This window comes from Scylla paramamosain, unplaced genomic scaffold, assembly GCF_035594125.1.
Source record: "Scylla paramamosain isolate STU-SP2022 unplaced genomic scaffold, ASM3559412v1 Contig2, whole genome shotgun sequence".
Taxonomy (NCBI): Eukaryota; Metazoa; Arthropoda; class Malacostraca; order Decapoda; family Portunidae; genus Scylla; species Scylla paramamosain.
Window position 1 is genome coordinate 4,391,784 of NW_026973667.1, and position 101,564 is coordinate 4,493,347.

A 101,564-nucleotide genomic window follows, 5' to 3' on the forward strand; every position below is an offset into this window, starting at 1 on the left:
CACATCTTCACTTGTACCATAGTGGCTAGAAATTCCAAATACATTCTTTTTAATCCCCCTTCTTGCTCGCAGATACCTATAAAAGTTTCCCACATTATCTCTAGTGCTGCTAATTGTATCTTGTTGCAGTGGAAGGGTGTTGAAAGTTGCCATGTTTTCCTATGTCAAAATTCAGACTATTACTACTGTTCTTGGTTCTGTAGCTATATGTAAGGCAGTTTAGTAGTAATAGTAGTAGAAGTAGTATTTTTTCCTCTGTGTGTGTGTGTGTGTGTGTGTGTGTGTGTGTGTGTGTATATATAAGTGTGTGTGGTATATAAGTAGGGAAGCTGTGCTGGTGCTGCCCCATTTACTATCGTCCAGCTTGTCCTTGAAACCCTGAGTGTATCTTGCGTGAACAACATCTTCTTCCAAAGTATTCCATGTCTCTACAATACTTTGAGGAAAGGTGCTCTTTTTAACATCCCTTGTCGGGTGGCCTTTTTCAATATCCCTTGTACAGGTGGCCTTTTTCAATTTCTATCCATGTCCTCTTGAATCTCTTACGTCTCATGTTATCAAATCCTGCTGGTCCACTTTTTCTAATCCATTCGTCAGTGTACACACCGCAGTCAGGTCTCTTCTCTCCCTCTGTTGTCCCAGCGGCTGTACATTCAACCTTCTCAATCTCTCCATGTGACAAGTCTTCGAGACTCACACTTGGAAGGCGGTGGCATTTTTTAACATTTTCATTTCATGGACGTCGGTCTTGAATTGACAAAAATTTTTACCCTATGTTAGGTAGCATATTTCGTTTTTGACAAAAGAGAGAGAGAGAGAGAGAGAGAGAGAGAGAGAGAGAGAGAGAGAGAGAGAGAGAAAGAGAGAGAAAGAGTTAGGAACATTGTTATTGTTTTTTTTTCAATTCCACAGTTTTTGGTGGAATCTTTATAGGCGACAAAGTTAGCAGCTGTAAAAATGTTAATTCTTTTTCTCTTATTCCCACTTTATTCTCTCTCTCTCTCTCTCTCTCTCTGTTTAGCCTTCCCTATTTTTGTTTATTTTCTTTTGTTTTATTCACTTCTTTCTCTCACTGTCTCTCCTTCTCCCCTCTCATTCTTCTTTTCTTTCTTTCTCCTTTCCTATCCTTTATTCTTATGTTTATTCTTCTCTATTTTTGTTTATTTTCTTTTCTGCTCAGTTCTCTCCCACTCTCTCCTCCTCCTCCTCCTCCCCTCTCTTTATTCTTTCTCCTTTCCTCTCCTGTTTATTAGTCTTTTTTATCTTTTTTCTTCTCCCCCTGTCTTTGCTCCTCTCTCTTTCTCCTTTCCTTACCTTTCCTCTCTGTTATTCTGTTTACTTTTTTTCTTCTTTAATTCCTTCTCTCCCTGTTATTCTATTTACTTTTTTCTTCTTTAATTCCTTCTCTCTTTTTCTCTGTAATTTGATACTTCAGTGATTTGGTTTAGTTAGTATTGGTGTCATCATTCTTGAACTTCCACTCAGTTTTATAATACAACATCTCTACATATATGAAGTTTTGTAGATGTGTGTGTGTGTGTGTGTGTGTGTGTGTGTGTGTGGAAGAGAAGCAGAATAAGGAGGCAAGGTGAGGCAGAGTTAGTATTAGTATTGTTGGTTTTGTCATTTCATGGTCTCTCTCTCTCTCTCTCTCTCTCTCTCTCTCTCTCTCTCTCTCTCTCTCTCTGTTTTCATAAGGCCCTTCCATAAAGCACTAATTCAGTAGCTGTGGATGTTATATTGTGGTTACAGTAAAATTGAGAAAGACAAGTACATTTAGTCATAAAAGTGTGTGTGTGTGTGTGTGTGTGTGTGTGTGTGTGTGTGTGTGTGTGTGTGTGTGTGTGTATTTACCTTGTATTTACCTAGTTATGTTTTACAGGAAAAGAGGCATGCTGGTGCTGTCCTGTCTCCACATCTATAAGTGCACAGTTTGGCTTTAAATTCGTGAATGTTCTTTGCTTGAATCACTGTTTCATTTAAATTATTACATATTTCTGTGCTTCTGTTCAGTAACTGTATTTCTTGATGTCTCTTCTCCACGATGTCATCTCTAATTTCATACCATGTCCTTTTGTGTGTCTTGAGTCCCATACAAACAGGTCTTCTTTTTTATCATGAGGTGACCAAACAGCTGCAGAATATTCCGGTCTGGGTTGAATCATAGATTTTATCAGCTTTTTCATCATCTTTTCATCCATGTCAGTAAATGTCCTTTTCATCTTTCTCTCTTTCTCAGTCACTCACAGGTTCCCCTGACAATATTGTTTATATATTTTCTGGTTATAAATTATCACTTATTGCAATTCCCAAATCTTCTTCTTTTTTGGTTTTCTTAATTTCTACATCTCCCATGGTGTAGAATCTTGTCTGTCTTCTTTTGCTCTTCCCGTGCTCCCTCACTGCATTTCTTTGCATTAAGTTCCATTTCCAGTCTCCTACTCCACTCATGTATTTTATTCAGATCCTTCTGTAACATTTCACAATCCATGTTATTTTCCACTCTTTTTCAACAGCTTTGTGTCATCTGCAAATAAACTTGTATGGCTGACAACTTCATCCACCATGTCATTAATATATACTACAAACATTACAGGAGCCAGAAGTGTTCCCTGTGGAACTCTGCTCATAACTTTGCACCATTCTGATTTTTCACCCTCAATTACTGTTCTCATTTTTCTGCCCCTTAAGAAGTCTGTTATCCAGTCCAGTGTTTTGCCCGACAAACACACAACATTTTGAATTTTCTGTAATCATGGTGTGGTACTTTATCAAATGCCTTTTTATAGATCCAAGTAAACACAGTCTGACCAGCCGTCCCTCTCTTGGATTATATCAATTGCTTTATGGTAAGAACTCAATAAATTTGTGACACAATCTTCCTCTTCTGAACCAGTCAGTGTGTATGATTCTTCTAGATATTTCATCCATCTGTCTTTAACAATCCTTTCACATATTTTTGCAATAACACCTGTTAGGGACACCGGTCTGTAAATCAGTGGTTCTTCTTTATTACCTCCTTTGAAAATTGGTATTCTATTGGCTCTTTTCCAGTCTAGAGGGACTTCCCCCTCTTTAAATGAAAACACTATTATATTATGTGTCACCTCTGCCAGCTGATTGCTACATTCCTTCATTATCCAGTTTGACACATCCAGCCCTTGAATCTCACTTACATCCTAATCCTTCATTATTTTCTAAACTTCTTGAATGTCCACTTGATGTTCTCTCAACACTTTGTCCGTGTGTGGTGCTCTTTCTCATACAAAGTTTTCTCAGGTTAATACTGGCTGGAAGCGTGTGTTCATTAATTCAGCCTGTGACAGAGCATCTTCATAAACAAAGTCATCTACCTTTAATCTATACTTTGTTTCTTTTTCATTTTTCAGTTTACACATCTGTAAAAGAGTTTGGGTCATTCTTGCACTTGTCTACTACATCTTTCTTTTAATTCCTTCCCTCTTCTCTCAAGATTTGGACATAATCATTTCTTGCTATTTTAAATTCTTCCCATTTCTTTTGTCCTCCTTTTTCTCTATCTATTCCAAGCTGCTACTTTTTCTCCACTTGCTAGTCTGCATCTTTTCTTTCTTTTCCATCTCATTAATTGTGATCTTTGGTGTTTATCTATTGACCCCTTCATTATAGATTTTCATAAATGTACCTCACTTGTCCTGCTTTTCCTGCTTAATTCTCACCATGAACAGTTGTTTCCACTCTGTGTCCACAAAGAATTTCCTCAGCTCAATGACATCTGCCTTCCTGTTGTAATATCTTCCACTCTTGTAAGTTCCCCTCCTGGTTTCTATTAAAGTCTTGCCTAATTTAAATTCAATTAACAGATGATCACTTTTGCCCAAAGAGCAATGAAAATTTATCCGCTCAATGATGTCAAGTTCATTGGTAAACAGTAGATCGCACCTTGGTGCCTCCTCATCCCCATTAAATCTGGTGTTTTCCCCAATCCACTGGGTCATAGTGTTAGACATTACTAAGTTTAGCTGTGCATTTCCCCATCATTCTTCTTCCTCTTCTGCAGTCCATTCTTTCCAGCACACTTCTTTGCAGTTAAAGTCTCCCATAAGTGTTATATTATTACTCTCAATATTTTCTTTAGACAGTTACTAGGATCTCTTAACATTATTTTGTAGTCCTCCTGATTCCATGCATTGGTTTTTGGTGGTACATGTGCTGCTGCAAAATCTCTTTCCTTCTTTCTTCATTTTCATGCTAACTGCTCTTCTGATCTTGCTAACTGCATGCCTCCCCTCCTTCCACGGCCTCGCCCCACAAGACTTTCTTCTTTCTCTCACCCCTATTCTGTCCACCTCTCTAATGCAAGAGCAGAAAATACCCCAGAAAACACACTGGAAAATACTCTAGGCTTCTCAAATGCCCCAGAACACACCCCAGGCTTAGCAAACCTCCCAGAACCCACCCCAACTAACACCCCAGCCAGTCAGCCGAGCCCCAGCACCCGCCAGTCACCCCCCCTAGCCGTCCTCCTCACCCGGCGCACGACGCGAAAAATACTGAACGAAAAACAACTGGCGGAGACGATCCAACGCGAACTGAACAAGACCTATGGGGAAGGAGTCGTCAGAATCATGTTTTCCAGTGATCCTGAAAGCCACGCTTTCAGGATCACCTTGACCCCTTGGCATTGAGTGATAATGAGCTCTTTTGGGATTGCCTTGACCCCTTGGCATTGAGTGATAATGAGCTCATGCTCAAATATCACTTCCCTCGGCAGACCTAATCCTCTTGTGATTTGGTAATTACCAATTTACACCCAGGTTTTGCTGTCCCTGAGATTGTTTGCCAGTGGGTCCTTCCAAAATGTCATTGGAGACACTGCAGGTAAGATATGCTGGTGTTGCATGCTTCAGCACAGGGGCTGGCTGTTTTGGTAATTGTCAGGGAGCCTTTTTCCTGACCTTATTACTGGTCTGTTCTCTTACATTCTTCGCATATACCTTTAGATACACATAAAACAACTTTAAGATGAGGAAGAAGTGCCCCTGCCCTTCAGGAGTCCAGGGGATGGGCTAAGGCCCCCCAGAGGCTGCCAGAGGTTAGGTTAGTCACCGCACACTTATATTTGAAACATTACCTAATCTAATGTAACCACAGGGGCTAGACCCACCTTTACAGACACTAATATCAGTTAGCATAACCTCTGGAACACCCCTGAAGGACGGGGACACTTCTCCCCCATCTAATACTATGTGTTTCAGGTTTATCAAGAGGTTTGTGAAAGAATGGAAGAGGATAGATGTGTAACAAGGACAAGAGAGGACTCTAAACAATTACTACTAATTTTTTTTTTGACAAACTGCACAATATTCCATAAATAACTTTAGTAGGTGAATAAACTGATGTTCATTGGGGTGCATAATATTCAAGTGTGGCTGACTTTCAAGGATAAAAGGCATTAAAGTCAACTTCCTGCATGCCACTGTTTATAACGCTGTAATCCAGTGTTAGGAACTTGTCAAGCTTAGTTCCTGGTGTCAAAATATGTGAGTGCATAATTAATAAGGAGGGATGAGGGATGATGCTAACCTTACAAAACCAAACCTTACCAAACCTGCCATCAAGCACCCCTGGGGCTGCCCCTTCCTCACCCACCCCATTATTATTCATGTGTACAAATATTTCTAGACTTGTTAGGTTTATTTCTGACATGTTTCTAACACTGTCCTAAGGATAACTTAATTTACTATACTGCTGGCAAAAAAAAATTGACAGCAGAAGTAATATGTGTATGGATATGATGGCAGTGATTGAAGTAATATGTGTATGGATATGATGGCAGTGATTGAAGTAATATGTGTATGGATATGATGGCAGTGATTGAAGTAATATGTGTATGGATATGATGGCAGTGATTGAAAGAACACTGCATTACATGCAGAAGGATCATTAAATTTGTGACTGATTTTTTATTTATTTATTTTTTTTATTTTTTTTTTTTTTTTTTTTGGCCTGCAACAAAGATGTATCTTATTTAAAATAAATAAATAAAATGAAAACTAATGGCTTATAATCTGCCTTCAGACCTACGCAAGCGTCAGCAGAGTCTTTGAGTGTGTGTGCACCGAGTTGAGTGATAAGTCAGTGCAGGAAATCAAGATGCCTCCAACACACCTTGATCAAAGGAGAACTGCACAACAGTTCTTCAGGATCAAAAATTTCCCAAGGGTTACTGGGGCCATTGATGGTAAGATTAACAATAACGTATTTTTGTTTTAAATTTAGTGTTACTGTTATAATCTATCACTTCATCAGTGTTTCCTTTGAGTGAAAGGTATCTCACAGCCTCAAGGTCCTGTTAGGCATTAATAAAGTTTTCAATAATTTATGTATACTGTGTGCATATCCAGTGCAGGGGTGGTGTATGTATATATATATATATATATATATATATATATATATATATATATATATATATATATATATATATATATATATATATATATATATATATATATATATATGATGGATATATGTAGCTACTGTGTAACATGATCATGTAATACTTTCTTTTGTGTGCACAGGCACCCACATTGCCATCAAGGCCCCAGGTGTGGACGAGGCCCTTTACTTTAACCAGAAAAGGTATCACTCCCTCTCAACATCCAACTTGTTTGTGATGCGAATGGAGTGATCCTCAGCTACTGCTCCAGACTCCCAGGTATACAGTATCATTGCATTACATGTTTACCCAACCATGTATTTTATTGATTTTCATGTGACTGCACATGGTTACTGGTATTGCATAAGAAAACAGTGTGATAAGCCTTGACATTAGTTATAAATGGACATTTGACATACTCCTTGACAAGTAATGAATCCTCTTGTAGTATGAAATCTCACTTTTCACAGGTGCCTGCACTCTTACGGAGGTAGCTTGCAGTACAGACCCATCAAGTGTGTGAAAATAATTAATGCTTGCCTGCTCCTACACAACCGCTGCATGAAGTTCCTGATGACGTATGTACTTGTCGCTATTTTTCTGGTAGTTGACGGGATATATCAATATCATGGACATTAGATTTGATTTAACCGAGTACAGTCATGAGTGTTCTTACACTTGTTGTTAGGGTAATGAAATTTGTCAGAAGTGTACCGTCATTTAACGAAAATAACATTTGTTTTTTTCCTACAAAGGTGTCTTGAAAGTCATTATGGTTTGGGCCAGTTTTGGATCACGAAAATGCTAAATGTCAAACTACACGTCTGTTCCTCTCGTACAACATAAACTTTAAACAAATGGAAGGGTTAGGTTCCAACCCCTAGACCTCTCAAACCCTCACAAAAGTCTGCTTACAGCTACCACCTCTTGAGGATGAAGCAGTGCCCCATGCTGGTGCCGACCCTGCTGTGCTGCAGAGGGGTCTACGTGCTCCAGGCAGAATTGTGCAGCAAGAAATCATACAAAACTTCTTCCAGCAATGAAGTAAGGAAGTCAGGTATCATTTACCTATGTCAGTAATCATGTAATGAGTGAAGTAATGGTTTCCCATGTATCACTGCATACTACATGAAAGAGATGAGTGCAGCATTTTATTTCATTAAATACTTAAGTGGCTTGCTAGTATTAGGTATGAATAACACAAATTAACACAAAATGAATTAACACAAATAATACAAAAAATGCTGTAGATTTATTTAAAAAAAATTAAATGATTGGTAATGGCAAAGTTTTTGCAAAAGAAAAAAAAAATAACATATGAGCATAGTTCAGTTCCTGTAAAAAGTAAAAAAAAAAATAAATAAATAAACATATTTATAGAAATGCCCACCAGCAGGTCACCACAAAGCACTCTAATGTAATTTTTGTACTTTAAGTAACACAAAGGCATTGTAGGTATCACAGTGAAGAAATGCTTTGGTATTATATTGCACTAATATTAACATGCTACTCTAGGTAAATGATAGAATTAATTAATGAAGTGCTCAGCAAGTGTTACCAGCTGCTGCAAACAAAAAAAAAAAAAAAAAAAAGGTAGAGAATAAGCTGGTATTCTTTGAGTGATGTTTTTTGTTGACTAATTTTTCTTTTAATTATCAGTCAACCTAGTCATGTCTATGTCTATCACATGGTTTTGTTGAGTTGGCGTGCAAGTGTGCAGATCTCTACGTTCAGGAGGATGAGTATTGGACATGATGCAGCTAGCCCCATGGAAGATGATGCTGTGACATAATCATTGTTACATTACAGTACTGCACTTAGTTAAAAATGGCAGTAATTTACAAAATGTAATTTGACCTTTGGTAGTTTACTTACGCAGTGTGGTGCCATCACTTTCAGGGTATGGCAGTCCTGTAAATGCTGTGTGAGACCACATCCACAGCACGACCACCTCCACAGCAGTGTATGTTGTCTCATCTGGAGGTCACCCACCTGCATGGATATGAATGTTGCAATTATCAGCCACTTTGAAGTTCACATGTAAAGCCAAATGAAATTGGTGTAAATCATGAATGTATTAGAGCATATTGATGTTATTTAGCACTGCAGTGGTCACTGTCTCAGACCTGACTGCCAGAGGTACTGTACATACTCCTATTTATAATCCATTGCTTAGTTGGTTCTTGTATGTTTATTGACTATATGGGTAAATTGTGTAACAGCACCAACAATGAAATACAACAAGTACACGAGCAAACTTTTTAAATAATTGCCAGGGTTTTAAGCACTGCTAACAGTCATCTAACCTAACTAACCTAACCATAACCTAACCTCAACAAAGTAAAACCAATATTCAAGAAATGAAATTCATTACAGCAGTTTGGGTCCCAAAGGTTGTGCAGAAAAACTTTTTTTTTTGTCCCAATATGCAACAAAGTCATACAGAGGAAGTTGTTCACATTACTCAAAACAGTGTCCAGCAATGCCCAAAACATTAGTCAATTAAATTCCATAAGCAATTAGGTCAAGACAAAATATTAAGCAAATATGGTAGTGTGGGTAAATTTTTACTCTATGTTCATCTTTTCCACATGAAACTATTTGCTTTTTGTCATTTTTGGCATACACTGAATTAGTATGTTAATCAAATCTGATGTAACATAACCAAAGTAATCTAACAAAACCAAAGACAAACCTGAAATAGCTAAAATAACCTTGCTTCTCTAAAAATATGTACATGTAGCCGTTTAACAATTGCTGTCATCATTACAATTAATTTGCAGTTGGTATATGTGGGGTTCAAATTATTCTGGAATGACAAACTGTATCTGATGAGAAGGGTAGGAAAGGCCATGTTGAGACTGGTGAAGGAGTAAAAGAATACCCTACTGTGTGTGTGTGCTGGAACCATAAGCCATGATTTCACTTACTTGTAGCAGGACATCACTCCATTTTTGGTAATATCACCCATCCATATAGCCCTCTATCCCTCTTCTGTCTCAACTGCACCATGCTAGGTCTGCAACTATGCCAATGAAGATGTGATAAGAATAACCAATTAACTCACCAGTGCCTGCAGTGTGACACTGTTCTGCAGCAGCCTTGCTCTTGACCTGGGTCGGAGGTCCTTAAATTTCCTCTGGACCTCAGGATAGGCAATTGCCGTGAAGGGAAGACAGCTGAGTCTGGGCAGGTTGAGAGATGTGATGCTCAGCAGGGCAGAGAGTGGGTAGCGAAGTGCAGTGCAGTGGGAGTAGAAATGGCATTTCTACTCCATACCCTGAAAGTGATGGTGCCACACTGCTTAAGGTCAAATTACACTTTGTAAATTACTGCCATTTTTAACTAAGTGCAGTACTGTAATGTAACAATGATTATGTCACAGCATCATCTTCCATGGGGCTAGCTGCATCATGTCCAATACTCATCCTCCTGAACGTAGAGATCTGCACACTTGCACGCCAACTCAACAAAACCATGTGATAGACATAGACATGACTAGGTTGACTGATAATTAAAAGAAAAATTAGTCAACAAAAAACATCACTCAAAGAATACCAGCTTATTCTCTACCTTTTTTTTTTTTTTTTTTTTGTTTGCAGCAGCTGGTAACACTTGCTGAGCACTTCATTAATTAATTCTATCATTTACCTAGAGTAGCATGTTAATATTAGTGCAATATAATACCAAAGCATTTCTTCACTGTGATACCTACAATGCCTTTGTGTTACTTAAAGTACAAAAATTACATTAGAGTGCTTTGTGGTGACCTGCTGGTGGGCATTTCTATAAATATGTTTATTTATTTATTTATTTTTTTACTTTTTACAGGAACTGAACTATGCTCATATGTTATTTTTTTTTTTTTTGCAAAAACTTTGCCATTACCAATCATTTAATTTTTTTTAAATAAATCTACAGCATTTTTTGTATTATTTGTGTTAATTCATTTTGTGTTAATTTGTGTTATTCATACCTAATACTAGCAAGCCACTTAAGTATTTGATGAAATAAAATGCTGCACTCATCTCTTTCATGTAGTATGCAGTGATACATGGAAAACCATTACTTCACTCATTACATGATTACTGACATAGGTAAATGATACCTGACTTCCTTACTTCATTGCTGGAAGAAGTTTTGTATGATTTCTTGCTGCACAATTCTGCCTGGAGCACGTAGACCCCTCTGCAGCACAGCAGGGTCGGCACCAGCATGGGGCACTGCTTCATCCTCAAGAGGTGGTAGCTGTAAGCAGACTTTTGTGAGGGTTTGAGAGGTCTAGGGGTTGGAACCTAACCCTTCCATTTGTTTAAAGTTTATGTTGTACGAGAGGAACAGACGTGTAGTTTGACATTTAGCATTTTCGTGATCCAAAACTGGCCCAAACCATAATGACTTTCAAGACACCTTTGTAGGAAAAAAACAAATGTTATTTTCGTTAAATGACGGTACACTTCTGACAAATTTCATTACCCTAACAACAAGTGTAAGAACACTCATGACTGTACTCGGTTAAATCAAATCTAATGTCCATGATATTGATATATCCCGTCAACTACCAGAAAAATAGCGACAAGTACATACGTCATCAGGAACTTCATGCAGCGGTTGTGTAGGAGCAGGCAAGCATTAATTATTTTCACACACTTGATGGGTCTGTACTGCAAGCTACCTCCGTAAGAGTGCAGGCACCTGTGAAAAGTGAGATTTCATACTACAAGAGGATTCATTACTTGTCAAGGAGTATGTCAAATGTCCATTTATAACTAATGTCAAGGCTTATCACACTGTTTTCTTATGCAATACCAGTAACCATGTGCAGTCACATGAAAATCAATAAAATACATGGTTGGGTAAACATGTAATGCAATGATACTGTATACCTGGGAGTCTGGAGCAGTAGCTGAGGATCACTCCATTCGCATCACAAACAAGTTGGATGTTGAGAGGGAGTGATACCTTTTCTGGTTAAAGTAAAGGGCCTCGTCCACACCTGGGGCCTTGATGGCAATGTGGGTGCCTGTGCACACAAAAGAAAGTATTACATGATCATGTTACACAGTAGCTACATATATCCATCATATATATATATATATATATATATATATATATATACATACACCACCCCTGCACTGGATATGCACACAGTATACATAAATTATTGAAAACTTTATTAATGCCTAACAGGACCTTGAGGCTGTGAGATACCTTTCACTCAAAGGAAACACTGATGAAGTGATAGATTATAACAGTAACACTAAATTTAAAACAAAAATACGTTATTGTTAATCTTACCATCAATGGCCCCAGTAACCCTTGGGAAATTTTTGATCCTGAAGAACTGTTGTGCAGTTCTCCTTTGATCAAGGTGTGTTGGAGGCATCTTGATTTCCTGCACTGACTTATCACTCAACTCGGTGCACACACACTCAAAGACTCTGCTGACGCTTGCGTAGGTCTGAAGGCAGATTATAAGCCATTAGTTTTCATTTTATTTATTTATTTTAAATAAGATACATCTTTGTTGCAGGCCAAAAAAAAAAAAAAAAAAAATCAGTCACAAATTTAATGATCCTTCTGCATGTAATGCAGTGTTCTTTCAATCACTGCCATCATATCCATACACATATTACTTCAATCACTGCCATCATATCCATACACATATTACTTCAATCACTGCCATCATATCCATACACATATTACTTCTGCTGTCAATTTTTTTTTGCCAGCAGTATAGTAAATTAAGTTATCCTTAGGACAGTGTTAGAAACATGTCAGAAATAAACCTAACAAGTCTAGAAATATTTGTACACATGAATAATAATGGGGTGGGTGAGGAAGGGGCAGCCCCAGGGGTGCTTGATGGCAGGTTTGGTAAGGTTTGGTTTTGTAAGGTTAGCATCATCCCTCATCCCTCCTTATTAATTATGCACTCACATATTTTGACACCAGGAACTAAGCTTGACAAGTTCCTAACACTGGATTACAGCGTTATAAACAGTGGCATGCAGGAAGTTGACTTTAATGCCTTTTATCCTTGAAAGTCAGCCACACTTGAATATTATGCACCCCAATGAACAACATCAGTTTATTCACCTACTAAAGTTATTTATGGAATATTGTGCAGTTTGTCTAAAAAAATAGTAGCAGTAATTGTTTAGAGTCCTCTCTTGTCCTTGTTACACATCTATCCTCTTCCATTCTTTCACAAACCTCTTGATAAACCTGAAACACATAGTATTAGATGGGGGAGAAGTGTCCCCGTCCTTCAGGGGTGTTCCAGAGGTTATGCTAAGTGATATTAGTGTCTGTAAAGGTGGGTCTAGCCCCTGTGGTTACATTAGATTAGGTAATGTTCCCAATATAAGTGTGCTGTGACTAATCTAACCTCTGGGGGGCCTTAGCCCATCCCCTGGACTCCTGAAGGGCAGGGGCACTTCTTCCTCACCTTAAAGTTATGTTTTAAGTGTATCTAAAGGTATATGCGAAGAATGTAAGAGAACAGACCAGTAATAAGGTCAGGAAAAAGGCTCCCTGACAATTACCAAAACAGCCAGCCCCTGTGCTGAAGCATGCAACACCAGCATATCTTACCTGCAGTGTCTCCAATGACATTTTGGAAGGACCCACTGGCAAACAATCTCAGGGACAGCAAAATCTGGGTGTGAGTTGGTAATGCCCGGCTACGCCTTGTCCTTCTCTCCAGCTGAGGCTGCATCTCCTCAAACAAGAGGATTAGGTCTGCCGAGGGAAGTGATATATGAGCATGAGCTCATTATTACTCAATGCCAAGGGGTCAAGGCGATCCCAAAAGCGCCTTTCTCACTTCAAGGCACGAACGTGGAAGTATGCAAAGAAAATATCCAATACATGCAGGTGAAACGACGAAAACAATACTTAATCACAGTACACACTTGTTGCTGCGAGGCGGAATGAGGAGCGCGCACGTGGGGCAAATCAGCCTTTTCCTGCTTTATTTTTGGTGCTCTATGCAATATTTCACTTTATGCATCACAAAACCATGCTTTCTTGGTGGTAAACCTTGTAAACAATGAAAAAAAAAGGTTATTTTGTGCACATAAATATTTATATAAGAGTTTTCGGGTGAGATGTTAACTTACACCACCTCAGGTGCGAAACAAGTTACTCCGGCCCCCTAGTTCTTCCGGCCCAGGTCACTCCGGCCCCTAGTTCTTCCGGCCCTGGTCACTCCGGCCTCCCTTACCTTTGACCCAAATCATACCGGCCTCCCCTATGTGTGCGTGACTCATCGCCTTGTTTACAATCCATGATTCCACGACATTTGATGGAACCGAAATACCGAATGTTTTGAGTATCGTTTGCCCGATCACTTCGATCTGATGAACGATGAATCCAGTCCCAGTGTGGACCACAGTCAGGTTGGCAGAGCGCAACTCAGGTGTTCCGATAGTCCTAAGTTTAATATATATCACGTATGGCTTAATTATTTCGAAGCTATTAAGTTAAATACTCACTCATCACAGCTCGATACACGAAATGTTTCTGATGAAGATATATGAACCTGTCGCGAATCTCTTACATTAACTAATGGGTCTCGATATGCAAAATTACTGGTCTGGAATTAATATGAAGCAAAGTTACTTCGGAACAAGACCCTGCATAGGACCATATTCTGACCATGGCTTCCTTTCCATGCATTTGCTGTTCTACTGAAGTCCGTCCACGCCAGCAAGCGCTGCAGTGCGATGGGTGTGACCAGTGGCAGCACCGAACGTGTGACACTGGTATAACTCAGGAGGATTACCGCCGCATGGTGCGGCGGTAATCCTCAGGGAAAAGAAAAAAAAAAGATTACCGAAAGGTATTAAAAGCAATCTTAGAAGTAACTGGGGAGTGTAACGTGGAGAAGCTTGTAATGGATTTCGAAATGGCGTTATGGTCAGCTGTCAGAACCCTATTACCAATGGCAAAATTACAAGGATGTGCATTTCACTGGAACCAAGCCATCTGGAGGAAGGTTCAGTCATTAGGACTAGCAGTTCCCTATATAAATCATCGTCCCACACAGGATTTTATAAGACAAATCATGGCCCTTCCTTTCCTCCCAGGAGAACATATTGAACCAACATTCAATCACCTACAATCATGTGCACCTGCGGGACCAATTCTAGAATTAATGTCCTATGTTAAAGAAACATGGATCACTGGACTGTGGTCACCAAATGAGTGGACGGTGTTTGGGCAGAGTATTAGAACAAACAATGACTTGGAGGGTTATCACAGAAGACTAAATGGCAGTGCAGGTAATTCACACATTCCTTTTTATGCGTTGGTTCCCCTTTTGTACAAGGAATCAAGTTATGTAGACGTTCAAGTGCGCCTGGTCAGGGATGGCAAACTTGCTCGTTACCAGAGAAAAAGATATAAATCCCTACAAGGCCGAATTTTTACATTGTGGAACAAGTATGAGAGCCATGAAATAACGACAGACCACTTACTAAAAGCACGTTCTAGGCTAAGTGGACCAACGACATAACTGTACTTAATTGGACGTGTCTTTGCACAGATGTATGCGCTATGTAGCTGTATGACTTAATTTTATATAGTGTCAATGTTTTACACATACTTTAACATATTTTGTAATGTTATTTTTAATACACTGAATAAATTGAATAATAGATTTTTTAACTGAATAGTATTTTTTTTAATTCCCACACGTAGGTGTCTTGTGAGCAACCAAAAATCAATGCTAGTCATTGAATTTGGCGGGAAAATGTTGGCGTTTTCTGCTAACGTAAACATATATGGCTACATGATGTTGAAACGTTATTTGTAAACCCCACCAAGCCCGGGGCTCATTCAGTCCACGCCAATAATGGGTTTAAGGTAAGCCTATTCATAATTGATTTTGTATTGCTACTGAAAATATGTTCACGTGTGGAATTAAACATAAAGATATATTAGTAGTAATCATATGAGCGGCCGGAATGACCAGGGTGGTAGCCGGAGTGACTAGGGTTGAGGGCCGGAGTGACTAGGGTTGAGGGCCGGAATTACGGAGGGCCGGAGTAACTAGGGGCCGGAGTGACTGGAAATCCTCAGGTGGTGGTTTAACTTACCAACCTTGCTACCATGGCAACACCAACCTCTTGCACGTTCGTGGATACCATTTGGCGACCGAAGGTTAGTAATGGACGCTGATCGCAGTTTGTTAAGTAGCAACCGTTTCGTGCGAGTCCTATAAAGGACTTACAGGACTCGCACCAATGAAATGCACCCCCAGAAGGACTCTTCGTTTATTTTCTGAATTACTGCATAGTTATTTCCACGTTATTATAATGGTAATTGGATGTGTGAAGAGTAAAGCAACACTAGATATGATAGCCTGCATTAAAGCCTTTTTTCCACTTTGCTAAGGAATTGAGTGTTGGCAATATTCACCGCGGCCCCATGGAAAAACACAAGCTGCCGTGGACTGCTTCAGGTACTCCAGCTGCTCCTCTCTCACATACCCAACGCCTGATCTCCATCTCTATGGGATGACTGACTAATACATGACCTCCGCACCACCTCCATGGGCCTCTACAGAACTGACTCCTCTCCACAGCCTTGGATAAGAAAAAGTCCAGTGTTGGACGTAGCCTCTCACTAGCCTCACATGAACACCTTCACCATCTACATCTTTCATCTGACCCACGCTGCCCTCGGTGCCACACAGTGCCTGACACTGTTGAACACTTCCTTCTGCAGCGCCCTCGCCTCCACTCACACCGTACTGTTCTCCGCACACAAGTCTTTGCTCCGGGGATAAATAGTTTTGACCTGTCCACCCTACTGGCGGCGGCAGGCGTCCATCCCTCAAGACAGTCAGCTGTCATCCGCCTCACCTGTGCCTTCCCCAAGAAGTCAGGACAGCTGCCACGCCTGTGATGACACCACAGGCACTTCACCAGAGGGCACATAATTTATGATTGTCACACTGATCGTCACGGCCCTTAACAACAACACTCACATATTACGGCCAACTCTACCCCGGTAAGCATTAATGTGGTTGTATACACTTTTTGTTGGTATTGTGATACATACATTTCCTTGAAATACATCCCAGTACGAAACAATAAGTCGAGTCTTTCTCAATGAGTGAAGCCACAATCCGCGATCGCTAGGTTGGCTTGATCGGAGGCAAAGGGCGGACCTATTTTGGTTTGTAATTTAGTTTGTAATTTGGTTTGTAAAAGTTAATAGTGAGCGTTTCTCACTCAACATACATGTGGAGATGCGCCAATTATTCCTTTGTGTACAGTATAAAAATAAAAAAGTGAAGATCTAATTAGTTAATAAAAAAATTGAAAGTGCACGCACCTTTGTCGAGGCCAGCGGAATCGCCACCCAGGAGACGAGTCGGAGGTTTTAGAATACTTGATAAATGAGAGTCACAATAGTATTGCTGACATTTTCTTTGCCTTCATACTAACGAATGACGATCTTGCATGCTGTAGAAGCAACATCGGTCAAAAATAACCCCAAACACGAGTTTGAGGCAGGCAAAAAAGGACGTCCATTATTGGCAGGAGACCTCTTGGCTTAGGAATCGGTTAGGCACTATTTTCCTCCTCTTTCCACGTCAGCCTCACCGAAGTATGGCGAGGCATGACCTGCAGTGCTGGATGCTGAAACTGAGGTAAAATCCCACACCTTAACAACCAAAAAATATGTGCAAACTTACTGATAATTATCTCTATCAAAATGAACTTTGAACTCTGCAGGGATTCCCTCACATACTCGTAATGGTGAAAGGTACTGACCTGCCCTACCCCTGGGGGACTCCAGGCCTAACCCTGCACCAGCTGACCCAGCCCAGACACACACAGCCCATGATGAAAGTGACGTGGTGTGTCACAGGTATTTGCCTCGCTCGGTACCTGCTTCCCAGAGTAACATTTCATGGCCAGGTAATTGTACAGTGACTACTTTCACCCAACAGTTTGCCTCAGTCTTCACAGTTCTGTCCATGACCAACAGATTCACATTTCTTGTATGGCGGGAATAAAATGTCCATAAATTGTTACCGTGTCGTTGGCGGACTACCTTTGAAAACAGACCCAACAATGGCCACCAGCTGAAGCACCAGCATGGCATTTTCTGTTAAACTCAGTGTGTATCACTACACCACGCATTATTTATCTTCATTTTAACCAAAGAGTGCATACCATTATGGGAATATATAGAAAAATGCATTAGTTCTCTAGTCCAGTGTCTGTGTGAATTGCATGATCACCAACCGTGAAAGGAGCGCCCTCGGGTGAGCGTCTGCTAACATGCCGCCAGACGGGAAGCATCTCCTGTGGAAGACTCGCCGAGGAAAGGGGAAGAGGCAGACTGAGCCATTAGAGATGCCGTTGCAAAGACCATCATCATCCACATCTGACCCGACACAAAGATTGGGAGTCTTCCTGAGCCACTGGGACACCAAGGCCATGGGTGACAGCAGAAAGCCAGCCACAAAATAAGAAGGTTAAGCAAAGAAATGCGTGAAGGAAGGCAGGAGAATGACCCAAGAGGCAACTCAGAGCATACAGTAGCTGAGAGGAAGTAACTCCCGCCAGCGTTGCCAGACGTACGATAATTATTGTACAAGAACAATAATTTTTGCCAGTGTACGATGTACAATGGGACTCATACGATTATACGATAATTTGGGAATTCGTACGATATTTTTTATGAAATATACAATAATTTGAGTGAAAATTAATGTTATCAATATCAGGTAATGCAAAATTTCTTACATAAATTTGAACAACAAAATAAAAACCTGAAAGTGCCAGATGTATTGCTTTCCTTACGAGACAAGTCTCACCATACGGGTGAACAACAGGTCTCGTTCTTGTCTGCGACCAGTCCGTCCGCTACCCGAGTCCCCGTCCCATAGTCTCGTAGTCGTCAGTCAGTCGTCAGTCTCGCGCGTCGTGACGCAGGACAGGACTTTCAGTTTTCGTTAAAAATGTCTGAAGAGAAAGGAAAGGAGAGAGAGGAGGCATGTGGTGCAGTGCCGAAAAAAGCGAGACGGAAACAGAAATATAGGCCCGAGTGGGACAAACAGTTTCCGTGGGTGGGGCCTGCAAAGAAGGATGCTTGTAAGGCCATGTGCCTTATTTGCAGTGTTGAAATAACCGCCCAGCTCACAACTCTCAAGTTGCACGAAAACACTGCAAAGCACAAGAAAATGTGTGCGCCATCCTCATCCAAAATACTTATGGAGTCATTTACAAGTGCACGTGGTGATAATGAAACTAGTAAAAGTGATTCTGTTAAGGCTGCTGAAATAAGGCTTACTGCATTTATGGTGGAACACAATATAAGTTTCCGTGTGGCCGATCATCTGTGTGAAGTCCTGAAAGGTTTCTTCTCTGACTCCGCTATTGCAAAGGAATTGAAAATGAAAAGAACAAAATGTCAAAGAGTGTGTGGTAATGTTATGGCACACTCTCACAAACAAGAGCTCATTAACATCTTGAAGCAGAACAAGTTGAGCATTCTTGTGGATGAATCCACAGATATATCGGTCTGTCAGAATTTATGCATCATGGTAAGAGTGGTTGAAGGAAATACTGTTGTCACCAAATTTTTGGATTTAGTGCCATTATTTAGTAGTGATCCTAGTAAAGCTAATGAAGGTGCTACAGCTGCCAGGTTGTTTTCAGAGATAATGAAAACATTTACTGAAAATGGTATACGTACTTGTAATATCATTGGCTTTGGTTCTGATGGATGCAGCACTATGATGGTGCCTAATAACTCTGTGAGTAGCAGGTTAAAGGAACTTTGCCCAGGAATCTTTATTATGAAATGTGTGTGCCATTCTGCCCATATATGTGCCTCTGAAGCATGCAAACAATTACCTGATGCTATTGAACAACTAGCTCATGATGTCCACAACACATTCAAGAACTCTTCAAAACGATTGGCACAATTTGTACAATTTCAAGAGTTTGCTGGGGCTCAAAAGCTTAGGATTTTATTGCCATGTAGAACGCGCTGGCTTTCCTACACGGCTGTTGTGAAAAGGATGCTTGAGCAGTGGGGCCCTCTTCAGATGTTGTTTACTGAATTAAATTTTCAACAGACGAAAACTTGTGGTAGCACAGTTAGAAGTGCTTATGAACAACTGCACAATCCATTTACCAGGCTTTACTACTGCCTCCTTTCTTCAGTATTACCAAAGTATTACCAAAAAGCTGAACCTTTTATTTCAAAGAGAAAGAGTGGTCATAACTGAATTGCACAGGCAAGTTTGTAATTTATATAAAGAATTGCTACTGGTGTACATGAACCATGAATACATTGTGAAAACCATGCTTTCAAAAGTTGATCCAAGATATCAACGTGAGTTCCTGATGCTAGAGCAGGTGTATTTGGGTGCATCTGTCTTAAAAACAATAACAGACAATCCAGAATTAAGCAAGCAAAAAAAAAAAAAAATGAAATGTATGAGTTTCGCTTCCACTGCAGATTATTTTTGATAGTAGCAGCAGAACAGATCAGGAAGAGATTTAATTTCGGAGATGAAATCCCTTCAAGAATGCATATGCTGGAGCCAGCCAGTGTTCTAGGCATCCAGGGCAAAGTGCAAGAGCAAAGTTTGGTGCCCCTCGCGACACACCTTCCCCGAATCATTGCCCAGGATGATTCTACCCTCCAGCAACTGGACGATGAGTGGAAGAGGCTTGCCGTAGAAGATCTGCCTGAATCCATTACCAACATGGCGAAAAAGTGGACAAAAGCAATTACAACCAGCCTGATAAATTTTGGTGTGCCATAAAAACTCTGGAGGATAGTGATGGAAACCCCAAGTTTAAGCTTGTTTCAGACTTTTCACTAGGATGTCTTTCTTTGCCTCATGCTAATGCTGACTGTGAGCGCTGCTTCTCTAGTGTCAACCGTGTGAAAACAAAAGACAGAAGTAAGCTAATAACAGAAACCGTAAGAGACATCATACTAGCGAAGCAGTGTGTTGCTTCCACATCCAGCAGTGACTGTACGACCTTCAAGCCATCAATCAAAGTCAATGATAAAAAACATGACATCAAGCGTGCTATATTCCTCCAATGAAGAGAGTGCCGGGGCTGCTGACGACGTGCCGGATGTATATATAGAAGAACAAGACCAGTAATCTCCTACATAGTAAGTAAACAACTTAACGAAGTGTCCTGTAGTTTTTCTCCAATTATTAATGATATGTATTTAGGAAAGTGTTTTGTTTGTTAAGGGCATTGTTGTTTTTTTTTCATTACACACACACACACACACACTCTCTCTCTCTCTCTCTCTCTCTCTCTCTCTCTCTCTCTCTCTCTCTCTCTCTCTCTCTCTCTCTCTCTCTCTCTCTCTCTCTCTCTCTCTCTATATATATATATATATATATATATATATATATATATATATATATATATATATAACCTAAATTATGCTGTATTTGGAAAGTGACAGTTTTGCATAATATTTGGAATAATTACATATGTACGACAATTTTACCAGAAGTACAATAATTTCAACCTGATTAGTACGATAATATGGCCAAAACAATCTGGCAACGCTGGGCCCCCTGGGAAGTTGCTACGCGCTAGTGTGTTGTGAGCAGGTGTAGGGGTGGTGTGTGAGTGTGGCTGTGGTCGCGGACACTGAAGCGGACCAAAGTAAGCGAGTTTCGATTAAATATTTGACATGTTGCATCATGGAATTACTGTTACCTGTTTTTTCATCACACACACCCCTCTCTCTCTCTCTCTCTCTCTCTCTCTCTCTCTCTCTCTCTCTCTCTCTCTCTCTCTCTCTCTCTCTCTCTCTCTCTCTCTCTCTCTCTCTCTCTCTCTCTCTCTCTCTCTCTCTCTCTCTCTCTCTCTATATATATATATATATATATATATATATATATATATATATAGAGAGAGAGAGAGAGAGAGAGAGAGAGAGAGGTGTGTGATGAAAAAACAGGTAACAGTAATTCCATGATGCAACATGTCAAATATTTAATCGAAACTATTTAAATGTCAAATATTTAATCGAAATATATATATATATATATATATATATATATATATATATATATATATATATATATATATATATATATATATATATATATATATATATATATATATATATATATATATATATATATATATATATATATAATAAAACCTAAATTCTGCTGTATTTGGAAAGTGGCAGTTTTGCATAATATTTGAAATAATTACATATGTACGAAAATTTTACCAGAAGTACAATAATTTCAACCCTTGTAGTACGATAATATGGCCAAAACAATCTGGCAACGCTGAACTGTACGAGCGTAACAGAATCTCATGGCGTCCCGAAGGAAGGTTTGAAGTTGCACGTGTAAACATTGACCAAAAAACACCAAAATTCACATGAACGCGGCGCCCACACCAAAATTACTAGTAGAAGTGAGGGAAAGGAAGTCCAGGTGAGTGTGTCTGGCCAAAAATCGCCTTAAAATGGCAAGAATAGACGCTGTTACCACCACAAGAAACAGAAGGGGAGGGAGCGGTGTGTTTAGGGAGAACTTCGGGGATCTCGTGTGTTTGGATTTTGGTTAATGTGTAGAATATCTGCTCCTGCCTCAGCCTAACCTTCACTAGCCGTGTTCAAGTTTACATCTGACATATAAAGGGTCACTGGCAGAAGGCTGGCTGATAAGTACTCTAGGGGAGGGCGGGGGGACGGGACAACAAACTTTTCTTATTTCCCCACGGAGGGAGGAAGTTGCGGAAAGAGGAAAAGACGGGAGATGTTTGGACTCACTCACCTGCTTGACTCACCTGGATGGCTACCCTTTCTTGACATATGAATAGACAGGTAGAGGTTATTTCAGATGAATGTAAGGGCAGCGCGGATCTGCAGGTGCGCCAAACCTTACGGTATTTTACTGTTTCCCCAGTATTAACGTGGCTTTCCTTACCCTTCTTATCAGAGAAGGGCACTGGTCTACCCTGGTGAGGGGGTGTTCGTTCGTGCGTGTGTATGTCACATCTGTTGGCAAGCGTGAAATTGTTCACGGTGATTGGTTCCTTTGTTTGAGAATGCAGCTGCTGGCCAATTAAAACATGAAGGATTAATTTAGCCAATGACAGCGCTTTACTTCATCCTGAGGAGGGAGAAGCGCTCAATTTGAAATATTTGAGTTAGTGCGAGGAAGAAGTCTGTCTGTTGCTGCCATTATTTCCAGCGCACCGCCACATTTTGTGAAGAGAAACAAGGTGACCACTTCTTATTCATTTCTCTGCCTTGCCAGTTAGGTTAGGTGACTTTAGTTAGGTTAGGTTGAGTTAGTTTAGTTTGGTTAGTGTGGTTAGGTTTGGTAAAGTTACGTTTGGTTAGGTTAGGTTAGGTAGTTTAGTTAGGTTAAATTAGTTTGGTTAGGTTTTATTTGGCTTAATTTAGTCAGGTTAGGTTATTTAGGTTAAGTTAAGTTAGGTTTGGTTAAGTTAGTTTGGTTAGGTTAAGTTAGTCTTGGTTAGGTTTGGTTAGGTTAGGTTAGCTATTTTAATTAGGTTAAGTTAGCTAGTTTGGTTAGGCCTGTAAGGTGGAGGTTGAGCGGAATGATGTCGCTTTTCTCCGGAGTGGTGAATCTGCTCCACCCGGATCCTCGTTGCTGGATCCACTTGTTGCGGTGGATTGTTACCCTCTAATTTAATTCATTCCCATCACCACTAACCTTGCTGTTGGAATGACAGTTCCCACAAACACTCACTTTAAATTCAAATTATGTTGAAAGGTCGGGGATAAATGTGACTCTCTCTCTCTCTCTCTCTCTCTCTCTCTCTCTCTCTCTCTCTCTCTCTCTCTCTCTCTCTCTCTCTCTCTCTCTCTCTCTCTCTCTCTCTCTCTCTCTCTCTCTCTCTCTCTCTCTCTCTCTCTCTCTCTCTCTCTCTCTCTCTCTCTCTCTCTCTCTCTCTCTCTCTCTCTCTCTCTCTCTCTCTCTCTCCACCTCAGTTAAATTGTCTGTGTGCATGATTTGGTTAGCCTTAGATGTTAATGAGTTAGGTATTCTGTACACAGCATTAATACTCTGATAACATTTTGAACAGTAAGTATTCTGTACACAGCATTAATACTGTGATAACATTTTGAACAGTAAGTATTCTGTACACAGCATTAATACTGTGATAACATTTTGAACAGTAAGTATTCTGTACACAGCATTAATACTCTGATAACATTTTGAACAGTAAGTATTCTGTACACAGCATTAATACTGTGATAACATTTTGAACAGTAAGTATTCTGTACACAGCATTAATACTCTGATAACATTTTGAACAAGTATACCGGGGAAAAACTATGTTTGTGTCCTTGATGACCCAGTGAAGTGTGGGTGGTTGACCCAACTTTGGGCTGTGACCCAAGGGTTAAGAACCACTGACCCAAGGTGATGCACTCTTCCAGGCACTTGCTGTGAGAGAGAGGGGAGACCTGTGCACCGCTGTGCTGCACTGTGCTTGGATGTCCCTGGTTCACTCCTGAGGCTGTACCATTCTTGCCCCTATTGTGAGTATGTCTCTGTGTGTGTGTGTGTGTGTGTGTGTGTGTGTGTGTGTGTGTGTGTGTGTGTGTGTGTGTGTAGTTGACAATTACTGAAGGGTTTGTGACTTGACCCGTCCCACAAGTGACAAAGACGGCATCACGTTGGTCAGTGCTTGCAGAAATGGCTCTTTCTGAGACGTGGGTACAGTTTGTAATGGCCGCCACTCTTCCCTGCTCCACAGACCAGGCCAGCATCCAGGCCGCCGCCCTGCCTGGCACTGACGGCTGTCTGGCCTCCCCGAGGGTCCCTGCAGGACTGGACGCGGCGTGTGCTGGCGGGAGTGGTGCTGCGGTGGAGGTCATGAGGCCGGGCAGCAGCATGAGCGGCCGGCGGCAACAGCGGCAGCAGCAGCAGCAGCACCAGCAGCAGCAGCAGCAGCAGCAGCAGCCAGCCTCAGGTGTGGGGAGGCGCAAGCATGGTGGCAAGAATCACCTGGAGGCAGGCAGCTCTGTCCACAGAGGAGAGAGCAAGTTTGAGTGCCAGCAGTGTGACAAAACTTTTGTATCCAGACAAGGCCTTAAGTACCACACCCTGACACACAGTGGTGTTAGAAATTATGAGTGTGGTGAGTGTGGCAGGAAATTTACCTGTAAGTCTCACCTCACCAGACACACCCTGACACACAGTGGTGTTAGAAATTATGAGTGTGATGAGTGTGGGAAGAAATTTATCCACAAGTGTCAGCTCACCTCACACACCCTGACACACAGTGGTGTTAGAAATTATGAGTGTGGTGAGTGTGGCAGGAAATTTACCTGTAAGTCTCACCTCACCAGACACACCCTGACACACAGTGGTGTTAGAAATTATGAGTGTGATGAGTGTGGGAAGAAATTTATCCACAAGTCTTCCCTCAACACACACACCCTGACACACAGTGGTGTTAGAAATTATGAGTGTGATGAGTGTGGCAGGAAATTTACCATAAAGTCTCACCTCACCAGACACACCCTGACACACAGTGGTGTTAGAAATTATGAGTGTGATGAGTGTTTGAGGAAATTTACCCACAAGTCTGACCTCACCAACCACACCCTGATACACAGTGGTGTTAGAAATTATGAGTGTGATGAGTGTGGGAAGAAATTTACCCAAAAGTCTAACCTCACCACACACACCCTGACACACAGTGGTGTTAGAAATTATGAATGTGATGAGTGTGGGAAGAAATTTACCCACAAGTCTTCCCTCACCTCACACACCCTGACACACAGTGGTGTTAGAAATTATGAGTGTGATGAGTGTGGGAAGAAATTTACCACCATTTCTCATCTCAATGAACACGCCTTCAGACACACTGGGGTGAGGGAGTTCGAGTGTGATGTTTGTGGCAAGTGTTTCAAGACAAAGGGTGATATTGCCAAGCACGTGAAAATCCACTTCTGAGGTGGTGGTGTGTGGACACATGGGGCCACACCTGTACCTGTGGTGGTGGTGGTGGTGGTGGTGGTTGCCGTGCCTGTGAGGGAGTCATGGCCCCAGCAGTTTTGTGTGGTGGTGGTGGTGGTGGTGGTGGTGTGGTGGTGGTGTGGGGGTCATGGCCCCAGCAGTTTTGTGTGGTGGTGGTGGTGGTTGTGTGGGGGAGTCATGGCCCCAGCATTTGTTTTGTTGGCAGTGCAGGTGTGACTTTCAATAAATGTGTGTGTGCAGTAAACCTTTGTTTGTGTATTCACCAGGTGTAGTATACAGGGCCTCAGCTACAGGAATATATTGTAGTGAGGCAGCCCCTCTCTCTCCTTGCCTCAAGTGTTTGTGTATTCACCAGGTGTAGTATACAGGGCCTCAGCTACAGGAATATATTGTAGTGAGGCAGCCCCTCTCTCTCCTTGCCTCAAGTGTTTGTGTATTCACCAGGTGTAGTATACAGGGCCTCAGCTACAGGAATATATTGTAGTGAGGCAGCCCCTCTCTCTCCTTGCCTCAAGTGTTTGTGTATTCACCAGGTGTAGTATACAGGGCCTCAGCTACAGGAATATATTGTAGTGAGGCAGCCCCTCTCTCTCCTTGCCTCAAGTGTTGTGTTTCTGTTTCTTTTTGTCACCCTTCACACATTAGGTTAGGTTAAGTCTGGCACCTTCTTTGCCTCTCTCTCTCTCTCTCTCTCTCTCTACAGGTGAGGGAGCACACAAGTGTAGCAGCTAACAGTTTCTGTGTAATTGTTGTGGTGGTGACTTTCCTCCTCATATTCTCGTCCAGGAAGGGAAAGGCTGCCCTCGTGTTCCTCACCATCCTGTTGTGTCACCAACTGTGTTGTCTGTGTGCTTGTTTGGTGATGACTGGCCCTGCATCACTGCGCCCTCGTCTTTGCTCCTTCACTGCTGCCAGCTGTGCCCGTGGTCATGATGACGGTGGTGATGGTGATGATGATGGCGAGCGAGACATTCAAAGGAGGGCGTTCACGTGCGTGGTGGTGAGCAGGTGATGATTGGAGAGGCACAGAACGTTCAGGATGGAGGAGGAGGAGGAGCAGGAGTCTTTGTGTATAGGAAGGAGAGGAATGTAAGAGGAGAAAAGATAGATGTAGGCAGCTCTGTCATGAGAGAAGGCGGCAGAGTGCACAGGCCACCCTGGAATGTCGTGAAAGGCTTGCGGTGGTCGTGGTGTGCGTGAAGGGGGAGGGTGAGAGGGCAGGCAGAGACAACACCAAGAGTTAACCAGTGTTCTCATTCATTCTTCCCTTTCTCAGGTAAACGCTGGGACTCCCTGCCTGCTTCTGCATTTCCTCCTTCCAATGACTTCAAGTCTTTCAACGAGGGGGAGGCTCAAGACATCGTTTTATTTATCTATTTTTATTATTCTCATTTTATTTGGCTCCTCTACAGGAACTGGCATTAAGTTGGCATTTTTATTCAAATTTTTTGTTGTCCTTTTCCAACAGCCCTCTTACATAAAAGAAAATAACTAAATAATAACAAGAAAAGCCAGTGTCTCTGGGTGGCAAAACCACTCGGCCTGGAGACAATGTGCATGGCGTGCCAGCTGTAGCAATGGAAGGAGTATTGAGGCAGTGAAGGAGTCCCTGGAGACAATGTGCATGGCGTGCCAGCTGTAGCAATGGAAGGAGTATTGAGGCAGTGAAGGAGTCCCTGGAGACAATGTGCATGGCGTGCCAGGTGTACCAATGGAAGGAGTATTGAGGCAGTGAAGGAGTCCCTGGAGACAATGTGCATGGCGTGCCAGGTGTACCAATGGAAGGAGTATTGAGGCAGTGAAGGAGACCCTGGAGACAATGTGCATGGCGTGCCAGGTGTACCAATGGAAGGAGTATTGAGGCAGTGAAGGAGTCCCTGGAGACAATTTGCATGGCGTGCCAGCTGTAGCAATGGAAGGAGTATTGAGGCAGTGAAGGAGTCCCTGGAGAGAATGCATGGCGTGCCAGCTGTAGCAATGGAAGGAGTATTGAGGCAGTGAAGGAGTTCCTGGAGAGAATGCATGGCGTGCCAGGTGTATTGACAATTAATATGAAGGATAACGTTAAGTTTGTGTTTGCCTTTTTGTTTTTCCCAGCAGTTGTCGCTACAAAGGCTGACTCAGGAGCAAAGCGAGCCGCCTGTAGCGCCAAGCTGAAGCTCAAGATGTCAACACGACACGTGGTATGACGGGGCCGCTGGGGGCAGGGTCCGGCTGCTGCCCAGACTGTTGTGGCGTGTACTACTGGTGCCACGACCACCTTCGGGAGGACCGGGAGCAGCACCGGCAGTGGTGTGAGCTGTACAAGCTGTGCTCCTGCTGCAACCAGCAGGCCAAGAACAGGGAGGCCATCACACTGCCCACCGCCCTGGACCAGGAGTACCGCCCCCTGGCCCCCATCATGGAGGAGCACATGCTCTCCCTGGCCAGCAGGCTGCGGCCCGTGGCTGTCGCTGGGGCCTCAGAGAGCCTCACCTTCCCCCTCACAGCCCTCTACGTGCTGCAGCAGGTGTGGCCAGGCCTGGCCACGGCACCCGTCCTTACCCTGCATGTGGTGGGGGCGGAGGATGGCCGGGAGCCCCGTGTGGCCGCCCCCTGGGAGTACTTGATGCATCGCCTGCCAGTCCTGGCCCGCCTGCATGTGTTGCTGGTGGGGCCAGGGCTGGGTGGCCCACAGGGGTGCCACAGGGCCGCGCTGTGCCAGCAGTGCAGGGACAAGGACCGGCAGCTGGTGGTGGAGTGCCGTCGTGCCCTGTACCACAACCTGCCCCAGGCCACTGCGGCAGCCACCCCCCCGCCACCCTGCGCTTGGCCTTCAACTGTGGCTTCCACGAGTGGGAGGGGGACGAGGGGGACACCTGGCCAGACTCCTTAGCCCTCATGGCCGACGATGCTGCGCCCCTTGCCTTCACCTCCTTCAACCACTCAGAGGCACAGAGGGACCTGGCTTCCCTCAGGAGGGCCAAGCCAGAGGTGCAGGTGTCCCTGGCTCGCCCCAACCCCTACCGCAGCACCCGCCCGCTGCGGGACTGGACACGGGAGGATGGCGCCCACATGTACTACACCAACCAGTACCTCACTGTGCTGCAGGCCGGCCAGGCAGGGCAGCGGGCGGCACAGGACACAGGGGAGGAAGGAGAGCAGGAGGAGGCAAGAGAGGAAGGGAAGCAGGGTGAGGCAAGAGAAGGAGGACAGATGGGAGAGCAGCACACCCTGCCAGACACCACCTAGCACCACTCGTCCTGGTCCCTGCCTGCCACACACCCACAGTACAAACCTGTGTTCACTTCCCACACTCCACCAGTACAAACCACAACCTGGCAGGTGTGGCTCAACTCTCCACACCTGCACAACACAGATGCCCTTCAAAATACACACACTCTTCATCATCATCATCATCATCAAGTCACTCACCATCACACACAAACCAGAATCTCCTTGGGGCAGCACACCTCAGCATTCCACATCCAGCATCTTTCTACCTCTGCCACACTGCCACATCTCCACCAGTGTTCGTGTTCTCAGCTTCACCATGTCTTCTGTGTTTCTTCGGTGTTGTGTCTCATAATTTGCTAACAGTTTTAACTCCTGTGACAGCCTCTAGCCCCCAACAGCTCAGATTTCCAAGAGATCATAGCACAAGGCCAATATTCTGTAATGCTCTGCTCTCATTATGACTGTTTTCCAAGGCCACAGAGATTAGCCAGGTTCTCAAGAGTGTTTCACCTGTTAATAATGTAGAAATGTTAATCTGTCACTAGAACTGTAAAAACACCTTGAAAACATGTGTCACTTCAACTAGACCCTTTGGAAAGTAGTGGAGGTGCAGTGCTGAAGTGTTGCAGACTATGGCCCTAAAGACTGTGACAGGAGACAAGCACAGTAGTACATAAGAACATAAGAAATAAGGGAAGCTGCATGAAGCGACCGGGCTTACACGTGGCAGTCCCTGTATGAAATATACCTACCTATTTCCACCTATCATCCCCATCCATAATCCCGTCTGAGTAGTAGGGAATGATAGCAATGTTCAGGACTTATGAACTTCACTGTACAAAACCATTTCATTCCATAGCAGTTTGTTTACATGTACCAGCGTGCCTTAGGGACACGTCAGCTGTCTCAACACAGCACAAGGAGAAGTACAAAGGAAGAAATTGGTGTTTGAAAATTAATGAATGAGCGAATGAATGTAGTAACGAAGGGATGTACAAAGAGAAGAGAGGCGATGATTTTGTCATCTCGATGTACAAAGAAAGACGACTTGGTGTTTATAAATTGTGAAGATGAGGGTGGGAGAGGAGAATGCTTGACTGACTTTTAAGAATAGACACTTTGATAGTACAAAGAACAATGAAAAAAATAAAGAAAAAAATGTTTCACTCTGCATAACATTTTTGAGAGAGAGAGAGAGAGAGAGAGAGAGAGAGAGAGAGAGAGAGAGGTAAGGAAAGACACAGTTAATTTAATGCTTTAGTTGTCAGTTTAATTAGTGCACAAGGAAGGAAAAGCAGAGTTTGTAAGATTAGATAAACAAGTTGATTCAAGTAATTATTTGGCTTGTCTTACAGTTTACACAATTGATCATTCTTTTAATTTACTATTCTCATTAGGATTACTTTTTTGTTATGTTTAGGGAGCAGCAAGAGTCTGGAGGATGAGATAAACAACAAGGGATTCAAAGATTTACCTTGTCTTGTAATGTTACAGTTCAAGCCAGTCTGTATTTTGTCATTTTCAATTTGCTTTAATACTCTTCCTTCAACACCTGCCTTCTCCCTCCCCTGAGACACCCCACCCCTCTCTCTTCATAGCTCCCTTTCCTCTACACTTACAAGAGCTGTGTGACCACTGGTGTCCGGCTCACTCACCTCTCAACAGAAACTGTGCACAATTGCCGGAAAAACTGGAGTGTCAATGAAAAGATTAATTGTCGACAGTATGAAGAGAGGAAAAAGTGAAAAGAAAAAAGAAGGTGAGAATTAATTGTCAAAAGTTTAAAGAGAGGGAAAAGAAGAAATGAGAAAAAAAATATTAAAAGCACAAAAAAGGAAACGTGTAAATTGACGAAAAAAAAGGTTAATGAATATATTAACAGAAAAGAGAAGCGAAGGTAAATGAAAATAAAAAATGACATAATGAAAATATTGACACAAGGAAAGAGAGATAAATAAAAGGCAAGATAAACAGATCAAAAAAAGATAGTGAAAATATTGCCATAAAAGTGAAAAACAAAGGGTAAGATAAACAGATGAAAAAAAATGAGTGGTGCCAGAAAAGAAGAAAAAAAGACAAACAAATGAAGAAAAAGTAAGAAGTGGAATGATTAATTGCCGAGAATTTAAAGAGAGAAAGCAAGTTATAATAATAAATAATGTATAAGAAATATACATTAATGCATGAAAAAAATGAGAGAGAGAGAGAGAGAGAGAGAGAGAGAGAGAGAGAGAGAGAGAGAGAGAGAAAGAGAGACAGGAACTTTAGAATAGACTCTTTGATAGCAGTACAAAGACCAACCCAAAAAATAAATAAATAAAAAATAAAAAAATGTTTCACACTCCACATAACATTTTTGAGAGAGAGAGAGAGAATGTTGTACATCACTTGTATTAAGTATTTGTTGTACTGAGAAGGGAGCAATACTGTAGATTGCATCCCTGTTAGTTCAGTACCAATGAGACAACCTGCTACTGTGTGCCAGGGTGATGAAAATGCTGAACTTGTGTGTGTGTGTGTGTGTGTGTATGTGTGTGTCAGGGTTTTTATACTGTGAAATTAATTCACTATTTTTTTTTTTTGTGTACTTCTTTCCTTTTTTTTTTTTCATTTTTTTTTATGCATTTAACTTCCCAGTCTACTGTACTATATATATATATATATATATATATATATATATATATATATATATATATATATATATATATATATATATATATTTATTTATTTATTTATTTATTTATTTATTTATTTTATTTCGTTTATTTTTTCTTCCGTATAACGGAAGACTGTACAATGTAATGTGTTCTTGGCCAGTAAAGTAAAATAAAGAACTGAGGCCGATTGACTGATAACACTTGTATAGAGAGAAGAGAAGAAACAAGTGAATAAAGAAATATGAGATTGATAACATTAGTATGCACAGAAGAGAACAAAGGAATGAATAGAGAAATACGACAGACATTGATAACATGTCTTTTTGTATCCTGAGAATTCTGCCTGTGTCACCCTCGCCACAGTCCTTGTACCGCTGAAACACCTCCAGCAGGTGCAGCATGTAGAGGCACAATAGTACATGCAGCAGCGCCCAGCAGAGTGAAGGTGCACGGCAGGGGGCCCCAGGGCTCTGTGCTGGGTCCCCTGCTCTTCCCAACTGATACAAAAGACACGACGCGCATTACACCACCACGCCAGACGCCCGTGCTTGCCGAAGCACGGTTCCTGAGGCTGGGCGCCACGCAGAAGGCGGCGAGGTGCAGCGCCAGGGCCAGGCAGGACAGACTCAGCCCCACAGTGCTCACCCACCCCAGTGCTGCCGAGAACTTGCGTACAGACCCGTACACCAGCACGCCCCCCTCTGCGCCCTCGTACTCCCCAGCGTGGTACGTGCGTCCCTGTGCCGGCACTTGCAGGGACCCGTCCGTCTGCCTGATGAACTCTGCCTCAGGCGGCAGCACCCCGGGGCAGTCACCGAGCCCCTCGCCGGCGGCATCACCGCGTGTCGGCGCCGCCTGCAGAGTCTTTGTCCTGGCAGCTGTGCCTGGCCCCGTGGTGGTGCCTGTCCTGGCAGCTGTGCCTGGCCCCGTGGTGGTGCCTGTCCCGGCAGCTGTGCCTAGCCCCGTGGTGGTGCCTGTCCTGGCAGCTGTGCCTGGCCACGTGGTGGTGCCTGTCCCGGCAGCTGTGCCTGGCCCCGTGGTGGTGCCTGTCCTGGCAGCTGTGCCTGGCCACGTGGTGGTGCCTGTCCCGGCAGCTGTGCCTGGCCCCGTGGTGGTGCTTGTCCCGGCTGCTGTGAAGAAAGATCCCAACTTTCCTGTCCTTGGCGGGCTCCTCGCATGGTGCACAGCAGAGGGTGCAGAGATGGGCAGAGACGCTGCAGAACAAAAGATTTTCCTGTGCTTGCCAGACTCTGTCCCGCACATTTCCCTCCACACTGGCCAGTGAATCCGACAAAGTTACTGCCGCTGTGATCTGAGGAGTCTAGCAGCATCATGAACACTCACCCCGAGTCCTGGAATCGTCGGGACAATCCACACACACTCGTACTGTTCATAGCCATTGCAGGAGGCACACACAATGTTGGTTCCTGAATGCGTGGCTACCCTGGTACACCGTGGCTACGTAAGGCTGACAAAAGACACGCTGGTGTTCCTGCGCCTCAGGGCCACAAGTCGCCACTAACTCAGGATCACACTCTCTTGTGTAGTTCTTCACATCTCCGGGAGGTACAGAGGTCAGGGAACAAGGCCTGAAGGACGAGGGACCATGGCTAGGCTTCAAAATGCCTCATCTTCCCTCACCAGAGTCAGAATCCCCGAACACAATACTGTAGTCTTCGTCATCTGGGGCGCTGATACTTGAGGGGCCAATCTGCACACTCAAGACGAGCGAGCCACACGCGTAGGTGGGCCAGGTCCTCGCCGCTACAGATGGCACAGTGGTGGTCGATGTAGGTGTGGGCCGTGGTGGTGCTGGTGACGGGGAACAGGCTGCCACTACCGCCAGGGGTCTTGTTTCCCTTCAGGCACAGCGCCAGCACCTCCTCATCGCCCCAGTCCTCCGAACACTTGGTCTTCGCGTACGCGGGCGTGGGTCCAGCAACACAAGTATGCGAGGCAAAGTTCTTCATTTGCTGCGCCTCGTCGTAGTGGTGTGAGTCACGGCAGCAGTCCCCATACTCCCTGCAGGAGGCGTCGCAGCGGCACCCTCTGTCTGAGAGCCAAGGCACGGCGCAGGAGTGGCGGACGGCACAGTACGGTGCCGCGGGGCCCTGCGTGTTGATGGCAGCGCCCTGCGTGCTGACAGTGGCACCCTGTGGCACAGTGACACATCTTCCTTTACGAAACTTATCATCCGGGCGTGGACAAATGACCTTTCTGCAGAGATCAGACTCCAGCTCCAGCACTTCCTCGGGGCCACACCGCTGGAGGCTGACCGAGAAAAGCAAAGTGGCGGTGTTGAATGGTGTGGAGGACGTGGAGTCCCATGACCTGCGTGCACAACACGAATGGGTTCTGCAATGGCAGTGTGGCAGGGAAGGGATGCTGAGACAGCCACATCAGGCGAGATGGCGTTCCACGTTCCGTCACTGAAGTACACGATGTGGTGGTCCACACTGTCGAAGTAGACGCCGTCGTAGTGGTCTGGTCTGTACAGCGGGCGCCTTGCGTCCTCACAGACCAAGGAGAACAGCCAGGGATCTAGCCGGGTGGGGTCTTCACCGTTACAGATGGCGCAGTAAGCGTTGACATAGGTGCGGTTAGTAAAGGGGTTGGTGTAAGGGACTCCCATAAAGGCGTCAGGAATGGTCGTGCCTCTGAAACACTGCGCCTGCACCTTGTAATCCTGCCAGGCCGCCCCACACGAGGCAATCATGAGCGCCAGTGATTCATGCGTGCCTTGCCGTGATGTACACTGCACACACACGCGTTCTTCAAGGGGCGTGCTGGTGCTGCTGTGCCTGGCGCCGTCATATCCGGTGTTGTCATGATGCGAGGGGCACAGGAAGGGGGGACGAGGGGGAGGGAAGTTTGCCCCGAGAGCCAGCACTGCCAGCACCAGCACCACCACACTTCCTGCCCACATCACTGCTGGCGTGGGCTGGCAGCGGTGCAGTCCCTGCGCCACAGGCTGTCAAACAACAGCAACACTGCAACACAAGAGTCGGTGCAGGAAGCCATCAGGCGCACAAGTGGCAGTCCCTGTACAGAACATGGCTGCAGTGTTCACTTATTCACTTTTCATTACTTAACTTTAATAATTTTACTTAACTTCCCAAAATCCACTTTTTTTTTTTTTTCTCGCTCTCGCCAATCCATTACCTCTGGAAAAAAAAAACAAAAAAAAAAACACTGACCTGGAGCCTTTGGAAAGTAGTGGAGGTGCCCCACAGAGGTGTTGCAGAATGTGGCCCCGCCAGAAGAACAGCTCCACACACTGAAGTTCTCACTGTGTCTCCCAGCAAGGTGGCATCAGACCCTTATCTCCCCTCATCCTCTCTATTTCCTGTGTCTGTATAATGTCATCTTGGTTGTCCCTAACTCCTCTGCTACTGTTTACCTCTTTACTTCATCACTCACAGCTGTCTTCAAGTGGTACAGGGGACACAGCAAGGGTGACTAAGAGGGGGTCTGGTGGAGGTCTTCAAGTGGTACAGGGGACACAGCAAGGGTGACTAAGAGGGGGTCTGGTGGAGGTCTTCAAGTGGTACAGGGGACACAGCAAGGGTGACTAAGAGGGGGTCTGGTGGAGGTCTTCAAGTGGTACAGGGGACACAACAAGGGTGACTAAAAGGGGGTCTGGTGGAGGTCTTCAAGTGGTACAGGGGACACAGCAAGGGTGACTAAGAGGGGGTCTGGTGGAGGTCTTCAAGTGGTACAGGGGACACAGCAAGGGTGATTAAGAGGGGGTTTGGTGGAGGTCTTCAAGTGGTACAGGGGACACAGCAAGGGTGACTAAAAGGGGGTCTGGTGGTCTTCAAGTGGTACAGGGGACACAGCAAGGGTGACTAAGAGGGGGTCTGGTGGAGGTCTTCAAGTGGTACAGGGGACACAGCAAGGGTGACTAAGAGGGGGTCTGGTGGAGGTCTTCAAGTGGTACAGGGGACACAGTAAGGGTGACTAAGAGGGGGTCTGGTGGAGGTCTTCAAGTGGTACAGGGGACACGGCAAGGGTGACTATGAGGGGGTCTGGTGGAGGTCTTCAAGTGGTACAGGGGACACAGCAAGGGTGACTAAGAGGGGGTCTGGTGGAGGTCTTCAAGTGGTACAAGGGACACAGCAAGGGTGACTAAGAGGGGGTCTGGTGGAGGTCTTCAAGTGGTACAGGGGACACAGCAAGGGTGACTAAGAGAGGGTCTGGTGGAGGTCTTCAAGTGGTACAGGGGACACAGCAAGGGTGACTAAGAGGGGGTCTGGTGGAGGTCTTCAAGTGGTACAGGGGACACAGCAAGGGTGACTAAGAGAGGGTCTGGTGGAGGTCTTCAAGTGGTACAGGGGACACAGCAAGGGTGACTAAGAGCGGGTTAGATGGCCAGATTGTTATTATTATCATCAATATTTCAAGTTTATAATAATTCTTACAGGCAAAAATAACAAATAAGAAATCTGTATACATCTTTATTATTCATTTGGTGGTACACTATAATAATAATAATAATAATAATAATAATAATAATAATAATAATAATAATAATAATAATAATAATAATAATAATAATAATAGTGAAATAATAATAATAATAATAATAATAATAATAATAATAATAATAATAATAATGATAATAATAATAATAACAATAATAATAATAATAATAATAATAATAATAATAATAATGATCATTTGCCTCCATACAAAAACAAAAGTGGTTCTCGGTCTCAATTTCTTCCAAAATAATATTATACACTGATATTAAACACTTTCAACATATTACAGTATTCATTAACAATACATGCAATCAACTTGGCACTATGACAATCAGTTTTTACCACAAAATTAAAGTATTTACCTCGGTCACCATCCTGCCCCTCTTTGAGCGCGACTTGGCCGTGAGTGACGTCCGCAAGCAACCAGCGGATTAACCTCACTCTACTAACAAGTGAGCATCGGCTTTGGTGCTTCATGTAGCACTGAGTACTGATAATTACACACACCACACGTCTTCTTGCAAATAGAAAACTGCTCAACATTTCATTCGTGATTACCGAGGAACAATGGCGTGAGGCGCATACGCTTTACCTACAGTAACAAATAACGTGTGAGAAATGTGAAGTAATGCTGGACATAACAATGTGAATCACGAACAAGCAAACAGAGAGAGAGAGAGAGAGAGAGAGAGAGAGAGAGAGAGAGAGAGAGAGAGAGAGAGAGTTTCACAGGGGAGTGTTTTTGATTGATGGTGTCTCTTCCTCTGTTTTGATGAAAAAGTTTAATTAAATTTTGCATTGTTCTTTTTTTAAGTTTTTAAGTTGATATACTTTTGCTTTGATTTAGTTTATTGCTCAACTTAGTTTTGACTTGGTTGTTATTAATGTAATACAAAAAAAAATAAAAATAAAAAATAAAAAATAAAAAGATTATCTGGCAGCAGTCATTGTTACCGCCAAATAGTTCTGGCCTTGCTTTGCTTGGCAACATTTTCCGGAGGCCAACAAGGCACTGGAGAGACTCCTTGGTGACCACGCTGACTTTTATTGAAGTTATCTTCTAAATAACAATGAAGGTTTTCACATTATTTTTCTCTCTTCTGATTGACAAATAATTTGTAAAGTTATTTGTGTTACCTTGGAGTGTTGGGACCTCCTGTACAGGCAACAATGGTAACTAACCACTTCATAATAACAAAACTTAAATGACTGTGTTATAACAATTAATTAGTGTGTCTGGGCTTTACCTTAATTGTTGGTGGTTAACATCCTTGCTGTGTGTGTGTGTGTGTGTGTGTGTGTGTGTGTGTGTGTGTGTCACTGGTGTTTGTCTTCTGCCTTATCAAGTAATTTATCTTAGTTTGGTTACATTCTAATTGTGTGCATGTTACATTCACTGTGTGTGTGTGTGTGTGTGTGTGTGTGTGTGTGTGTGTGTGTGTGTGTGTGTGTGTGTGTGTGTGTGTGTGTGTGTGTGTGTGTGTGTGTGTGTGTGTGTGTGTGTGTGTGTGTGTGTGTGTGTGTGTGTGTGTGTGTTTTGCTGTTAAAATCATTCTTTTTTTTTTTTTTCCAATACTTTTTTTTTGTTCAGCAGTTTTGTTTTCCTTTTTTTATTTTCTTTCTAGTTGTCACTTCCCCTTTTCTTCATGTATTTTGCTTCCCAGGCTACTGAAGTTTTTTTTATTTATTTATTTATTTTTTGCTAGAGTGTGTTGGCATTACAGCAGCAAGACTGTACAGTGTAATGTGTTCTTGGCCAGCAAAGTGAAGAAGTGAGTAGAGAAATATGACAGACATTGATAACATGTCTTTTTGTATCCTGAGAATTCTGCCTGTGTCACCCTCGCCACAGTCCTTGTACCACTGAAACACCTCCAGCAGGTGCAGCATGTAGAGGCACAATAGTACATGCAGCAGCGTCCAGCAGAGTGAAGGTGCACGGTAGGGTGCCGCAGGGCCCTGTGCTGGGTCCCCTGCTCTTCCTAACTGATACAAAAGACACGACGCGCATTCTTACACCACCACGCCAGACGCCCGTGCTTGCCGAAGACTGCCACGGCCGTGCCCCAGCGTCTGCACGACGGCTCAGGCACACCCAGTGCACGCAAGACAGGCTGGCAGGGTGGTGAGGGACGCGGCTGCTCAGATAAAGTGAAGCAAGTGTTGGGGGCGGTGCTTGTGGCCACCACGACTGTGCACCAAACACCAAACACAGGGAACTCACACACCACCACTCAAAACGGAAAAGAACTTGGCGTTATGTTAGACACACACATTTATTGAAGGTCACACCTGCACTGCCAACAAAACAACTGCTGGAGCTGTTACTCCCTCACACCACCACCACCGCCACCACCACAGGCATGGGTGTGGCCCCACACATCCACACACAACACACCACCTCAGAAGTGGACCCTCATGTGGCTGGCAATATCACCCTTTGTCTTGAAACACTTGTCACAAACATCACACTTGAACTCCCTCAAGCCAGTGTGTCTGAAGGTGTGTTTATTGAGACGAGAAATGGTAGGAAATCTTTTGCCACACTCATCACACTCATAATTTCTAACACCACTGTGTGTCAGGGTGTGTGTGGTGAGGGAACCCTTTTTGGTAAACTTCCTCCCACACTCATTGCACTCATAATTTCTAGCACCACTGTGTGTCAGGGTGTGTGAGGTGAGGCAAGACTTGTGGGTAAATTTCTTCCCACACTCACCACACTCATAATTTCTAACACCACTGTGTGTCAGGATGTGTGTGGTGAGGTGAGACTTTCTGGTAAACTTCCTGCCACACTCATCACACTCATAATTTCTAACACCACTGTGTGTCAGGATGTGTTTGGGGAGGTGAGACTTTCTGGTAAACTTCCTGCCACACTCATCACACTCATAATTTCTAACACCACTGTGTGTCAGGATGTGTCTGCTGAGGGTTGACTTTCTGGTAAACTTCCTGCCACACTCATCACACTCATAATTTCTAACACCACTGTGTGTCAGGATGTGTTTGGTGAGGTCAGATTTTGTAATAAATTTCCTGCCACACTCACCACACTCATAATTTCTAATACCACGGTGTATCACGGTGTGTTTGGTGAGGTTAGATTTTGCAATAAATTTCCTGCCACACTCACCACACTCATAATTTCTAACACCACTGTGTGTCAGGGTGTGTGTGGTGAGGGAGAACTTCCGGGTAAATTTCTTCCCACACTCATCACACTCATAATTTCTAACACCACTGTGTGTCAGGATGTGTCTTCTGAGGGTTGACTTTCTGGTAAACTTCCTGCCACACTCACCACACTCATAATTTCTAACACCACTGTGTGTCAGGGTGTGTGTGGTGAGGCTAGATTTTTGGATAAATTTCCTGCCACACTTACCACACTCATAATTTCTAACACCACTGTGTGTCAGGGTGTGTGTGGTGAGGTAACACTTTTGGGTAAATTTCCTGCCACACTCACCACACTCATAATTTCTAACACCACTGTGTGTCAGGGTGTGGTAGTCAAGGCCACGTCTGGATACAAAAGTTTTGTCACACTGCTGGCACTCAAACTTGCTCTCTCCTCTGTGGACAGAGCTGCCTGCCTCCAGGTGATTCTTGCCACCATGCCTGCGCCTCCCCACACCTGAGGCTGGCTGCTGCTGCTGCTGCTGCTGCTGGCCACTCATGCTGCTGCCCGGCCTCACGGCCTCCACCACAGCACCACTCCCACCAGCACACGCCATGGACACAACAAGATTGGTTGGTGGCGAGCAGGGCGTGCAGCCTGGACTCTGCCTGGTACCTGGAACAACAGCGACAGTCAGCACACACTGGGCCAAGGGCTGCTTAACACACTGCCCCAGCCTGCAACACAGCCTGCTTCCTGCTCCTTCCTTGCAACACTAGGCTACACACTGCCCCTGCCTGCAACACACCCTGCTTCCTGCCCCTTCCTTGTAACACTAGGCTACACACTGCCCCAGCCTGCAACACACACCCTGCTTCCTGCCCCTTCCTAGCAACACTAGGCTACACACTGCTCCTGCCTGCAACACACCCTGCTTCCTGCCCCTTCCTTGCAACACTAGGCTACACACTGCCCCTGCCTGCAACACACACCCTGCTTCCTGCCCCTTCCTTGCAACACTAGGCAACACACTGCCCCTGCCTGCAACACACACCCTGCTTCCTGCCCCTTCCTTGCAACACTAGGCTACACACTGCCCCTGCCTGCAACACACACCCTGCTTCCTGCCCCTTCCTTGCAACACTAGGCCAGGCCTGCACTCCCTCCAGCCTCCTGGCTCCCTGACCACTGTCCCTCACAAATTAAGTGCCACTCCTATGGGGCAGTGGCCCCCATTAGGTTAGGTTAGGTATGTTAACACCTGAGAGTGTCGTGGTGGGTTAGGTTAGGTTAAGGTTAGGTTAGTAACCTAACCTAACCTTAACCTAACCTAACCGGAGGGGCTGCGCCCCGCCCTGGACCCCCCCTAAGGTTACTAATCTAACCTAACTTATATCCTTGAGATCATTGTGGACTTAGTTTGTGGAGGCGGCGCGCTATTAATTTAATTACTACGGCCTTACAAAAGCCTTCCCCACATTGAAAACATCACAGACATGTTCTATAGTAAGTACTCTATCACGTTGCAATGTGTTTTTAATGAATAGAGAGGAGGTCCAACCCTGCAGTGTTACCATAATAATAATAATAATAATAATAATATAAAAGAAGAATATGTAAATGCACTCAAGAAGTATTATGAGAATAAATCAATTAATATAGATAATAATGAATGAACAATAGCATATCAGTCAAGACAACACGTGGATGCAGCATTCACGATAAACACTGATGATATTGTTGCGCCCACCCTTCACTCCGGGCGGGCGTGTTATCCACAAGGGCACGGGTCGAGAAACAACACCAGCGGGGCCTCAAATAAGTCACACTGAACGCCAGGACAAGGCACACACACACACACACACGAGGCCGGGGCACAGGGGAAAACACGGGCACTATTTCCTAGGTTTATTGACAAATCCTCCGCAAGTACACTGCTTTACAAGTTCACAGGGGCACCACAAGTCTCCCAGGGCACGACAGGCACTCAACAAGACACTCAACAGGCAGGGAAACACTTCCAAACAGACAGGCACACGCTGGCTTCCTCTCGGGCCAAGCGTCTCCTTTCTTTCAGTCTCTCTCTTCCCGCCACTCCCAGTGCTGCCACCTGCAACAGTTCAGCCACCCGCACCCATACCCCTGCTGTAACACTATAAAACCAATGGAAGATTGTAAAATTGAGTTAGAATACCAGATAAAAAAGACAAAGACTGAAAAAGCAGCAGGACCCAATGAAATTAAGACGAAACTCCTTATTGCTATGACACACAACGATAAATGAGGCGCGCGGTACAACAACGACGTACGTACAACAACGACGTAACCGTGTTTTTCCCTGCTCCGTGTGGTAGAAGGGTGTAAAAGTCTCGTGGTGATGTCGGCCAAGTCATATTCGACCATCTAAGCACCTGTACTAAGGCTCAAAGTCGAGCGTAGTGCGGAGAAAATTTCTCTGGACTAACATCTCGAAAGCGGTACAACAACGACGCAACCTACTCCTCCCAGCCTCACGTGCGTATGGCCAATCAGCGGCGCGGTTGCAGCCGCCCGGCGCGGGCGAGCCAATCACAGCACCGCTGCCATGTTTACCGGCGCCGTTGCCATGGTGACAACACACTCACCATGTGCTCATCCACTCTGCCCTTTAACACGCCCGAGCACAGACGCACGCTACCTTTCTCGTGACTCTTTACGCAACTATGGCTACTAGAGTGCAGACGAAAGTGTCACAGCATCTTGCTGTGGCCACCAGCCTTACGTAAGTTTTTTAAATCCCCAGTCAACCCGACTTAGTGGGTTGAAGGGGGATTTAAAGGGTTGGTAAATCCGCTAAGGGCATTGCCAGGATCAAACAGACGTATCCTGGTAATCAACTTAACCGTCTCAAGCCAGTGTAAAGGATGAGAGCCAACTATATTCATTGAATACAAAAAAAAAAAAAAAAAAAAAAAATTCGTTTCTTCATAATGTTCTTGACATAGCGGCTTTCCATTAATACTTACCAGAATGCATGCACAAACATAAAATTATCAGCATTACACACTGTTAGTCATAGCAGGACGTCAAAGTTATGGTAGGAGTAATAATGTGCCGGTAATGAGTAAGTTTTATTTTTTACGCTCGGAAAAAAAATTCATAAAAAATTTATTTATGTACCAATCTTCATGAAACTTTCACCTAATACTATGTGTAATAGGCTCTAACACATTATTAACAAATGAAAATATCGGGAAAAAAAATTATTACCTACGGTATACGCGTTAATTAACGCGTAAGTCATCCACCCAAAATCGTCGCCTATCACTTCGAAACCTACATCCCCAAACAAAACTACCCAAGACCTTTCAAATGATGTATAATACTTACTTTTTTAAGGGTATCCTATTGTGCGCAATCAGTGTTTAACTTTGAGCGCGTTTTTCTCGAAACTTCCATTTCTCGGTTACGTCGTTGTTGCGCCGCGCGCCTCAAATGTAAAACAACTCTCGTACAAGCATTAAATGATGTCAGTGATGCAGCAATAATCCCGGATACATGGAAAACATGAAATACTAAATTACTGGAGAAAAACGCAAAACCAGCAATAAAAGCTGCGAGTCCAATAGCCCTTACAGACACCACAGATAAATTATTAATAGGAATCATAAAAAAAAATAATAATAATAAATAAAAATGAATAAATAAAATGCAGACATCTACAATAAAACGATATATTAATGGAAGAACAAAATACATATACGGAAAACAGAAGAGCAGCAGACAATTTATTTATACTAAATTACTGTATACAGATCACTTATATTAATATCAGTAGACTTTGCAAAGGCATTCGACAGGTATAAGCAGAGAAATGCTAAAATATAAGATACACCCAAAGTTAATTGACCTGATCGCTAAAGTATATACAGAGGACAACACCAAAATATTCCTTGATGATAAAGAAATGTGTAGTATTGAAATAACGAATGGTATACAAGGATGCAATGGGTCAACTGTTATATTTCTTATGGTGGCATATCCTATCATTGAAAAACTTAACCAATCCAATGCTTAATTCAGGAATGATGTGTGTGTGTGTGTGTGCGTGTGTGTGTGTGTCTGTGCGCCCTGGCCTCAGTATTTTTGGGTGATGATGGAATGCTTCTTGTAATTAATAAGGTGAGGCTAAACAAAATATAAAGTTAGTAATAAAAGGACCATTAAGTGGGCCTTCTTTCATTAATGTTTAGTGCCCTTTGCCAGTGGAAGGATGACTGAAGCAGTGAAGGAGTCCCTGGAGACAATGTGCATGGCGTGCCAGCTGTAGCAATGGAAGGAGTATTGAGGCAGTGAAGGAGTCCCTGGAGACAATGTGCATGGCGTGCCAGCTGTAGCAATGGAAGGAGTATTGAGGCAGTGAAGGAGCCCCTGGAGACAATGTGCATGGCGTGCCAGCTGTAGCAATGGAAGGAGTATTGAGGCAGTGAAGGAGTCCCTGGAGACAATGTGCATGGCGTGCCAGCTGTACCAATGGAAGGATTTCAACTGGGAAGAAATTGCAAAATATATATATATATATATATATATATATATATATATATATATATATATATATATATATATATATATATATATATATATATATATATATATATATATATATATATATATATACATATATACTCGTATATATATATATATAGTGATAGGACAAGATAAAGATATGAGATTGTGATCGGAGGAGCCCAACGGAGAAGAAAGGGTGACAGCATAAGCAGAAGGATTAGAGGTCAGGAAAAGGTCAAGAATGTTGGGCGTATCTCCAAGACGGTCAGGAATACGAGTAGGGTGTTGCACCAATTGCTCTAGGTCATGGAGGATAGCAAAGTTGTAGGCTAGTTCACCAGGATGGTCAGTGAAGGGAGAGGAAAGTCAAAGCTGGTGGTGAACATTGAAGTCTCCAAGAATGGAGATCTCTGCAAAAGGGAAGAGGGTCAGAATGTGCTCCATTTTGGAGTCAAAGAATTTCTTATAGTTAGAGGAGTTAGGTGAGAGGTATACAGCACAGATAAATTTAGTATGAGAGTGACTCTGTAGTCGTAGCCAGATGGTGGAAAACTCGGAAGATTCAAGAGCGTGGGCACGAGAGCAGGTTAAGTCATTGCGCACATAAACGCAGCATCCAGCTTTGGATCGAAAATGAGGATAGAGAAAGTAGGAGGGAACAGAAAAGGGGCTACTCTCAGTTGCCTCAGACATCTGAGTTTCAGTGAGGAAAAGAAGATGAGGTTTAGAAGAGGAGAGGTGGTGTTCTACAGATTGAAAATTAGATCTTAGACCGCGAATGTTGCAGAAGTTAATGAAGAAAAAGTTGAGGGGGGTGTCAAGACACTTAGGGTCGTCGACGGAAAGGTAGTCCGACCTGGGGACATTTATGGTCCCCTCCCCAGATGAGGACTCCGAGGCTGGTGTAGGAGTCGCCATGATTTTAAAATTTTTGAGTGAAGGGTGTGTGTGTTATTAGGTGCTTGTAGTTTTGTGTGGAGGAAGAGAGTTGTCTTTAGAGGGCAGGCTGTGACCGCCCCCTTGTGTTGTGAGACACAAAGGGAAACGTTCAGTGAGGTCACAGCTGGGTTTAATGATAAGTTCACAGCACCCCCTGAACAGTGCTTTAGACCTCACTGGGAGTAATTATCGTTTCGGCAGGTGTCTACTGCGAATTGACCTGTGGGTGAGACGTCGCAGTGAGGCTGGTAGATACCTATCAGCGCCAGCATTTTTAATTGTCTCCGATTTCCTGGGGCAAAGGGGTGTCTTAGCTAAATTTGAAATCGATGTGCAGGAAAAGTACTGCATGAATTGCTGCACAAGTGTATCTAAAATTAAAAACATAACCCTTAATTTTAATATTCATACTTACTGGTGTATGATAAGGCTTTGTTAATTGAATTATAAGATAAAACTAAAAATAGGTAATGATTTTTTTTAAGTAAGTATGAACAGTAAAAATAAAAGGATGTTGATTTCGGCTTGTGCATTTTATCTGGGAATGTTGAAAAATATCAGATATCACTGACACGTCCTGTATATGAAAGTAATCAGTGAAATAAAAAAAAGAACAGCACCGCTGGCGGACGTACGACGTACTCATCTTGATCATGATTCTTCAGTTAAAGAAAGCGCCGCGTGCCGTTAGAAAGGAGTGTAAAGTGTAAACAATAGCCTCTCAGTTCTGCCGATACAAAGGCCTTTACTTTGCTTTACTATATCCAGAATAGGGTATAGCTCGTTCTTTCTGGAATTTTCTTAATTCCGCTGTAGTCCATGATTGTGGCGGTGATGTGTCCATTGTGCAGGGTAGTCGAGTAAGCGTGGTCCTGTGTTTTGGTTTGCTCGCTGCCCAAGTACCCGAGGATAGTGATCGTACCGCAAAAATAAAGTCTCTGATACAAAATTATATTTTATTTACATTAAATGGATTTGCCTGTTGTTTAGTACATGAAAATGCAAGTATATATTAGTATACTTCCATTGAGGTCAGTAGAAAATTACAGATTGCCTGCCTTGATACACTTATAGGCTCTTTTAAGAATATCATCTGAAATTATGAATAGAGGCTCAAACAATGTCATGTGCTGTCAGTTATCACGAAATTAATTGACTTAAAATTCAGATGCATTACTGTGCAACGATACACCTTTGTAAGCTTGTAAAACCTTGCCCCAAAAAGTATTTATTTTCCGGCGAGAATAAAAAATTCTGGCGCTATCTGGTATCAAAACGCTCACTGCAGTTGAAGCCTTGAGAGGTGACATGGGATGGAGCACCTTCAGAGAAAGACTGACAAAAGCCACACTTAGGTACAAGATTAGGCTTGAGAGAATGGATGATGCAAGAATAGCAAGGAAGGTGTACCTGTGGAATGAAAGTGGAAGCAAATGGAGGAAGAGATGCATGAGAATGACAGACAGGAATGGATTGCAAGTTGTGTGGGCGATAAGAATGGCTGGTAGGAATCAAAATGAGCGTGAATGGGTGGTAACAAGAGGAGGCAGAGTGGGAGCCGAATGGGATGTGAGAAAATGGAAGAATGAGACAAAGAAGTGAAATGTGTGGGATTGAATGAATGGAAGAATGAGATGGAAAGAAAGAAGACCCTGGAATGGTACAAGGAGAAAGAGGCCCGGAGGTATGAAAGGTGGTATGATGGAAGCCTGGGCGGTGATCTTCTCTTCCGAGCGAGGGCACAGTGTATGGATGTGAATGCAAGGAGTTACAGGTGGACTGAGTCCCGCAGCAAAGTGTGCCAGATGTGTGACATGGGAGAGGATGAGACGGTGGAACATGTGGTGCTGGAGTGTGTGCAGTATGCCAGAGACAGGAATGAGATGATGCAAGTGATACTGACTGAGTTAGGGCATGATAGGAATGAAAGAGTGGAGAAGACGGGAAAAGAGTGGATGGTGTTGTTGCTGGGACTGTGTAGAGAGGCGAATGAAAGGATGATTGAGGCGGTGAAAGAGTTTCTGGAGAGAATGTGGCGTGTCAGGTGTATGAACAATTAGGATAGAGGATGCTGTTCGTTTATCTTTTTTTTTTTTTTTTTTTCTCCTTCTACAGGAGTTGCCGATCCAAAGACCTGGCTCAGGAGTGATCCTGTGCCACGTGTACCATCAAGATCAAGATCAAGATGCGACGTCTCTGTGGGCGAATTGACTTGTTGGCGAATTGATATGTGGGCGAAATGACTGTAATTCTATATATATATATATATATATATATATATATATATATATATATATATATATATATATATATATATATATATATATATATATATATATATATATATATATATATATATATATATATATATATATAAAACCTAAATTCTGCTGTATTTGGAAAGTGGCAGTTTTGCATAATATTTGGAATAATTACATATGTACGACAATTTTACCAGAAGTACAAAAATTTCAACCTGTGTTTTACGATAATATGGCCAAAACAATCTGGCAGTTCTGAACTCTACGAGCCTAACAGAATCTCATGGCGTCCTGAAGGAAGATTTGAAGTTGTATGTGTAAACATTGACCAAAAAACACCAAAATTCACATGAACGCGGCGCCCACACCAAAATTACTAGAAGTGAGGAAAAGGAAGTCAAGGTGAGTGTGTCTGGCCAAAAATTGCCTTAAAATGGCAAGAATGGACGCTGTTACCACCACAAGGAACAGAAGGGGAGGGAGCGGTGTGTTTAGGGAGAACTTCCGGGACGGGACAACAAACTTTTCTTATTTCCCCACGGAGGGAGGAAGTTGCGGAAAGAGGAAAAGACGGGAGATGTTTGGACTCACTCACCTGCTTGACTCACCTGGATGGCTACCCTTTCTTGACATATGAATAGACAGGTAGAGGTTATTTCAGATGAATGTAAGGGCAGCGCGGATCTGCAGGTGCGCCAAACCTTACGGTATTTTACTGTTTCCCCAGTATTAACGTGGCTTTCCTTACCCTTCTTATCAGAGAAGGGCACTGGTCTACCCTGGTGAGGGGGTGTTCGTTCGTGCGTGTGTATGTCACATCTGTTGGCAAGCGTGAAATTGTTCACGGTGATTGGTTCCTTTGTTTGAGAATGCAGCTGCTGGCCAATTAAAACATGAAGGATTAATTTAGCCAATGACAGCGCTTTACTTCATCCTGAGGAGGGAGAAGCGCTCAATTTGAAATATTTGAGTTAGTGCGAGGAAGAAGTCTGTCTGTTGCTGCCATTATTTCCAGCGCACCGCCACATTTTGTGAAGAGAAACAAGGTGACCACTTCTAATTCATTTCTCTGCCTTGCCAGTTAGGTTAGGTGACTTTAGTTAGTTAGTTTAGTTTGGTTAGTGTGGTTAGGTTTGGTTAAGTTACGTTTGGTTAGGTTAGGTTAGGTAGTTTAGTTAGGTTAAATTAGTTTGGTTAGGTTTTATTTGGCTTAATTTAGTCAGGTTGGGTTATTTAGGTTAAGTTAAGTTAGGTTTGGTTAAGTTAGTTTGGTTAGGTTAAGTTAGTCTTGGTTAGGTTTGGTTAGGTTAGGTTTGGTTAGGTTAGGTTAGCTATTTTAATTAGGTTAAGTTAGCTAGTTTGGTTAGGCCTGTAAGGTGGAGGTTGAGCGGAATGATGTCGCTTTTCTCCGGAGTGGTGAATCTGCTCCACCCGGATCCTCGTTGCTGGATCCACTTGTTGCGGTGGATTGTTACCCTCTAATTTAATTCATTCCCATCACCACTAACCTTGCTGTTGGAATGACAGTTCCCACAAACACTCACTTTAAATTCAAATTATGTTGAAAGGCCGGGGATAAATGTGACTTTCTCTCTCTCTCTCTCTCTCTCTCTCTCTCTCTCTCTCTCTCTCTCTCTCTCTCTCTCTCTCTCTCTCTCTCTCTCTCTCTCTCTCTCTCTCTCTCTCTCTCTCTCTCTCCACCTCAGTTAAATTGTCTGTGTGCATGATTTGGTTAGCCTTAGATGTTAATGAGTTAGGTATTCTGTACACAGCATTAATACTGTGATAACATTTTGAACAGTAAGTATTCTGTACACAGCATTAATACTGTGATAACATTTTGAACAGTAAGTATTTTGTACACAGCATTAATACTCTGATAACATTTTGAACAAGTATACTGGGGAAAAACTGTGTTTGTGTCCTTGATGACCCAGTGAAGTGTGGGTGGGTGACCCAACTTTGGGCTGTGACCCAAGGGTTAAGAACCATTGATCCAAGGTGATGCACTCTTCCAGGCACTTGCTGTGAGAGAGAGGGGAGACCTGTGCACCGCTGTGCTGCACTGTGCTTGGATGTCCCTGGTTCACTCCTGAGGCTGTACCATTCTTGCCCCTATTGTGAGTATGTCTCTGTGTGTGTGTGTGTGTGTGTGTGTGTGTGTGTGTGTGTGTGTATAGTTGATAATTACTGAAGGGTTTGTGACTTGACCCGTCCCACAAGTGACAAAGACGGCATCACGTTGGTCAGTGCTTGCAGAAATGGCTCTTTCTGAGACGTGGGTACAGTTTGTAATGGCTGCCACTCTTCCCTGCTCCACAGACCAGGCCAGCATCCAGGCCGCCGCCCTGCCTGGCACTGACGGCTGTCTGGCCTCCCCGAGGGTCCCTGCAGGACTGGACGCGGCGTGTGCTGGCGGGAGTGGTGCTGCGGTGGAGGTCGTGAGGCCGGGCAGCAGCATGAGCGGCCGGCAGCGGCAGCAACAGCAGCAGCAGCAGCAGCAGCAGCCAGCCTCAGGTGTGGGGAGGCACAGGTGTGGTGGCAAGAATCACCTGGAGGCAGGCAGCTCTGTCCACAGAGGAGAGAGCAAGTTTGAGTGCCAGCAGTGTGACAAAACTTTTGTATCCAGACAAGGCCTTAAGTACCACACCCTGACACACAGTGGTGTTAGAAATTATGAGTGTGATGAGTGTGGGAAGAAATTTACCCACAAGTCTCACCTCACCACACACACCCTGACACACAGTGGTGTTAGAAATTATGAGTGTGATGAGTGTGGGAAGAAATTTACCCACAAGTCTCACCTCACCACACACACCCTGACACACAGTGGTGTTAGAAATTATGAGTGTGATGAGTGTGGGAAGAAATTTACCCAAAAGTCTAACCTCACCACACACACCCTGACACACAGTGGCGGACACACAGTGGTGTTAGAAATTATGAGTGTGATGAGTGTGGGAAAAGATTTCCTACCATTTCTCGTCTCAATGAACACGCCTTCAGACACACTGGGGTGAGGGAGTTCGAGTGTGATGTTTGTGGCAAGTGTTTCATGACAAAGGCTGAGATTGCCAGGCACATGAAGATCCACTTCTGAGGTGGTGGTGTGTGGACACATGGGGCCACACCTGTACCTGTGGTGGTGGTGGTGGCCGTGCCTGTGTGTGCTGTGAGGGAGTCATGGCCTCAGCAGTTTTGTGTGGTGGTGGTGGTGGTGGTGGTGGTGTGGGGGAGTCATGGCCCCAGCATTTGTTTTGTTGGCAGTGCAGGTGTGACTTTCAATAAATGTGTGTGTGCAGTAAACCTTTGTTTGTGTATTCACCAGGTGTAGTATACAGGGCCTCAGCTACAGGAATATATTGTAGTGAGGCAGCCCCTCTCTCTCCTTGCCTCAAGTGTTTGTGTATTCACCAGGTGTAGTATACAGGGCCTCAGCTACAGGAATATATTGTAGTGAGGCAGCCCCTCTCTCTCCTTGCCTCAAGTGTTTGTGTATTCACCAGGTGTAGTATACAGGGCCTCAGCTACAGGAATATATTGTAGTGAGGCAGCCCCTCTCTCTCCTTGCCTCAAGTGTTTGTGTATTCACCAGGTGTAGTATACAGGGCCTCAGCTACAGGAATATATTGTAGTGAGGCAGCCCCTCTCTCTCCTTGCCTCAAGTGTTTGTGTATTCACCAGGTGTAGTATACAGGGCCTCAGCTACAGGAATATATTGTAGTGAGGCAGCCCCTCTCTCTCCTTGCCTCAAGTGTTTGTGTATTCACCAGGTGTAGTATACAGGGCCTCAGCTACAGGAATATATTGTAGTGAGGCAGCCCCTCTCTCTCCTTGCCTCAAGTGTTTGTGTATTCACCAGGTGTAGTATACAGGGCCTCAGCTACAGGAATATATTGTAGTGAGGCAGCCCCTCTCTCTCCTTGCCTCAAGTGTTGTGTTTCTGTTTCTTTTTGTCATCCACACGTTAGGTTAGGTTAAGTCTGGCACCTTCTTTGCCTCTCTCTCTCTCTCTCTCTCTCTCTCTCTCTCTCTCTCTCTCCAGGTGAGGGAGCACACAAGTGTAGCAGCTAACAGTTTCTGTGTAATTGTCGTGGTGGTGACTTTCCTCCTCATGTTCTTGTCCTGGAAGGGAAAGGTTGCCCTCGTGTTCCTCACCATCCTGTTGTGTCACCAACCGTGTTGTCTGTGTGCTTGTTTGGTGATGACTGGCCCTGCATCACTGCGCCCTCATCTTTGCTCCTTCACTGCTGCCAGCTGTGCCCGTGGTCATGATGCCGGTGGTGATGGTGATGATGATGGCGAGCGAGACATTCAAAGGAGGGCGTGCACGTGCATGGTGGTGAGCAGGTGATTGGAAAGGCACAGAACGTTCAGGATGGAGGAGGAGGAGGAGGAGCAGGAGTCTTTGTGTATAGGAAGGAGAGGAATGTACGAGGAGAAAAGATAGATGTAGGCAGCTCTGTCATGAGAGAAGGCGGCAGAGTGCACAGGCCACCCTGGAATGTCGTGAAAGGCTTGCGGTGGTCGTGTGCGTGAAGGGGGAGGGTGAGAGGGCAGGCAGAGACAACACCAAGAGTTAACCAGTGTTCTCGTTCATTCTTCCCTTTCTCAGGTAAACGCTGGGACTCCCTGCCTGCTTCTGCATTTCCTCCTTCCAATGGCTTCAAGTCTTTCGACGAGGGGGAGGCTCAAGACATCGTTTTATCTATTTTCATTATTCTCATTTCATTTGGCTCCTCTACAGGAACTGGCATTAAGTTGGCTTTTTTATTCAATTTTTTTGTTGTCCTTTTCCAACAGCCCTCTTACATAAAAGAAAATAACTAAATAATAATAAGAAAAGCCAGTGTCACCGGGTGGCAAAACCACGCTACCTGGAGACAATGTGCATGGCGTGCCAGGTGTACCAATGGAAGGAGTATTGAGGCAGTGAAGGAGTCCCTGGAGACAATGTGCATGGCGTGCCAGGTGTACCAATGGAAGGAGTATTGAGGCAGTGAAGGAGTCCCTGGAGACAATGTGCATGGCGTGCCAGCTGTAGCAATGGAAGGAGTATTGAGGCAGTGAAGGAGTCCCTGGAGACAATGTGCATGGTGTGCCAGCTGTAGCAATGGAAGGAGTATTGAGGCAGTGAAGGAGTCCCTGGAGACAATGTGCATCCCTGTTAGTTCAGTGCCAATGAGACAACCTGCTACTGTGTGCCAGGGTGATGAAAATGCTGAACTCGTATGTGTGTGTGTGTGTGTGTGTGTGTCAGGGTTTTTAAACTGTCAAATTAATTCACTAGTTTTTTGTTTACTTCTTTCCTATTTTTTTTAAATATTTTTTTTATGCATTCAATTTCCCCGGCTATATATATATATATATATATATATATATATATATATATATATATATATATATATATATATATATATATATATATATATATATATATATATATAATGTATTTATTATATTTTATTTATTTTTTCTTCCGTAAGTGTTAACATTGTAACGCCAAGACTGTACAACGTAATGTGTTCTTGGCCAGTAAAGTAAAATAAAGAACTGAGGCCGATTGACTGATAACACTTGTATAGAGAGAAGAGAAGAAACAAGTGAATAAAGAAATATGAGATTGATAACATTAGTATGCACAGAAGAGAAGAAAGGAATGAATAGAGAAATACGACAGACATTGATAACATGTCTTTTTGTATCCTGAGAATTCTGCCTGTGTCACCCTCGCCACAGTCCTTGTACCGCTGAAACACCTCCAGCAGGTGCAGCATGTAGAGGCACAATAGTACATGCAGCAGCGTCCAGCAGAGTGAAGGTGCACGGCAGGGGGCCCCAGGGCTCTGTGCTGGGTCCCCTGCTCTTCCTAACTGATACAGAAGACACGACGCGCATTCTTACACCACCACGCCAGACGCCCGTGCTTGCCGAAGACTGCCACGGCCGTGCCCCAGCGTCTGCACGACGGCTCAGGCACACCCAGTGCACGCAAGACAGGCTGGCAGGGTGGTGAGGGACGCGGCTGCTCAGATACAGTGAAGCAAGTGTTGGGGGCGGTGCTTGTGGCCACCACGACTGTGCACCAAACACCAAACACAGGAAACTCACACACCACCGCTCAAAACGGAAAAGAACTTGGCGTTATGTTATACACACACATTTATTGAAGGTCACACCTGCACTGCCAACAAAACAACTGCTGGGGCTGTTACTCCCTCACACCACCACCACCGCCACCACCACAGGCATGGGTGTGGCCCCACACACAACACACCACCTCAGAAGTGGACCCTCATGTGGCTGGCAATATCACCCTTTGTCTTGAAACATTTGCCACAAACATCACACTTGAACTCCCTCAAGCCAGTGTGTCTGAAGGAGTGTTTATTGAGACGAGAAATGGTAGGAAATCTTTTGCCACACTCATTACACTCATAATTCCGAACATCCCTGTGTGTCAGGGTGTGTGCGGTCAGGGAAGGCTTTTGGGTAAATTTCCTCCCACACTCACGACACTCATAATTCTTAACACCACTGTGTGTCAGGATGTGTCTGGTGAGATTAGACTTTTTGATAAATTTTCTCCCACACTCATAATTACTGACACCACTGTGTGTCAGGGTGTGTTCGGTGAGGGAAGACTTTTGGGTAAATTTCTTCCCACACTCATCACACTCATAATTACTAACACCATTGTGTGTCAAGGTTTGTCTGGTGAGGTTAAACTTGTGGGTAAATTTTTTCCCACACTCATTACACTCATAATTTCTAACACCACTTTGTGTCAAGGTGTGTGTGGTGAGGTGAGACTTTTGGGTAAATTTCCTGCCACACTCACCACACTCATAATTTTTAACACCACTGTGTGTCAGGATGTGGTAGTCAAGGCCTTGTCTGGATACAAAAGTTTTGTCACACTGCTGGCACTCAAACTTGCTCTCTCCTCTGTGGACAGAGCTGCCTGCCTCCAGGTGATTCTTGCCACCACGCCTGCGCCTCCCCACACCTGAGGCTGGCTGCTGCTGCTGCTGCTGCTGCTGCTGCCGGCCACTCATGCTGTTGCCCGGCCTCACGGCCTCCACCGCAGCACCACTCCCACCGGCACACGCCATGGCCAGTCTTGCAGGGACCCTCGGGGAAGTCGGACACAACAAGATTGGTTGGCGGTAAGCAGGGCGTGCAGCCTGGACTCTGCCTGACATCTGGAACAACAGTGACAGTCAGCACACACTAGGCCAAGCATTGCTTAACACTGCCTCTGCCTGCAACACACACCCTGCTGCCTGTCCCTTCCATGCAACACTAGGCCAGGACCACCAGGCCCGCACTCCCTCCACCCTCCTGGCTCCCCGACCACTTTTCCCCACAAATTAAGTACCACCCCAATGGGACAGTGGCCCCCATTAGGTTAGGTATGTTAAGACCTACGAGTGCCGTGGCGGGAGATCAGCGCAACATTCCGTCGCCCGTGATCAGTGCATCGTTGTCAACAGCGACAGGTGTTACCTTGTGTGTGTGTGTGTGTGTGTGTGAGGATGCAACATTTTATTTCCATGCTTCATTTCGGCACGTTTTGCTGATCTGTTCTTCGTTTGGTATTAGTACATATTCACCCGTCTCACGGCCGTTAAAAAAAAACATTGTTGTCAGTGAAGTACTCGGGTCACACATAACAGTGGTGTGTATTTTTACCGCCGCAAGTTTTTCGTTCCTGAGATATTAATTTCTATCTAATTTATCGTTTCTTTCGTCTACCTACTTTACCTCACGCCATGATGGTCTGAAGGCAGTGTTGGGAGGAAGGGGTGGGGGGTAGAGGAGGGGAGGGAAGGGGGTATAGGAGGGGAGGGAAGCGGATATAGGAGGGAATTTCATTAGCGCATGCGTGAAACAATGTCACAGCCAATCATATTTATTTATTTATTTATATTTTTTAATCAGCCAATAAGCGGGGTGTATTTTGTAAGGTGGGAGGGAGGAAGCTGAATTTGAAACAGTCTTGGATGATGGGTCAGTGCGGAGGCTGAGTACGTGATTAATAAAATTTCACAGCAGTAACGAAGCTTAGCCACCTCCAGTTCTTGGCAAGGAAGTACCAGAGGACCAATAAGGTAGGTTTGCTTAGATTTACTTAAGCTACGTGTTTTTAGTGTCATCCTTGAGAACGAAACTACATTCTGGTAGATTTTGATGCTTCTGGGACGAATCTGCTGGTTTTTGCCGTAGATCATTGGTTTATGCACGTGTGTGGGTGGGTGGGTGTGGGGGATAAAAAAAAAAAGTTTATTTGCGATGGAAACAGTTACTAGATTCATTCAGAACATCAAAATCTATCAGAAATTGTTAGACGGGTGCACTAATATAAATTTAACCTTCGTTTCATTGTAAATCAACAGTGACCGAGAGAGAGAGAGAGAGAGAGAGAGAGAGAGAGAGAGAGAGAGAGAGAGAGAGATGACTTACAATAAAAATGGTTGCCAGATTAATTGAAAACACACCAAAATCTACCAAGAAAAATAATGACAGTAAACAAATAAATAATGTGTGTCCGCTGTTGTGAGCTGAGTACTTTTCATATTTACCAGTGACGGTCAGCCGATCAGACTGTCCTGTGCCGGAGAAGCCCCTGCTGGCGTGGTGGGGCGTCTGGGGCAGCCCGGGGTGTTGGCAGTCAGGCAGGAGGTCTGCTGGTGCCGCTCTGTGGAGGTGAAGTGGTGCTGGTGAGTGGAGGAGAGCAGTGCCTCAATAACCACTGGAAAACAGTGAAACACGCTGCACTAGGTAAGCAGACGTGTTACCTGTACTGTCAGGTGAGGGTTGTGTCTGCCGTCACCTGTGGAGTTGGTGCCCTGGTAGCTGTAGAAGACGATCGATGATGAGTGTGGAGGTGCACCCTTGTAATGGTGATGGTGTTATGAAACCTGCGTTATACTGCTTCCTCTAGCTTTGTGTCGGCTCAGATGTAGATGTGGTTTTTGCAACAGGAGCTCTAACGGCCAGTCTGCCTCTGTTTCCTTTCCTCGGAGAGTCTCCCAGAGGACGCTTCCTGTCCGGCAAGTGTTAGCAGATACTCGCCTCCGTAGCCTCGCTCGGGCCGGTCTTTACACGGTTGGTGATCATGCCAATCACAGACACTGAACTAGAGAATTAATGCATTTTTCCATATATTTCCATAATGGTATGTACTCTCTGGTTAAAATAAAGACAAATAATGCATGGTGTAGTGATATCCATTAAGTTTGGTGTGCAGTCTTCGGTTAAATTCAAGATAAGTAATGCGCAGTGTAGTGATGCACAGTTTAACAGAAAATATCAAGCTGGTGGTTCAGGTGGTGGCCATTGTTAGGGTTGTTTTCACAGGAAGCACGCCGACGACAAGCTATGTACATTTTATTCCCGCCATACAAGAAATGTCAATCTGTTGGTGGTGGGCAGAGCTGTGAAGACTGAGGCAGGCTGCTTGGTGAAAGTACTCTCTGTACAATTACCATGAAATGTGTCATTCTTTGAAGCAAGTAATGAGGCAAACACCCGTGACACACCACGTCACTTTCATCACGGGCTACGTGCATCTGGGCTGGGTCAGCTGGTACAGGGTTAGGATTGGAGTCCCCCCCCAGGGGCAAGGCAGTATCTTTCACCAAACTTCAGTGCAGCTGAAGTTTTGAAGTGCGGCTGAAGTGCTCTGTGAGCACTGCGCCGCAGGCAGCCAGCAGGGCCACGCACAGCGACGCCAGGCACTTCCCGGCCAGGTTCCTGAGGCTGGGCGCCACGCAGAAGGCGGCGAGGTGCAGCGCCCGGGCCAGGCAGGACAGACTCAGCCCCACGGTGCTCACCCACCCCAGTGCTGCCGAGAGCTTGCGTACAGACCCGTACACCAGCACGCCCCCCTCTGCGCCCTCGTACTCCCCAGCGTGGTACGTGCGTCCCTGTGCCGGCACTTGCAGGGACCCGTCCGTCTGCCTGATGAACTCTGCCTCAGGCGGCAGCACCCTGGGGCAGTCACCGAGCCCCTCGCCGGCGGCACCACCGCGTGTCGGCGCCGCCTGCAGAGTCTTTGTCCCGGCAGCTGTGCCTGGCCCCGTGGTGGTGCCTGTCCTGGCAGCTGTGCCTGGCCCCGTGGTGGTGCCTGTCCTGGCAGCTGTGCCTGGCCCCGTGGTGGTGCCTGTCCTGGCAGCTGTGCCTGGCCCCGTGGTGGTGCCTGTCCTGGCAGCTGTGCCTGGCCCCGTGGTGGTGCCTGTCCCGGCAGCTGTGCCTGGCCCCGTGGTGGTGCCTGTCCTGGCAGCTGTGCCTGGCCCCGTGGTGGTGCTTGTCCCGGCTGCTGTGAAGAAAGATCCCAACTTTCCTGTCCTTGGCGGGCTCCTCGCATGGTGCACAGCAGAGGGTGCAGAGATGGGCAGAGACGCTGCAGAACAAAAGATTTTCCTGTGCTTGCCAGACTCTGTCCCGCACTTCACCTCCACACTGGCCAGTGAATCCGACAAAGTTACTGCCGCTGTGGTCTGAGGAGTCTAGCAGCATCATGAACACTCACACCGAGTCCTGGAATCGTCGGGACAATCCACACACACTCGTACTGCTCATAGCCATTGCAGGAGGCACACACAATGTTGGTTCCTGAATGCGTGGCTACCCTGGTACACCGTGGCTACGTAAGGCTGACAAAAGACACGCTGGTGTTCCTGCGCCTCAGGGCCACAAGTCGCCACTAACTCAGGATCACACTCTCTTGTGTAGTTCTTCACATCTCCGGGAGCTACAGAGGTCAGGGAACAAGGCCTGAAGGACGAGGGACCATGGCTAGGCTTCAAAATGCCTCATCTTCCCTCACCAGAGTCAGAATCCCCGAACACAATACTGTAGTCTTCGTCATCTGGGGCGCTGATACTTGAGGGGCCAATCTGCACACTCAAGACGAGCGAGCCACACGCGTAGGTGGGCCGGGTCCTCGCCGCTACAGATGGCACAGTGGTGGTCGATGTAGGTGTGGGCCGTGGTGGTGCTGGTGACGGGGAACAGGCTGCCACTACCGCCAGGGGTTATGTTTCCCTTCAGGCACAGCGCCAGCACCTCCTCATCGCCCCAGTCCTCCGAACACTTGGTCTTTGTGTACGCGGGCGTGGGTCCAGCAACACAAGTATGCGAGGCAAAGTTCTTCATTTGCTGCGCCTCGTCGTAGTGGTGTGAGTCACGGCAGCAGTCCCCGTACTCCCTGCAGGAGGCGTCGCAGCGGCACCCTCTGTCTGAGAGCCAAGGCACGGCGCAGGAGTGGCGGACGGCACAGTACGGTGCCGCGGGGCCCTGCGTGTTGATGGCGGCGCCCTGCGTGCTGACAGTGGCACCCTGTGGCACAGTGACACATCTTCCTTTACGAAACTTATCATCCAGGCGTGGACAAATGACCTTTCTGCAGAGATCAGACTCCAGCTCCAGCACTTCCTCGGGGCCACACCGCTGGAGGCTGACCGAGAAAAGCAAAGTGGCGGTGTTGAATGGTGTGGAGGACGTGGAGTCCCATGATCTGTGTGCACAACACGAATGGGTTCTGCAATGGCAGTGTGGCAGGGAAGGGATGCTGAGACAGCCACATCAGGCGAGATGGCGTTCCACGTTCCGTCACTGAAGTACACGATGTGGTGGTCCACACTGTCGAAGTAGACGCCGTCGTAGTGGTCTGGTCTGTACAGCGGGCGCCTTGCGTCCTCACAGACCAAGGAGAACAGCCAGGGATCTAGCCGGGTGGGGTCTTCACCGTTACAGATGGCGCAGTAAGCGTTGACATAGGTGCGGTTAGTAAAGGGGTTGGTGTAAGGGACTCCCATAAAGGCGTCAGGAATGGTCGTGCCTCTGAAACACTGCGCCTGCACCTTGTAATCCTGCCAGGCCGCCCCACACGAGGCAATCATGAGCGCCAGTGATTCATGCGTGCCTTGCCGTGATGTACACTGCACACACACGCGTTCTTCAAGGGGCGTGCTGGTGCTGCTGTGCCTGGCGCCGTCATATCCGGTGTTGTCATGATGCGAGGGGCACAGGAAGGGGGGACGAGGGGGAGGGAAGTTTGCCCCGAGAGCCAGCACTGCCAGCACCAGCACCACCACACTTCCTGCCCACATCACTGCTGGCGTGGGCTGGCGGCGGTGCAGTCCCTGCGCCACAGGCTGTCAAACAACAGCAACACTGCAACACAAGAGTCGGTGCAGGAAGCCATCAGGCGCACAAGTGGCAGTCCCTGTACAGAACATGGCTGCAGTGTTCACTTATTCACTTTTCATTACTTAACTTTAATAATTTTACTTAACTTCCCAAAATCCACTTTTTTTTTCTCGCTCTTGCCAATCCATTACCTCTGGAAAAAAAAAAAAAAAAACACTGACCTGGAGCCTTTGGAAAGTAGTGGAGGTGCCCCACAGAGGTGTTGCAGAATGTGGCCCCGCCAGAAGAACAGCTCCACACACTGAAGTTCTCACTGTGTCTCCCAGCAAGGTGGCATCAGACCCTTATCTCCCCTCATCCTCTCTCTATTTCCTGTGTCTGTATAATGTCATCTTGGTTGTCCCTAACTCCTCTGCTACTGTTTACCTCTTTACTTCATCACTCACAGCTGTCTTCAAGTGGTACAGGGGACACAGCAAGGGTGACTAAGAGGGGGTCTGGTGGAGGTCTTCAAGTGGTACAGGGGACACAGCAAGGGTGACTAAGAGGGGGTCTGGTGGAGGTCTTCAAGTGGTACAGGGGACACAGCAAGGGTGACTAAGAGGGGGTCTGGTGGAGGTCTTCAAGTGGTACAGGGGACACGGCAAGGGTGACCAAGAGGGGGTCTGGTGGAGGTCTTCAAGTGGTACAGGGGACACAGCAAGGGTGACTAAGAGGGGGTCTGGTGGAGGTCTTCAAGTGGTACAGGGGACACAGCAAGGGTGACTAAGAAGGGGTCTGGTGGAGGTCTTCAGGTGGTACAGGGGACACAGCAAGGGTGACTAAGAGGGGGTCTGGTGGAGGTCTTCAGGTGGTACAGGGGACACAGCAAGGGTGACTAAGAGGGGGTCTGGTGGAGGTCTTCAAGTGGTACAGGGGACACAGCAAGGGTGACTAAGAGGGGGTCTGGTGGAGGTCTTCAAGTGGTACAGGGGACACAGCAAGGGTGACTAAGAGGGGGTCTGGTGGAGGTCTTCAAGTGGTACAGGGGACACAGCAAGGGTGACTAAGAGGGGGTCTGGTGGAGGTCTTCAAGTGGTACAGGGGACACAGCAAGGGTGACTAAGAGGGGGTCTGGTGGAGGTCTTCAAGTGGTACAGGGGACACAGCAAGGGTGAGTAAGAGGGGGTTAGATGGCCAGATTGTTATTATTATCATCAATATTTCAAGTTTATAATAATTCTTACAGGCTAAAATAACAAATAAGAAATCTGTATACATCTTTATTATTCATTTGGTGGTACACTATAATAATAATAATAATAATAATAATAATAATAATAATAATAATAATAATAATAGTGAAATAATAATAATAATAATAATAATAATAATAATAATAATAATAATAATAATAATAATAACAATAATAATAATAATAACGATCATTTGCCTCCATACAAAAACAAAAGTGGTTCTCGGTCTCAATTTCTTTCAAAATAATATTATACACTGATATTAAACACTTTCAACATATTACAGTATTCATTAACAATACATGCAATCAACTTGGCACTATGACAATCAGTTTTTACCACAAAATTAAAGTATTTACCTCGGTCACCATCGTGCCCCTCTTTGTCTGAGCGCGACTTGGCCATGAGTGACGTCCGCGGGCAACCAGCGGATTAACCTCACTCTACTAACAAGTGAGCATCGGCTTTGGTGCTTCATGTAGCACTGAGTACTGATAATTACACACACCACACGTCTTCTTGCAAATAGAAAACTGCTCAACATTTCATTCGTGATTACCGAGGAACAATGGCGTGAGGCACATACGCTTTACCTACAGTAACAAATAACGTGTGAGAAATGTGAAGTAATGCTGGACATAACAATGTGAATCATGAACAAGGAAACAGAGAGAGAGAGAGAGAGAGAGAGAGAGAGAGAGAGAGAGAGAGAGAGAGAGAGAGAGAGAGAGAGAGAGAGAGAAATTATATAGGTAGACTTATTTTTTGTACCTGTATTTATAATTTAGTCAGTACAATCATTACTACTGAGAGAGAGAGAGAGAGAGAGAGAGAGAGAGAGAGAGAGAGAGAGAGAGAGAGAGAGAGAGAGAGAGAGTTTCACAGGGGAGTGTTTTTGATTGATGTGTCTCTTCCTCTGTTTTGATGAAAAAGTTTAATTAAATTTTGCATTGTTCTTTTTTTTAAGTTTTTAAGTTGATATACTTTTGCTTTGATTTAGTTTATTGCTCAACTTAGTTTTGACTTGGTTGTTATTAATGTAATACAAAAAAAAAAATAAAAAAAAAAAAAATAAAAAATAAAAAGATTATCTGGCAGCAGTCATTGTTAGCGCCAAATAGTTCTGGCCTTGCTTTGCTTGGCAACATTTTCCGGAGGCCAACAAGGCACTGGAGAGACTCCTTGGTGACCACGCTGACTTTTATTGAAGTTATCTTCTAAATAACAATGAAGGTTTTCACATTATTTTTCTCTCTTCTGATTGACAAATAATTTGTAGAAGTTATTTGTGTTACCTTGGAGTGTTGGGACCTCCTGTACAGGCAACAATGGTAACTAACCACTTCATAATAACAAAACTTAAATGCCTGTGTTATAACAATTAATTAGTGTGTCTGGGCTTTACCTTAATTGTTGGTGGTAAACATCCTTGCTGTGTGTGTGTGTGTGTGTGTGTGTGTGTGTGTGTGTGTGTGTGTGTGTGTGTGTGTGTGTGTGTGTGTGTGTGTGTGTGTGTGTGTGTTTTGCTGTCAAAATAATCTTTTTTTTTCCAATACTTTTTTTTTTTTGTTCAGCAGTTTTGTTTTCCTTTTTTTTTTTTCTTTCTAGTTGTCACTTCCCCTTTTCTTCATGTATTTTGCTTCCCAGGCTACTGAAGTTTTTTTTTATTTATTTATTTATTTTTTGCTAGAGTGTGTTGGCATTACAGCAGCAAGACTGTACAGTGTAATGTGTTCTTGGCCAGCAAAGTGAAGAAGTGAGTAGAGAAATATGACAGACATTGATAACATGTCTTTTTGTATCCTGAGAATTCTGCCTGTGTCACCCTCGCCACAGTCCTTGTACCACTGAAACACCTCCAGCAGGTGCAGCATGTAGAGGCACAATAGTACATGCAGCAGCGTCCAGCAGAGTGAAGGTGCACGGCAGGGAGCCCCAGGGCTCTGTGCTGGGTCCCCTGCTCTTCCTAACTGATACAAAAGACACGACGCGCATTCTTACACCACCACGCCAGACGCCCGTGCTTGCCGAAGACTGCCACGGCCGTGCCCCAGCGTCTGCACGACGGCTCAGGCACACCCAGTGCACGCAAGACAGGCTGGCAGGGTGGTGAGGGACGCGGCTGCTCAGATACAGTGAAGCAAGTGTTGGGGGCGGTGCTTGTGGCCACCACGACTGTGCACCAAACACCAAACACAGGGAACTCACACACCACCGCTCAAAACGGAAAAGAACTTGGCGTTATGTTAGACACACACATTTATTGAAGGTCACACCTGCACTGCCAACAAAACAACTGCTGGGGCTGTTACTCCCTCACACCACCACCACCACAGGCATGGGTGTGGCCCCACACATCCACACACAACACACCACCTCAGAAGTGGACCCTCATGTGCTTGACAATATCAGCCTTTGTCTTGAAACACTTGCCACAAACATCACACTTGAACTCCCTCAAGCCAGTGTGTCTGAAGGTGTGTTTATTGAGACGAGAAATGGTAGGAAATCTTTTTCCACACTCATCACACTCATAATTTCTAACACCACTGTGTGTCAATGAGTGTGAGGTGAGATAAGACTTGTGGGTAAATTTCTTCCCACACTCACCACACTCATAATTTCTAACACCACTGTGTGTCAGGGTGTGTGTGGTGAGGTTAGACTTGTGGGTAAATTTCTTCCCACACTCACCACACTCATAATTTCTAACACCACTGTGTGTCAGGGTGTGTTTGGTGAGGTAAGACTTGTGGGTAAATTTCTTCCCACACTCACCACACTCAAAATTTCTAACACCACTGTGTGTCAGGGTGTGGTACTTAAGGCCACGTCTGGATACAAAAGTTTTGTCACACTGCTGGCACTCAAACTTGCTCTCTCCTCTGTGGACAGAGCTGCCTGCCTCCAGGTGATTCTTGCCACCATGCCTGCGCCTCCCCACACCTGAGGCTGGCTGCTGCTGCTGCTGCTGCTGCTGGCCACTCATGCTGCTGCCCGGCCTCACGGCCTCCACCACAGCACCACTCCCACCAGCACACGCCATGGACACAACAAGACTGGTTGGCGGCGAGCAGGGCGTGCAGCCTGGACTCTGCCTGGCACCTGGAACAACAGCGACAGTCAGCACACACTGGGCCAAGGGCTGCTTAACACACTGCCCCAGCCTGCAACACACCCTGCTTCCTGCCCCTTCCTTGCAACACTAGGCTGCACACTGCCCCTGCCTGCAACACACCCTGCTTCCTGCCCCTTCCTTGCAACACTAGGCTACACACTGCCCCTGCCTGCAACACACACCCTGCTTCCTGCCCCTTCCTTGCAACACTAGGCTACACACTGCCCTGCCTGCAACACAAACCCTGCTTCCTGCCCCTTCCTTGCAACACTAGGCTACACACTGCCCCTGCCTGCAACACACCCTGCTTCCTGCCCCTTCCTAGCAACACTACGCTACACACTGCCCCTGCCTGGAACACATCCTGCTTCCTGCCCCTTCCTTGCAACACTAGGCTACACACTGCCCCTGCCTGCAACACACACCCTGCTTCCTGCCCCTTCCTTGCAACAATAGGCCAGGCCTGCACTCCCTCCAGCCTCCTGGCTCCCTGACCACTGTCCCTCACAAATTAAGTGCAACTCCTAAGGGGCAATGGCCCCCCTTAGGTTAGGTATGTTAACACCTAAGAGTGTCGTGGTGGAAGACCACGGCAACACTGCTGCCAGTGATCAGAGTGCATCCTTGTCAATGGTAGCAGATCGAGCCGCCCCAACACTCTCTCTCCCTCTCTCTCTCTCTCTCTCATTTCAGCTAGTTCTATACTTTCATTTCATTGGTTGCCCTTGAAACTTATAGTTTTTTGTGACGGTAATAATAATAATGAGAATAACAATAATTCTAATACTACTACTACTCTTTTTAATGGGTGTGGCCCCACACATCCACACACAACACACCACCTCAGAAGTGGACCCTTATGTGGCTGGCAATATCACCCTTTGTCTTGAAACACTTGCCACAAACATCACACTTAAACGCTCTCAAGCCAGTGTGTCTGAAGGTGTGTTGATTGAGACAAGAAATGGTAGGAAATCTTTTGCCACACTCACCACAATCATAATTTCTAACACCACTGTGTGTCAGGATGTGTTTGGTGAGGTGAGACTTTCTGGTAAACTTCCTGCCACACTCATCACACTCATAATTTCTAACACCACTGTGTGTCAGGATGTGTCTGCTGAGGTGAGACTTTCTGGTAAACTTCCTGCCACACTCATCACACTCATAATTTCTAACACCACTGTGTGTCAGGATGTGTCTGCTGAGGTGAGACTTTCTGGTAAACTTCCTGCCACACTCATCACACTCATAATTTCTAACACCACTGTGTGTCAGGATGTGTCTGCTGAGGTGAGACTTTCTGGTAAACTTCCTGCCACACTCATCACACTCATAATTTCTAACACCACTGTGTGTCAGGATGTGTTTGATGAGGTCAGATTTTCTAATAAATTTCCTGCCACACTCATCACACTCATAATTTCTAATACCACGGTGTATCACAGTGTGTTTGGTGAGTTCAGATTTTGTAATAAACTTCCTGCCACACTCATCACACTCATAATTTCTAACACCACTGTGTGTCAGGGTGTGTGTGCTGAGGATAGACTTTCTGATAAATTTCTTCCCACACTTATCACACTCATAATTTCTAACACCACTGTGTGTCAGGGTGTGTCTGATGAGGGAAGCCTTTTGGGTAAACTTCCTCCTACACTCATTGCACTCATAGTTTCTAGCACCACTGTGTGTCAGGGTGTGTCTGGTGAGGTAAGACTTGTGGGTAAATTTCTTCCCACACTCACCACACTCATAATTTCTAACACCACTGTGTGTCAGTGTGTGTGAGGTGAGGTTAGACTTTTGGGTAAATTTCCTGCCACACTCACCACACTCATAATTTCTAACACCACTGTGTGTCAGGGTGTGGTACTTAAGGCCTTGTCTGGATACAAAAGTTTTGTCACACTGCTGGCACTCAAACTTGCTCTCTCCTCTGTGGACAGAGCTGCCTGCCTCCAGGTGATTCTTGCCACCATGCCTGCGCCTCCCCACACCTGAGGCTGGCTGCTGCTGCTGCTGCTGCTGGCCGCTCATGCTGCTGCCCGGCCTCATGGCCTCCACCACAGCACCACTCCCACCAGCACACACCATGGACACAACAAGATTGGTTGGCGGCGAGCAGGGCGTGCAGCCTGGACTCTGCCTGGTACCTGGAACAACAGCGACAGTCAGCACACACTGGGCCAAGGGCTGCTTAACACACTGTCCCTGCCTGCAACACACCCTGCTTCCTGCCCCTTCCTTGCAACACTAGGCTACACACTGCCCCTGCCTGCAACACACACCCTGCTTCCTCCCCCTTCCTTGCAACACTAGGCTACACACTGCCACTGCCTGCAACACACCCTGCTTCCTGCCCCTTCCTTGCAACATTAGGCTACACACTGCCCCTGCCTGCAACACACACCCTGCTTCCTGCCCCTTCCTTGCAACAATAGGCCAGGCCTGCACTCCCTCCAGCCTCCTGGCTCCCTGACCACTGTCCCTCACAAATTAAGTGCAACTCCTAAGGGGCAATGGCCCCCCTTAGGTTAGGTATGTTAACACCTAAGAGTGTCGTGGTGGAAGACCACGGCAACACTGCTGCCAGTGATCAGAGTGCATCCTTGTCAATGGTAGCAGATCGAGCCGCCCCAACACTCTCTCTCTCTCTCTCTCTCTCTCTCTCTCTCTCTCTCTCTCTCTCTCTCTCTCTCATTTCAGCTAGTTCTATACTTTCATTTCATTGGTTGCCCTTGAAACTTATAGTTTTTTGTGACGGTAATAATAATAATGAGAATAACAATAATTCTAATACTACTACTACTCTTTTTAATGGGTGTGGCCCCACACATCCACACACAACACACCACCTCAGAAGTGGACCCTTATGTGGCTGGCAATATCACCCTTTGTCTTGAAACACTTGCCACAAACATCACACTTAAACGCTCTCAAGCCAGTGTGTCTGAAGGTGTGTTGATTGAGACAAGAAATGGTAGGAAATCTTTTGCCACACTCACCACAATCATAATTTCTAACACCACTGTGTGTCAGGATGTGTCTGCTGAGGTGAGACTTTCTGGTAAACTTCCTGCCACACTCATCACACTCATAATTTCTAACACCACTGTGTGTCAGGATGTGTCTGCTGAGGTGAGACTTTCTGGTAAACTTCCTGCCACACTCATCACACTCATAATTTCTAACACCACTGTGTGTCAGGATGTGTCTGCTGAGGTGAGACTTTCTGGTAAACTTCCTGCCACACTCATCACACTCATAATTTCTAACACCACTGTGTGTCAGGATGTGTTTGGTGAGGTCAGATTTCATAATAAATTTCCTGCCACAGTCATCACACTCATAATTTCTAATACCACGGTGTATCAGGGTGTGTTTGGTGAGGTCAGATTTTGTAATAAACTTCCTGCCACACTCATCACACTCATAATTTCTAACACCACTGTGTGTCAGGGTGTGTGTGCTGAGGGTTGACTTTCTGGTAAATTTCCTGCCACACTCATCACACTCATAATTTCTAACACCACTGTGTGTCAGGGTGTGTCTGATGAGGGAAGCCTTTAGGGTAAATTTCTTCCCACACTCATTACACTCATAATTTCTAGCACCACTGTGTGTCAGGGTGTGTGAGGTGAGGGAAAACTTGTGGGTAAATTTCCTCCCACACTCACCACACTCATAATTTCTAACACCACTGTGTGTCAGGGTGTGGTACTTAAGGCCTTGTTTGGATACAAAAGTTTTGTCACACTGCTGGCACTCAAACTTGCTCTCTCCTCTGTGGACAGAGCTGCCTGCCTCCAGGTGATTCTTGCCACCATGCCTGCGCCTCCCCACACCTGAGGCTGGCTGCTGCTGCTGCTGCTGCTGCTGCTGGCCACTCATGCTGCTGCCCGGCCTCATGGCCTCCACCACAGCACCACTCCCACCAGCACACGCCATGGACACAACAAGACTGGTTGGCGGCGAGCAGGGCGTGCAGCCTGGACTCTGCCTGGCACCTGGAACAACAGCGACAGTTAGCACACACTGGGCCAAGGGCTGCTTAACACACTGCCCCTGCCTGCAACACACCCTGCTTCCTGCCCCTTCCTTGCAACACTAGGCTACACACTGCCCCTGCCTGCAACACACACCCTGCTTCCTGCCCCTTCCTTGCAACACTAGGCAACACACTTCCCCTGCCTGCAACACACACCCTGCTTCCTGCCCCTTCCTTGCAACACTAGGCTACACACTGCCCCTGCCTGCAACACACCCTGCTTCCTGCCCCTTCCTTGCAACACTAGGCTACACACTGCCCCAGCGTGCAACACACCCTGCTTCCTGCCCCTGCCTGCAACACACACCCTGCTTCCTGCCCCTTCCTTGCAACACTAGGCCAGGCCTGCACTCCCTCTAGTCTCCTGGCTCCCTGACCACTGTCCCTCACAAATTAAGTGCCACTCCTATGGGGCAGTGGCCCCCATTAGGTTAGGTTAGGTATGTTAACACCTAAGAGTGTCGTGGTGGGTTAGGTTAGGTTAAGGTTAGGTTAGTAACCTAACCTAACCTAACCTAACCAGAGGGGCTGCGCCCCGCCCTGAACACCCCCCTAAGGTTACTAATCTAACCTAACTTATATCCTTGAGATCATTGTGGACTTAGTTTGTGGAGGCGGCGCGCTATTAATTTAATTACTACGGCCTTACAAAAGCCTTCCCCACATTGAAAACATCACAGACATGTTCTATAGTAAGTACTCTATCACGTTGCAATGTGTTTTTAATGAATAGAGAGGAGGTCCAACCCTGCAGTTTTACCATAATAATAATAATAATAATAATAATAATAATAATAATAATAATAATATAAAAGAAGAATATGTAAATGCACTCAAGAAGTATTACGAGAATAAATCAATTAATATAGATAATAATGAATGAACAATAGCATATCAGTCAAGACAACACGTGGATGCAGCATTCACGATAAACACTGATGATATTGTTGCGCCCACCCTTCACTCCGGGCGGGCGTGTTATCCACAAGGGCACGGGTCGAGAAACAACACCAGCGGGGCCTCAAATAAGTCACACTGAACGCCAGGACAAGGCACACACACACACACACACACACGAGGCCGGGGCACAGGGGAAAACACGGGCACTATTTCCTAGGTTTATTGACAAATCCTCCGCAAGTACACTGCTTTACAAGTTCACAGGGGCACCACAAGTCTCCCAGGGCACGACAGGCACTCAACAAGACACTCAACAGGCAGGGAAACACTTCCAAACAGACAGGCACACGCTGGCTTCCTCTCGGGCCAAGCGTCTCCTTTCTTTCAGTCTCTCTCTTCCCGCCACTCCCAGTGCTGCCACCTGCAACAGTTCAGCCACCCGCACCCATACCCCTGCTGTAACACTATAAAACCAATGGAAGATTGTAAAATTGAGTTAGAATACCAGATAAAAAAGACAAAGACTGAAAAAGCAGCAGGACCCAATGAAATTAAGACGAAACTCCTTATTGCTATGACACACAACGATAAATGTAAAACAACTCTCGTACAAGCATTAAATGATGTCAGTGATGCAGCAATAATCCCGGATACATGGAAAACATGAAATACTAAATTACTGGAGAAAAACGCAAAGCCAGCAATAAAAGCTGTGAGTCCAATAGCCCTTACAGACACCACAGATAAATTATTAATAGGAATCATAAAAAAATAATAATAATAAATAAAAATGAATAAATAAAATGCAGACATCTACAATAAAACGATATATTAATGGAAGAACAAAATACATATACGGAAAACAGAAGAGCAGCAGACAATTTATTTATACTAAATTACTGTATACAGAAGAGTTAGGAATATAAGAGATCACTTATATTAATATCAGTAGACTTTGCAAAGGCATTCGACAGGTATAAGCAGAGAAATGCTAAAATATAAGATACACCCAAAGTTAATTGACCTGATCGCTAAAGTATATACAGAGGACAACACCAAAATATTCCTTGATGATAAAGAAATGTGTAGTATTGAAATAACGAATGGTATACAAGGATGCAATGGGTCAACTGTTATATTTCTTATGGTGGCATATCCTATCATTGAAAAACTTAACCAATCCAATGCTTAATTCAGGAATGATGTGTGTGTGTGTGTGTGTGTGTGTGTGTGTGCGCCCTGGCCTCAGTATTTCTGGGTGATGATGGAATGCTTCTTGTAATTAATAAAGGTGAGGCTAAACAAAATATAAAGTTAGTAATAAAAGGACCATTAAGTGGGCCTTCTTTCATTAATGTTTAGTGCCCTTTGCCAGTGGAAGGATGACTGAAGCAGTGAAGGAGTCCCTGGAGACAATGTGCATGGCGTGCCAGCTGTAGCAATGGAAGGAGTATTGAGGCAGTGAAGGAGTCCCTGGAGAGAGAGAGAGAGAGAGAGAGAGAGAGAGAGAGAGAGAGAGAGAGAGAGAGAGAGAGAGAGAGAGAGAGAGAGAGAGAGAGAGAGAGAGAGAGAGATTAATGTTTGAAGAAAAATAAATGTGTTCTATTTTAATGAAGGAATATATGATTGAATAAATCAACAAGGAAAGGGAGAAAGAGGTGATGAAAAGAAGGATGAAAGAAAGAGCTAAAAATAATAAAAAAATGAAGGACAAAGAAGCAAATATGTTAAACATAACACATTTATAATTCAAACGAAGGAAGGAAGGAAGGAAGGATGGAGGGAAAAAAAGGAAGGAACCCTGTAAATAAGGAAACAAAGACAATACAATACGTACTTAAATAATAATAATAATAATAATAATAATAATAATAATAATAATAATAATAACAACAACAACAACAACATTAACAACAACCACATAACGGAATTAAACAAAAGAAGTAAAAAGAAAGGAAGGAGAGAAGGTGTGCAGTGAACTAACTAGAAAAGAAGAGGAAGAGGAGAAGAAAAAGAAAAGTAGGAGGAGGAGAAAAGGAAGAAAAAGGAAGCAAAACAATTGAGAAAGAAGTAAGACAGCTTTCTACACGTCATTAATTTTCTTTTCTCTTTTTTTTCTCTCTCTTTTCTTATTAATGTCAGAAGCAAAGGAAGAAGAAGAAGAAGAAAAAGAAGAAAAAGAAGAAGAATAAGAATAATAAGAATAAGAAGAAGAAGAAGGAAAGGAGGAGAATGACAAGAGGAGGAGGAGGAGGAGCAGGGGGAGAAAGAGGAGGAAGAGGAGAAAAAAAGAGGAAGAGGAGGAAGAAGAGGAAGAAGGGGTGGAGGGAAGCTGAAATGAGATCAAGTTTGAAGCATAAATTGTAAGTTTTGGATCTATGACATTAGCGTGGAATGACATCATCAACAATAATAATAATAATAATAATAATAATAATAATAATAACAATAATAATAATAACAATAATAATAATAACAATAATAATAATAACAATAATAATAATAATATAGAGAAACTAGTTTTAATATTTTACATGGGCACTGTTTCAAAGTTCTTTCCTTCATCTTCTTTTCCTTCACCTTTTCGTTTTCCTCTTCCCGCACAGATGCAAATAAAAAAAAAAGTTGATTAGTCGTTTTCTATTCAAGACATAAAAAAAGAATGTATGTGTGTTTTTTTCTTTATATATATATATATATATATATATATATATATATATATATATATATATATATATATATATATATATATATATATATATATATATATATATATATATTGTTTGCCTTCCTTTTCGTCCTCCCCTCAGATACAATAAATAAATAAATAAATAAATAAATAGATGAAAAGGAAGAAAGTGCTTGATTTTATTTTCGAGTTAAAAAATTGTACGCATTTCTTTTTCTTTTTTTTTTAGTGTTCGTATCTATTTATTTATTTTTTTATCCGATTGTTCACAAGAAAAGAATGAATCACGAATGCCTTTATCTCTCTCTCTCTCTCTCTCTCTCTCTCTCTCTCTCTCTCTCTCTCTCTCTCTCTCTCTCTCTCTCTGGTTCCTCCCAAAAAGTGTGGCTTAGTTTTATTTCAACCAAAAAGCAAAGGAAAAAAAGAAAGAAAAGTGCATAAAAGAAAAACCTAAAAGTTGTGTTTGGATGTAGTCTATACTGACTCTTCCTTTTTCTCTTCTGACTATTCCACATTTATCTGGGGAAAAAATATATGAAAAAGATTAAAAACAAGAAATAAAGAGAAATACATTTGTCTCTTTTGCGAGCACACTCACTCTTACGAAGACACCCCAAGCAAGATAAAGTTAACACACACACACACACACACACACACACACACACACACACACACACACACACGTACACATTAGTTTTGACATGCTAATGAAAAATAGCCATGATTATTTGAAAAGGTTACTGTGGCATTTCTAGTTCATCGTAACTTTAAAGTAAATAAATAAATATAAGAATTAAGTATATATGTATTGGTATTAGTATTAATATACAAGGATAGGAAATGAAGGTGAAAGCTGTTATAAAAAAAAAAGTTTATTTTGTATTCATAAGCTAATGTGCATGCTTGAAAAATAATAGAGAAATGGAGCAATACGAGATATTAATAATAAGAAGAACAAGAACAAAACAAGAAGAACAAGAAGAACAAGAACAAGAAAAGAAGAAGAAGAAGAACAACAACAACAACAACAACAACAACAACATTAATCACAATACCACCACCATCACCACCACTACATCCACACCAAAACACGAAATGAAGAATGAATACAGTGATCTTTTTAAAACCACCAAACACATCATTGCAATAACAAGTACAGTGCGTAGCCACATACCTTATCTTTAAACCCAATGCACCAAAACCACTGGGAACACATTAAAACAAAACAAAAGAAGAAAAAAAAATTAAATAAATAAAACGAAACGGACAATAATTAATTTCACCTCCTTTCTTTCTCTTCGTCTTTCTCATCATCATCACCTTCCCCCTCTTCCCTTCCTCCATCTTCCTCACACTTCTACGAAACTGAGAGCAAAATGAAGCAGAGACGAAAAAAAAGAAGTAAAGGAAGGGAGAAGTGAAATGGAATAATAGAGAAGAAAGTGGAGGGAGGAGGAAGAGGCGAGAGGGAAAAGTAAGCGGGGAAATGAAGTAGAGGGAATAAAGTAAGAAAGATGGAAGAGGGAGTGTTGGAGAAGAGAGGTAAGAGAGAGGAGGAAGAGGGAAGAGAAGACTAGTGAGATGAAAGAGGAGGGAAAATTAGGGATAGGAGGCCAGAGAGAGAGAGAGAGAGAGAGAGAGAGAGAGAGAGAGAGAGAGAGAGAGAGAGAGAGAGAGAGATCAACAAGAGGTCATAAGGCGTCGTAAGAAGGACGAGAAAGAGAAAAAAGAGAAGAGAAGAGACTTTAAAAGAAGGAAGAGGAGTGTAAAAGACAAAGAATGAGAACTAGAAGAAGTGAGAAAAGAAATGACAAATAAAGGAGGAAGGGGAGAAGAACAGAGAAGGAGCAGGGAAATACAGACAGACAGACAGACAAACAAATAAAAATAACCAGTTCAAACAAAAGAAGGGAAGTAAGTAAAGGAAGAGAAAAAGCAAATAAGAAATAAGAAGGAAGTAAAAAAGAAGACAAAAAGAAACAAAAGAAAGGAAGTAAGCAAAGGAAGAGAAGAAGCAAATAAGAAATAAGAAGAAGGAAGTAAAAAAAGAAGACAAAGAAAGAAATAGACACACATAAAAACATAATGAAAATAGATAAATAAATAAATAAACAAATAAATAAATAAATAAATAAACAAAATGAAATAAAATACAGTAAAAATAAAATATAACAAATAAATAGATAAAATAACCAAACCAAACAAGGCCAAACTATCGAATTACCACACTCGTTAACTAACCCAACTTAAGTCACTACCAATCTCACTGAAATGAACATAAATCAACTGAAAAGGGAGGGAGGGAGGGAGGGAGGCAAGGTTACGCTAGGACAGAGAAAGACCGACCCAATTTTAAACAAGGCGAGGTGGGGCGCGGTCAGGGTAGGTCACGACGTGCTTAGCGAGGCTGGGGTGCGTGCGGTCAGAATCGGGTATTGAGGAGTTGGTAAATGAAGACAAGGCACGGAGAGGCGAAGGTGAAGGTGACGCCAGTTGTGTTATAGCAGGCTGCAGCACGCCACGGGGAAAGGTCAGGCCGTCACAGGTCACTGCACAAGAGGTTACAGGTCAAGTAGGGTCAGATGAGTCACGGGGGTGTTATATGTGTGCTATATACGTGTTATCTGGTGTTATGGTGGGTTATGTAAGGTTAGGTGGGGATCAGGTGAGGTTAGGTGGAGTTAGGTGGGGTTAGATAAGGTTGTGTGAGCTCAGGTGAGGTTCCTCGGGGTTAGGTAGGGTTAGCTAAAAGAAGAAGAAGAAGAAGAAGAAGAAGAAGAAGAAGAAGAAGAAGAAGAAGACAAATACAAAAGAAGCAGAAAAAATATAATTCACAGCGCAAGAGGTCAAAAGTTCAAAAAAGGTCACATGACTCAAAACACGATATAAGAGAAGAGGTAAGGTCAGGTAAGGATAATTCTTCTTACACCTACAGACGTCCTTTGTTGACATTCACTGTAAATAAAAAAAAAAAATTGCATTAACAGAGAAAAATGAAAAAAAAAAAGATAAAAATATAAGAGTAATATTATCTTTCCTAAGCTGCCAGACGATTTCAAAGACCGCAGAACAAAAAAATAAATAAATACAAATAATATAAAAATAAATACTGAAAAAACTTGCGAGATTATCAGAAAAAAAAAATGTATTGACACAGAAGAGAGTAAGAGGAAAATGGAAGTTCATTTTGTGTTTTCTAAGCTACAAGATAATTTAAAAGACTGCAAAACAAAACAAAAAATGTCTGAAAAAAGAAAAGCTTTATCTGGTTATGAGAAAAAAAATATTGACAACGAGGAGAATAAGAAGGAAAAGGAAATTAAATTTGTTTTGTCTAAGCTACAACACAGCTCAAGAGACTTTTATTTTTTTTTATGTAGGAAGGACACTGACCAAGGGCAACAAAAATCTAATAAAAAAAAATCCCCCACTGAAATGCCAGTCCCATAAAAGGGTCAAAGCAGTGGTCAAAAATTTGTGGATAAGTGTCTTGAAACGTCCCTCTTGAAGGAATTCAAGTCATAGGAAGGTGGAAATACAGAAGCAGGCAGAGAGTTCCAAAGTTTACCAGAGAAAGGGATGAATGATTGAGAATACTGCTTAACTCTTGCGTTAGAGAGGTGGACTGAATAGGGGTGAGAGAAAGAAGTAAGTCTTGTGCAGCGAGGCCACGGAAGGAGGGGAGGCATGCAGTTAGCAAGATCAGAAGAGCAGTTAGCATGAAAATAGCGGTAGAGGACAGCTAGATATGCAACGTTGCGGCGGTGAGAGAGAGGCTGAAGACAGTCAGTTAGAGGAGAGGTGTTGATGAGATGAAAAGCTTTTGATTCCACCCTGTCTAGAAGAGCAGTATGAGTGGAACCCCCCCAGACATGTGAAACATACTCCATACATGGACGGATAAGGCCCTTGCACAGAGTTAGCAGCTGGGGGGGAGAGAAAAACTGGCGGAGACGTCTCAGAACACCTAACTTCATAGAAGCTGTTTTAGCTAGAGATGAGATGTGAAGTTTCCAGTTCAGATTATAAGTAAAGGACAGACCGAGGATGTTCAGTGTAGAAGAGGGGGACAGTTGAGTGTCATTGAAGAAGAGGGGATAGTTGTCTGGAAGGTTGTGTCGAGTTGATAGATGGAGGAATTGAGTTTTTGAGGCATTGAACAATACCAAGTTTGCTCTGCCCCAATCAGAAATTTTAGAATGATCAGAAGTCAGGCGTTCTGTGGCTTCCCTGCGTGAAATGTTTACCTCCTGAAGGGTTGGACTTCTATGAAAAGACGTGGAAAAGTGCAGGTATCATCAGCGTAGGAGTGGATAGGACAAGAAGTTTGGTTTAGAAGATCATTAATGAATAATAAGAAGAGAATGGGTGACAGGACAGAACCCTGAGGAACACCACTGTTAATAGATTTAGGAGAAGAACAGTGACCGTCTACCACAGCAGCAATAGAACGGTCAGAAAGGAAACTTGAGATGAAGTTACAGAGAGAAGGATAGAAACCGTAGGAGGGTAGTTTGGAAATCAAAGCTTTGTGCCAGACTCTATCAAAAGCTTTTGATATGTCCAAGGCAACAGCAAAAGTTTCACCAAAATCTCTAAAAGAGGATGACCAAGACTCAGTAAGGAAACCCAGATCACCAGTAGAGCGGCCTTGACGGAACCCATACTGGCGATCAGATAGAAGGTTGTGAAGTGATAGATGTTTAAGAATCTTCCTGTTGAGGATAGATTCAAAAACTTTAGATAGGCAGGAAATTAAAACAATAGGACGGTAGTTTGAGGGATTAGAACGGTCACCCTTTTTAGGAACAGGTTGAATGTAGGCAAACTTCCAGCAAGAAGGAAAGGTAGATGTTGACAGACAGAGCTGAAAGAGTTTGACTGGGCGAGGTGCAAGCACGGAGGCACAGTTTCGGAGAACAATAGGAGGGACCCCATCAGGTCCATAAGCCTTCCGAGGGTTTAGGCCAGCGAGGGCATGGAAAACATCATTGCGAAGAATTTTAATACGTGGCATGAAGTAGTCAGAGGGTGGAGGAGAGGGAGGAACAAGCCCAGAATCGTCCAAGGTAGTGTTTTTAGCAAAGGTTTGAGCAAAGAGTTCAGCTTTAGAAATAAATGTGATAGCAGTGGTGCCATCTGGTTGAAGTAGAGGAGGGAAAGAAGAAGAAGCAAAGTTATTGGAGATATTTTTGGCTAGATGCCAGAAATCACGAGGGGAGTTAGATCTTGAAAGGTTTTGACATTTTCTGTTAATGAAGGAGTTTTTGGCTAGTTGGAGAACAGACTTGGCATGGTTCCGGGCAGAAATATAAAGTGCATGAGATTCTGGTGATGGAAGGCTTAAGTACCTTTTGTGGGCCACCTCTCTATCATGTATAGCACGAGAACAAGCTGTGTTAAACCAAGGTTTAGAAGGTTTAGGACGAGAAAAAGAGTGAGGAATGTACGCCTCCATGCCAGACACTATCACCTCTGTTATGCGCTCAGCACACAAAGACGGGTCTCTGACACGGAAGCAGTAGTCATTCCAAGGAAAATCAGCAAAATACCTCCTCAGGTCCCCCAAACTAGCAGAGGCAAAACGCCAGAGGCACCTTCGCTTAGGGGGATCCTGAGGAGGGATTGGAGTGACAGGACAAGATAAAGATATGAGATTGTGATCGGAGGAGCCCAACGGAGAAGAAAGGGTGACAGCATAAGCAGAAGGATTAGAGGTCAGGAAAAGGTCAAGAATGTTGGGCGTATCTCCAAGACGGTCAGGAATACGAGTAGGGTGTTGCACCAATTGCTCTAGGTCATGGAGGATAGCAAAGTTGTAGGCTAGTTCACCAGGATGGTCAGTGAAGGGAGAGGAAAGCCAAAGCTGGTGGTGAACATTGAAATCTCCAAGAATGGAGATCTCTGCAAAAGGGAAGAGGGTCAGAATGTGCTCCACTTTGGAAGTTAAGTAGTCAAAGAATTTCTTATAGTCAGAGGAGTTAGATGAGAGGTATACAGCACAGATAAATTTAGTATGAGAGTGACTCTGTAGTCGTAGCCAGATGGTGGAAAACTCGGAAGATTCAAGAGCGTGGGCACGAGAGCAGGTTAAGTCATTGCGCACATAAACGCAGCATCCAGCTTTGGATCGAAAATGAGGATAAAGAAAGTAGGGGGGAACAAAAAAGGGGCTACTGTCAGTTGCCTCAGACACCTGAGTTTCAGTGAGGAAAAGAAGATGAGGTTTAGAAGAGGAGAGGTGGTGTTCTACAGATTGAAAATTAGATCTTAGACCGCAAATATTGCAGAAGTTAATGAAGAAAAAGTTGAGAGGGGTGTCAAGACACTTAGGGTCGTCGAGAGAAAGGCAGTCCGACCTGGGGACATTTATGGTCCCCTCCCCAGATGGGGACTCCAAGGCTGGTGTAGGAGTCACCATGATGATTAAAAACATTTTGAGTGAAGGGTGTGTGTGTGTTATTAGGTGCTTGTAGTTTTGTGTGGAGGAAGAGAGTTGTCTTTAGAGGGCAGGCAGTGACTGCCCCCTTGTGTTGTGAGACACAAAGGGAAACGTTCAGTGAGGTCACAGCTGGGTTTAATGATAAGTTCACAGCACCCCCTGAACAGTGCTTTAGACCTCACTGGGAGTAATTATCGTTTCGGCAGGTGTCTACTGCCTCCTCCTCCTAGGTGTATACTGCCTCCTCCTCCTAAAAGTGTCTAAAAAAAGCTCTATATTGTTATGAAAGAAGAAATGTAATGACAGAACAGAAAACAAGAAAGTAATGAAGGTAAACGCTACAACTCCGTGCCTGCTTCTGTTTGTCCTCCTTCCTATGACTTGAACTCTTTGAAGATGGAGGTTTCAAGACACCTATCATTTAATTTTTGACGATCGTTTCTGACTCTTTGGGGACTGGCACCTCAGTAGGCCTTTATCTATTTTTTTTCTTTTAATTTTGTTGGCCTTTGCCGGTCCCCCTCTTGCATAAAAAAAGTCTTTTCTAAGCTATTCAATAATTCATTACAGCGCGGTACAAAACTGTCTAAGAAAAAGAAAAAACCTCTAGGTAATTATGAGAACAGGAAAAAAGTATACTGAGAGAAAAAAAATAAGAAAAGAAAAGAAAGTCAATATTGTCTTTCCTATGCTACAAAAAAAAATTAAGAAAGTGTAGTACAAAAATAATAATAAAAAAAAATCCCTAGATAAGTGAGAAAAAATGCAATAATCTCCCCCTCCAAAAAAAAAAGGAAAAGAAAAAAAGAAACAAAAGAAAGCTGATCTCGACTTTTCTAACTTACGAAACAATGAAAAGACTAGCACCAAAATTGTCTAAAGAAAACCCATAGGTAATTACGGGAAGAAAAGAGAGAGAGAAAAAAAAAACAATCTAGGAGTAAAAACTGCAGTGCATCAAGAAAAAAAAAAAAAAACAGATAAGTTTAATCAGTACAGGTAGAATTGGTCTTCCTAGGGATCATGAACAGAGCAAGCCAGGTAAGAGGGGGACGGGAGGTCAAGGTCAGGTCAAAAAAGCCGTCCCCTCCTCCCACACAGGTACTAATTACAGGTAGCGAGGGGGGCTGAGGTGGGGGATGAGGGGGAATGAGAGGAGGTGAGGGGAGGTGAGGGGAGGTGAGAGGGGGAGGGAGTGAGTTGCAAGTAAACATGTGTGCCTTTGCTGATTGCTGCTCTCTTTGTCCTCTCTCTCTCTCTCTCTCTCTCTCTCTCTCTCTCTCTCTCTCTCTCTCTCTCTCTCTCTCTCTTACTTATTTTTCCATTCTATTTTTTTCGGTTTTTCTTTTATTCGTCTAGATTATTTTGAGTTCTTGTTTTTTTTTATCTCCTTCATTTTTCTGTTTGTCACATTTTTTTCCGTACTGCTATTTATGTATATTTTCTTTATCATTACAACACCAAACATTCCTTGTCTCCCGCTGAAGTTATAGCGTCAAAAGTATTCCTAGTGACACCGCCTGAACCTTCACATTAGCACACTTAACTATTAGACGTAAAGGAGAGAGCAGCGGTATAGTCAGGCAGGCATTACTTCACCAAACACTCCCCGTCCGTCGCTCAATTCCTGGGGAGACGATAAACTAACACCTTGGAGCCAGACCCCGGCAAATCTGCACACTTCACTGTACGTGGAGGAAAACACACGGCAAAGTTGGACCCAATCATTACAACATCCAACACTCCCCGCCTCTCACAAGTTCAGGAGTGAGGATAAACTGTGACCTTGCAAGCCAGAACCGTCACATTTCTCCCAGTGACGCCTGAACGACTGAGGCAATGGGGCGCGCGCTGAATGCCAAGACACCCATCCCCCCTTCCCTTCCCCATCCCCAGCCCCTGCCGCCCACCTCCCCCCCTCCCGCCACCTGCCCGCCCCTCTGCTCCCCGCTGCCTCCGCGGTCCTCAGGTGTGACGCGGCTAGGAACGACCTGCGGCTCTATGACCACGTGACGGTAACTGGTTATGTCGCTGGTGTGTGTGTGTGTGTGTGTGTGTGTGTGTGTGTTGGGGAAGAGGGAGACTGAGGGTGAGGTTGGAGGAAAGTAGTACTAGGGGTAGTGTATAGACCACCGACCAGTACAGAGGAAATGAACACCTCACTGTGGCAGGAATTAAATAGAGCAGGCAGGTACAGTCAGGTATGTGTGGAAGGAGATTTTAATTTTAGGAATATCGACTGGAGTCTGATTGTGGGTAACAAGGAAGCAAAGGAATTTCTTAAGGTAATTCAGGATAATTTTCTTAAAACAGGTAGTCGTAGAACCCACAAGGGGGAATAACATTCTAGATTTAATTCTTACTAAGAGGGAGGAAGCAGTCACGCAGGTAGAGGTTGGAGGACAGCTAGGTAACAGTGACCATAGGGAAATTAGGTACAATTTAGAATGTGAAGAAACTGTTAGAAACAAAAACACTAGTAAAATACCTGACTTTAGGAGAGCAGATTTTGAAGAATTAAAAAGGTACCTCCAAGGAGTGGACTGGCAAAGGATGCAGGGGGAGGTCAGGTCAGGGACGGAGTTCAGAGAGATAAGGCAGGATGAGAGAGGTGAGGTGAGGCGTGAGGGTGAAGGACAAGAGGAGGGAAGATGTGTCCGGAAGGGAGGAGGAAACAGGAAGGGGGGAGACAGGTGTGAGTATGTTGGAATGTCAGGTCATGCTGGAATGAGAGAGGTGAGGTCGAGGCGAGTAGATGAGGGAGTGGAGAGGATGGTAGGGGACGAGATGAGGGGACTAGGTGAAGTAAATGTGGATGAATTGTATAAATATTTCGTAGATAAAGTTCATACAGGTCAGTTAGCAAATATCCCGTATAGAGCAATAAGATCACAAAAAAAAATGACTCTAAATGGATGACTGCTAGGTTAAAGCATTATATAGGGCGTAAGAGAAGTATATATAAGAGATTAAGGGCAGGTGAAGAAGTTTTAAGGACACAATATAATGAATTAGTTAGAACAGTCAGGAAGTTAACGAGGAAAGCTAAGGACAATTATGAATTAAAGGCGAAGACGGACCCCAAGGGATTTTATCAGGTATACAGGACGAAGAATAAGGATACTGTAGGTCCATTAGAGACAGCAGATGGGGAGCTGGTTAGTTCTGGGGAGGAGATAAGTAAACTTCTGAATGATTATTTTTTAACTGTCTTCACCCAGGAAAACATGCAGGATATGCCAGATAGTGAACAGGTGTTTAGAGCAGATGAGAATGAGAAGCTGACAGATATTTCCATAACTAGGGAGATAGTGGAACAGGAGATAGATAGGCAAAAAAAGTTCAAGACACCAGGACCTGATGAAATATATCTCAAAGTACTTAAGGAATGTCAAGAGGTTATTAGTGAGCCGTTAGTTTCTGTCTTTAGGAAATCACTGGAGTCGGGTGAGGTACCAGTAATGTGGAGGCAGGCTAATGTAGTACCCATCTTTAAGAAAGGAGATAAAACTTTAGCGTCTAATTATAGACCTGTCAGCTTAACTTCAGTTGTAGGTAAAATGTTAGAGTCAATAATAGCGAGGAACATTAGGGAACATTTAGACAAACATAACTTGATAAATCAGTCACAGCATGGCTTCACGAAGGGGAAGTCTTGCCTGACAAACTTGTTAAGTTTTTACAGTAAGGTGTACGAGGCAGTAGATAATGGTGATAGTTATGATATCTTATATCTGGACTTTAGTAAAGCATTTGACAAGGTACCCCATCAAAGGCTCCTGAGAAAGGTTAGGGCACACGGGATAGATGGGAAGGTGTTAGGCTGGATAGGGTCATGGCTTGGTAACAGGCGACAGAGAGTGGTAATAAACGGCTCGAAATCCGAGTGGGGTCATGTAATTAGTGGGGTGCCACAGGGATCAGTATTAGGGCCATTGTTATTTCTAATGTATATCAATGACTTGGATAGTGGAATTAGTAGTGATGTTAGTAAATTTGCGGATGACACAAAGATAGGTAGATTAATTAGGTCAGAATCGGATGCCATCGCCTTGCAGGCAGACTTAGATAGAATGAATGAATGGACGGATAGATGGCAAATGCAGTTTAATATCAATAAATGCAAAGTGCTTAGCGTAGGTAGAGGAAACCCACACAATAGGTACACATTAGACAACAAAACTCTGATAGGTACAGGGTACGAGAAAGATTTAGGAGTTATAGTTAGCTTTGAACTCCGTCTGGGGAAACAATGCATAGAAGCCAGAAACAAGGCAAATAGGGTACTAGGATTAATTTTTGCGAGTGTTAAAAGTAGAAGGCCGGGAGTAATATTATATACTTGGCGCTGGTCAAACCTCATCTAGACTACGCGGTGCAGTTCTGGTCCCCACATTACAGGAAAGATATAGGTCTATTAGAATCAGTACAGAGGAGAATGACTAAAAGGATACAGGGGATGAGGAGTATTCCTTACGAGGCGAGGTTGAAGCTGTTAAATTTACATTCTTTAGAGAGACGTAGGTTAAGAGGGGACCTGATAGAAGTCTTTAAGTGGTATAAGGGTTGTAACAAGGGAGATGTAGGCGAGATTCTTAGGATCAGCAACCAGGGTAGAACAAGAAATAACGGGTTCAAGCTTGAAAAATTTAGGTTTAGGAAGGAGATAGGAAAAAATTGGTTCTCAAATAGAGAAGTAGATGAGTGGGACGGACTCAGTAATCATGTAGTTAGTGCTAGGACACTAGAGAGCTTTAAGAGAAGATTAGACAAAGTTATGGATGGGGATAACAGATGGAAATAGGTAGGTGTGTTTCATACAGGGACTGCCACGTGTAAGCCTGGTCGCTTCTTGCAGCTTCCCTTATTTCTTATGTTCTTATGTTCTTATGTTCTCTCTCTCTCTCTCTCTCTCTCTCTCTCTCTCTCTCTCTCTCTCTCTCTCTCTCTCTCTCTCTCTCTCTCTCTCTTTAGCTGCAGTACTCTCTGAACTTATGCTTATATTGATGACTTATTTTTTATATTCCTTTCTCGTACTACCAAGCTCCATAAGTCTCTCTCTCTCTCTCTCTCTCTCTCTCTCTCTCTGGGAAAAGCACAACTGGAATTTGCTTAAGACAAAATAAAACAGCGTCTCCTTCACACGTGTGCAAAAATATTCGCTTATTGAAAACGCTTCGAGAAGAAGAATAATAGAAAAAAAAGAAAACACGGTACAGTTTTGGTTCACGATCCTGCTTACGTTCTTCTTTCTGCCCAGAGAGAGAGAGAGAGAGAGAGAGAGAGCGAGCTGCACCTGCTTATCCTTTCCTTTCACATTCATGATATCCCCTCCCTATCTCTGCGTGCGTCTGAGTATCTGTGTGTCTGATGCGGGGCTGAGTATCGTGAACCCTGAGTTATGAGTGTAATTTCCTCTGCAATTTCCGTCACTTTACGCTTTTTCCCTTCTTTATTGTCCCATCATTGAGCGAGTGAGAGGCGAGGTGGCGATAGCGCTCAGCTTGGCGATAGCGTCACGTGTTGTTTGTACCTTCTTTATGTAAACGGAGAGGGAAGGTATGGATGGATTAGTGAATGAGTGAGTGAGTGTATGAGTGAGTGAGGGAAGGGATGGATGGACTGGCGAGTGAGTGAGTGACTAAGTAAGGGAAGGGATGGATGGACGGGCGAGTGAGTGAGTGAGTGAGGGAACGAGTGAGGGAAGAGATGGATGGACTGGCGAGTGAATGAGTGAGTCAATCAGTGAGTTAGGGAAAGAATGGATGGATTAATGAATGAATGAATGAGTGAGGGACGGGATGGATGGGTTGGTGTATGAGTGAGTGAGTGAGTGAGTGAGTTTTCCTCCTTCAGCACATGTTTGAATGGAGATGTGCTTGAATTGTGCATTGGTTTGTAAGCTTCCTTCCTCTTCGTTAGTTAATATTGAATCAGGATTGAAAGGTGATGTGTTTCTTTTCTTTATTCACGTCAGTCTCTCGTAAAAAAAAAAAAAGTAGGAATACACAAAGGAACGTTAAGGAAGAATAAACTTCAACATGTAGATTTGCTGGCTCTAACGAGAGTATTTGTGACAAGCTGCACAGATCTAAAGGCAAAAGATGTAGTACAGGATAATAAAGGTGAAGGGTTGTGTACGAGTGTGAAAATGCACTCTGCCTCTCTTTCTGTATGTCTAATTCTGTCTGTCTGCTTGTCTGTATTTATGTGTGTGTCTTTCTGGTCTGTGTGTCTTTCTGTCTGTACTTTTTGGTCTGTTTGTGTCTGTGTCTGTGTGTCTCCGTGTTTGCCTGTTTCTCTCTCTCTCTCTCTCTCTCTCTCTCTCTCTCTCTCTCTCTCTCTCTCTCTCTCTCTCTCTCTCTCTCTCTCTCTCTCCTCTATCACACACACACACACAACGAAAAAAAAATGTCTTATACATAAACGCAAACCTGATTTATTTTTCCGTTGTATCTCATGTTGTTATCTTGTTAACATATCTTTACTTTGTCCAGCTTGGCTCACTTCTCATCCCTTCCCTCCTGGAGGCAGCGGTGTAGGGCAGGGCAGGCGGACACCAGGCAAGGGCGGGGTAACAAGGCAACTTGTTGTATTGTCCCTCATTGTGTGTCCCTTGCAGTGCCATATATATATATATATATATATATATATATATATATATATATATATATATATATATATATATATATATATATATATATATATATATATATATAATCTGCTTTATGTCAACGGGTATTCATTTACATCATCATTGAGTGTCGCTCTTGTATGGTGTTCAACATTAACATACAAATGAGTTTAAGTGTTGGAGGCACCGCATTGTTGGTGTGTTTCCTGATGACTCGCTCAGACTAGGCCAAGTTTGTTGTCGTTGCTGCACCGAAGAGGACCATCTCTTGAGAACATCACTGATATTTGATCGTCTCTCATTTCTATTACAGCGCATTTGATGGCAAATTATGGACAGACTACACCAAGCTGTTTTTCGTTGCTGCTGCAGAGACCACCATCTCTTTGGATATTACAATAATGTTTAGTTTCCTCTCATATTTCTCTCTGTCACAGCGTGTTAGATGGCAAGTTTTGAACAACGCAGTAATATTCAGCGTACTCGTATTTATTCCCACCGCATTGTGTCCGGCAGCAAATTTCGTCATGTAGGGAAGTCTGGCTATCATGATAATACATCTCTAATGTCTTTCTTCATCACAGCATGTCAGAGAGAAAACTTTTGGATATTACAATAATAATTCACGTTCCTATTTCAGTACGTTAGGCAGCAAATGTTCCCAGTGACAATATCTCCCTTTTCAAGTGTTTATCACTGCACGTCAGATAACAAGTTTTGGACGAAAGATCTGGTAGGAGACAGGAAAATTTGGACGAAAAATCAGATAATAGGGAGATTTAGCACAACCCTTGTATTGGTGATGAAACTGAGGCACCGAACAGATGTATCTCATTTGTCTTTCAGATTTGACTTACCTGTGCCTTGGAAACTGCGAAGACTGCATGGTATTCGTGGGGTTTGTAATTTATTGATATTCTTGATCCACACTCGTGAAAACAGATATGGTTTGCTTTACCCTTGAGCCACGTGTATAATTATGTTAACGTAATAACATACAGGATTGAACTGAACAGCGTTGAGTCCAGTTTAAGAAGCTCGTACACTCCTTTTTTTCCCCTAACTGAATGTGGCGAGTGAAATTCATGAACCACTTCTCAGATGGCAGATATAGTTTACCCTTGCACCACATGGGTAAAAAATTCCTAATTCGATAATGTACAGTCCAGTATAAGATCATACTTTCTCCTTTCCTATTTAAGTGTGCTTATTGACATTCATGAACCGGAGCTCAGGAAGGCAAGCCAATATCGTGTGCTTTACCTTTGTACCGCTCGAAACATACCAGGATAAGATGCAACATTTACTGTGATGACGTGTGTAAACAACACTAAACTTTCTTTTTGCTGAGTTAAGGAGTGTGTATAACGACATTCGTGAGCCACACCTCAGAAGGCCAAGCCAGTGCAGTGTGCTTTACCCTTGAAAACGTAATAAAAGATGCAGCATTTGGTTAGATAGCTCCCGGTGTGAGAGCATTCCACTTCCTTCTTTTCCTACTTAAGGATCTTGACATTCATGAAGTTCACCTCACAAATTCAAGCAAATATTGTATATTGTACCCTCACAACACTTGAAAATATAGAATAATTCGTAGCTTTCAGTGTGATAGCGTCCAATGTAAGAATATCCGATTTTTTGCCCATGTTTATTGGTGGATATATTGACAATCATGAACGCACCTCAGAAATCTTAATTAATATAGAATTCTTTACTCTTGTATCATAAAAAGAAAAAAAAACATAGCAGAATAATATATATCAAACTCCATATTAGTCGCTGCAAGAATACCCGACTTTGGCTTTCTACGTCAGGGTTGAAGTTATGCTGATTGGCATTTATGAACGCCCCTTAGAAAAACAACACAGTATGCTTCACCTTAGCGCCACATTAAAAAAAAAAAAAACCTGAATGATGTGCAAATCTTGGGTGTAGCGTCCACTGTAAGAACTTCACTTTTTTTTTTTTTCGTTAGAGTTGAGTTGATTTTTATCACTCGATTTTTTTTTTTTCTAGGAGGGACACTGGCCAAGGGAAACAAAAAAAAAAAAAAAATGCCCACTGAGATGCCAGCCCCATAAGAGGGTCCAAAGCGATAGTCAAAAATTCAAGGATAAGTGTCTTGAAACCTCCCTCTTGAAGGAATTCAAGTTATAGAAAGGCGGAAATACAGAAGCAGGCAGGGAGTTCCAGAGTTTACCAGAGAAAGGGGTGAATGACTGAGAATACTGGTTAACTCTTGCATTAGAGAGGTGGACAGAATAGGGATGAAAGAAAAAAGAAAGTCTTGTGCAGCGAGGCCGCGGGAGGAGGGGAGGCATGCAATTAGCAAGATCAGAAGAGCAGTTAGCATGAAAATAACGGTAGAAGACAGCTAGAGATGCAGCATTGCGGCGGTGAGAGAGAGGCTGAAGACAGTCAGTTAGAGGAGAGGAGTTGATGAGACGAAAAGTTTTTGATTCCACCCCTTCTAGAAGAGCAGTATGAATGGAACCCCCCAGACATGCAAAGCATACTCCATACTCTAGAGGAGGAGGCAGTAGACACCTGCCGAAACGATAATTACTCCCAGTGAGGTCTAAAGCACTGTTCAGGGGGTGCTGTGAACTTATCATTAAACCCAGCTGTGACCTCACTGAACTTTGTGTCTCACAACACAAAGGGGTAGTCACAGCCTGCCCTCTAAAGACAACTCTCTTCCTCCACACAAAACTACAAGCACCTAATAACACACACACCCTTCACTCAAAAATTTTAAAATCATGGCGACTCCTACACCAGCCTCGGAGTCCCCATCTGGGGAGGGGACCATAAATGTCCCCAGGTCGGACTGCCTTTCCGTCGACGACCCTAAGTGTCTTGACACCCCCCTCAACTTTTTCTTCATTAACTTCTGCAACATTCGCGGTCTAAGATCTAATTTTCAATCTGTAGAACACCACCTCTCCTCTTCTAAACCTCATCTTCTTTTCCTCACTGAAACTCAGGTGTCTGAGGCAACTGACAGTAGCCCCTTTTCTGTTCCCTCCTACTTTCTCTATCCTCATTTTCGATCCAAAGCTGGATGCTGCGTTTATGTGCGCAATGACTTAACCTGCTCTCGTGCCCACGCTCTTGAATCTTCCGAGTTTTCCACCATCTGGCTACGACTACAGAGTCATTCTCATACTAAATTTACCTGTGCTGTATACCTCTCTCCTAACTCCTCTGACTATAAGAAATTCTTTGACTACTTAACTTCCAAAGTGGAGCACATTCTGACCCTCTTCCCTTTTGCAGAGATCTCCATTCTTGGAGACTTCAATGTTCACCACCAGCTTTGGCTTTCCTCTCCCTTCACTGACCATCCTGGTGAACTAGCCTACAACTTTGCTATCCTCCATGACCTAGAGCAATTGGTGCAACACCCTACTCGTATTCCTGACCGTCTTGGAGATACGCCCAACATTCTTGACCTTTTCCTGACCTCTAATCCTTCTGCTTATGCTGTCACCCTTTCTTCTCCGTTGGGCTCCTCCGATCACAATCCCATATCTTTATCTTGTCCTATCACTCCAATCCCTCCTCAGGATCCCCCTAAGCGAAGGTGCCTCTGGCGTTTTGCCTCTGCTAGTGGGGGGGACCTGAGGAGGTATTTTGCTGATTTTCCTTGGAATGACTACTGCTTCCGTGTCAGAGACCCGTCTTTGTGTGCTGAGCGCATAACAGAGGTGATAGTGTCTGGCATGGAGGCGTACATTCCTCACTCTTTTTCTCGTCCTAAACCTTTTAAACCTTGGTTTAACACAGCTTGTTCTCGTGCTAATACATGATAGAGAGGTGGCCCACAAAAGGTACTTAAGCCTTCCATCACCAGAATCTCATGCACTTTATATTTCTGCCCGGAACCATGCCAAGTCTGTTCTCCAACTAGCCAAAAACTCCTTCATTAACAGAAAATGTCAAAACCTTTCAAGATCTAACTCCCCTCGTGATTTCTGGCATCTAGCCAAAAATATCTCCAATAACTTTGCTTCTTCTTCTTTCCCTCCTCTACTTCAACCAGATGGCACCACTGCTATCACGTCTATTTCTAAAGCTGAACTCTTTGCTCAAACCTTTGCTAAAAACGCTACCTTGGACGATTCTGGGCTTGTTCCTCCCTCTCCTTCACCCTCTGACTACTTCATGCCACGTATTAAAATTCTTCGTAATGATGTTTTCCATGCCCTCGCTGGTCTAAACCCTCGGAAGGCTTATGGACCTGATGGGGTCCCTCCTATTGTTCTCCGAAACTGTGCCTCCGTGCATGCACCTTGCCTAGTCAAACTCTTTCAGCTCTGTCTGTCAACATCTACCTTTCCTTCTTGCTGGAAGTTTGCCTACATTCAACCTGTTCCTAAAAAGGGTGACCGCTCTAATCCCTCAAACTACCGTCCTATTGCTTTAATTTCCTGCTTATCTAAAGTTTTTGAATCTATCCTCAACAGGAAGATTCTTAAACATCTATCACTTCACAACCTTCTATCTGATCGCCAGTATGGGTTCCGTCAAGGCCGTTCTACTGGTGATCTTCTGGCTTTCCTTACTGAGTCTTGGTCATCCTCTTTTAGAGACTTTGGTGAAACTTTTGCTGTTGCCTTGGACATATCAAAAGCCTTTGATAGAGTCTGGCACAAAGCTTTGATTTCTAAACTACCCTCCTACGGTTTCTATCCTTCTCTCTGTAACTTCATCTCAAGTTTCCTTTCTGACCGTTCTATTGCTGCTGTGGTAGACGGTCACTGTTCTTCTCCTAAATCTATTAACAGTGGTGTTCCTCAGAAAAACTGGCGAAAACGTCTCAGAACGCCTAACTTAATAAAAGCTGTTTTAGCTGGAGACGAGATACGAAGTTTCCAGTTCAGATTATAAGTAAAGAACAGACCGAGGATGTTCAGTGTAGAAGAGGGGGACAGTTAAGTGTCATTGAAGAAGAGAGGATAGTTGTCTGGAAGGTTGTGTCGAGTTGATAGATGGAGGAATTGAGTTTTTGAGACATTGAACAAAACCAAGTTTGCTTTGCCCCAGTCAGGTATTTTAGAAAGATCAGAAATCAAGCGTTCTGCGGCTTCCCTGCGTGAAATGTTTACTTCCTGAAGAGTTGGACGTCTATGAAAAGACGTGGAAAAGTGCAGGGTGGTATCATCAGCGTAGGAGTGGATAGAACAAGAAATTTAGTTTAGAAGGTCATTAATGAATAATAAGAAGATAATGGGTGACTGGACAGAACCCTGAGGAACACCATTGCTGATAGATTTAGGAGAAGAACAGTGACCGTCTACCACAGCAGCAATAGAACGGTCAGAAAGGAAACTTGAGATGAAGTTACAGAGAGAAGAATGGAAGCCGTAGGAGGATAATTTGGAAATCAAAGCTTTGTGCCAGACTCTATCAAAAGCTTTTGATATATCCAAGACAACAGCAAAAGTTTCACCAAAATCTCTAAAAGAGGATGACCAAGACTCAGTAAGGAAAGCCAGATCACCAGTAGAGCGGTCTTGACGGAACCACATAATGGCGATCAGATAGAAGGTTGTGAAGTGATAGATGTTTAAGAATCTTCCTGTTGAGGATAGATTCAAAAACTTTAGATTGGCAGGAAATTGAAACAATAGGACGGTAGTTTGAGGGATTAGAATGGTCGCCCTTTTTAGGGAACAGGCTGAATGTAGGCGAACTTCCAGCAAGAAGGAAAGGTAGATGTTGATAGACAGAGCTGAAAGAGTTTGACTAGGCAAGGTGCAAGCAGGGAGGCACAGTTTCGGAGAACAATAGGAGCGATCCCATCAGGTCCATAAGCCTTCCGAGAGTTTAGGCCAGCAAGGGCATGGAAAACATCATTGCGAAGAATTTTAATAGGTAGCATGAAGTAATCAGAGGGTAGAGGAGAGAGAGGAACAAGCCCAGAATCGTCCAAGGTATAGTTTTTATCAAAGGTTTGAGCGAAGAGTTCAGCTTTAGAAATAGATGTGATAGCAGTGGTGTCATATGGTTGAAATAAAGGAGGGAAAGAAGAAGTAAAGTTATTGGAGATATATTGGGCTAGATGCCAGAAGTCACGAGGGGAGTTAGATCTTAAAAGATTTTGACATTTTCTGTTTATGAAGGAGTTTTTGGCTAGTTGGAGAACAGACTTGGCATGGTTCCGGGAAGAAATATAAAGTGCATGAGATTCTGGTGATGGAAGGCTTAAGTACCTTTTGTGGGTTATCTCTCTATCATGTATAGCATGAGAACAAGCTGTGTTAAACCAAGGTTTTGGACGGTTTAGGTCGAGAAAAAGAGTGAGGAATGTACGCCTCCATGCCAGACACAATCATCTGAATATTATGATCGTTCAGGAGTTAGTCATGTTTCCCCTTAACTGTTTGTGGCCAGGATGAGAACCAGTTTTCCTTAGGTCAGTGTATCACCATCATTATTATTCATGGTGCCTGCCAAGGAAAGAGCCATGAGTGTGCGTGTGACTTTCTTTTCCTGACTCCATCGCCTTTCCCTTCCCCTGCAGGTGGCCACTCGCTCTTCAGGAACCCGCCACGCTGTTTGCCTTTTTTGGGTGAGTAAACTTTTTTGGAGAACGATCCATGCCTTCGTCCTCCGAACTTTAATTTAATTCTTTTACTGTAATCTTTTCCAAATCCCATTTCACAGCAATGGTCAGTCTTATCCATTTATGTCCCACCCGCTCATTTGGTGCCACGCGAGTTCTTCTACGACTTTACTTTTGCAAGCTGTCTTAGAATTTGTGAGGTAAGTTGAGAATGACGGCCAGCAGAGGTCACCATGAATATCTTATATCTCAATGTAGATGGACTTGTTCTGATGTGTGTATGTAATTGAACTTTTTTTTAACATAGCTAAACTATAAAAAAAATATGATACATCTCTTTGTGGCCGATTTTATTTACGACTGGCGCCAGCATGAGTGTGTTTATCTAGCAAAACAGGTCTTAGATGAACCTCTTTTCTGGATGTACCATTTATAGCGTATTTTTTTATTCATTTATATATTTTCATACCTTTTCGTCGTCGGGATTCCTTGGGCTTATCAGATAACTTGAGTCTAGCGCCAAGCAGAGGTGAGCATGAGTGAGTATCCAGTTGTGGGGCTTGTCTCTCCAAGCTGCCAGTGAGAAATAATGTTCTTTGGAATGCTGAGGCTTTGCATTGTGGTGCTTGTGATTGATGATGCAAGATTACTGCTGCCTAATAACAACAAGCAACAAGTCGAAGAATGTCACCAGTTTCATTAATTAACTGATAGATTTTTTTTTTTTTCATGAAAATTATTTTGCTCAGGCTTAATATCGTTTTACATTTTATTTGATTTGGCTGCTAATGACAACGTGGCTTCTTTTACCTGAGTATCTTTTCTCTTTTCAATTAGCTTTCCACGTCTCCTTCTTACTACCTTTTCCATCTCTCCTATAGGACTGTTTTATTTGTTTCTTCCCACGTGATCTCAAAGAACGCCCAAAAAGAGAGAAAAGGAATGAAGGAAAGAAATAATAACAACAGTGTAGCTTGAAACACGAAGGTTTAAACTACTCGGTCTCTTCTTTTGCTGGCGGTAGTACCTTTGCAAATAACAACATAGATGTGATTTCAACATTGCGTAAAGTTTCAGAGATACCACAGCGGTTCAAGGGTTAAAAACATCAACTACTTGCCTTTGGAATTGTTGTGACTGGATTCCTATCAGTTGCTAACAAGAAAACTTCAAATGGTTTTTCCTGCCATTGAAGGAAGTGATTTTACCTTAAGTAATCACCGTGATGTTCTTTTAGTTATTAATTATTAGGTTATGTAAATTTATTATCTGCTAACAAGTAGAGTAATTGGGGGAGGTGGGAAAATTTTGCCATACAGAAATATATCATCATTTTTATCTTATTATTATTATTATTATTATTATTATTATTATTATTATTATTATTATTATTATTATTATCAATAATTAGTTTATTGACTTGTGAAACTCTGTCCCCCACTTGCAAAAAAATAGATTAAATGGAGGACGTGAAAATTTTGACATGGAAAAAGAGTTGCAATAGTCATAAACACCGTCGCAATATAAAGTTTTATTACTATAAGTTTTATGGAGCAACCATATTTTTTGTTTACCGTAATCAGATTATTAGTTTGTGCAGTTGTATCACCTCCTAACAAGACAGAGATTACCTGGAGGTGGCGGGTGACGAGCCCCAGTGGTCAGTGCTCCTCCAGGGTCTCGTCAGTCTCCTGTTTATTTATTTAATCAGATAATACCCGGGACTAAACCACAACATTTACACTCCCATGCAGTCACCGTAAAAGCAAGACCTCAGTATTTTATCGTGTGTGGATCTCAGCAAATACTAATGCTGCCTTCGCTACAAGATGGAAATGGATTTATATTTTTAATTCACAAAAAAAACCTTAAGACTGATGTGATGCTAAACAACAACAACAAGAGCAATATCAACAACAAAACAACTGCAGCAGCAACAAACAGTAACAACAACAACCAACAACAATAACAAACAACGATATGAGCACCACTACCACCACCACCACCACCACCACCACCACCACCACCACCACCACCACCACCACCACCACTACCACCACCACCACCATCACTACTACTACCATCACCATCACCACCACCACCACTACCGCCACCACTACCACCACCAGCATCATTACTACCACCACCATCATCACCACCACCACCACCACCACCACCGCCAACAACAACAACAGCAACAACAACAACAACAACAACAAGCAGGGTCATGGCAGTGTTCCAAGCAGGGAGTACACCTGGCTCTTGTGTTGCAGTGCGGCCATCACCACGTTACTCAGGCCATGCAAGACAACAGTGGCGTGGGGCATTACTGTGAGTGAGGAAGTCATAGGGAAGGCAACATGCATGTACACTCAGCCTACCCGACGCGCTGGGCTAATGTGCTTCCTCCTCCTTTCATGCACTCGCTGTCAGGATGCTCACTTGATGCTTGGCTCTTTTACCATCTCTCATATCCCGAGGGTTTTAGATTTTTATTATTTTTTTTTATTGTTTTCTTTAGTCGTAAAGCTCCATGTAACTTCAAACAACGTGCGCTAAAATGCCAATAATTTTGTGATGCTTATCTTTTGAAATTCTAGTAAAATCTCGTAAAAGATTTAAAAAACATGGGGTATTCTCAGTGTCAATTTAACTTATAAAGTTTTTATTTATTAATCTGACTTCTTTTCATTCCTTCATTTCTAATATTTCAGGTTGTACATTAATTCCACCTCTGAAGATTCCTACTCTGCATTTCACTCAAAAATATTCCCTCCCTTACCTAACAAAGCGTTGTGTTGCATCATTCCTCGCGGGGGAATTACTTTTAAAGAAATCCTCAGGATGCAATGATCGAGGGAAAATTTTACTCAGGAGAAGTTTGTGGTTAAGTATTATAGATGTATTTTTTTTCTTATTGTTATTCTTTTTTCTATTTATTTTATGTTGATTTTATGTTGGCAATGAAGGTGATGCCGATACTTTTGACCTTATAAAATTAAAGGATTATGTTACTATAGAACATATCAATGCACAAAGCATACTAGGTAACAAGGTAGAGATGGAACTGTTAATGAAGGAAAGAGATCCAGACGTTTTGTGTGTCAGTGAGACATGGCTCCTCCCCGAGACTCCTGATAAGTTCGTTGATTTTGAAAATTATGCTATTTTTAGATGTGACAAAGGACGTGGTGGTGGATCATGCATATTTGTAAAGAATACTTTTACTGTGACTCCTTTCCAGACACATATTGACAAGCCTGTAGGTGTGGAAGATGTATGGTTAACATTACAATGTAGAAAGCTGCCATCTATTGTTATAGGATGTTTATATCGTCATCCGAAGGCACCCACTGATACTTTTGACTACATAGGAGAAGTTTTTAAGCAGTTGCTGTTAACCAAGAAGAATTTTTATGTACTAGGCGATTTTAATGATGACTTTTTATCCTCTAATAGTAATCTTAAGAAAATCTTAGCCAATACCAAACTGTGTCAAGTTATTGATAAAGCTACTAGAACAACTAGTCATTGTGCCACTTTACTTGATATGATTATTACTAACAATCGTGAAACAATTATTTCCTTTGATGTTGAACCTTGTCCAATAGCTGATCACGACTTGATAACCGTCACTGTAAACTTGCGTAAACCCAAACGTGCCCCTGCTGTTACAAAGACTACTCGCTGTATGGCTGACTACTCTCCTGATATTTTTTGTAATATTTTAAGTCAAGAAAGTAATACATTTAGAGAAGTATTTGATACTGATGATGTAGATAAACAAGTGGACATTTTTACAGACACCTTTCGTTGTTGCTTAAACGCATGTGCTCCATTTAAAACTAGAAAAATCAGAAGACCACACGCACCATGGATGACTGATGACATCAAGTCAGCGATGAGAGAGAGAAATAATACACAAATATTGCTAAAAAAAGATCGTACCAATGCCACTTTACTAACTAAATATAAAGATCTCAAAACAAAGGTTAAAAGGATGATACATGCAGCGAGGACTGAGTTTCATAATAATGAATTTATCGAGAATAATGGGGACACAGCAGCCACATGGCGAGTAATACACAAATTGGGTTTGAGCAAGTCCATGAACAGTAAGTCTTTACCTATGGCCAGCAAAGTGGATGAACTAAATGAATATTTTGTAAATGTTGGAAAGAAAGCTTTTGAAAAGTCACAACAGGGTATGGGTGAGGACACGAATAATGAATATCTCCAAACTCCAACCATATCGCATAATGTTGAGTTTTTCAGACCGCAGCCCGTGGATGCTGCCACAGTAATCCTTACAATGAAGCAATTAAAGAAAACTAATTCTTGTGGATCAGACGAGATCTCTTTTAGATTTTTAAGAGATGCATTACCTGTCGTGACACCATACCTTACATGTATTATAAACACTTGCATTGTCACTGGTGTTTTCCCCACTGCATGGAAGCATTCTCTCGTTACGCCTCTCTATAAAAGCGGAGCATCTGATGATCCGGGCAATTATCGACCTATTTCATTACTATCAATTCTGTCCAAGATTCTTGAAAAGGTAATAGCCACGCAGTTAACAAACTTCTTGGAGTCAAATAACTTGATTAACTGTACACAACATGGATTTAGACATAACTTATCAACCATCACGGCTCTAACTAAAGTTACAAATACTATTTACGAAAACATGGACAGTAAGAAGATATCCTTACTTGCTTTGTGTGACTTGTCGAAAGCTTTCGATAGTGTCAGCCACAACATTTTATTGGATAAGATGTACGAAATGGGAATTGACTCATTCTTGTTTAGTCATTATTTAAGCAATAGAACGCAATCAGTTCGTGTTGGAGACAATGTATCCTTAAAGCTGAACGTAAGTTTTGGCGTTCCTCAGGGATCTATTTTAGGCCCTATATTATTTACTATATATGTCAATGACCTCAGCACACAAGTAAAAGACTGCTCCCTAGTGCAATATGCAGACGACACACAAATTATACTTTCAAACTCAGTTGAAAACTTGCCTGATCTCATAAGAAAAACTGAAGAAACTTTAGAAAAAATTAAAAGATACTTTAATAGAAATGGTTTATTACTTAACATGAATAAAACTCAGTGCATGTTCATTGGTAGCAGGAATTTACTTTCTAGAATACCCAATGATACTGTGATACACGCTGGTGACACATGCATCCAACCCTGTGACTCCTTGAAAAATTTGGGTGTATTCTTTGATAAACATATGCTCTTCGACACACACATAACTGAGATGACTAAAAAAGCCTTCGGAGTACTGATGTTCATCAATAGAATAAAAGAGCTTTTTAGCAGTAAGGCCAGAAAAATTGTTATTCAAACACTTGTCCTTAGCGTTATTAACTATGGCATGATGATATGGGGCTCTGCCAATAAAACTCAGCAAAAGAGAGTGCAAAAACAGTATAATTTTTCGGCAAAAGTGGCTGTAGGAGGAAGATCAAGGTATGATCATGCTTCTCCAATACTAGATGAATTAAGATGGCTAAATGTTAACAAAAGGATTCAATATGAACAGTGCATATTTATGTATAATATTATCTATAATAAGTTCCCTAATTGGTTATTCACCATCCCAGCCGTGAGTCAGGTCAGTCAAAGAAGCACGAGGCAACAACACAATTTCCATATACCAAGAACCAACACGAACTACGGCCAAAGATTAATGTCTGTTAAAGGACCACGAGTGTGGAATGCCTTGCCCCCAGATATTAAAATTACGACAAATGCTCAAACATTTAAGACAAGCCTCAAACGTCACATGTTGCACCATGATCTTCCTCTTGGATTTTAATTACAATATAGAATAGATACATAGCTTTTAATTTACTTAGTTTATGTTACTTTTAGAAATTTTAACTGCTTGATAATTCTATTTTATGTGTTATTTTTATATTCTTATTGTTTGATTTTTTGCTGCCAGTTGTATGACTTGCATCTTATTGGAAGAATTAGTAGGTATGATTTTCTTTTATATGTATATACACTCTTTATGGTAGAACAACCATTGTAATAATGGAAAATGACAATAAATACTAAATACTATTATTATTTATCATTATTATTATTATTGTTATTTTTTTAAATTATTTTATTTATTTTCTATTTATTTGTTTTTTATTATTACTAAATAAAGTTTGACGCAAAATATACGTTTGACATATGAAAGCATCTGTTCAGTTGACAGCTTCCAAAACGCCGAAGAGCGTGTGATAAAACAAAAAGCAGCATGAGATAATTCAGCCATTGCACCGTCACTCAGGAATTATTTACCCTGCCGATCGCTCACCCGGACAGTGGCATTCCTTCCTTTACAGCTGCGACACTCCAGCACACTCACCACACTTGTGTCTTCAGGAGAATGAAATACTCGAGAGATCATGCATGCGATAATTCCTTTTGCGTGTCGCCGGATTAAATGGCGAGGGAAGAACCGCTGTGGCCAAATTACCGAGAGGGGAGAGGGGGTGATTTCCTCGTCAGTCAGCCAGTACCATGAGTTTGCCAGACGTGCTTCCTTGTTTACGTTGAGGACGAGTTTTGTGGCGGTGCCGCGGGGTGGAGGAGTGGTGAAGGCAGAGGTGACGCAGGAACTGCACTAATTCTTTATATAACAAACACCACAAGGTTTAAATCCAGGTAACCGAGAGTTAAGGCCGGGGTTCTCACAGTGGGGTAAGCCACAAACGCAGTTCAGAAACGTTAACACTATTTATTAACCAGTAGTTAACACATTTCACGATACTCGCAAGCAACGAAAGACCAGAATTCCAACACATATTAAAACATAGAATGACCTTTCGATAAATCTTGACGTCACTGTTCACTTTACTTTAGCAAGATTTTATCGACCAACTCAGGTCATTCAGTAACACATAACACATTAACATTTAAGGACACACATAACATAATCACATAAAAGAATAATCAAATGTAACATTAAAATATTAGCACTACATGCGAAGTGCCACAAAAGATATTAAAATCACTCTTCAAGATTCAGCATTATATCAACACATGGAAAATGACATAAAATATGTGGGGACCGCAGAATACTGAAACAACATTTTAAATCGAGACACACAAGGCACTTAGGAAAAATCTTCTAAGTATTACTTACGACCAAGACGAGGCAGAGAACGACTAGGAGCTTCATGGTGCTGTCGAGTGGGAGCACCTTCCAGGAACTTGTAACACTCCACTCTTGGAGTCTAGTTAGGTCTGAGAGAATCGTTCGCTACTTCGCCTTATATTCCATTTTGATGACGGCAACGTCGACCTACGTACATTGCTATCTACTACTACATAAGGAGTTATCCTTAAGGTTCAAAATCTAACTAGTTAGTACACTCATCTCTTCCTTCACTCCACACGATCACCAGGATACTTACACTTCACTGTAGGTGCGTAAGAAACATGTCTCATAGGGAGTCTATGGTTAACCACCTTTACACGCGAACATGTATGGTTTTTCTATGTCCTTCTAGTTCGTGCATTACTGAAGTGTTTTGTGAAGTCAGCGACTGTAAGGTAACTTGATCACCAGATTGATTGCGAATAGGCTAGGTCCATTAACTACACGGCCTTAGTCACCTTTACTCACCGCTCGGGTGCCTCGTCATCAAGGCAGGCACTGTTCTGTTCGTGTGACCAGGGATGTCGTAAGCCTCACAAGGGGTCACGGCGATAACCAGTGACCTCTGGGGCAATGGGTGGCCAAGGCCTGGGTGCTTTGGCGACAACACACCCTCGGCTTGGCTACGACAATAGTAGTAGTGGTAGTAGTCGTAGTTGCTGTCCTAACAGTAACGGTAATGGCAACAGTAGCAAAAGTTAGATGTAGAAGATGGAGGAGTTATGAAAATAAAGAATAAACGAACAAATAGAAAAAAAATACAGAAAGAAGACAAAACATCGTAGAACAACAACAATGAAAATAATACAAAAAAATAATACAACTTCAAAAATCTGTCCACCTTGCCAGCAGAGATCACCGCCCCCGTGACCGCCGCGAGCAGGGAAGGGAAGTACAAAGACAGTCTGAGAGCGCCCCCGAAAAGCTCGACGCGGCGCTGAGGGTAATGGCGTCCCTCTTCCCGCCGCGACGATTGTGGAGCCGACGAGAGAACGCTGCAAGAATTTCCAGTACTGCAAAAATGTCCTTAGTTGGTTACCGAAGACAGGCTCGACCTTTTCGGGAATGGCGAGGCGGTGGTGGAGGGTGTGCTCGTAGTGTAGGTGCTGGTGGTGGTGGTGGTGTACGTTGTGTTGGTTTCTCCCTTTGTTGTTCTCTTCTCTCTCCCTCTCGTTATTGATTCGTTCCAAGCTCTGCATTTAATTCCAGTCAATTCTTTTTCATGCTTTTTTCAATGTTCCAGCCGCCTGTCTCCTCCACCTACTCGTATGGAAACTCAGAAAAAAAAAAAGCAAGTAACAAGGCAGTATAAATAAATAAAAAAAGTTGCCTACAATACCCTGAGACTCGCCCGCCACGGAATCCCATTTTCTCCGCTTGTTCTCCTTTTTCTTTCAAGTGAGGCAGGGCACGCACTAACGAGTCCCGCGCTTTTTCCACTCCGTGCCGGATCACGAAGCGTCTCCTGAAATAATCGGATGTAATTACCTCATGGCCAGCAAAGCTCCGCCAGTTGTCGGAAGGAGCGCCGCTTTGACATCGTGAGGTTCATCTGGTAACGAACTTGATGTACTTCTTTTTTTTTTTCCATATTACGGTAACATTATATTATTATTCTTTCTTGCGTAGTTCTCATGATCCTTTGCAGTAAACGAGATTTTGGAATAGATGCGGTGCGCTCTCTCTCTCTCTCTCTCTCTCTCTCTCTCTCTCTCTCTCTCTCTCTCTCTCTCACTCTCACTCTCACTCTCTCTCTCACTCTCACTCTCTCTCTCTCTCTCTCTCTCTCTCTCTCTCTCTCTCTCTGCCTGTACCCTTGAGAATGATGTAACCCGCTTCCAGGCGAATGGTTTCTATGTACATGAGCGGCAGGAAGAAATTAATTGACCTCTTGCTTGCTTTGCAGTGCGTTTGTACCTAAAATAACCGCTCTAAAAATAAAATAGAATAAAAAGAATAAATAAGATGAGTAAATAAACAAAAAGCAAGTACTCGGGAATTTCCTGCTTGTGGCTTGTATAAAATTGATGGAAATGTCAAGATACAAAATATTCTTACAATAATTGTGGTAAGTTTATCCGTTAGTATTTTTTTTTTTTTTGTTCTTGTATGTGTATATTATTTCAATACAATTTTGCTGAACGAGACCAGGTAAAATTATAAATAGACAGCATAAACGAGCATTGGCATGTGTCTTTCACTGGGACCGCAACATGTAGGTCTCATGGCTTCCCGGATCCTCCCTTCCTTATGATCTTATGATGTCAAATGTCGGGAGGAGGAAATGTGAGGCTGGGAAAGTAGATATAGGTATTTGCGTTTCACTGAGACTGCAACGTGTAGATCTGATGTCTTCTTGTATCCTCCCTTATCAAGTCAGGAAGAGAAAATGGCAGGATGGATAAGTGGGTGAGAGGGGGGAATTGACAAATATGGCCGCACTCCATCGTGGAGGGCGCGGGAAGCAGTTACTCCTTCAGCTCTCCTCCAAGTCACAAGTCACCCCTGAACCATTAAGTCTGCTGGATTATATGTACATTTAAATTTCAGATTGATTCATGCCATTTACATGATTCTTCTACTGTGACTCTTATCGATGCCGTGATGCCCCGTAATGGATTCTGGAAGCGTTACTGATGTGCCTGTGTGCTCCGCGAAGTGTTAGTCTTCCGCACCATGGACCGGCAGTGCTCGTACACTTGGAGGCTGTAAAGTTTGTGCAGTTAAGGAGAAAGATTTTATGCAGTTAGATAGCACTGTGTATTCGCTGCTCTTTGGATATTTACACACACACACACACACACACACACACACACACACACACACACACACACACACACACATATTCTGAACGGTTACTGATAAGTTGCTGTTACATTATTTTCCATATTCTTTCTGTACACCTATTTGTTAGTCCATCCAAGCATTTAATATACATTTAACCTCTGTATTTTTCTTTAATTCTTCCACGTATGTTTAATTTTGTCTTAATTTACAAGAACGACGAGGAATGCACATTATGAAATCAATATAAACAAGATATAAGAGAACAATGTGTCACTTCCTTAACAGCAGACGATAGTGATGGTCGGCCGTGAATGGTCAAGTATCGCTGGTGGTGTGTACAGAGTTTCTACGCTTCTTCTCACTCCTCTGTGCAAGGAATCTGAAGTCTTTGCCACAGGTACTTGATGGAGAGTCGCTGATGTCACACGAATCAAGGTCATGTATGAGTAACAAGTAATTCATATACTGCCCATTACTTTGACTCATTACGTATGCAGGACTATTTTTAGCCGCAAATGTCCCCTCTACTTTTTGTCAGAACATTGATTTGCCCTTGCTGGGACTGTGGCGAATTTAATGCTTTAAGTTAGAGAGAGAGAGAGAGAGAGAGAGAGAGAGAGAGAGAGAGAGAGAGAGAGAGAGAGAGAGAGAGAGAGTGAGTGAGTGAGTGAGAGGGAAATCAAGGAGGCAGTAACTCGCGGTCAACACTCCCTCAGTGGACGACAGTAATGGCTTCCTGTCCCTTGTACTTGTCTTCTGTTTATCGAGCGTCTCCATCTGCTTCTTACGATGTATTTATTGACGCTCTCCATCGCCCATGTCGGTGTTTATCGATTTCCCTTCGTCCAGTGTGCTGCTCCTCGCGCTGACCTCCCGTGTGTTGACCTCTTTCCTATGTAGGTGTTGTTTATCCAGGTGTTCAATTATTGCACAACATGAAAACATAAGCAAAGTTAAGGAAAAAAGCATGCCCATCTTAGTCTTTGTATATAACATGTATAACTTGTCCGGCTATCATCTCTACCAATGTACTTTCAAATTTCCTTTTAAGTATCCCTACATATTCGGAGTCTATTCTAGTCATCCACTCTATTTAGAAACATGTTTATATATATATATATATATATATATATATATATATATATATATATATA

General features: G+C 43.5%; 7 protein-coding genes across 10 annotated transcripts in view; 4 read left to right on the forward strand and 3 right to left on the reverse strand.

Annotated features, from left to right (window-relative positions):
- The window catches only part of LOC135095867 (zinc finger protein 554-like), a 101,177-nt gene extending 91,553 nt beyond the window's left edge, over window positions 1-9,624 (reverse strand). Inside the window, exons 1-2 of the mRNA XM_063997009.1 lie at window positions 9,486-9,624; window positions 8,294-8,410 (exon numbers count right to left, since the gene is read on the reverse strand). Coding sequence (XP_063853079.1) covers window positions 8,294-8,354 — 61 coding nt within the window. The 5' untranslated portion in view covers window positions 8,355-8,410; window positions 9,486-9,624. The remainder of the gene's footprint in view (window positions 1-8,293; window positions 8,411-9,485) is intronic.
- On the forward strand, window positions 2,962-9,492 carry LOC135095868 (putative nuclease HARBI1). Of its 2 annotated transcripts, XR_010264535.1 has the most exons (6): window positions 3,727-4,860; window positions 6,061-6,223; window positions 6,561-6,697; window positions 6,889-6,996; window positions 7,336-7,462; window positions 8,318-9,492. XR_010264535.1 is itself a non-coding variant. In XM_063997010.1 (3 exons), the coding sequence occupies exons 1-3, from the start codon at window positions 4,840-4,842 to the stop codon at window positions 6,668-6,670; spliced, it is 294 nt and encodes a 97-aa protein (XP_063853080.1). In that variant the 5' UTR covers window positions 2,962-4,839; the 3' UTR covers window positions 6,671-6,881. The 2 variants fall into 2 exon arrangements, 1 of the variants encoding a protein (XP_063853080.1); XM_063997010.1 differs by lacking the exons at window positions 6,889-6,996; window positions 7,336-7,462; window positions 8,318-9,492 and having other exon boundaries at window positions 2,962-4,860; window positions 6,561-6,881.
- A 7,677-nt stretch (window positions 9,625-17,301) lies between the features above and the next one.
- On the forward strand, window positions 17,302-24,105 carry LOC135096012 (uncharacterized). 2 transcript variants are annotated; one of them, XR_010264557.1, is made up of 2 exons: window positions 17,302-20,584; window positions 23,870-24,105. XR_010264557.1 is itself a non-coding variant. In XM_063997197.1 (2 exons), the coding sequence occupies exons 1-2, from the start codon at window positions 18,405-18,407 to the stop codon at window positions 20,220-20,222; spliced, it is 705 nt and encodes a 234-aa protein (XP_063853267.1). In that variant the 5' UTR covers window positions 18,134-18,404; the 3' UTR covers window positions 20,223-20,714. The 2 variants fall into 2 exon arrangements, 1 of the variants encoding a protein (XP_063853267.1); XM_063997197.1 differs by lacking the exon at window positions 23,870-24,105 and having other exon boundaries at window positions 18,134-18,989; window positions 20,103-20,714.
- Window positions 24,106-24,128: 23 nt separating this feature from the next.
- LOC135095949 (zinc finger protein 256-like) lies at window positions 24,129-25,394 on the forward strand. The gene is made up of 2 exons (XM_063997097.1): window positions 24,129-25,081; window positions 25,223-25,394. Exons 1-2 carry the CDS (start codon window positions 24,129-24,131, stop codon window positions 25,392-25,394), a joined length of 1,125 nt encoding a protein of 374 aa, XP_063853167.1.
- A 2,209-nt stretch (window positions 25,395-27,603) lies between these two features.
- LOC135095950 (uncharacterized) lies at window positions 27,604-28,293 on the forward strand. Its single transcript, XM_063997099.1, has one exon. The coding sequence runs from the start codon at window positions 27,604-27,606 to the stop codon at window positions 28,291-28,293; it is 690 nt and encodes a 229-aa protein (XP_063853169.1).
- An 8,885-nt stretch (window positions 28,294-37,178) lies between these two features.
- On the reverse strand, window positions 37,179-69,565 carry LOC135096068 (zinc finger protein 665-like). 2 transcript variants are annotated; one of them, XM_063997300.1, is made up of 4 exons: window positions 68,455-69,565; window positions 66,171-67,172; window positions 64,155-65,318; window positions 37,179-39,577 (listed from the first exon to the last, which is right to left on the reverse strand). In XM_063997300.1, the coding sequence occupies exons 2-4, from the start codon at window positions 67,111-67,113 to the stop codon at window positions 38,178-38,180; spliced, it is 3,507 nt and encodes a 1,168-aa protein (XP_063853370.1). In that variant the 5' UTR covers window positions 67,114-67,172; window positions 68,455-69,565; the 3' UTR covers window positions 37,179-38,177. The 2 variants fall into 2 exon arrangements, with proteins under 2 accessions (XP_063853370.1, XP_063853371.1); XM_063997301.1 differs by lacking the exon at window positions 37,179-39,577 and adding an exon at window positions 61,478-63,149 and having other exon boundaries at window positions 68,455-69,345.
- On the reverse strand, window positions 57,247-59,231 carry LOC135096069 (uncharacterized). The gene is made up of 2 exons (XM_063997302.1): window positions 59,031-59,231; window positions 57,247-58,833 (listed from the first exon to the last, which is right to left on the reverse strand). The coding sequence occupies exon 2, from the start codon at window positions 58,767-58,769 to the stop codon at window positions 57,810-57,812; it is 960 nt and encodes a 319-aa protein (XP_063853372.1). The 5' UTR covers window positions 58,770-58,833; window positions 59,031-59,231; the 3' UTR covers window positions 57,247-57,809.
- Window positions 69,566-101,564: the final 31,999 nt, after the last annotated feature.

What these genes read in the sequence shown, in the direction of transcription:
- LOC135095868 (XM_063997010.1), top strand. Translation starts at nt 4,840, where the DNA reads ATGTCATTGGAGACACTGCAG. An exon ending in TGTCATTGGAGACACTGCAG is followed by an intron (nt 4,861 to 6,060) that starts GTAAGATATGCT and finishes ATCTGCCTTCAG; the next exon opens with ACCTACGCAAGCGTCAGCAG. An exon ending in GGTTACTGGGGCCATTGATG is followed by an intron (nt 6,224 to 6,560) that starts GTAAGATTAACA and finishes TTGTGTGCACAG; the next exon opens with GCACCCACATTGCCATCAAG.
- LOC135096012 (XM_063997197.1), top strand. Translation starts at nt 18,405, where the DNA reads ATGTCTGAAGAGAAAGGAAAGGAGAGAGAGGAGGCATGTGGTGCAGTG. An exon ending in GTCAGAATTTATGCATCATG is followed by an intron (nt 18,990 to 20,102) that starts GTAAGAGTGGTT and finishes TCTACCCTCCAG; the next exon opens with CAACTGGACGATGAGTGGAA.
- LOC135095949 (XM_063997097.1), top strand. Translation starts at nt 24,129, where the DNA reads ATGGCTCTTTCTGAGACGTGGGTACAGTTTGTAATGGCCGCCACTCTT. An exon ending in AGAAATTATGAGTGTGATGA is followed by an intron (nt 25,082 to 25,222) that starts GTGTGGGAAGAA and finishes CCTGACACACAG; the next exon opens with TGGTGTTAGAAATTATGAGT.
- LOC135095950 (XM_063997099.1), top strand. Translation starts at nt 27,604, where the DNA reads ATGACGGGGCCGCTGGGGGCAGGGTCCGGCTGCTGCCCAGACTGTTGT.
- LOC135096069 (XM_063997302.1), bottom strand. Translation starts at nt 58,769, where the DNA reads ATGTGGGCAGGAAGTGTGGTGGTGCTGGTGCTGGCAGTGCTGGCTCTC.
- LOC135096068 (XM_063997300.1), bottom strand. Translation starts at nt 67,113, where the DNA reads ATGGCGTGTGCTGGTGGGAGTGGTGCTGTGGTGGAGGCCATGAGGCCG. An exon ending in TGTTAGAAATTATGATTGTG is followed by an intron (nt 65,319 to 66,170) that starts GTGAGTGTGGCA and finishes CTGTTGTTCCAG; the next exon opens with GTACCAGGCAGAGTCCAGGC. An exon ending in TGTTAGAAATTATGATTGTG is followed by an intron (nt 39,578 to 64,154) that starts GTGAGTGTGGCA and finishes CTGTTGTTCCAG; the next exon opens with GTACCAGGCAGAGTCCAGGC.